A 144,179-nucleotide genomic window follows, 5' to 3' on the forward strand; every position below is an offset into this window, starting at 1 on the left:
TATTGAGTAAAGTAAATCAGAGAAAGACAAATATCATATGGCATCACTTATATGTGGAACCTAAAAAAAGTGTACAAATGAACTTATTTACAAAACAGAAGTAGAGTCACAGATGTAGAAAACAAACTTATGGTTACCAGGGTTAAAACAGAGGAACGTGAAACTGGGAGATTAGGATTGGGATATACACACTACTATATATAAAATAGATAACTAATAAGGAACTACTGTATAGCACAGGGAACTCTGCTCAATACTCTGTAATGGACTATATGGGAAAAGAATATAAAAAAAGAGTGGATATATGTATATGTATAACTGATTCACTTCACTGTACACCTGAAACTAACACAACAGATTGTAAATCAACTATACCTTAATAAAATTTTTAGTAAATAAATAAATAAAATTAAAATATTAAAATAATGCAAAAAGATACATCCTGCAAACAGTAACCAAAAGAGAGTTGCGTGGCTATATTGCCATACAAAATATACTTTAATAAAAATGTGTTACTAGATGCAAAGAAAGATATTTTATAATGATAAAATGAGCAATCCATCAAGAAGATATATCAACTATAAACATACATGCATCTAATAAGGGAAACACAAAATACATGAAGCAAAACATGTCAGAATTAAAAGGAAAAATAGACAATTGAACAATAATAGTTAAAATGTCAATAATTCACATTCAATAATGGATAGAATGAGTATTCCAGAAAATCATCAAGGATATAGAAAACCTGATTAAACACTATTAATCAATTAGACCTAACAGACACCTATGAAATATTCTATCTAACAATGGCAGAATACCTATTCTTCTCAAGTGCACATGGAGCATAATCCAAAGCAGATCATAATTTAGACATAAAGCAATATACTTAAAAGGATTAAAACCACACATAATATATTCTCTGATCACAGTGGAATGAAATTAGATAACAATAATAGAAGGAAATTTGGGAAATTCACAATTATGTGGAAACTAAGCATCACACTCCTAAATAACCAATGGATCAAATAAGAAATCACAAGGGAAATTAGAAAATTATTTGAGATGGATGAAAATGAAAACACAAATACTAAAACAAATGGGACTCAGCTAAAGCAGTGTTATGAAGAAATTTGTAACTATAAACACCTACATCAAAAAAGAAGAAATATGTCTAATCAATAACCTAATCTTCTACCTTAAGAACCTCAGGGGAAAAAAAAAAAGAACAAACTAAACTCAAAGCAAATAGAAAGAGGAAATAATAAACTCTACAGAAGAAATAAATGGAATAGAGAATAGAAAATATCAATGAAACCAAAAGTTAGTTTTTTGGAAAGATCAACAAAACTGACAAACCTTTAGCTAGACTGACCAAGCGAAAAACAAAGAGGACTCGAATTACGAGAACAAAGAATGAATGAGAGAACATTACTGCATCTTTTACAGAAAAAAATATATATTGGGAACACTCTGAACAATTTTATATCAACAAATTAGATAACCTAAATGAAATGGATAAATTCTTAGAAAGACACAAGTTAACAAAACCGGCTCAAGAAGAAATAGTATATCTGAATAGACCTGTAACAAGTAAACTCATTTTAAAACTTCCCACAGAACTTTTAGAACTAATGAATGGGTTCACCAAGTTTGCAGGGTACAAGATCAAGTTTAAATATGTTGAATAAAAAATTTTTAAAAATCAACTGTATTTCTATATACAGTAGCAATGAACAATGTGAACCTGAAATTAAGAAATCAATTTCATTTACAGTAACATTAAAATAATAAAATACTTAGGAATAAATTTAACTGAAGAAGTTCAAAACGTATGTTAAAATGCTACAAAATATTGTTAAACAGATTGAAGAAGATCTAAATAAATAGAAAAACGTCTTGTGAGGACACAATATTAAGATAGCAGTACTCCCCAAACTGATCTACAGATTAAATATAATCCCTAACAAATCTCCAAAATGCCTTTTTTTTTTCCAGAAATGGACAAGCTGATCCTAAAATTCATATGGAAATACAAGGGGCCCAGAATAGCCAAAATAATTTTGAAAAACAACAAAGCTGGAGGACTCACCCTTTCCAATTCTGAAACTTAGTTCAAAGCTACAGTAATCAATACAGTATGGTCCTGGCATAAGGATAGGAATATAGACCAATAGAATAAAGTTGCAAGTTCAGAAATCAACTCTTACATTTAAGGATTTTCAACATGGGAGCCAAGATAATTCAATGAGAGTAAGACTTTCAACAAATAGTCTTGGGACAATTAATATCCACACAGTAAAGAAGTTAGACCCTTTCCTCACAACATACACAAGAATTCATTCAAAATGGACCAGCAAGCTAAATGTAAGAGCTAAACTATAAAACTTTTAGAAGAAAAAATAACATAGGCATAAGTATTTGTGATCTTGGGTTAAGTGATGTTTTCTTGTATATGACACCAAAAGCACAAGCAATAAAATTAAAAACAGATAAACTGGACTTCATCAAAATTAAAAACTTTTTGTGTCAAAGTACACTATCAAGAGAAGTAAAAGATGATCTACAGGATAGGAGAAAATATTTGCAAGTCGTATATCTGATACATGCAGTATCAAGAATATGTAAAGAATGCAAAACAAAAAGATAAATAACCCAAATAAAAAATGGATGAAGCATTTGAATAGACAGTTCTCCATAGGTGATATGCAAATGGAAAGCTAGCACATGAAAAGATGCTCAACATTATTAGTCATTAGAGAAATGCAAATTGAAACCACAATGAGAGCACTTCACACCCATTAGGATTGCTATAATTAAAAAGTAGGGAAAGACTTCCCTGGTGGTGCAGTGACACAGTGGTTAAGAATCTGCCTGACAATACAGGGGACACAGGTTTGAGCCCTGGTCTGGGAAGATCCTACTTGCTGTGGAGCAACTAAGCCCATGCACCACAACTACTGAGCCTGCGCTCTGGATCCTGTGAGCCACAACTACTGAGCCCACGTGCTGCAATTACTGAAGCCCACGCAGCCTAGAGTCCATGCCCTGCAACAAGAGAAGACACCACAATGAGAAGCCCACACACTGCAATGGAGAGTAGCCCCTGCTCGCCGCAACTAGAGAAAGCCCAAGTGCAGCAACGAAGACCCAATGCAGCCAAAAATAAAATAAAAATAAATAAATAAGTTTATAACAAAAAAACTGTACATAAAAAGTAGGGGGAAAAACAAGCATTGGCAAGAATGTGGAAAAATTGGAACCCTCATACATTGCTGATGAGAATGTAAAATGCTGTAGCCATTTTGGAAAAAGTTTGGAAATTTTGTTTTTAGCTTCATTTTTTGTATTTTTTGTATTTTTGAAAATTAAAAAAATTTTTATTGAAGTAACATTGATTTGTAACATTATATGTTTCATGTGTATAACATTATATTTCCACTTCTGTATACCCTATAGAGTGTGCAATACCAAAAATTTAGTTCCATTGATCTATCACCATACAGTTGATCCCCTTTACCCATTTCACCCTCCCCCCCCTTCCCCTCTGATAACCACTACTACGTTCTCTATATGTACATGTTTGTTTTTGTTTGGTTTGGTTTGTTCATCTATTTCAGTTTTTTGGTTTGTTTTTCTGTTCATTTGTTTATCAGTTTTTATATTCCACATGTGAGTGAAATCATACAATATTGGTCTTTCTCCATCTGAATTATTTCACCTAGCCTGATACCCTCAAGGTCCATCCATGTTGTTGCAAATGGCAAGATTTCATCTCTTTCATGGCTAAGTAGTAGACCATTGTGTATATATACCACATCTTGTTAATCCTTTGATGGACACTTAAGTTGTTTCCATATCTTGGTTATTGCAAATAATGCCACGATGAACATAGAAGTGCATAAATCTTTTCAAATTAGTGTTTTCATATTCTTTGGATAAATACCCAGAAGTGGGATAGCTGGATCATATGGTAGTTCTATTCTTAATTTTTTGAGGAATCTCCATACCTCTTCCATAGTGGCTCTACCAATTTACATTCTCACCAGCAGTGTATGAGGGTTCCCTTTCCTCCACATCCTCACCAATACTTATTTCTTGTTTTTTTTGTTTTTTTTAATAATAGCCATCCTGACAGGTGTGAGGTGATATTTCATTTCAGTTTTTATTTGCGTTTCCCTAACAACTAGTGACGTTGAACATCTTTTCATGTGCTTGTTGGCCATCTGTTATGTCTTCTTTGCAAAAATGTCTATTCAGCTCCTCTGCCCATTTTTAATTGGGTTGTTGGGTTTTTTAGTTATTGAGTTGTATGTGTTCTTTATATATTTTGGATATTAACCCCTTATTGAATTATTATTTGCCAATATCTTCTCCCATTTGGTAAGCTGTATTTTTGTTTTATTGATTGTTTCCTTTGCTATGCAGAAGACTTTTAGTTTGATATCATTCCATTTGTCTATTTTTGCTTTTGTTTTTCTTGCCTGGGGAGACATATCTAGAAAGATATCACTAAGACTGATGTCAAAGAGTGCACTGCCTCTTCTCAGAGTTTTATGGTATCTGGTCTTACATTCAAGTCTTTAATCCATTTTGAATTAATTCTTGTGTATGGTGTGAGACAGTGGTGTAGTTTCATTGTTTTGCATGTGGCTGTCCAGTTTTCCCAACACCATTTATTGAAGAGACTATCCTTTGTTTATATTTTAATGTTTAAAAGTTTTTAATTTTAAAAAGTTAAAAATAGAATTACTGTATGACCCAGCAATTCCACTCTGAAGCATATATCTGAGAGAATTGCAAACATATGGTTACATACAAACTTGTACAGAAATGTTCACAGGAACTTTATAATTATTTGTCAAAAGGTGGAAACAACACAAATGTCTGTCAATGATAAATGGATTTTAAAATGTGGTATATCCATACAATGAAATATTATTTGGCAATAAAAAGAAATGAAGTACTGGTACATTCTATGACTTGGTTCAACCTTGAAACATTGTGCTATGTGAAAGAAGCCAGACACAAAATGTCACATATTGCATTATTGCATTTATATGAAATATCCAGAATAGACCAACTCATAGAGAAGGGAAGTTGATTAGTGTTTTCCCAGGGCTGAGATAAAAGGGGTATGGGGAGTTACTATTTATGAGTATGGGGTTTCTTTTTGGGGTGGTGGAAATATTTTGTAAATATACTAATGAGCAGGGAATTTTACCCTTAAAAAGGGTAATTTTGTGGCATAAGCCCTATCTCAATTTAAAATAGCCACTCACAGAGTTTATTACCATTAACCTACATAGGGTTTTGAAATTTTTACGTGTGCTTTGTTCTGTCTGCTCTTAATTTGATCATCAAAATTGTGTGTTGTTACAAACAGAAATGTTCAGAACATTAATCTCATTTGTGTGCTGCAGAGTAGATGTAACACTCATAATTTCTTCATTTATCTTTGCTTCCTTCTGCATTAAAAATTTATCTATGGGGGGCTTCCCTGGTGGTGCAGTGGTTGAGAGTCCGCCTGCCGTTGCAGGGGACACGGGTTCATGTCCCAGTCCAGGAAGATCCCACATGTCGTGGAGCGGCTAGGCCCATGAGCCATGGCCGCTGAGACTGCGCATCCGGAGCCTGTGCTCTGCAATGGGAGAGGCCCCAACAGTGAGAGGCCTGTGTACCACAAAAAAAAAAAAAAAAAAAAAAAAAAAAAAATTTATCCATGGGTAAAATTTAAAAAAAAACTGATTACAGCATCACAACTCATAAGCACTTAATAATTGATAATCCTGCAATAGTAAATGGTTCAGCAGTGAGAGTTATCCATTAATGAGTGTGGCGCAGAAATAGACAGGTTATTTACCATCCTCTTCATGTTGACTGTAATGTCCTCTCCTTTTTTCCTACTCAACCAAACTTTTCTGGAAAGCCAGTGAGTGGAAATGATGTTTACATAGTGATGAACTTTAAACATTGCATTATTGTCAAACTTTGGATCTTTGATACCATAGCAAAATTAGTATTATAAGAGACACTGGAGTTGAGAACTTGAGGACAGGACAAGCCTTGGTTACTGAAATATTTACCTCTTAAAATAACTTCCTAAAAATAGTAACTCTTTATTGTATTGGCATTGGCATTGCTGCTCTCTACCATTATTCAGCTCTTCTTTCAACTTTAATCGATGCTTTCTTAAGGAGGTATACTGTGAACCCTAGAAACTCCTGGTATCAAAGGGTGCGTGGAAACTTTTAGCTCACTGCTTTCATTGAGGGTCAATGTCAAGAAAGTATTTTCTAAACAAAACACCAAAGGGCAGGCAGAGCTACTCAGCCACTCTGCATTCCCTAACTGTCTAGATCATCTCCATTCCTTCACTCTCAGTCAGGAGACTTGCTTGTAACATCACAGAAAACTGAAGACTCAGTAAGACGACCCAGTATTTTCCTTCCCATATTTATTCTAATTTTTTCTGCATGTGTATTTATCTTTATTTCTCTTCCCCCTTGTTTTTTCTTAAAATACTATTCCTATTTGGTTACAAAGTTAATCTCTTATATCAGCGCTCTGGGTCCCATCTTCCTCTCCTACCACTTAGGGGAAATATGCTCCATCAGTCAGCATTTATTGCCCTGTACATTCACATTCCATCTCCATACTAAACATTCTCTCAGCTTGTAAATATGATTGTGTTCTTCATCTTAAAATAAACAGAAACTTCCATATGTGCTTCACTGCCCTCCTTCCTTCTCTCTATCTCATCATATCTCTTCATGGCAAGCCCCTTGAAAGAGTAGTTTACCCTCACTTTGTATTAATTACTTCATGTGTCATTCACTAGCCATCTTGAGCAATTTACTTTTCCTTGCAACAATGGCAAAGAAACCATTCTCAGCAAAGACTTTTTTTAAAATGAATTAATTAATTAAATTTTTTTTGGCTGCGTCGTGTCTTAGTTGCGGCACTCGGGATCTTCACTGGGTCATGCGGGATCTTTCTTTGCTATGCAGGCTCTTTGTTGTGGCACACAGGCTCCAAGGTGCGTGGGCTTTGTAGTTGTGGTTTGTGGGCTCTGTAGTTGCAGTACACGGGCTCTCTCGTTGAGGCGCGCAAGCTCAGTAGTTGTGTCACACACGGGCTTAATTGCCCCGTGGCATGTGGGATCTTAGTTCCTCAACCAGGAATCTAACCCACAGTCCCTGCACTGGAAGGCTGATTCTTTACCACTGGACCACCAGGGACACCTCATCAGCAAAGACTTTTTAATTGCCAATTCCACTAGGGTATTTTTCTGTCCTTATCTTACTTGAACTCTGTGACACTTGAAACTCTTGTTTCCCATATCTTCCTTTAACTACTTCCTCTTACTTTTCCTTTAATTTATTTTGGCTGCTCTTAACTGGACTTCTCAAGGGCATGGACTCTATCTTCTTTGTCTTCCCACTACCAAGCTCCTGCATCACATAGAGCAGACACACAGATATTTGTCAAATGAATGAATAAATGTTTTTTTCTCAGTGTCAGGGCTCTTCTCTAATACCGGGGCACACCAGAGCTTCATCCTTGAAGCTGGCCCTTTCTCCACTCATTCTAACCATTTAACTGGATAATTATATTCAGTTTTCACCTTCAGGCACTCTGGATTTGGTGACTTTCAAATCTAAACCTCCTTTAAACTCTATAGTGATTGACCTAATTGCCTTTCAGTTAACATCTCCTGGATGGCCTGCAAGTACCACAGTTCAACATGGACAAAGCTTTCCTCATCTTTCCTTTCAAAATCACTTCTTTATATCTATATGAATATCAATCAGTTGTTAGCAGCATAGATGCTGTGACCAGATTACCTCTTTTCCCATTTAGTTTCTTCCTGAGGGGAGAGTGCTTTGATTCCTTTAGTTTTCAAAGAGAAACATTCGCGAGACAAATATTTTTCTTACTAATAGACTGCTTTTTATAGCATAACCTATATGGGTCTCTGAATCTTTTCTATGCTCTGTCAAATCCTAAAATTTCGTTTTGGATTATTCTGTTTGGGGATGGACCAGAGCCTGAAGGGATCAGTGGGATAAGAGTGTGTGTGTGTGTGTGTGTGTGTGTGTGTGTATACATCATTAAGTGAAAAAATTTGAGAAGAAAGGAGAGAAAAAATTCCATTTTGCCACATATATAATAAAATGTAAAAGCATCTTTTAAAATATCTTTCTATTTATCTAGAGATACAGATAGCTATTAAGCATCAAAAAGTTTGATCTTATCAAGCACAAATGTAATGTTTAAGTTACAGTCACATTGCTAGCTCCTGACAATTGACATTTACTAAATAATTTCATTTTTTAAAGCATATTCACTTGCATGTCATCAGTCCATCTGATTGTCTACAATTGCCTCAGATATTGACTATAAATAACCACTGGTTTAATACTAATAAACCTAAAGTTTTTCCCACTTATATATTTAAGTAAAAAGTCAGTTTGTTCACAATTTGTAGAGTAAATATCCTCCTGTCATTTTTTTCCCCTGAGGTGATCTCCTAGTAACCACTGTTCTTATCCATGTCCTTGTGATTTGGAGCTGCTCATGTCTGCTCCTTCCCACAATGAGAGTGATCTCTCTTCTCCATTCCTAGGCCTGTTAGTGCTCTTAAATACACGTCCCGCCCCACACACACAGAGCCAAACTACATTGAAAGGTCATTATTTATTTTCTACCTCATTACTCTTCTAATGGCTTACTTTTCTTCTAGTTATTAATCAGCAGACACACATCCTAAGAGATGTGTGTTTTTGCCATCTTATTGAAAAAGACTCACAAATTCTCCTTAGGATTTGCCCATCCCAAACTGTATGATATTATAATTTAACCAAATCTTTAAGGCATTCAAAATCAAATCTTCACTGGTCAGGGATTGAAATGTTATTCCTTTTGCAGAATCAGACAAATTTACTTTATTACTTTATAATTTTCAGAAATCGAGAAAAATGCTACCTAACATTGCTTTTTAAAATCATATGAGTCTCTCAGAAATCTATCATTTTTGATTTTGAGACACTAAGTTCGTAATATTGTCCAGAGTTTCCTTCATGTGTTATCTTTAGCTTAGATAGCAATAAAAGAATCATATCTAGACAGTGAGCAGAAAAGTTATCTTGTCATTTTTAATATTTTTCCACTGAAGATGTGGCATATATTACACTTGGGAACTTATATGTAATTTTACTACTGAAAACTTTTTTCCTTAAACCATAATCATTTATTTTGTATTTATCCTCAGTAAGGCCAAAGTTCAAAATAAATATATTTCTTTAAAGTATGACCTTTTTTTCTAATAATGGATCACTTTACTATGAAGAAAGACAGCTAATGTAGTTCAGGCATTTCAAAAGAATTTTCTAGAAGTTACAAAGTAAGATAAATAAAATAAAAAAAGGTAAGCCAGAGGGTAATAAGATTAGAGAAAAATGGTGATTAATTTATGGAAATTAGGTGGAAATTAGATAGAAGGAATAAAATGGAAGAGAAAAACATTCTTATGCATGATGGGCAATGAGCAGAAGAACAATGAAAAAGAATAGTTTCTACTTCAATTCGTCTTGAAAAAGTTTATACAGGGGCATTATTCCAATGATTTCAAGTTTTCTGCTTCAGAATAATATGAGACTTTGATGTTATTGCCCATCATGCATAATACATTTTTTCTCTTTCATTTTATCCTTTCCATCTAATTTCCATAAATGAATCACCATTTTTCTCTAATCTTCTTACCCTCTGGCCTACCTTCTTTTATTTATCTTAGTTTTAGACTAAATTAAAATACAAAAATACAAGATGAACTAAAAGTTTATCCACCAAAGTGAAATTTTGTCATAACAAAAACTGGATAGACTTGAGAGGCAACCAAAAAACGTGTCTTACCTCTGTAAATTTGGACGTTAAATCCCTCCTACTTGATTATCTACATTATTCTACTAATTAATACATATTTTTTCCTAAATTGACATTGTTTAAATTGACTTACAAAGAATATGAAATTCAATATTTATTTTAAAATAGAATTTTTTCTATTTCCTAGATTACATCAACCTCTTTAATGTATAAGTATTAACAATTGATTTTTTTAAGCTTAGAAATATACGTTCAAGGAAAGTGTAGATTGGTTTTTAAAGTGGGCCCCTAAATCTCTGCCTAAATTATTTTGAATTGTTTTGGTAAAGTAATATCCTCAAGTCTCAGTAATATGTTTTCTGTCTCTATTAACTTAATGTCACCTGAACTGTAGCATCTTTTATGGGGTAGCAAATAAAATCAAAGCCTTGCAAATATCTTACAAAAGACATACGGCCTTTGGAGTCAAAAAGCTTTGGGTTCAAATATGGGCTCAGCCACTTAGAATTTACTTAACCACTTGAGCTTCAGTACCTTAAACAGCAAAATGTGATCATAATTTCTAGTTAAGAAAATTAAGGAGATTTTATTAGGTGATGTAACTGAAGTTTGAAGCTTATTGACCACCACAAGGCAGCTCCTATTAAATGGCCAATTCTATTATTATTACCAAGTATTTCTGAGGCAATTAGACTTTTCCCCAAATATTTTACTTTTTTATTCAGATATTTCACTTATTTAAGCAGTGAGATGCATTGTAGGCTGTTCCATATAAACAAATACTAACACTGTGAAATTTCTTTCTGCCTAAAATAGTTTCGTTTTGCACATTTCTTCTTGCAGAAAAGTGTCACACTTTCAATTTCCCAGGTACAAATTGTCAAACAGGTCCTATCTATAAGAGAACTGTTTTCTGAAGCCAGTGAATACAAGGGAAGTTAGCAAAATTTCCCCCATTTTACCTTCTTTCTTATCGTTACTTAGCAACCAGCTAATACTTTTGAAAAATCTCCTTTGAATACTAAATTACCATGAGATTTGTGTCTATTACTAAATGGAAGATCAAATATGCAGTCACAATTTCCCTAAAGGGCACAGTTGAAACCTAGTTAGTATTTTTTCGTTGCTGCTAAGAGACCAATGTTTTGCCCGCTGTTTAGGAATACCATTATGTGCTGTTACTTAGGCATAATAAATTCACAGTAATGTCTCTGAGACTGGGATTGTAAATGGGAATGTGTCATGTAGCCAACTTTAATACTCTTTAATACTTAATATAAGCCAGTCCTCCAGAAGCATTCCTTATTTGGTTCGAGAACACACAAAGTGTGATATGAATAAAGTACATTCTGGTTTGCCTAAGGCAAATGCCAAAAGGCATTGTCACTTGTACCATATGCTGGAACTGCTGCAGAGACCTTTTTTGTTCTGGCTCAACTGCAACTGGTAATCTTCCAAGTTACCCAGTGAATGGGTTGAGGCAACATTCTCGTGTGGTATGTATTCTCCAAAATCCAAAGAGGCTTACCAAAGTCCGTGCCGCCTCCTTAGTTGTAGGAGTTGCAAGGTGCAATTCTTTACTTCCAAGGGGATATGCTGGCGTATCTCAGACTACTGAATCTCAAAACACTCTTTTGGCATTGCAGACCACTGAATCTTTGAAGGAATTATTTACAACCCTCTGGTGTGCATTTTGCCTCAACCCTCTGGTGTGCATTTTGCCTTACAAAGGCATCCAGAATATTACAGCTTTTTGATCCTCAGTTCCAATTATTTTACTATCAAATATAGTGGAGTTCTGAGAAAAGTCCAGCTGACTGAGGTACCCTTGAACTATGTTGTGCTCGAGATCAGGAGAGTTATCATAGTTCTGGGAAGGCTGTGATGTATTCTGCCATCATCCATCATGATCCATATGATTTTTTCAAAGGCCAGATTAGTGAATTAAATGGAGATATGATGGAGTCATGTCCCTGCATCCTTTACATTTTTGAGGGAGACACTAATCTCTGCCATTCATCCAGGATAAGAGTCTGTCTTGCCTGAAGTGAAGGCATTCAAGGACATACATAATTTTCTACGAACTTTTATACAATTATGATTTTACTCCATTTATTTAAGTTTCTCCAGAGAAACAGAAGCAATAGGAGATATATAGAGAGAGGACGAGATTTATTATAAGGAATTGGCTCACATAATTATGGAGGTTGAGAAGTCCCACAATCTACCATCTGCAAGCTGGAGACCCAGGAATGATACTGGTGCGATTTAGCCTGAGTTTGAAGACCTGAGAACCAGGAGCATGAGGGCAGGAGGTTTATGTCTCAGCTCAAGCATCCAGGCAAGAAGGAGAAGATTCATCCTTCCTCCACTTTTGTTCTATTCAGGCTATCCCTCAGCCGGATGATACCGTGCCTACTGGGGAGGGCAATCTACTTTACTGATTCCACTAATTCAAATGCTAATCTCATCTGGAAATACCATCACAGACACACCCAGAAATAATGTTTAATCTGGACACCCCATGGTTAGTCAAGTTGACACATAAAATTAACTATGGCACTCCACGATTACGGAGCCAATTTAAGTTTCACCAGTTCTACCAGTTACTAAGTACATCCCTTCCGATTATATACTCAAGTACTGGGGAAATGATCATGGATGATTTCATGGACCCATTGGACTCATTGTGAAATGGACATGGACCAGGACTCTAATTGTCAACAGATCTCTGAATGCCCCCTTTCTGACTGGATATCCACGATATTTTGGTTTCCTGACAGTTTCAAGTCAGATCCAATAGCTAAGAGCTCTTAAAAGATATAAGTATTTTCTTTTCTGCAGTGTACTTGTGTATAGCCCTTTGGTGGAACGATTTGGAAATCACTATGTAAGTATTTGCTGAGGCACTGAAAAGTCCTTCCTTGAGGGGACATGTCTCCCCTTCAGTTGATGATATATCCACTTCCCTTCTGATATCAATGGGCTGCCACCTGCCATTTTCTCTTCCAGATTCTTATTTTTCTCATTGACAATGAAGAGCTCAGTTCCAAAGCAGTGTCTTCTACCATTAGCCCTGGCTTCAAAGAAGAGCTGCCACAGAAATTCTCAAATACTGATGCTTCCCTTAGTAGTACATTCCTTATTGCTTTAGTAAAAGGATATCCTCTGGGCACCCCCAAGGAGCATGGTCAGCTGGTGGCTTCTCTTACCCTATGTTCTAAATATTTAGTCTAGCCTGTTCACCCCGTTAAGTTCTCTGATCCCTTCCTCAATACCCTCTCTGCCAAGGCAATTTCAACATTCACATCATTCACTATGTACCATCTTTTCCCCCAGATTTGAAGGAGCCATTCCAACAATGTATTGGGACTGACCTCTTGAGCCCTTGATAAAGATGGTACATCCTGAGTCACAGGAGAGGGCCTTCAAATTAATAAGCCAATACTATATCCAGCTTATATTCCACCCCCTCATTTTCAGGCATATCCTCTCAATTTCTGCCTGTATGTATTAGGCCATGTAGCACATTTGATAAATGGTTTCCTCTCATAGAAGAATAGTTCATTTCCTATCATGAAATGATAGGGCTTGAGACTTAACCCTAGTAATTGCTAGGGGATATGAGTGGGATACTAGTAACCTCTGCCACACTACATTATGGATGTGTATGTAGGAAATAAAACTAAAGAGAAATAAGGAAATGATTATCACAAAATGAGAGTTTTCAATGTTCTTTAATAGATAGGAGTTATTTAACTAGTTCTAAGACTAGTCTGGATTTGCACAGGTAGTTTTCTCCTAGGCATCTCAAACTGCTGAAACATTAATATGTTTTAAAGACTAATGGGAAGAACCTAAGGGCAGGACAGGAATAAAGACACAGATGTAGAGAGTGGACTTGAGGACACGGGGAGGGGAAAGGGAAACTGGGACGAAGTGAGAGAGTGGCATGGACATATATACACTACCAAATGTAAAACAGATAGCTAGTGGGAAGCAGCCACATAGCACAGGGAGATCAGCTTGGTGTTTTGTGACCACCTAGAGGGGTGGGATAGGGAAGGTGGGAGGGAGACACAAGAGGGAGGAGATATGGTGATATATGTATATGTATAACTGATTCACTTTGTTATACAGCAGAAACTAACACACCATTGTAAAGCAATTATACTCCAATAAAGATGTTAAAAATATATATAACATATATAGAAACACACAAAAAAAGAAATATTCTCAGTAATTCCATTTTTAAATAAAATCCAGTCAGGTATTCGCCGAGTCCCCAGTAAGTATTCAACACCATGCTGTATTTGAGGAGAGGATATAAAAGAAGTATAGATCAAACCATAGTCTTTGATTCAATACAGACGATAAGTTTGTAGACTGGATATCAGTGGCTTGTAAAGACATCTCAGAGACAACAGTGGAACCCTTAAGATGATTCCAATTGTATGAAGTTTCCAGAATAGGCAAATCCATAGAGACAGAAGTTGAATAGGAATTGCCAGAAGATGGAGGAAGAGGGAAATTGAGAATGATTATGAATATGTATGGGGTTTCTTTTTGGATTGATGAAAAGTTCTGGAACTAAGATTTTGGTGATGCATGCACAACATAATGAATACATTATTTATTATCAATCATGGATTGGGTATGTTCCGGCGGATGTATCATTGACATGAGGCTACCACATAGTTAGTCCTTCAGGAAAGGGAGTGAGAATGAAGAACATGGAAATAAGAGGAAGTGTGTCTTTCAGATAATCCTTCATGTTTTAGGAATCTAGATCTATAGGTGAAAACAAATGAATGGAAACTTTAAAAATTGGTTTTATAAGAGCTTCAGTTTGCTCATATATGAAACAAAGAGGCTGGAATATGGAGGTCCAGACGGCTCTTAAAAATCTGCAGTTCCAAATATAACAGTTCTTTGAATTTTCTAACTAGGGTCAATGTGGTAAACTAACTATATTAAACTGACTGAATATTAAAGCCATTAATCTAGTGAAACAAATTATGTTTTCATTTATTCTATGGAGGAATTTCTAAATTGAATTATAGAATCAATTGCTACTCCACCTGGGACATACAAACTTAACTAAACCACAGAATTTTTTTTTCTGGTGAATTTAGTGGCAGGACAGTGACTATGTCAGAGCTGGACATTTATTGAAAATTAAAGACTGGAAAATTGATTCTTCCCTCAAAGTGATAATAAATCACACTTTCTAAAAAGAATGTTACTGCATCCCAAAGATATTTACTTAAAAAAGCAATCTCGTGTACCTAACCTAATACTTCAAAAAGTTTGATAACTAAATGAGATTATTAAATGTATATTAGCTTTGCCATGATTAATACTGTTAGTCTGGTAAGCTTGTGGGTGATGCACTCACATACTCACTGAAGGAGGCAATGAGCAAATTATAACAGTTTGCAATTTACTCATTTCTGCTGTTATGAAATAGCATAAATGAACTCGTCTTCATATTGAACTGAGGTACATGAAATGCCTCACCTCTTGATTTTAATAAGTTTGATATTCTCTCTATGGACATGAAACACCCAAAATATTTTTCTCTTTTATTTTCCCTTTCTTCCTTATAGAACTACTATAACATGCTTGTCTCTTTATCCATTATTTTTTATTACAAATTGTGAAATGTGAAACATATGAGTTAAAGTGCATGATTTCTCTAAAATGTAACCAAGGCAAAATACATGTTTGTTATATAATTATCTGAGAAAAATGATTTTGGGAATCCTTATCCTTTGCTCCTCTAAAATGACTTTACCTTAAACATGTCTTGAGGTTTTCTGCCTCTGCTTTTGTGGATGCATTTCTCTGACTTGGGATACCCGTGTCCCCTCACCTTCCTCTCTTGTTTATTGTCTCTCCCATGTTCTGCTTCCAAGTTCCTTTATGACCTTTATGCTTCCAAGGACCAAACCATCCAGGTCCTTGGTGCTTCAATCCTGTTCTGACCTTTATGATTCCTGTTTCTAGTTGTCAGTCATTGCTCTGTGACAAGTAATTTAGTATCTTTATATTGAAAAAAATGAATATCTGTGATGTAATTCAACTTTTCATGTGTATTTATCTCTAACAACTACACCAGAAACTCCTTGAGGGCAAGGATCACGTCTTATATTTGTGAGGTCCAAGTCACCTAATCCAATGCTGTCTACTTCAACATTATTTGTATATTGATTGTCTGATGGGAATTAGTTGCCTCTTTTGGAAGGATTTGAAAAATCTGAAAAGGTCTTTTTTCCTATCCACCACTGCAAAGTGCAAATCAGTACCTTTGTGTATGCTGAAGGGAAAAAATTCTTCTCTTCTAGATTTTTAGGAACCAGGTTTTTGTGTGTTTTCCTTTGAAAAGCAGGGGTTCAAAACTCAAATGACTTAAATGTGCAACATAAGCTGGTATAATAGTTTACTTGCTTTTTTTTGGTACATTCTGCAAGTTCTTTTTTGTGCGGTGGCCTAGAGACTAGCGTCTCCCTCCATCTGGCAATATTTATAAATTGAAGTGAAATGTGCTCAGTCGGGTTCAGTAAACTGTTTCCCTCATCCTAGCCTTCTCTGGCCTCCTTTTAAGGAAGGAAGCAGTAGAATTTTTGTTTCCTGTTTCACTCACCTCTCAGAGTTCCCAGAGCGACAGAACGGCTGTGAAGTTTCCTGTGAAGTTCTTGCAGAACTAGGTCTTAGCAGAGGGAGCGGAAGCCGCCACATGGCAGACCCCTACAGCCAGGCAATCTCATCACAGCGTATGTATATAAAGTCTAGGCTACTGTTCTACATTTAGTTAGATACATCTGTATTTGTCCAGGCTGTTATATATAATCTGCTTATAGCTGTAATTTTGCTAAGGACCTGTGCTAATGAGTAAAAATATTGAGATTTACCAAACTGTGTCTAAACAGTTGACATTAATTTTTTCTAATTAATTCTTATTGGAGTATGGTTGCTTTACAAGGTTGTGTAAGCCTCCACTGCAAAAAAAAAAAAAAAAAAAGAATCCTCCAGGGCTTCCCTGGTGGCGCAGTGGTTGAGAGTCCGCCTGCCGATTCAGGGGACACGGGTTCATGCCCCGGTCTGGGAGGATCCCACATGCCGCGGAGCGGCTGGTCCCGTGAGCAATGGCCACTGAGCCTGAGCATCCGGAGCCTGTGCTTCACAACGGGAGAGGCCACAACAGTGAGAGGCCCACTTACTGCAAAAAAAAAAAAAAAAAAAAAAATCCTCCATACACATACAGATACCCCCTCCCTTTTGGACTTCCCTTCCATTTATGTTACCACAGTGCGTTAGGTGAGTCCCCTGTGCTACACAGCATGTTCCCATCAGTTGTCCATTTTATACATAGTATTAATAATGTATATGTGTCAGTCCCAGTCTCCCAATTCCTCCCACCCCACCCCTTTTCCCCTTGGTATCCATACATTTGTTCTCTGTGTCTGTGTCTCTATTTCTGCTTTGCAACTAAGATCATCTAAACCATTTTTCTAGATTCCACGTATATGTGTTATATTATACGATACTTGCTTTTCTGTTTCTGACTTACATCACTCTGTATGACACTCTCTAGGTCCATCCATGTCTCTACAAATGACACAATTTCATTCCTTTTTATGGCTGAGTAATATTCCATTGTATATATGTACCACATCTTCTTTATCCATTCCACTGTTGATGGATACTTAGGTTGCTTCCATGACCAGGCTATTGTAAATAGTGCTGCTATGAATACTGAGGTGCATGTGCTTTTATGGATTATGGTTTTCTCAGGGTATATGCCCAGTAGCGGGATTGCTGGGTCATATGGTAGTTCTATTTTTAGTTTTTTAAGGAGCTTCCATAGTGGCTGTATCAATTTACATTGCCACCAACATTGTATGAGGGTTCCCTTTTCTTGTCATTAATTTTTTTTTACATTTTTTAAAGAGTTTTTTTTCTTGTCCCCTTCCCCTCCCTCTTTCTTACACAAACTTTGCACTGTGGTACTGTGTCTATGACAATATTATGTGGCAGACTGTCTGGTCTGCCTTTATTTTTGTTCTTATTTTTTTGGCTACTTTTTAAAATTGAAGTAAAGTTATAGTCGATATACATATTATATAAGTCACAGGTGTACAATATAGTGATTCACAATTTTTAAAGGTTATACTACATTTACAGTTATTAGAAAATATGGCTATATTTCCCATGTGTACAATATATCCTTGTAGCTTGCTTTATACCTAATAGTTTGTACCTCTTAAACCCCTACCCCTATTTTGTCCCCCACTTCCCTTTCTCCATTGGTAACAACTAATTTCCTCTCTATATCTGTGAGTCTGCTTCTTTTTTGTTATATTCACTAGTTTGTTGTATTTTTTAGCTTCCACATATAAGTGATATCATATGTTATTTGTATTTCTCTGTCTGACTTGTTTTACTTAGCACAAGGCCCTCTAAGTCCATTCATGTTGCTACAAATGGCAAAAATCTCATTCTTTTTTATGGCTGAATAGTATTCCATTGTGTGTGTGTGTGTGTGTGTGTGTGTGTGTGTGTGTGTGTATAAACATCTTCTTTATCCATTCATCTGTTGATGGACACTTAGGTTGCCTCCATATCTTGGCAATTATAAATAATGCCACTATGAACATTGGAGTGCATGTATCTTTTCGAATTAGTGGATTTTTTTTTGGATATATATTCAGGAGTGGAATTGCTGGATCATATGGTAGCTCTATTTTTAGGTTTTTGAGAAACCACCATAATGTTTTCCAACTTACATTCTCACCAAGAGTGTACGAGAGTTCCCTTTTCTCCATACCCTTGCCAATACAAGATACTTGTGTTCTTTTTGATGATAGCCATTCTGACAGGTGTGGGGTAATATCTCATTGTGGTTTCGATTTGCATTTCCCTGATGATTAGCAATGTTCAGCATCTTTTCACATGCCTGTTGGCCATCTTCATTTCCTCTTTAGAAAAATGACTGTTCAGTTCTTCTGCCCGTTTTTTTGGTTTTGGTTTTGGTTTTTTTTTGCGGTACACGGGCCTCTCACTGCTGTGGCCTCTTCCGTTGCGGAGCACAGGCTCCGGACGTGCAGGCTCAGCGGCCATGGCTCACGGGCCCAGCCGCTCCACGGCATGTGGGATCTTCCTGGACAGGGGCAGGAACCAATGTCCCCTGCATCAGCAGGCGGACTCTCAACCACTGCGCCACCAGGGAAGCCCTGTTTGTTTTTTTATGCTTTTGGCATCAGAGCTTTACCTTGTATATAGCTATGTGGGAACTGGGAGTATTTCCCTCTGGGAGAAGGAAGTAGTGACATATGTCACCCCTGGGCACTCTCAGCCCCCATGGCTTTCTACAGATTTACCCTGTGGCACTAGGCTTACCAAGGAGCAGGTATTTTATGGGAAGAAAGAACCACCCATGGGCTATGTTTCAGCCCCCACTGATCTCTCCAGCCCAGTGCTTCTGTGCAGTATCTGAGCTGCACAACTATATGCTGAGTCCCTGGCTAGGGAGACATTCCTGGGTACAGTTCCTGGCTCTGTCATTTATTAGCTGTATGGCCTGAGGCAAATCAGTTAATGTTTCAGAAACTTTCATCCTTCTTCTTTAAAATGGAGATCATAACTATGTCATGGAAATGTGGAGAGGGTTACATAAGGTATGTTAGACACCCAGCACAGTGCCTACCTCGTGGTAGAGAGGCGCTCAATAAATGAGAAGTTATTATTATTATTATATATTGTTAAGAAAAAGTATTCAAAACTTAGAGGTAAGATGCAAGATTGACTGCATGTCGGGAAGTCTGGAGCAGTGTCCACCAGATGCATTCAGGAATTATTCAGCTTTTTATGAGATCCTTCATGTCTTGATTTATGTTACTGTTTACCATTGATTAGGGCCCTACTCCCAAAGTTATATATTAAATTTTGTAAATGTTTATCTGTTAAAGATGCAAGTGATTTCTGTGTGGTAGAATAGATAAACCCAAAGGTCACATTTTTATTGCCTCATGGGAAATTAATCAATTTTGTGTTTAACCTAGTAAACTTATAGCAGTCTTTCAGTGTCTATATACATTGCATCTTGAATTCTTTTTGAACCATCTTTACCATCCTGCTGGTTCCCTCATTAATTTGCAAGAGATTCATTCTGGAAAATTATACTTGGACAATGTCCATAATGCATGCTTGGACAAGTATATATCTTTTAGAAAGTGGCTCGTTCCATTGATTAAAATACGAGGATACACCCTCCTTCTAATTTATTTCTGCATTTCCAGGGAGCTCCTGAGGTCCTAGTAAGAACTAGAGATTTGGGGAAGGCCCAGAGCATTTACTCAGATCCTGCTTTATCCTTTCTTTCCTATTGAAGGCCAGTGGGGTTTCACCTCAGGCTTCTCCTTTATAGTTCTCACCAATGCTTACTTTCCTCTCTGGGATCCTGGTCTTTGTCCAGCTGATGATGTAGTAAAGGAATGTCTTCTAAACAACTTTCTGCCTTCCTTCCTCTCCCAATCTTAGAAATAGGCACCCTAAATGGTTTCATGGTTAAAGTACTTTTATTCTTAATGCAAACACATACAATGGTGAGGAAAAATAAGCAAAGGGTAAATTACAGTGTGCTCAAATTCTTTTTTTTTACAACTTTATTGGAGTATAATTGCTTCACAATGGTGTATTAGTTTCTGCTTTATAACAAAGTGAATCAGTTATACATATACATCTGTTCCCATATCCCTTCCCTCTTGCATCTCCCTCCCTCCCACCCTCCCTAGCCCACCCCTCCAGGCGGTCACAATGTGCTCAAATTCTTAAAAAGTACTTTCAGGTTTGCCTCCTGGCCTGCCTCCCCACTAACAATTGCCCACCTCCTCCACTTTAGTCTCCATTCTCCATTTAAGGATAAATGAGTCAGCTCTGCTTCCAGCTAACCTCCTTCCTTTTTCTCCAACTCTTTGAAAGTTCCCTTGGGAGTTTCAGATCGTCCCTTCCAGCCATGACTCTTTTATTCCCAAGGGTTGAGTTATCAGGCCCTCTACCCTCCTTGAGAAAGGTGTTAATGAACCTGCCATTCAAGTTGCCCCAGACCTAGGAGGATCTTTTTACCACTGAAGGATGCTCTAAGCTGGTGTCTCTAACCTCAAGGTCTGGGCACCTGGCTTGGCCCGCTACTTTCCCTAGGAAAAGTCAGCTGAGGTCATTGCCTAACAGAACCCAGGCTCAACTGACCTGTTGCATAGAGGTTTCCAACTGAGAAGTGTAGGGAGGTGTGTTTTACAATGCGGATAGTGGGAAGGGATGTGTGAGGGAGGGATGTTTGAGGGGAGGGGCAGAGTCAGTGTCTTTGGAAAAGGCATACATTTCATTGTAATTTTATACTTGGAGCATTTCTAACAATTAACATTTTTGATCGTATAAATTACAGAGAAATATGCATGACAAAACTGGCTGCTGGTGATGCACTGAAAATGCAGTACTTCCTTATGACTGTGTGGGGTGGGAAGTCGAATTACTGGAATCTCCTGGAGATAGAAGATTTTTATATATACCAAAAAGGGACATGGATTTCTTAAATAGTTGAGAAATGTTGTGGTATTTTTGAACAAAGCCTTGGTATAGCTCAAATCCTTCTATTGCTCCAGATCCTCAAAGGGATTTCAAGTAGCCTAACCTACAATTTTCCAAGCCAGAAAAAAGTCATTTGCAATACGCAAATATCTCTAAGCTGTATTCAAATTCTCCCTGGAATGTTTTGTCTGGTTTTGCTTTTATTATTTTTTTTAAGCTACAAAATTGGAAATAGTATATGTGACACATTTAACTCAGTATGTTCTGACAAGTAATACACTAATACTTATAATGGTTCCTAAACTACTTGGTTGGAATATGTTTTACATCAGTGAGTGTGTGAATACATACACAATATTATAAGGAAAGACTTATGGTAACTCACTGACTAGTGAAAGATTGCTTCAGAAAACATAAATGACCGGAGATCCAAGTAAGAGCTGTCCCTGGGGGGGCTTTGAAAGAATTTGCATTTGAATCAGATCCTGAAACACTGAATCTGAACTTATCACCCATTCTTCCAAGATATATTGTAGTTATATATAAGATAGCACTATAGAAATGAAATTCAATGACAACAAATTAGTTTGGTCTTTTAAAAATTATTATCAGAATTATGTTACTCTGTTGGGCTAATTCTTGTTCTAAATTCAGCTTGTCGTTATAGCATCAAAAATCTGACCCCAAATGGATTTCATAACTAATCTCTTTTAATAAATATCCTGAGTCATTGAAATGTAAAAGAAATCTTACATGGAGAACTCAACAAGGAAAACGAGTTGAGAATAACACAGCTTAATAATTGGTACATTTTTTCACTTTGCCTTCTTAAATCTGTGTTACTACTGCCAACAAGATAGGCATATTAAGGCATAAAAATGACCATTTTCTAGAACCTGAGGTCAAATCCACTTTAGATACCAAGATATTTATGTCTTTACAGATCTCATTGATCAGTTTAGACTGCCACTTATGATTCTTCTATTCCATCACTCCTAAGCATGAATTTAGTCACAGGAAATATTTACAGAAAGTTCATTTTTTAATTAAGAACTAATGGAGAATAACTCATTTAAATATGCTGGGATTTAAATGCATTCTGTAAATGATTTACTTATCAGAAATCAAATATTATGTTATATTATATTATGTTATCTTATCCTTAACTCTAAGATGAATGGGTGTCTTTTAGCATCTGGCTCGGCCCCTTCCTTGCTGTGGGCTGTTTACTGGACCGTTCTTGCTTGTTTTCTCGCATATAAAAATAGGGATAACAATTGCAGTTATCTCATAGGATTGGTGAGAGAATTAAATGAGATAATATGAATATGAAAACCGTGTATCTGGCACATAAAAAGGGCTCAATAACTATTATAACTATCATAGTTAATAAGTTAAAATGATTGACAGTCAAAGTATGATTGAGACTTTAAAATATGTATTTTTATATTTTGGTATTTCTCTCTTTCCAATTGCATTTTACTTGGGGTGCAATGTAGCCGTCACATTCGTACTATATTTTTTTTTTTTTTTTTTTTTTTTTTTTTTTTTTTTTTTTGCTGTACGCGGGCCTCTCACTGCTGTGGCCTCTCCCGTTGCGGAGCACAGGCTCCGGACACACAGGCTCCGCGGCCATGGCTCGCGGGCCCAGCCGCTCCGCGGCATGTGGGATCTTCCGGGATCGGGGCACGAACCCGTGTCCCCTGCATCGGCAGGCGGACTCTCAACCACTGCGCCACCAGGGAAGCCCCGTACTATATTTAAATCCATGCATGCCATAAAATAAGCTGCTATAAATTTTATTTACGGGCTTAAAAGGGTGCTTCCAACTGTGAAAATTACTCAACTTCTTTACGAGGAGAGAGGAGAAAAGGAAATAATGTCTATTGAAAAAATACATTGTTTTCTTTTTTGTCATTGTTTCATCTACAGAATGGGCAGTATTCCCTTTGGAAGAGCTGATGGGAATAATGCCATTTGGAAAGTACACAACACAGCAGCACGGCAGAACACAAGAAAGTTCTGAACTGTCAGCTTCCAGGGTCCTTGCATGGCCAAGTGACTCTTATTTTCCTAAAATTACTCTAAGAATATTTTGTAGCAGCAATTTGAATAAACGGACTCACTTGTCACTGTGATTTAATGTCTGCTTTGCTACTGAATCAGCCGTATTTGGCCAGCCCTGCTGTCTTCACATTTTTCTTTGTGTTTATCCTTAAGCTTAGCAACTAACCAAACACTGAGTGGAATATCGATATTTAAAAGTGAAATGTATTAATAGTTTACTAATTGTTCCACAGAGAGACTGAGTTTGTATGGTTTACATTTTTGTACTTCTTTCTGTTCTACTTATGATATTCTGAATGTCTGAAATTTTTTGACTTTCCCCCCACTATTCACAAGCTTTCAAATACTGGTAAAGATGTGTCTTTGTGTGTCTTTAGTTCACATCAGATTGCTATGCTAAGTGCTGATGAATAAGTGCTGATGAATATAGAAATGTTAAGACCACGAGAACAGTTTTAATAAAGAATCAAAAAGTAACAGATTATGTAAACAGGACAGGTAGTTTTCCTAAGGCAGTGACCAAAATTAAAGCTCCCCTCCTCCCCGCCCTACCCCTAACAGTTTTCTTTTGATCAAATAACTATAAGCCTGTGTTTCTGGACACAAAATGATGTTTTAAGTTGAAAAAATATTGCTGACTTTTACTGAGAGCAAATTCAAAGCAAAAAGCTTTATTTTATGCCATTTAAAAATTATCAGTCATATATTTACAGTCATAGAATTACCGTTTTGGGGTTTCGTTTTACCTTGGAAAGGCTTGAAAATATTTACTTTAAACCCATTTTTATACATACTAAAAGTATTATAACACTCCTTCGAAAAAAGAAAGTGATCATGTGTCATTTCAGGCATCAAATTGGTCTAGGCAAGGGAAAAGTATTCAGTGTTTTTGCACGAGCTCTAGGCTCTGAATGGCGCCTCTTCCACTAATCAGAAAAACTTCAGAGCCGGCAGGGTCTTTAAAGATCATTATTGTATACCCTCAGTTTACAGGTAAGAACCTGAGGCCCAAAGAGAGTAAGTGACCTGTTGAAGGTCCGGAGCTCTCTAGACACCGCTGCAGGATCTTTCCCCAACTTCACTATTGTGGAGGTTGCTTCCTATATGCCATTCTCTTCTTCCTACGATCCTCACAAAAATAATTTCGAGGTTTTTGGGAAGATTACTGGAAAATCTCGGAGCTTATGAGATGTTTTATTTCCTTTCCTAGCCCCTTTTCGTTGCTTCCGATGCGTCCCCAGCCGTCCGCGGAGCCGCTGGAAGAGGCAGCGGGCAGGGGCCAGGCTCCTTCTCCGGGAGAGACGGGTGGTGGCCCCAACTGACCACTTCCCACGGCCAAAGGCCCCAGCCTGGATCATCCTCGGGCTCCTGGGCCGCGTGATGCAGCCCCAAAAAGGTACAGCATCGCACGTGTCCCCGCCAGCGTCCGCGCCTCGCGCGTCCAGGCCTCTCGCGCCGCCGCCCAATCGCCGCGGCCGCCTGGCGCTCGGGTCGCGTCTGCCGGTCGCAGGGAGACTGGAGCCCGGGAGCCGCGCCGCCCGCCGCCATGTGGTTCCGCTTCGGAGTGGTGGTGCCGCCCGCGGTGGCCGGGGCCGGGCCGGAGCTGCTGGTCGTGGGGTCTCGGCCTGAGCTGGGGCACTGGGAGCCGCGCGGGGCGGTGCGCCTGAGGCCGGCGGGCACGGCGGCAGGCGCGGGGTCGCTGGCGCTGCAGGAGCCGGGCCTATGGCTCGGGGAGGTGGAGCTGGCGGCCGAGGAGGTGGCGCAGGACGGGGCGGAGCCGGGCCGCGTGGACACGTTCTGGTACAAGTTCCTAAAGCGCGAGCCGGGAGGAGAGCTCTACTGGGAAGGTACTGGGAGCTGCGCCGGCCTGCACCCCGGCCTCGGCCTTGGCCTTGGCCTCGGCCTCGGCCTGGGGCGGGCCCCACAGTCCTCGCTGCGCCTTCCCGGGCGCTTTGCCCGGCTCTCGGGCTTCGCAAGCTGTCTGAACTCCCCGGGCTCCCAGGGCTGACCCTTCTCTGTCCGCCCAGCTGTCGCCCCAGCCGCGCCTGCCGCACCCGACAGGTTCGCTAGATGGAGGCTGGGTTCCCGGCCTCGCGCCCCTTCGGTCTTTGCTCCTCCAACCTCTTTCCCACAAACACGGGACCCGGTTCGGGCCTCGGTCCCCCTCGCCCTCCGCGTCCTCCCTGCGCGGGTCCCCGGGCTGCCAGGTCCCCCGCCGCTCCTGGGTTCGCTCCTTAACTCTGTCTTGACTGTTTTTGTGTTCTCATTTTCTTGCCCTAAAAAATGACCCAACCAGTGAAGCTAGCCTTTTCGCTAATCCTAAACTGCAACGTACTATCTAGTGTATTTTTTTTTCTTCTTTATTCGATTTGAGAGTGAACTAATGGAAAAACGTTGAGCATTTCTCGTTTTGATTTTTTTTAAAGCCCTGAATATATGACAGTTTAGATATGCTCTGATTTCTTAAAATATAAAACCAATACATGCTGGCTGTAAAAAATCAAAAACAAAAGCAAAAAATGTACAAAGTAAAAACTTGTGTCCTCCACACACCCTAGGTCCACTGCACACTGACCAATATATGACATATGTATCTATCTCACACACAAATTGGTTAATATATTATTCTTTATACTGCTTTTTCTTGCTCTGTAAAGGTTGCGGATACCTTTTAGTGCCACTCGTATAAATGTATATTTCATTTTTTAAATGGCAGCGAAATAGTCTGCATCTACCAATGTCATTTAGGTTGTTTTCTGTCTTCCTCTGTTATAAACAGTAATAGCTTAATTGGAAATCCGTGTATAAAGTTATCTTTGAGAATTTGGAAATGTTCCTGTATGGTAGATTCTGAGAAGTGAAACTGTTAGGTCAAAGCGTGGTCATATTTTGCATTTCAGTAAGGACTACCAAATTATTCCCTGAAAACTTTAGGCCAGTGTAGAATCCTGCCCGCGATGTGTGAATTTAGACAGTCCTTTCTTTAAATGAAATGTGCAAAGTTGGGGATTGGAGTATGTGTGGCTCAGTAGTTGTCTAAAGCGGATGAAATGTCTCTGTGGAAGTTTATATGACAAAAATGGGCCACGTAGCCCATAATGACGTGGAATCAAAGAATCTGCAGAGAGCATGAGTGTTCTGTAATATGTTTATATATACATTTTTTTCCTTGTCCCTCTTTTTGTACCCCACTGAGTTTCATGGTCTGGTGACATTTATTGTCCTTTTGTATTACCATGCCAGAACTGAAAGGTACTCTCATCAATTACGCCCTTCTTTACAGGATATTACTATTTTTAATAGTATTATATAATTATTTTTCATAATAAAGTAATATCTGATCATTTTTATAAAAATTAGGATGGTAAAAAAGAAAGATTCTTCCCTTTACCCAGTCTCTCTCCTTTTCTATTTTTAGTTTTTCTGGTATTCCTCCCAAAGTTCTGAATAACTTGCTTATATTGCTATTTCTTAATATATCAACTTGAATTTTTCTGTTTTTAGATTTTCTGAGTTACCATACAAGTTATATATTACATTTAAATTAAAATTAGACAGTATCTATTGACAGCTGTTGTATACCCATTAAATTAACCATCAAACTTGCTGTGAAATATGAAGAATTTAGCTCAAGTTCATTATCTCTCTCCTCCCTGCTGGTTTTTATATTATTATTTTATACTGCATATATGTAGTTTATTGTTGACTTTCTATTATATAGAAATTTCTGTATTATGCTTCTGTTACATAGAAAGTTACTCCTATATAAAAGGATAAGAAAAATAACTCACCTACACATTCCTCCCCTTCTCCTTACTTTGGTTAATCATCATTTCTACATTAAGTTCTATTAATATATAATTTGTACTCTGTTTTATAATTGTTGCTGTGCCTTCTTGTTTTAGGTGGATAGGTTGATTCTAAGAATTGTAAGTTAACAAAGAACATCACGAGGAGCAGCATAGCCTATTTTGTTTGTTTGTTTGTTTGTTTGTTTGTTTTCAGTACACGGGCCTCTCACTGCTGCGGCCTCTCCTGTTGCGGAGCACAGGCTCCAGACGGACGCGCAGGCTCAGCGGCCATGGCTCATGGGCCCAGCCGCTCCGCGGCATGTGGGATCTTCCCGAACGGGGGCACGAACCCGTCCCCTGCATCGGCAGGCGGACTCTCGACCACTGCTCCACCAGGGAAGCCCGCATAGCCCATTTTTAAGAGCAACGATTCTAGAGCCAGAATGGCTTCACCAGCCAGTGTGTGACCTTGGGCAAGTCACTTTACTGTGCTGTTGTTGAAAGGACTAAACTGGCTAATAAATCTAAAGAGCTTAGAATAAGACATATATTAAGTGTTAAATAAGTGTTTGTTATTGTTATTTTTACTATTATGATTAGGAAATAATTAGTGTGGAACTAAGTAGTTCAGTTGCACTCATTAAAAGTTTGGAAATATAATTCTGTGACATGAAACCTGTGTACCAGGAGGAAAAGCTCTCTTCTCTTACACTGTAAATCATGCTCAGATTTTTATTTAAAGTGATACCAGAGTTCATTTTACTTTATATTTGGGTGGCCATGTTCTACACCTTGTTTCAAACTTTCTAGTTACTTTTTAAAAACAGAAACAGCACGTTGATCCTCACAATTTCCTAGCTTAAATGCAGTATTGGATGAATGCAAATTCCTCACTTTTTGAAAACATTCTTTTCCTTGGAGAATTGGGATTTTTGTTCCAATTTTCACTAATATATAGCTTTCTGAGCACAGCTATCTGAGACTTTTATTTTTGTTATTTTTAATTGAACTCCGATGTTTGTTGCATTGTTAAGGATTCCAAATCTTCCACTTTCTTGAATGTCTTAATCATTTCATTGGATTGTATCCTCAAATAAATTTTTTTGGTATTTTTTTTATACTTTTTTTTTCACACACCCACCCTGTATTTTATTTTTACAAGAGATAAATAAACTGACATCAAGCATTGTAAATGGGTGACCACAACAAAAGCAACAATGATTGCAATTACCAAACACGAAACACACTCATACTATGTCATAATATTGACATTCAGTCCAGTAATCCTCCACTGTAACAGCTCCTTTACTTTGCAGTGAAAATTGATTTGTATATCTTTTGCCTCTGAGTCTTTGTGGGATTTTTTTTTTAATTCAAACAGAAAGTCACAAAAACTATAATCATCCTCATCAGTTCACTCAGTCCCATGTAATTAATTTTTTTATCTTGATCTTTTGTTAGCACTTTTATAAATTCATCAGGTTTCCATTAGAGTTCTGAAAATGCTTATTCATTCAGTTCAGCAGTATAGTCAGTTACCAGAAACCTGTACTTGTCAGAGTCTTTCCATGAATTCCTTGAAGATGAAACACTATTATAGGAATATATTTGCAAAAGCATCAGAGTACACCCAGAACTGTCTGCAAATTAAGGAAGACTTAAAAATGACCAAAGTTAAAGATTTGATGAAAGTTCATAATAATGCAATTGACAAGGAAGTTTAGTTATTTCTGAGACATATATTTTAAAGTAATAACTAGAATAATGACATAACATTATACCAGAACATGTAAGATTTTTAGAAATTTCATGTAATGTCTGAAACATTTATATTAACATATTTCCATACAAATAACCCAAAGAAAGTTTAGTATTAGTTGTTCTTTTTTATTGTTTTTTTTATACTGCAGGTTCTTATTAGTCATCAGTTTTATACACATCAGTGTATACATGTCAATCCCAATCGCCCAATTCACACACCACCATCCCCACCCCACCGCGGTTTTCCCCCCTTGGCGTCCATATGTTTGTTCTCTACATCTGTGTCTCAACTTCTGCCCTGCAAACCAGTTCATGTGTACCATTTTTCTAGGTTCCACATACATGCGTTAATATATGATATTTGTTTTTCTCTTTCTAACTTACTTCACTCTGTATGACAGTCTCTAGATCCATCCACGTCTCAACAAATGACTCAATTTCATTCCTTTTTATGGCTGAGTAATATTCTATTGTATATATGTACCACAACTTCTTTATCCATTCCTCTGTCGATGGAAACGTAGGTTGCTTCCTTGTCCTGGATATTGTAAATAGAGCTGCAGTGAACATTGTGGTACATGACTCTTTCTGAAGAGTTTTCTCCGTGTATATGCCCAGTAGTGGGATTGCTGGCTAGCATGGTAATTCTATTCTTAGTTTTTTAAGGAACCTCCATACTGTTCTCCATAGTGGCTGTATCAATTTACCTTGCCACCAGCAGTGCAAGAAGGTTCCCTTTTCTCGACACCCTCTCCAGCATTTATTGTTTGTAGACTTTTTGATGATGGCCATTCTGACTGGTGTAAGGTGATACCTCATTGTAGTTTTGATTTGCATTTCTCTAATGATTAGTGTGTTGAGTATCCTTTCATCTGTTTGTTAGCAATCTGTATATCTTCTTTGGAGAAATGTCTATTTAGGTCTGCCCATTTTTGGATTGGGTTGTTTGTTTTTTTGATATTGAGCTGCATGAGCTGCTTGTAAATTTTGTAAACTTTGTCATTACTTCATTTGCAAATATTTTCTCCCATTCTGAGGGTTGTCTTTTCATCTTGTTTATGTTTTCCTTTGCAAAAGCTTTTAAGTTTCATTAGGTCCCATTTGTTTATTTTTGTTTTTGTTTCCATTTCTCTAGGAGGTGGGTCAAAAAGCATCTTGCTGTGATTTATGTCATAGAGTGTTCTGCCTATGTTTTCCTCTAAGAGTTTTATATAGTGTCTGGCCTTACATTTAGTCTTTAATCCATTTTGAGTTTATTTTTGTGTATGGTATTAGGGAGTGTTCTAATTTCATTCTTTTACATGTAGCTGTCCAGTTTTCCCAGAACCATTTATTGAAGAGGTTGTCTTTTCTGCATTATATATTCTTGCCTCCTTTATCAAAAATAAGGTGACCATATGTGCATGGCTTTATCTCTGGGCTTTCTATTCTGTTCCATTGATCTATTTTTCTGTTTTTGTGCAAGTACCATACTGCCTTGATTACTGTAGCTTTGTAGTATTGTCCGAAGTCCAGGAGCCTGATTCCTCCAGCTCCGTTTTTCTTTCTCAAGATTGCTTTGGTCTTTTGGGGTCTTTTGTGTTTCCATACAAATTGTGAAATTTTTTGTTCTAGTTCTGTGAAAAATGCCATTGGTGGTTTGATAGGGATTGCATTGAATCTATAGATTGCTTTGGGTAGGATAGTCATTTTCACAATGTTGATTCTTCCAATCCAAGAACATGGTATATCTCTCCATCTATTTGTATCATCTTTAATTTCTTTCAGCAGTGTCCTGTAGTTTTCTGCATACAAGTCTTTTGTCTCCTTATGTAGGTTTATTCCTAGGTATTTTATTCTTTTTGTTGCAGTGGTAAATGGGAGTGTTTTCTTAATTTCTCTTTCAGATTTTTCATCATTACTGTATAGTAATGCAAGAGATTTCTGTGCATTAATTTTGTATCCTGCTACTTTACCAGATTCATTGATTAGCTCTAATAGTTTTCTGGTAGAGCCTTTAGGATTCTCTATGTATAGTATCATGTCATCTGCAAACAGTAACAGCTTTAGTTCTTCTTTTCCGATTTGGATTCCTTTTATTTCTTTTTCTTCTCTGACTGCTGTGGCTAAGACTTCCGAAACTATGTTGAATAATAGTAGTATAGTGGAAAACCTTGTCTTGTTCCTAATCTTAGAGGAAATGGTTTCAGTTTTTTACCATTGAGAACAATGTTGACTGTGGGTTTGTCATATGTGGCCTTTATTATGTTGAGGGAAATTCGCTTTATGCCTACTCCCTGGAGGCTTTTTATCATAAATGGGTGTTGAATTTTGTCAAAAGCTTTTTCTGCATCTATTGAGATGATTATATGGTTTTTCTCCTTCGATTTGTTAATATGGTTTATCACATTGATTGATTTGCATATATTGAAGAATCCTTGCATTCCTGGGATAAACACCACTTCATCATGGTGTATGATCCTTTTAATGTGCTGTTGGATTCTGTTAGTTAGTATTTGGTTGAGGATTTTTGCATCTATGCTCATTAGTGATATTGTCCTATAGTTTTCTTTGTTTGTGACATCTTTGTCTGGTTTTGGTATCAGGGTGATGGTGGCCTTGTAGAATGAGTTTGGGAGTGTTCCTCCATCTGCTATATTTTGGAAGAGTTTGAGAAGGATAGGTGTTAGCTCTTCTGTAAATGTTGATAGAATTCGCCTGTGAAGCCATCTGTCCTGGGCTTTTGTTTGTTGGAAGATTTTTAATCACAGTCTCAATTTGAGTACTTGTGATTGGTCTGTTTATATTTTCTGTTTCTTCCTGGTTCAGTCTTGGAAGGTTGTGCTTTTCTAAGAATGTGTCCATTTCTTCCAGGTTGTCCATTTTATTGGCATAGAGTTGCTTGTAGTAATCTCTCATGATCCTTTGTATTTCTGCTATGTCAGTTGTTATTTCTCCTTTTTCATTTCTAATTTTATTGATTTGAGTCTTCTCCCTTTTTTCTTGATGAGTCTGGCTAATGGTTTATCAATTCTGTTTATCTTCTCAAAGAACCAGCTTCTAATTTTATTGATCTTTGCTATTGTTTCCTTCATTTCTTTTTCATTTATTTCTGCTCTGATCTTTATGACTTCTTTCCTTCTGCTAACTTGGGGTTTTATTGTTCTTCTTCCTCTAATTGCTTTAGGTGTAAGTTTAGGTTATTTATTTGAGATATTTCTTGTTTCTTGAGGTAGGATTGTATTGCTATAAACTTCCCTCTTAGAACTGCTTTTGCTGCATCTCATAGGTTTTGGGTCATCGTGTTTTTGTTGTCATTTGTTTCTAGGTATTTTTTGATTTCCTCTTTGATTTCTTAAGTGATCTCTTGGGTATTTAGTAGTGTATTGTTTAGCCTCCATGTGTTTGTATTTTTTACAGATTTTTTCCTGTAATTGATATCTAGTCTCACAGTGTTGTGGTCGGAAAAGATACTTGATGCGATTTCAATTTTCTTAAATTTACCAAGGCTTGATTTGTGACCCAAGATATGATGTATCCTGGGGTGTGTTCCATGAGCACTTAAGAAGAAACTGTATTCTATTGTTGTTGGATGGAATGTCCTCTAAATATCAATTAAGTCCATCTTGTTTAATGTATCATTTAAAGCTTGTGTTTCCTTATTTATTTTCATTTTGGATTATCTGTCCATTGGTGAAAGTGGGGTGTTAAAGTCCCCTACTCTGATTGTGTTACTGTCAATTTCCCCTTTTATGCCTGTTAGCATTTGCCTTATGTATTGAGGTGCTCCTATGTTGGCTGCATAAATATTTACAATTGTTATATCTTCTTTTAGGATTGATCTCTTGATCCTTATGTAGTGTCCTTCTTTCTCTCTTGTAATAGTCTTGATTTCAAAGTCTATTTTATCTGATGTGAGAATTGCTACTCCAGCTTTCTTTTGATTTCCATTTTTGTGGAATATCTTTTTCTATCCCCTCACTTTCAGTCTGTATGTGTCCCTAGGTGTGAAGTGGGTCTCTTGTAGACAGCATATATATGGGTCTTGGTTTTGTATCCATTCAGCCAGTCTATGTCTTTTGGTGGGAGCATTTAATCCATTTACATTTAAGGTAATTATCGATATGTATGTTCCTATTCCCATTTTCTTAATTGTTTTCGGTTTGTTATTGTAGGTCTTTTCCTTCTCTTGTGTTTCCTGCCTAGAGAAGTTCCTTTAGAATTTGTTGTAAAGCTGGTTTGGTGGTGCTGAATTCTCTAAGCTTTTGCTTGTCTGTAAAGATTTTAATTTCTCCATCAAATCTGAATGAGATCCTTGCTGGGTAGAGTAATCTTGGTTGTAGGTCTTTCCCTTTCCTTTCTTTAAATATGTCCTGCCACTCCCTTCTGGCTTGCAGAGTTTCTGCTGAAAGATCAGCTGTTAATTTCATGGGGATTACCTTGTATGTTCTTTGTCGTTTTTCTCTTGCTGCTTTTAATATTTTTTCTTTGTATTTAATTTTTCATAGGTTGATTAATATGTGTCTCGGCATGTTTCTCCTTGGATTTATCCTGTATGGAACTCTCTGTGCTTCCTGGACTTGATCAACTATTTCCTTTCCTATATTAGGGAAATTTTCTGCTATAATCTCTTCAAATATTTTCTCAGTCCCTTTCTTTTTCTGTTCTTATTCTGGGACCCCTATAATTCGAATGTTGGTGCATTTAATGTTGTCCCAGAGGTCTGTGAGGCTGTCCTCAATTCTTTTCATTCCTTTTTCTTTATTCTGTTCTGCAGTAGTTATTTCCACTATTTTATGTTCCAGGTCACTTATCTATTCTTCTGCCTCCATTATTCTGCTATTGACTCCTTCTGGAGAACTTTAAATTTCATTTATTGTGTTGTTCATCATTGCTTGCTCTTTAGTTCTTTTAGGTCGTTGTTAAACGTTTCTTGTATTTTCTACATTCTATTTCCAAGATTTTGGATATTTTTATTATCATTACTCTGAATTCTTTTTCAGGTATACTGCCTATTTCCTCTTCATTTGTTTGGTCTGGTGCGTTTTTACCTTGCTCCTTCATCTGCTGTGTGTTTCTCTGTCTTCTCATTTTGCTTCACTTACTGCATTTGGGGTCTCCTCTTTGAAGGCTGCAGGGTCTCAGTTCCCGTTGTTTTTGGTGTCTGCCGCCGGTGGCTAAGGTTGGTTCAGTAGTTTGTGTAGGCTTCCTGGTGGAGGCGACTGGTGCCTGTGTTCTGGTGGATGAGGCTGGATCTTGTCTTTCTGGTGGGCAGGACCATGTCCAGTTGTATTTTGGGGTGCTTGTGACCTTAATATGATTTTAGGCAGCCTCTCTGCTAATGAGTGGGGTTGTGTTCCTGTCTTGCTAGTTGTTTGGCCTAGGGTGTCCAGCACTCTAGCTTGCTGGTTGTTGAGTGGAGCTGGGTCTTAGTGTTGAGATGGAGATGTCTGGGAGATCTTTTGCCATTTGATATTACGTGGAGCCTGGAGGTCTCTGGTGGACCAGTGTCCTGTACTCAGCTTTCCCACCTCATAGACACAGGCCTGACACCCAGCCAGAACACCAAGACCCTGTCAGCCACATGGCTCTAAAGAAAAGGGAGAAAAAAAGAAAGAAAGGAAGAAAAAAATAAAATAATATAAAATAAGGTTATTAAAATAAATACTAAAAATTTAAAAATTAAAAAGTAATATAAGTGAAAAAAAGGAAGAAGAGAGCAACCAAACTAAAAAACAAATCCACCAATTATAACAAGTGCTAAAAACTGTACTAAAAGAAGAAGAAGAAGAAAAAAAAAAAAAACGGACAGACAGTACCCTAGGACAAATGAAATGGTAAAAGCAAAGTTATACAGACAAAATCACACAAAGAAGCGTACACATACACACTCTCAAAAAGGGAAAATGGTAAAATATATATATATATATATCGTTGCTCCCAAAGTCCACCTCCTCAATTTGGGATGATTTGTTTTCTATTCAGGTATTCCACAGATGCAGGGTACATCAAGTTGATTGGGGAGATTTAATCCGCTGCTCCCGAGGCTGCTGGGAGAGATTTCCCTTTCTCTTTTTTATTCTCACAGCTCCTGGGTCTCAGCTTTGGATTTGGCCCCGCCTCTGCGTGTAGGTCGCCTGAGGGCGTCTGTTCTTCGCTCAGACAGGACGGGGTTAAAGGAGCAGCTGCTTCGGGGGCTCTGGCTCACTCAGGCCGGGGGGAGGGAGGGGTATGGATGCAGGGCGAGCCTGAGGCGGCAGAGGCTGACGTGACGTTGCACCAGCCTGAGGTGCCGTGTGTTCTCCCGTGGAAGTTGTCCCTGGATCACGGGACCCTGGCAGTGGCGTGCTGCACAGGCTCCCGGGAGGGGAGGTGTGGAGAGTGACCTGTGCTTGCACACAGGCTTCTTGGTGGCGGCAGCAGCAGCCTTAGTGTCTCATGCCCGTCTCTGGGGTCCGCGCTGTTAGCCGCGGCTCGCGCCCGTCTCTGGAGCTCCTTTAAGCAGTGCTCTTTTTTTTTTTTTCTTTTTTTTAGTTTCTGCTTTATAATAAAGTGAATCAGTTATATATATACATCTGTTCCCATATCCCTTCCCTCTTGCGTCTCCCTCCCTCCCACCCTCCCTAGCCCACCCCTCCAGGCGGTCCCAAAGCACCGAGCTGATCTCCCTGTGCTATGCGGCTGCTTCCCACTAGCTATCTACCTTACGTTTGGTACTGTATATATGTCCATGCCTCTCTCTCTAAGCAGCGCTCTTAATCCCCTCTCCTCGCGCACCTGGAAACAAAGAGGTTGGAAAAAGTCTCTTGCCTCTTCTGCAGCTCCAGACTTTTCCCGGACTCCCTCCCGGCTAGCCATGGTGCACTAACCCCTTCAGGCTGTGTTCACGCCGCCAACCCCAGTCCTCTCCCTGCGCTCCAGATGAAACCAGATACCCGAGCCTCAGCTCCCAGCCCCGCCCGCCCCGGCGGCTGAGCAGACAAGCCTCTCGGGCTGGTGAGTGCCGGTCGGCACCGATCCTCTGTGCAGGAATCTCTCCGCTTTGCCGTCCGTTCCCCTGTTGCTGCGCTCTCCTCCGCGGCTCCGAAGCTTCCCCCCTCCGCCACCCACAGTCTCCGCCCGCGAAGGGGCTTCCTAGTGTGTGGACACCTTTCCTCCTTCACGGCTCCCTCCCACTGGTGAAGGTCCCGTCCCTATTCTTTTGTCTCTGTTTATTCTTTTTTCTTTTGCTCTACCCAGGTACGTGGGGAGTTTCTTGCCTTTTGGGAAGACTGAGGTCTTCTGCCAGCGTTCAGTAGGTGTTCTGTAGGAGTTGTTCCACGTGTAGATGTATTTCTGATGTATCTGTGGGGAGGAAGGTGATCTCCACGTCTTACTCTTCCGCCATCTTGAAGGTGTCCTCTCTAATCCCTTTTCTACCTTCCAAGCTTATATAGTCTATTGTCTACAAGACTGTTTCACCTGGATGTAGCACGTGTATACAGTGGAATATTACTCAGACGTAAAAGGAAACGAAGTTGTGCTGTTTGTGATGAGGTGGATGGACCTGGAGTCTGTCGTGCAGAGTGAAGTAAGTCAGAAGGAGAAAGACAAGTGCTGTGTGCTGACACATATCTATGGAATTTAAGAAAAAAAAATGTCATGAAGAACCTGGGGGTAGGACAGGAATAAAGACACAGACCTACTAGAGAATGGACTTGGGGATATGGGGAGGGGGAAGGGTAAGCTGTGACAAAGTGAGAGAGTGTCATGGACATATATACACTACCAAACGTAAGGTGGATGGCTGGTGGGAAGCAGCCGCATAGCACAGGGAGATCAGCTTGGTGCTTTGTGACCACCTGGAGGGGTGGGATAGGGAGGGTGGGAGGGAGGGAGATGCAAGAGGGAGGAGATATGGGAACATATGTATAGGTATAGCTGATTCACTTGTGAAGCAGAGACTAACACACTGTTGTGAAGCAATTATACTCCAATAAAGATGTACAAAAAAAAAAGTACTTTAAACTGAAGATATTCAAACCTCAGCTTATAATCAACCTTTGCAAAGCTTGCTTTTCTTTGTTCCCAATTTAAAGACAATATAGCTTAGTCACTCAAGTATATGGAAACACATGTACTTCTTAGCCTGGGCTGCCTGCATCATGAGCCCCTGGGGCATTTTCTAGGCCACATCCTTAAAGATCCTGATTTAATAATTCTGTAATTGTCTAGGGAATAAGAATTTGACAATTACCCCAGGTGCTTTTGATAAGCAAGTGGCTTGGGAAATTACTGAAAGTGCTTCTGCAGTTGAAATATTTCAATCTGCACTCCACCCCTTTTTATGTTCATCTTCCTGCCTCTTGCCAAAGTTTGGTTCCTTTGCATTTCAGTGGCCTTCTACAGATCTAATTCCTTTGCATCCCTTCTCTATTCATTCCTTCCTCCATGCTGCTATTTTCCTAAAGCACAGATTGGATAATATCCCATGTGTGATTAAAAATTCTTTGATGATTTCTTATTACCTATAAAATAAGTCTGAACTTCTTAGTATGACCTTTCAGGCTCCTTATAATCTGGCAATTATTTTAAAAAATTACTTTTGCCTGTAGTTTTCCTGCCACTTCCTAAGGAAGTCTAAGTTTCAGCCACCTAGACTCTTATTTTTCCCCAATATTTTATGCAATTCTTTATTAGTGCTGTACCCTTTTCTTGGATTTCTATCAAAACCATGGCAGTCTTAGATCTGCAACAAACCATGACACATTATTCCATTGGCTTTGGTGGAATAATATGAAAACCAGTTAGAGGTAACCTCTTGAAATAATTTATTATATAATTCTTAAGTACAACAAATGATTGTATAATGTAAAATTATTGAATCTATCTAAAAAAATCTTATGACTAATGCACAACACTCACACATGCATATATATACTTCTTGGGATTAGGGATATAGGGGTGAGTTTCTTACTCTCTAAGGGGTGTCTGTCACAGTCCATTGGTGGCATTTGTAGGTAAAGTTGCTTTCTTTTTCTCTGGCAGCTGTCTAGGTTATCAGTGTTGGTTAGATTCAGTATGAAGGTTTTCATTTTAGAGCTTCTGGTCAGAGACTTAACCTTCCAGCATTGGCAGAGGGAAGGAACAATATGCATCTCTCCTGCTAGAGCAAGTGTTTTTGAGCTACGCAAATAACATGCAGTTTAGTGAACTCATATATTTTGGTCATATATGTGAATAGGGCACCTGCTGTCTCTGTTGCCCCCACTTAACAGGTTGTGGGTTTTACATACATGTAAGTTAAGCATCCATTTGAGTTGACACTGGATATAATTTGCATACATCTGGCTCTGATACTCCACCTACTTGGCTATAGTTTTGTGTTTATGTAAATTAAGTAACCCTGCCGTGTTGCTTTTGATGAGATATGGTATCCTTCACTGAACACAGGCAGCTTCTGTGAGTTTGTACTGATAAAGTGCTATGTCCAGAACTAAGACTAAGAGTTGTAATTCATACTTACAAATATTCTAAATCCCTTTTCTCTGTCTACTTGTTTAATACATACTCATTTATATCTCACATATCTGAAGCATCAATATTCCAAGTCCTCTAGGCTTCTGTGATAACCCTTTCTTTTGATATTTAAGTAAAATTGCTTGAATTCCCATCCCATATATTGAGGGATCTGACCTCTTTCCTCTGTGTTACCCAGCACCACCTTTTCTCAGCATATTTGGAAAAGTTGGGGTGTGTAGATGATTATCGTTTACCAATATCCACAGCATCTCCCTGTGGGAGGATTATTCTTCTTTGCCCTGTTAAAGAAATATACCTTTGTCAAGTGGCTTGCTTTGGTCAATAAAGTGTAAGAGGAAATGATGTGTGTCATTTCCTGTTGTTTTGCCTCACTTTTTTCTCTCTGACAAGAGATTACTATTGATGTTCTAAAAATGATTGCTCTGTCTGATGGTCCCAATATGAAGATATTGGCAATGTGAAGAAGAGCCCTTACTTAGTCAATCTACAATGAGCTCTAGCATGGGAGAGAAGTGCTTTTCTATGCCACTGATAACTTAGAGTTGTTTGTTATCACAGTATGTCCTAGGATCTAAAACAATGCCGGGCATTTGGCAGGTGTTCATTAAGTACTTGATGAATGAATGAACTTGAACAAGGCAGTTTCCCGGTGTCTCGAACTAGTACACTCATACTCTCTGTCTTCCCACCTTTGATGTGGTCCTGGACTAGTGAGTCTGTAGCTCAGGATAGAAATGCAACATTGTCTTAAAGCAACACTTTTTGTAAAAGGTCTTTGAGGGAAAAACCCTCATGATTTTCAAATTAAAACAGACATGCATATGATATGGAAGAGAACACAGATTCCACAGGAATTTTAAAAGGAAAAAATACAAGAATTTTTATGACAGTAGGGTTCTGCTTTAATCTATATTCCTATAGATTATATATGCCAGTCTATATATTAGAAATGTTTGAGAAACCCTGATAATTTCTGAGTCTCACTTTCCTCCTCTATGAAATACAGGGTTTGGACAAAGGTAGAGATGTCAGAGTCTCTTTAGGAGGAGCTGTGTGGTGTAAGCAGCAGTGGACTGAGAGCCAGCAGCTTTGGGCTCCAGTGCTTGCTTTGCTGCTGGTTAAGCATAGGACTCAGTCGTCATGGAATCTGCTAGAATCTCAGACTCAGGAAAAAATGTACTCACATGTCTGCTATCTGTCCCACTGGATTTTTTTGAGGAATAATATATTTGAAAGTACTTTGAAAATTATTAAACTTTATTATGCCAGTTGAAAAGTGATATGAAATTCTTGGCAATCTTTTCAAATTTGAAGATTTTATTTATATTTTAAGTCCACTGGGTGGCAGTATTTCACTTGTACCCTACTATAATTTTATAGTTTGTATTAATCTCGAAGAAAATAATTTAATCACCATCTCATTTTCTCCCAACCTTATCTTTCCCCTTTCCCATCCTGTGCACTCCCTATCTCCCAAAACAATTCTGAGAAACTGTTACCATTTGTTTAAAAGTGATTTAATGATATATATGTGAGGACAATCACTAAGACTTAGCAATTTACCCAGAACTTTTGCGTCTTTTGGGAAGAAGTGTTAGATAGCCTAATTTTGCTCAGATGTAGGTAAATTAGTTTGATGTAGGTAATTAAAATCAGTAAAATCACCTATAAATATCTTGCCATTGGCTTTTTTTGTGAATGCTTTAACAGTTTTTTTCAATAAACTCATGTAGACGTTTTTGACTGATAATACCACCGATGCTTATTTTATCCTGTGTATCCTACATGATAAAGTTGTTATGCTGAATCTTTTGATGTCTATGACATGTTTGTGAAACATGTTGTCATGGTTCCATATCAGTTTGCTTTGCATCAGAATTTCTTAGAAAATTAATTCTACAAGATGAGTTAAATAGGAAAAGTATACTTGTAAAGTTTGATAAGTTATTCCTTGCTGACTTCTGTTGATATTAAGGCTTCCATATAAGTGATGGTCTAGGTCTACTAGAGCAGTCTTTCCCTGTAGCATGAAAAAAATATAAAGATTCTTTAGCAGTATAATGGATTGCTAGTTTTTAGTTGTAAGGAGACCATCGGTGCAGTTTTAAACTGCCATAATCACTGCATTCTGTACAAGAGAAAGTAGCTTCTTTGAAAATTAGGCTGTAGAAGAGTTGCTTATAAAATGGTGTGGATAGAGAAATCTTATTTTTAAATGGCTGACATTTGATAGAAAATTTTAATAGTTTTGTGCCAAATAAATTGTTGCTGTTTTCATGGAGGAAAAAAATGTTAAAAAGATAGATGTCTAAACATGAATTGATATGTTAATGAAAATTTCATTTCTTTCTCTTATGGTCATAGTTACGAGTCACATTTCCTCTCTTCTAATATACAGGATAGTGTTAAGCTGTTTGCACTGTGTGCATGAATATTTAAAAAATTGTTTTTGTGGAAGATGATCCATAGCTTTTTACTGCTTATCAAAAGAATTTACGACCCACAGTAGTTAAAAAAAAAAACCTCTCGTATTTCATCATTACATATTTTAAAGTAGGTTTAAAATTTGTTTTAGAAGTTTTACCTCATCAAATATCAGTCCTCATTTGTACAAAGGGAAAAAATAGAGGAGCAGTGTATCTTAGTTAAGGATTTTAGAAAAACCTATCAATTTCTTTGTCTACAAATTAGGAAGCGACTGGCTGGCTAATAGATTAGTTAGGTGGATTGATTGCAAGTTGAACAACTGAACCTAAAGTGCTCTGATTAATAAACCAGTAGGAACATGAGGGTGAATGCAACTGGCATTTCACAAGTCACTTTATTCTAGGTCCTTTCCTGCTAAATCTTTTTATTAGTAATTTAGGAAGCATGCTTATCAATCTTGCTGATGAGAGAAAACTGGGAGAGAGAGTTGCTATTTCATTTGAGAGCAGCAGTCTTGAAAAATATTAAGTCCCAAAGTAGGAATAAACCAGTGAGAAGAAATGAATAAAAGTCAAGTCTTGTATTTGCATTAGTAAGTTATTTTATAAAAATAGAGAACTAGAGAATTTGCTTTGAGAACAATTCAAAGTGAAAAGATTTGGGAGTTTCAATTAGTTTTGATTTTAGGGAGAAGTTAGCATGGTTTGGAAAGAGATTGATCAGAATTTGTAAACTAGGTGAGTTGCTGGAAAAAAATGGGTGATCTTATCTTTGGAACATGTAGGTCTGGACAGAGCTGTTAAAACAATTTGAACTTATTTTAGAGGTATACCTGTTTTGCAAATCAGTAAACAGTTTTGCAAACAGACTAGGAGTGGAAGAGTTGTAAGAAAAGACTAGTCAAGAGTTCTTATTGAGGGCTTCCCTGGTGGCGCAGTGGTTGAGAGTCCGCCTGCCAATGCAGGGGACACGGGTTCGTGTCCCGGTCCGGGAAGATCCCACATTCCGTGCAGCGGCTGGGCCCGTGAGCCATGGCCGCCGAGCCTGCGCGTCCAGAGCCTGTGCTCCGCAACGAGAGAGGCCACAACAGTGAGAGGCCCGCGTACCGTAAAAAAAAAAAAAAAAGTTCTTATTGAACACCAACTGTGGTAGGTCCTGTGTTAAATCCTTAAAAAGATCATCTGATTGACTTTCCTCACAACCACCCTATGAGATAGATAGTGCTACAATCCCTTTTTCACAAACAGGAAAACAGAGGCACAGATTGCTTAAATGACTTTCTTAATACTACTTACAAACAGTAAATGGTATAACATGGGATGGAGTCTGAGTCTGGACCTTGAATCCATGCACTTAACTGCTATAATATACTGCCGTCCAGGAAAAGAGTATTATGCAGCCAACAGAGGAGACTTTCAACAGAGTGGCCACTATCATTACATGCTGCAGGCAGGTAAAGAAAGGTGAAAAATGAATCTGACATGAGATGACTTCATTTAAAGTTTTTTTTCCAGTGGGGTGATGAGGGCAGATGCCAAATTGTAGGCCCCTGAAGACTGAATAGGGAAATGAGGGTATTTGTTGGGGACCAGCCTAGTTAGAAGAAAAATCAGGTTATCAGAGATGGCGGTGGGGCAGAGACTAAAGGAAAACTTGAAGAGGAGGGATGTGGAGAGAATTAAGGCGAGGAGTAGAAGGGAGGAGAGTCTGTGTGATAGCAAAGAGGTTATACAGGACAGACACAGTCAAGAAGTAGAGAGCCTGTAGTCTCTCTCTCTCTCTCTCTTTTTTTTGGGGGGTGGTGAGGGGAGCCTGTGTGGGCAATTCTTAAGGTTTTAAAACCTTTAAATGCTTTTAGATGATTTATTTTCCTGTTGATTTATTTAAAAATAGTTTATAATTAAAAATTTAATGCACTGGGTACTATTGAATTAAATCAGGTAGAGACAAGTGCTACCTAAAGAAATGTGGTTTATCTTCCAAAATGATTTGCTGGAGAAAGATGATGTGTTCCAAACTACTACCATCACCATCAGTGGCCTAATTAGCATTTGTTTTCCCTAACTTTCCCAGGATAGCAGAAATCCTGATTTGTTTTGGTAGCAGTGGGATGAAACGTTATTACTTTAATCAGTTATGGTACTCTTATTCATCTTGACTAACAATTGGTCTAAGGATGACCGTGTTGCCTAGTTCTAGCTAATGAGATGTGAGAAGTCTTTTGGGTGAGGCTCCCAGGAAAGCTTTCAATTTCTCATGAAAAGGAACAAGGGCGCTTCACTCTTCTTCATGGCTAGTGGAGTGTCAGACATTATGTCTAGAGGTCACCCTTTGAACATGGGTTGACAAGCATGACAACAAAGTCAATGTGTGAAGGATGGCAAAGCAGACATTTAGAAGGCACTTGGTATTTCACCAGTTCTGGACTGCCTGGCTTTGTACCTCTTGTTACATGAGAGATATATGTGTATTTGTTGAAGTCACTGTTAGTCAGTTTTTCTGTTGCTTGTCGTCAGATGTAGGACTCAGAGAAGCAAAATTCTTTATCAACTCTTTCTTATACATGCATAGTTTATGGCTTTGGTAAATTTTAAGATAATCTACCTAATTGACACTCTTATTTTTACAGCCTATATGTCTCATTAAAAAGGTTTTAGGGCTTCCTTGGTGGCGCAGTGGTTGAGAGTCCGCCTGCAGATGCAGGGGACACGGGTTCGTGCCCCGGTCCAGGAAGATCCCACGTGCCGCAGAGCGGCTGGGCCCGTGAGCCATGGCCACTGAGCCTGCGCGTCCGGAGCCTGTGCTCCGCAACGAGAGAGGCCACAACAGTGAGAGGCCCGTGTACCGCAAAAAAAAAAAAAAAAAAAAAAAAAAAAAAGGTTTTAATCTGGCTTATCAATTTCAGAAACAATTTAGTCTTTAAAACTGTTTGACCACTTTGTTCAATTAGCTGTCATTTCTAGTTTCTTTTCAGTAACTAGAGCAGTGCCTCTATGATGTTTACATCAGCTGTATCTCTATACTATCAAAAAAATATTTTTGCCATGGAAGAAACCAAAGCATGAAGCAGAGATGGTTTTCATATCAGATCTAGATCAGCTCAAGGGAATGTCTCATTAAACCATTTAGTCCACATTCTAGAAAATCATAATTGAAGAGAGATTTCATGCCAAAGCATTTACTTACTATGAAATTACTAAAATGCCTGTCCGCTGGGTGAGCTGGGTTAGGATGGGGTTAAATGTAAAATAATCCTCAATGTTCTTCAGAGTTCCTGGGATGAATATGATTATTTTATGTTCTTTGCATCCAAATGTTGGACACTTGAGATATGGCTACTAGGGAAGGTATTGCCTTCTGCCTCAGCATTATTTGACTTAAAGTACACAAAGATAGGTGACATGAGAGCTTTTGTCGTGGGCTTCACAGTATGTCAAATGAAGTAGTGAAATTTGGTTAGAGGAATTTACTTCATATAGTGAGTCTAATATTAATATAGATGCTTTATTTTTATAGTGTGACTTGGATTTGTGTTCAGACAATGAAACACAATGAAATTTCTAGTCAATTCTGAGAGTGCTATGGAGAGAAAAATTGACCTGACAATTTAACAGCAGAAGTCTAGACACTATTATAAAAATTGTTTAAATGACAGTAGGAAAATCAACATTAAAAACTATTAGAGAAATCAAATAAAAATGCATTAAACACATGAATAAACATCTCTGCACGTGACTATAGAAAGTAAATGCAGTATGTAGAAATATATCCAATTATGCAGAGATGGAGCATTTTAATATTCCAATCTTGTTTAATCCCTTGAGTCATGGCATTATTAGCTACCAGAAGATTTGATCACTTCAAATCAGATGGTCAAATCTTTTGGCTTCTCTCTAGATTATCATCACATTGCATGAATTATTAATAATTCAGTCCTGGTGCTTTGAGTAAGCCTATTAAGAACAATCTAAGTTTCAGATTTTCTCTAAAAATTATATAAAAAGGAGAGCTCTGTTATTGTATTTAATTTTAAATGGAAGCATAATTGCCTGGTAATGACATTTTGGGGATGTCTTTAAAGAGAATCTTCAATCTCTGAGATGCTTCCCATTTTAAGATGTGTGTATCCTCATGAATCACTAATGAATGCAAATCGTCTGCAATAAAAAAAAGTCTGACTTGCTAAATAATGGTTAGAAAAGTGGTAATTCTCTTTTTCGCTTTTCCAAGTCATGAAATCCAGTTGTTTTACAGTGCTTGCTTTAGAATTTGCTAAGTAATATGAACCCCCTATGAGACCATATTATGTTGTCACTTTACCCACTGAAGGAAACATTTGTTCTTGTTATCTATTTTCTTCTTCGAATCATACTCATTCATACATTGTTGTGCTCTTTGTTATGTGTCTAAAGCATACTCTGCTGTCATCACAGTTTGAGACCCATACCCTTTATCACAAAACTTTTCTCAGTAGATGTAGCTCATACTGATACTCTATTTTTAGTCTTCTATATCCATGTACACACTGCAAATCTATCATGGTTTCCTTTCCTAGTGAGCCAATTACTCCTTAAAATAAATCTCAACATAGCATTCCAGTCATCATACATTGAAAAATGTCATTGGAGATGCAGCTTATTTGCAGTCCTTGAACATTCTGCTCATGTATCAGTGTCTTGAGTAGTTTTAAAATTATTTTCACCATTTAGTTTAGTTTTGTTTCATTCACTAATTGCTTTGTGTAACCTTTGTCTAATCAACAATAGTCAATTCATTGTGACAATCATGTTTTAAATTTCATTTGTCTACCTCAGTTACCACAGGACTGGATATACAACAAGCTCTCAATAATACTTGGATATTAACTGGATTAAATTCTAGAATATTTCACATATATGAGTGCATTAGTCTGTTCAGACTGCTATAACAAAATACCATAGACTGGGTGCCTTAAATGACAGAAATTAATTTTCTCACAGTTCTGAAAGTTAGAAGTTCCAGGTCAGGGGGCCAGCAGATTTGGTTTCCAGTGAGGACTCTTTTCCTGGCTTGCAGATGGCTGCCTTCTCACTGTGTCCTTTCCTCTTTGCCTGCATGGAGAGAAAGATCTCTGGTTTCTCTTCCCCTTCTTATAAGGACACCAGTCCTATTGGTTTAGGGCCCCACCCTTATGATCTCATTTAACTTGAATTCCCTCCCTAACAGCCCTATATCCAGCTACAGGCACACTGGGGATTAGAGCTTCAACACATAAATTTTGGGGGTACATAATTTAGTTCATAACAATGAGATATTAAATTATTAGTAAATCTTTAAGAAAAGAACTATTGAATTTTGCTTTTCCCATAACCATTTTAAAATTATATTTCTTCAATCTAGCTTGATCTAAGCCTCCACTTCACCTATATCTTCTTATAATCATGGAAATTTTCCCTTCTAATGTTTTCTGCTCTGTATGGTTTGGCAGGTGTTAAGTTTTTCTTTAAAATTCATAGCTGGAACTGATCAAGCCTCTTTGGGGAGTTTTACCTAAAAAATCCCCTCTGGAGACTTGGTAGAGAGTGAACCCAAGGCTAAGCTTTATTAATCACTCCTGCTGTTCCTGTTTTCTGCACACCTCAAGCTCACCTTTGAGAGAACCAACACATCACACCTGCCTACTAAACAACTGTCTCAAGGACTTTGAGAATTTGAAGAATATGTGAATCGTTTTAATGAGAGCAAGTGAGGCCAGACCTATTATGTACAAAGGTTGGAGACCCCTGACTTGTGGTTCTATCAAGTAATTGTCTAAATTTTGACTGAAAGGGTTAGACAGTGTATAGATTTACAGAAAGGATGATGCTTATGTATCACATTTCAACTTACTATTCGCCATAAAAATAACAATCACCAATAATAATCAGTTTTTTACCTTGAAAGACAGTCACACCCACATATACATATTTGCATGCATGCACGCATGCACACACACACACACACCCCTGAGTCAGATGTTTGAATCATTACTGTAATCATCCTGTCACATTTGATGTTTTCCTTTCTGGTCCTCCAAATTCTAGCCTCCTTAACAATATTTTCTTATCTATTGTAGAAAAACCTTATTATCTCTAAATCTAGTTCCTATTTTCATCATTGCTAGGTGTCTATGTAGTCATTATAATTATTTTAAACCAAAACTCTTGGAGTTCTTTCCTGAATTTGTTGGATTGTTTTGTATTGGATTTTTCCTAGGAGTTATTTTAGCTTTAACTCTTGGCATGGCACTCGACTATATACACCTCCTATTATTTTAATGCAATATTATTATACAGAAACTGGGTTTTTGTCTACATACCTACCTGAGTTAGTACAGAACTTTTTTCATGCCCACAGGTAGTCATTGATTTCCTAATTTTCATTAGTCAAATTTCATTTTTTTACCATTAGCATGAAGTGTTGTCTACTTAACTCTTTGCATTTAAGGTTTTTGCATTCCTATAATCAAATGAGATAAAAATCTTGTAAATCAAAATATTCTTCCTAAATCTTGTATTATTTATTATTTTCTTATTAGCTTTCCTTGTTTTCTTTCTTAAAATTTTATTTTGTTGTGTGTGTACAGATTCTGAAAGCTTGTAAAGACTATAATTACATAAGTTAGATTTTAACTGTGGTCTTCCTCCTTATGATATTATATATCTAAATATCTGTACATCTATATATCTATGTATATCTATCTAAGTCCCTGTTCCTATAGATTGGGGAGGATGGAACCCTCTCTAAGATGCCTGTGTAGGAGGGAAGGTTTAAATCCTCCTGTAAGGATTTACATTTGCTTTCCTGCTTCTGCTCTGCTTAGCAGATAAAGCTTCTTGTTGCCCTGTTGTACATCATCAACACAGGCAAGAAATTGAGTTTTTAAATAAATTTTCATTAATGGACTCTCCTCTCTGTCTCTCCATGCAAGAAATTTGTGTGTGAATGCAGTAGGTTGTATTGAAGGTTGGGTGGGAGGAGTAGAGAGGAATATTATAGAAAGACAAACAACTTCAAATTAAGAATTAATATGTTTGCCTTTACCTGCTCTCTGGTGGTCTCATGACCAATGTGTTTATTACTTCACTTTATGTAGTTTGCCAGCTGCATCTTGCCTTCTCTATTCTCTTTCTCCATTTCACCTTTCCTTCTCCTTCTCAATCTTCACACCCTTTTTCCCCATCTTCTCCTTTGTTGATTGCACCTGTGTCCTCTATTCTGTCATGCAGTTTACCTGTCTCCCATTGCTACTCCCAAACTCAGCTATTTTCTACCGTTGCATACTGCAATTTACCAAAGTGCTCAAGCGGAACAGGATCCACTCTCTCAAAGGGGCAGTTGGTTGAACAAAAAGATTTTTTGCATTTTAGTTTGTTTTACTTTTGCCATTGGAACAGAAAATCAAAATACCAGAGTTGGTAATGATTATACCATATTTGTACAACTTTATGCACCAATAGTTTCTGAAGTAGTAAGTAACAGATGGGGCATGAGAGAGATCTGATTTGGGTGAATTACTAGCTAAAATTAGAGATTAATGTGTTAGGTTCAAAATTGATGTTCGTGTGCTGGAAATAAAAACTGCAAGGTAATTAAACTCTAAAGAGGATAGATTCAAATAAAATAACATATGCAAAATAATTTTAATTTTTTTTTTTTTTTTTTTTTTTTGCGGTACGTGGGCCTCTCACTGTTGTGGTCTCTCCCATTGTGGAGCACAGGCTCCGGACGCGCAGGCTCAGCGGCCATGGCTCACGGGCCCAGCCGCTCCGCGGCATGTGGGATCTTCCCTGACCAGGGCATGAACCCATGTCCCCTGCATCGGCAGGCGGACTCTCAACCACTGCACCACCAGGGAAGCCCCAATAATTTTAATTTTAAGTAGACTACACTATCCAGTAGATTTTGCTTGTCCAATATAATTTCAAGCCTTCTGAGTTTATAAAAAATAAAGTCACTTTCACTTGAACTTTCAAACTTATAGAACTATTTAAAATAAGGTGTTAGTCCAGATTTTTAAATTTTTGAGGTTTCTTATTTCTCTGGCTTTAATTGGAGTGTCAGAAAGCAGGCCTCTTACTCCTTCACATTTATTTGCTTTATTTTAACTTACCTAACTTGCTTCAGTGAACAAATAATATTATGGCCAAATCTGCTCTAAGGAAATAGGTGTTTATTGTTAATTAAACTAACCCTTTTCTACTTTTCTGCCAATAACACGTTAGTTTATCCTGCCTTAGTGAGTTGTTTGTATGTTTATTTATTTTAAATTAATGCTAATGAATGACTGGCAGTGGGCGGCTCCAATGGAACAGATAATTCACCTCCTACAGGCTCCCTCCCCACCCCCATCCCCCCTCCAAAGAAGCCACAAAGTTACCCCTTTAACCTTGTTACAACACAGCCAACTGACTCCTTTATGAGGTAGAAGAGACCTGGAAAAGTCAACTGAACTTCTAGGCGTAAATGATCACTGTGGTAGTAAACAATGTGTTATACATTGTACTCTTAGGCCAGTCCTATGGAAAAGGAAGTGAGTTGGAAACTTAAAATTTCTCCAGTCTATTTGGAAAAAACAGACAAACCAAGATTTATTTATTTTTTAATTAAACTTTTTATTTTGAAGTAATTGTATAGTCACATGCAATTGTAAGAAATAATACAGAAAGATCCTGTGTATCTTTTACCAGTTCCCTCAGTGGTAACATTTTCATCACTACAGGGATCTCCCATGTTCCTGTTTTCTAGCCTCACCTGCTTTCTTCCTTCCCCAACCTCTAACCCCGGGCAACCACTAAACTGTTCTCCATCTCTATAATTTTTATTTTTGATTTCAAGAATGTTATATAAATGGCATTATACAGTATGTGGAATTGGCATTTTTTTCACTCAGCATAAGTTTTTGGAGATTCACCTAGGTTATTGCATTATCAATAGGCCATTCCTTTTTTTGGCTAAATTATGGTATCCGATGTACCACAGTTTGTTAAATCATTCAATCACTGAAAGACATCTTAACACTTTTTCTGTGTTTTGTTTTTTGTTTTGTAGATTCCACATTTAAGTGAGATCATATAGTACTTGTCTTTCTCTGTCTTATTTATTTCATTTAGCATAATGCCTTCAAGATCCATCCATGTTGGACTGATACTTTTGCCACCATATAGTTTCCCTCCCTATCTCTGATTTTCTTTGCTCTGGGGTTCTACTTTACATGATAATAATATAACCATTTCTGCTTTCTTTTAATTAATGTTAGCATGGTGCATTTTTTCCTATACTTTTACTTTCCACTTACCTGTATAATTTGAAGTGAGTTTCTTCTGGGCAGCAAATAGCTGGTTCACTAAAAAAAAAAAAATCTATTCTGACAATCTCTGTATTTTAATGTGCATTTAGACAGTTTACATTTAACGACATTATTGGTATGTTAGGACTTAAGTTCGCGATATTATTTTTTGTTTCTGAGGGTTTTTTTTTCTCTCTCTGTTTCCTTTCTCTGCCTTCTTATGGCAATATGGTTCATACTTAAACATTTTTTAGAATTCCATTTTGATTTACCTACATAATACACACATAACTTGTCACAGTTAACTGGTTTCATCATTTTGACAGTTTAAATGAATTGGAGGAATCTTATTTCCCTCTTTATTTCTTTGTCCTTCTCCATATAACTGCCTTAAATATTTCCACTACATCCATGTAGGGCCACATCAGAGAGCATTGTAATTTTTATTAGAAACTCAAGAGGAGAAAGAAAGTCTATTGTATTTACCCATATTTTCTTACCATGTTCTTCTTTCCTGATGGTCAACAATTTCCTTTCTGTTTATAGAGATCTTATGTTTAGCCTTTTTTTTTTTTTTTGAGAAGCCTACTGACGTTAGAATGGTTGTTTTCCTAAATTGTTATTTTTCTCTGGCTATTTTCAAGATTTTTCTTTGCGTTTAGTTTTCAGAAATTTAATTATGATGTGTTGTGGCATGGATTTCTTTTTGTTTACCCTGTTTGGAGTTTGTGCAACTTCTTGAACCTGTAGATTTATGCTTATTGGCAAATTTGGAAAGTTTTGAGACATTATTTTTCTCAAATATTTTTCCACCATACCCTCTTTCTCATCTCTTTTTAGGACTCCAGTTACTGGAATGTTACATCTTTTGTTATAGTCTCACAGGTCCCTAAGTCTCTGTTCTTTTTTTTTTTTTAATCTGTTTTCTCTCTGTTGCTTAGATTGGGTAATTTCTGTTGTTCTATCTTGCAGCTTGCTAATTCTTTCCTTTGTCCCCTCCATTCTGCTCTTGAGCCTATCCCCTGAAGTTATTATTTCAATGGTTAATACTGATATTTTTCAGTTCTAAAATTCCATTTAGTTCTTACTTTCATCTTCTATTTCTTTGCTGAGACTTTGTGGTTTTTCATTTGTTTCAAATGTGTTCAATGGATTGTTGAAGCTTAAAATCTTTGTCAGATAGTTCTAACATCTCTGTCATCTTGATGTTAGCATCTTTTGAGCTTTTCTCTTTTCATTCAGTTTGAGATCATTGTGATTCTTGATATAATGAGTGACTTTGTACTGAAACCTCGACATTCTGAGTATTATATAATAATACTGTTCATGTTATCAAACCCCTTTTGGTTTAACTGGATTCCTCTGATGCTGCTCCAGCAGGAGAGTGGAGGTACCACCTCATTACCCAGGTTCCTCGCCCAATCTGCATTGACAGCTGAAGGGATTGGACTCCTTATTACTACTGAATGGGGTGGGAGTTCCTGCTCTCCCCTACACCTGCACTGATACCTCCCTGGCTGAGAGAGATAGATGTGTCATGTTACTTCTCCTAAAACATGTATGTGTAAAAATGAATAATTCAGAAAACTAAATCTAGGAATGACGAATTCTTAGGAAGTCAATGTTACATACATAATTTTGCTTGAACAGTGTAATTTATGTATATTTGAGGTCCTCAATAATTAAATTTGTTTAAGTTACAACATTTAAATTGTTGTCTCTTATACTGAACAGTAGGAGCCATAGATATTATTCTTTTATTACTAAAAAGTAATACCTTCCCTTGTAGCAAATCCAATGGATTCAAAATAGTTTAAAGTAGTCCTTCCATCCCAATTACATTCTTCAGATGTAACTACTGTTAACAGTCAGACATGCGTCCATCAAGTTTTTAGTCTATGTTTACAGTTTCAATCATGCTCCCCCACCTCATTTACTCACTTCTAGTTTTCTTCTCCAGCTTCTCTTTCTGTGCCTCCTTTGTAAGCTCATCCCTCTGTCCAGCTTTTAAATGTTGAGGTGCTTTTAAACTTGGTTCTAGAAACCTTTTCTTCTCAATCAGTATTGTTTTTCGGGGCTTCCCTGTGGCGGAGAGGTTAAGAATCCACCTGCCAATGCAGGGGACATGGGTTTGAGCCCTGGTCCGGGAAGATCCCACATGCCACAGAGCAACTAAGCCCGTGCACCACAACTACTGAGCCTGCGCTGTAGAGCCCGCAAGCCAAAACTACTGAAGCCCGTGCTCCGCAACAAGAGAAGCCACATGCACAGCAGCAAAGGGTAGCCCCCCCTTGCTGCAACTAGAGAAAAGCCATTGCGCAGCAATGAAGACCCAACACAGCCAAAAATAAATAAATATTTTTTAAAAAGAATGTATAAAGTATTGTTTTTCTTTGTGACTCACCTATATCCTTGTCTCAATTACCATCTATACTTACATGACTCATAAACTTATTTTTCTAGTTTAGATCTCTGGTCTGAGTGTCGAATCAATAACTCTAACTCTCTACTTGACATCTCCTTTTGTATCTAAGTAGCACTTCAAGCCCCAAATGCCAAAACCAAACTGATGATCTTTCCTTCCAACTCTTCCAGATTTCACATCTCAGTGACTGGTACCACTATATATTGAGTTGTATTTGCCAGAAGCCTAGGAGTCATTGTTGGTTTCCTTTTTTCTTCACCTCCCATATCAAATTAATCACCAAGTCCTGTGGCTTTTCCCTGCTGAACCTTCCCACTCCTTTCCAGTTTTACATCCAAGCTTTTACCATCTCTTTCCTGGGTTAATGCAGTATCTTCCTAAATGGACTTTCTGTTTCTAATCTCATTGTGCTTGAATTAATATTTTACTCTATAACCAGAGAGATATTTTCAAAATAAAAATGTGGTCATGTCACCTGTCTGCTTAAAATATTTTAATGTTTCATTGCTTTTATGGGAAATACCTAAATCTTTAACATGACTTAGTATAATGCCTGTCATATAGTCAACATTCAATAAATATTTGTGGAAAAATGTATAGATGAACTTATGTAGTTTACAGTATTGCTATTAAGATAGTATTGCCACACACATGTATGCATCTATGTATCTTTCTTTAATCTTATATTTCTGTTGGATATACTTCTAGAAGTGAAATTGCTAGTATAGTTTGATTTTCATCTATTAAATATCAAGGTTAATAGGGCAGTTACAAGGTGTAGTGCCTTGTAGCCATCAAGAGGAAAAGAGGAGTCTGAGCTAGGAAGATCAATGATGATTTATTAAAGAAGCCATCCTGTACCTTCTATCTGATGGAAGGGAGTTACATTCTAAAGAAATGCCCAATGACTTAAGGATTTTTTTAAATAGATTTTATGCCAAATAACCTTAGGTAAAATGTCTTGTAAGATAGAGCAAGGAACAAATGAGTCAAATTTTCATATTCATGATAAATGTGACTTTTCCTGTTTTATTTTGCTTACATGTTTTTCTTATAAATGACAATATATGGAAATTAGGTAATTTAAAGAAAATAATTATTTGAAATGGGGTGGTCACATAAGAAGGGCTAATAAAAATAGTGTACGAATTACAATTTTCATAGAAATAAAAGGTCTGTTTACTAGTGTAGTTGATACTGGGCAGAATTGTGATGTAGGCAAGTAGTGTGTTCAGAGACATGTTCTTCTGTCTCTGCCTCTTTTGCTCCACTCACTGGAAAGAGGATGCGTGTCTTGGTGCTTGTGAAGTAGGTGGAAAACAGCATGAAGGTGTCAGGTGCCTGAAAGTTGGGGTCTAGGGGTATCAGTTTACTGATAGCTCTGCACTTATTAGTTCTGTGACCTTGGACAAGCTAGTTAATCTCTGTGATACTTAATTTTCCCATTTGAAGATAATACTAACCACTGATTTACATGCAAACTGGATTGGATGTGATATTTGTTTTATTATTTATTAATGTATTTGTTTTTAAAAATTTATTGCTTGAGCTGATACTGAAACACTTAATACTGATTTTAGTTATAAATTTGCATACCAGGAAGATAAAAGTATGAGGCGCAGGGACATTAATGGCTTTAAAAACCCTTTTCAGCAGCTTATCAGGCTACAAAATGACTCACAACAGGCTTTTAGGCACTGAAAGGTCGCAAGAAATTCTGAGTTAATATGCTTTTGGATATATCCATGTATTCAAAGGGAGCATAGGACTCTATGAAATTCATAAGTAACTACAAAGTTTTACTGTGTTCCCTATTACTCTAGTCTATTTTTGTTTATACTGAAATGTGTAGATTATGCAGCTTCGTATTTATTTTCATCTTACTATTAATTTTACATCAGCAACTCTGTGGCTGTTTAAGCAAAACATTGATGTAATTGCTTTGTTTGTCATTTCTTCTTGTTCTAGGCAATGGGCCTCACCATGACCGTTGCTGTATTTATAATGAAAACAACTTGGTGGATGGTGTTTATTGTCTCCCAATAGGACACTGGATCGAGGCCACTGGGCACACCAACGAGATGAAGCACACAACAGACTTCTATTTTAATATTGCAGGCCACCAAGCCATGCATTATTCAAGGTAAAAATAGTGCCATGTTTATAAACATAGAAGTAGGACAAGGGTAGCATTAGGACAATGGAAGTATTCACTGTGTGTAAAACTGCAGTATCTCCCTTTGGAGGGTTATATAGGCCTGAAGTGCTTTGAGGAGGTAAATTACAGTGAATTACTGTGTGAGATTTTCTGGTTCTAGATGTGAAGGATCCTTTTTATAGAATTCTTTTATTAAGTATACACCCTGGCATCAACATACTTTGACCAGACAGTGGTTTACCAATCTTTGTACTTACAGAGTGGATTAAAAATAAAAACCAGACTAAAATATCATAAATCAGCATTTGTATCTTTTATGCTACAGACCAGCTGTAAAACAAAAATGCTGTCTCTTTATAAAATATTATTCAAATAAACATATGTGAAAATCTAGACATAAAACTAGATAGAATGTGATCATCTGCTCTATTATTGGGAGGGCCAAAAAATGCCTTCGGTTTTTTAAGTAAAAATAAAGGAAACATTTTTCATTTTCACCAAGAACTTTATTGAACAACGTATTCACCCTTTTGTTCCACTACCTTCTGCCATTTTTCAGGCAACTTCATAATTCCATCTTCCTAAAACTTTTTATCTTTTTGAGCAAAGAACAGTTCCAGGTGCCTTTTACAGTCTTCCAGGGAATTGAAATTTTTTCCATTAAGAGAATTTTGTAAAGACCAAACTAAATGGAAATCCGAAGGTGCAATGTCTGGTGAATACGCGGATGAATCAGAACTTCTCAGCCAAGCTGTAACAGTTTTTGCCTGGTCATCAAAGAAACACACGGTCTTGCATTATCCTGATGGAAGATTACGCATTTTCTGTTGACTAATTCTGGACACTTTTCGTCAAGTGCCGCTTTCAGTTGGTCTAATTGGGAGCAGTACTTGTTGGAATTAATTGTTTGGTTTTCTGGAAGGAGCTCATAATAGAGGACTCCCTTCCAATCCCACCATATATACAACATCACCTACTTTGGATGAAGACCGGCCTTTGGTGTGGTTGGTGGTGGTTCATTTCGCTTGCCCCACGACCTCTTCCGTTCCACATTCTTATACAGTATTCACTTTTCATCGCCCGTCACAATTTGTTTTAAAAACGGAACGTTTTCATTATGTTTCAGTAGAGAATTGCATGAGGAAATATGGTCAAGAAGGTTTTTTTCGCTTAACTTTAATATGTGGAACCCAAACATCAAAGCGATTCACATAACCAAGCTGGTGCAAATGATTTTCAACACTTGATTAGGATATTTTGAGTATGTTGGCTATCTGCCATGTGGTATAGCGTTGATTGTTCTCAATTATTGTTTCAATTTGATCACTATCAACTTCAGCTGGTCTACCCGACTGTGGAACATTGTCCAGTGAGAAATCTCCAGCACGAAACTTCACAAACCACTTTTGACACATTCAGTCACAGCACTTTCTCCATACACTGCACAAATCGTTTTGTGCATTTCAGTTGCGTTTTCCCCTTTCTTGAAATAATAAAGCATAATATGCCAAAAATACTCCTTTTTTCTTCCATCTTCAGTATTAAAATGGCTACACAAAAATTCACCAATTTTAATGTCTTTTTTTAAAAATTCATGCTGATATGACAGCTGTTACATACAATCTAACAAAATTGTTTCGAATGAAGTTAAAGACAACTAAGCACTACTAGGGCCATCTTACGGAAAAAAACGAAGGAACCTTTTGACCCACCCAGTATTTATTAATAGATTTATTTTTATTTGTCTATTTAATTATTATACCAACAATATGTGCCCTAATACAAATTCAAACACCAAAGAGGATGCTAAATGAAAAGTAAGGTTCAATATACTTTCCTTCATTCCCACTCACCAGAAGTGATTATTTTTAACCATTTTATGGTTATTTTTTCTAGAGCTTAAATCCAAGTCTTAAATAATATGCATATACTTTGTTTGTTAATATGTCAATTTAAAAATAGCTTTTGATTCCCCTCTATGACATGAGAGAAATTTAGCTCACTTATCTTCTCTCCCCACTTCCAATCCCTACCAAGCTCATGAAAAAAATTATTTTGTTATTTAGCTTCATAAAAATTCTATTTCTTGACTCGTACATTTTTGACAGTGCCCCTTGATTTCCTACTGTGTAAGGTAAGAGATTTACTGCCCCTATATTTTCCTCCACATCTACTTCCACCCATTAACTCCTGTTTTTCATTACTTTTACATTTCCAAGGGTTATATAACTTAGATTTAATTTAGCAAATATAAATGAGTCTTTCATACTCAAAGTGTACGTGTGCATGTTTGATGGATCTAGTAGATCTACAAGCTTTACTAGGAAGAGAAGTCTGCCACTCCCCCTGCCTCCACACCTCCTCTCATTTGGTCTGTCCACAGGCAACTGCTTTCACATCTTTAAGCTGATTATTTGCTAATTACTTTCAGGTAAATGATAAATAAGATGATTATATTACTGCTTCTTGATTTTAGTTTTTGGTATTATTTATTGATTTCACACCTGAAAAATGAAAATGTAGCTCTTTTTTCATCCCCTTCCCCCACAGACCTCAGTGACATCCTTCTATTGTTCAATCCTCCCAACATAGTTATGCCACAAATTAATAAAAGTATTATTTACCTCACATTCTTATTTTCTCACCCTAATAAAATCTTTTAAATAATTATTCTGTTGAAGTACAGAAAAAGCCTTCCGGGTAAAGTACAGCACTGTCTTCTTTTTTTTTTTTTTTTGCGGTACACGGGCCACTCACTGTCGTGGCCTCTCCCGTTGCGGAGCACAGGCTCCAGACGCGCAGGCTCAGTGGCCATGGCTCATGGGCCCAGCCGCTGTGCGGCATGTGGGATCTTCCCAGACCGGGGCACGAACCTGTGTCCCCTGCATTGGCAGGTGGACTCTCAACCACTGCGCCACCAGGGAAGACCACAGCACTGTCTTAAAATTGGGCTTTAGATTTTTATCACTATTTAAAATATATTTTCATAGAGGCTTGCGTCCAGGACCTTTTCTGTGCACAACTCCAGAATATATGATTCATATAGTAGTTTACGTGAATCCCCTCTCCACCCACCCTGCTACCACTCACTCTGTGCAGTGCAAAGCCTGCCTTGCTACATGTGGTGGTCCTGGTTGGGTAATAATTTTAGACAGTACACAAATCTATGTGGTGGGCATTATAATTTTTTTGATTGACACACACTTAAAAACTTCATAGTATGTTTTGGACCCAGATGTAATAACTTCTAAGTTACCTGTGTTAAACTATTTAGTTTGCAAGTCAATTGACTGATATTCCATCACATTTCTTAAGGGACTCTGAGTGAGTTAAGGCCTATTGTTGCCAAAGTAAACTTGGGTCCCCTTGCCCACACCCAGTAAAGCCAATCTACTGATAGCGGATTGTGGTGAAAGAAAGTGCAGCATTTACTGCAGGGTGTCCTATAAGGAGTCTGGGATAGCTAGTACTCAAAAAGCCCGAACTACCAGATGGGTTTTAGCAAAGCATTTTTTTTTTTTTACATCTTTATTGGAGTATGATTGCTTTACAATGGTGTGTTAGTTTCTGCTTTATAACCAAGTGAATCAGTTATACATATGTTCCCATATCTCTTCCCTCTTGCGTCTCCCTCCCTCCCACCCTCCCTATCCCACCCCTGCAGGCGGTCACAAAGCACCGAGCTGATCCCCCTGTGCATTTTTAAAGGCCAGGCAAGGGAAGGAAGTCCCAGGGTATGATCAGCTCCCGCACAATCCTCTGATTGGTTGATGGTGAGGTAAAGTTAAAAAGCCAGATAAGTCGTTGCAAATATTTCCTGGTTCCCGCCATACTGCAGAGGAGATGTGTTAATTTCTTCCACTTGGTGGGGCTTTAGCATCTGTAAAACTACCCGGGAAATGTGCATCTGATACTGTTATCTACATACTTCAGAGAGGAGCTAAAGTAGAGGGTGGGAGTGTGGGTGGCCTGTCCCAGGAAGGCTCATAATGTCCTGGTTGGTTACACTTCATGTTATTTAATCTTCATGTATGTCCAGTTTCACAGTGATGGGGTTTAGTATACGCTACTCCAAATATGGCACCTTAGGATATCAAATATTTTAAGCTGAAGGAATTTGAGAAACAGCATGTATCTGACCTTCTCCTAAAGCAGGTATCAAGACCTTTGTGTGAATAGTGCCCTCCCGATACCCCTATACCTGGAGGAAAGGAGCATCCTTATCTCTGAAGACTGAGAGGAATCCAAATGCACATACCTTGCTAGTTTCCCCCAGTTCACCACCCTTAGTTCACATCCTTTTGTTCTATTACATTTTCCCACTACTCTCCACTCTTCATCAAACCTAGCATAAAAATGCTCAGGTTTAACCACTTCTTCAGGTCTTCGTGTCCCTGTGAAGGCTCCTGTGTCTTGTAAATTTTATATTAAATAAGTATATATTAATATAAATAAATTTGTATGCTTTTCTCATGTTAATCTGTCTTTTGTGAGTCTGATTTATAGAGCTCCAGTCAGAGAACCTAGAAGGGTATTAGAAAAAGAATTTATTCCTCCCCTGCAACAGTTTGAAAAATCTTCCTAGAATTTGCGTAAGGAAAAGTATCTAAGCCTAGAAACAAATATTTCTAAACACTATTTGAAAATGGAGATTAAAAAATTATATGAAGGCCCCTAATGCACTGGGAAGATTAAGAGTTGACATTAATTTAATTAAAAATCAAAGCCACTTTTAGATTTTGAATTTAGAAAGCCTTTATGGCTTTTCACTACATTAACTTATAAAAGGCAAAGTAGATTTTTCTACATATATGGGTTTTTGAAATAGCCTTATAAGGCATGTGTCATCCCAGAGTAGATTTTTTATTGCTTAATTATGAAATGAATTTTAGTGAAAACAACATAACTTTCATCTGGAATTCAGTGAACTATGCCATTACAGAATAGGTTGTATTTTAAATGAAAAAGAATAGGAAAGTCCTCTTCTAGGCTTAGAAGTAAAAGTAAGGAACAACTAACTCTCTGACTGAAACTATTTCAGATTTCTAGTAATTGTAATGAGAAGGAGAAATAATGAGTTTAGGAGCAAAATCCATCTATTGTATTGTACATGGTGAATCCAAACTAACAGATCTTCAGTAAAAATAAGAAGCCCATAAATTTAAAAAATGCTGTGGGGTAGTACAGAACAGGTCAGTCATTTAATGGAGCATATCTGTAAATAAAATGCAAAATAAAGAGACAGTAGAGTATGACTGCATGCTTGGACAGATGCTGACAGTATTTACTATGCAATTTTGGCTTAACATAGTGGCTAATTTCTTCAGCTTATTTAAAGGTGTTTGTCTTAGGCTGCTCTTTTGCTAATGCAAATAGCTTTTTTGGGAAAATCAAAATAGCAAATACAGAGTGCACATAAGGGTAGCTAGTGTACTAAGAAAAATTAAGAAAATGAAGTTTTATTCCAGACAGTCGAAGGAACAAACATAGTCTTATGATATACTAAGCTGATGGGAATTTGGTATTATCAGTTTAGGACAAAGTTGAAGGGCAGTCCCATGAGATACATCACCTGAGTGACCGTATTTCTGAGTTCAGCAGACTCTGGGGACAGGGATTATAAATCTTCTGCTATTTTAAGAGTGAAATGATAGTCTTTTGATTAGAGCATGAAATTGGCCCTTAAAGTGAACTTGAAAATCTTAGCAAAAGGCTGCTTCGTGTTTCTAAAATTCTAATTAAAACCTGCCCTGTAGTAGCTTGAGGCCCCAACTGACCAAACAGATTATTACAAAAATGCCACTTAAATTGAAAGTCAGATCTCTGATTATGGATCAAGTGGTTAAGAGAAGCCAGCACAGAAGGAGCATGAGCAAATGGAAGAAAAGGAATAAAGAATGTAAATGAAAAAAAGCAAAGGCCAGAAAGAAAAACCTAAATACAACTTAATGATGAGAATAAATCCCGTCCGTTAGATAGGAAGCATAGCTTCCATTAAAAAAAATTACAATACATGTCTGGAAAAAAAAATTAGAAAGATGAAATTTCTCAAATAAGAAATAATGATGGAGCATATTCTTTTGTCTATTGTAATTTATCATTCTTCAAATTTTATTGTTGATTCTAAACCTATTACAAACATTCTCTAAAGTGAATCCTGCCTTGTTTTATGAGAGGACACTGAAAAAATTTCTAACATTTCCTAAAAATAAACTAATAAACATAAGATTCAGGAGATTATTTTACCTGTAGAAGTACAATATTGAATTGCACCCATTTTTATCTACAAGATTGGGCAAATTTCATGCTGCCACACTGTCAAAGGAGTGTTAAAGAGCCTTGAAGAGCAGGGATGTTTTTGAGACTTCGAATACTATGCATGGCATTCTGCAGATAGCACATAGTCAGTCACACTGGATCAGGAAATTATCCCATCCAGCTTCATATGGCTCTTTTGGCAACAGCACTGTACCTGTGTCAACTGTTTTCCATGATGATGACATTGTATCATCATGTTGACATATCCAGATATTGATCAGGCCCATTCTCTGATGCCACCTGCTCTGTCTCTGGTAATAAGAGTAAAGACTTTGTCTATTTCAGTCACTGTTGTATTCCCAGTTACGGTGCCTACACTTTGTAATCCATCACTTCTTATTTCATATAAAAGTTATTTAATGATGCATCCTATAAGACTATATACTCCTTCGATGTAGGATATATGTCTGAATTCATTGTCACATCTATTCACTGCTTTTAACACAATGCCTTGCACATAACTGATGGTTATATGTCTAGATTGAATGATGAACTTCATTCAGTGGCTCACTATTACTTGCCATCTAGGAACTTATCCAAAAGTTTTGCAATTCATAGGTAGGTCGTGTGCAGTGCTGGGGTGGAGGGGGTGAGGGGTGGAGGAAATGACAACTGAACTGCTACAGAGTCATAGCTTGGCCACCAGCAGGCACAATGCCTTCTCCCCTCTTTGAATCTCTAGAGTGCCAGAGAGTCTGACTGTGTAATGTCAGCAATTCAGAGGGGGTGTTTTTCAAAAGTAACTAATGATGATGAGTACACATTTCAGTGGATAGAGTGAGTACGCAGGTGGGAGTAGAGAAAGGTGAAGAAATCTAAATTATAAGAAAATTAAAAATATAGAACTGTAGAATATTATAGCATCAATTCACAAATCATAGAGGGAGACTCAGAACGAGGTAGTTGAATGCTTCATGTTCACTGTGCAGAAAAAGAATAGTGCAGGTCTGAAATTGCCTATTCTTAGAAAAGCCTGCTTGCAAGGTTGGCCCTCTTGCTGGTCTCTGGGAGTTTGGCTAGTAAACAGTCCCACACACTGATATAAAACTCTCCCTAAATACTAATTGTGGCTCACTGTGCCTAAACTGTGCAAAGAATATGTTTGTGCTTAACACCTGCCTTCCTTTTGGGAATCTAGAATTTTGGTATATACTGGGCAGAGGATACCTACATACCAGCCTCCACAAAAAACCATTGGTGGTGTCTCTAATGAGCTTCCCTGGTAGACAATACTTCCCATTTATTTTAACAACTTGATGCTGGAGGAATTAAGCGTGTCCTATGCAATTACACTGTGTGTTTGGGGGACTCTTGGAAGCGTGCACCTAGTTTCCTCTAGACTTCTCCCATGCACCTTTTCCTTTTGCTGATTTTCCTTTGTATCCTTTTACTGTCATAAATCTCAGTATGAGTATGACTATATGCTGAGTCCTGTGAGATCACCTAGCAAATCACCAAACCTGGAGTGATCTTGAGGAGCCCTGACATATTCACTTTATGGGATTCATCCTAGCTAATGTGTTGAGCCAGTCCTGGCTAGGACAGCAGGCTCTCAGAAGGCCCTTCACCACCAATTGGTAGAGGTGCAGGTAGACTTTTAGCCTTAGACTGGTATCTGGTCATCTTGGTGCGAATCCCAGGTACATGCATCCCATTCTGTGTGAATGGGTTTTTTTGTTTTCTTTTTTCCCACCATATTTTAATGTAGTCATTAAAAGCATGTGCTTTGAGTTGGGCTGCCAGGGATTGAATTCCAGCTTTACTACTCCCTAAGCAGTAGGACTTTGGGTATGTTACTTAAGTGCTGTGCATCATCTGTAAGAGAATGTTAATAGTAAATTTAAACCTTAGTAGGCTGTTGCTAGGATTAAATGAGATAAGACATTAACACAGTAAGTGCCAAACGTGTTTAATTATTCTCATAACTGGCATTATAAACAAGCAACAAGTTTATTTTTTCTTCCAGAATTCAGTAGAGAAATTCTCCCTGGATAAAAATATGGGGAGGTCAATAATTTTTTTGGTCACTTATAGATAATAAAAGCTCTATATTCATTTAAGTCATAAAATACAATCTTAATTTTCTACTCAGAAGGTTGGCTCCTTTGAAATAATCAAATCTTTCAGTTTAATATAAAATGAAATCCTTTAATATTCTTGCCTTGAATTCAATCTTGCCTTCTATTAAAATCTTGTTCCTTGATTTATTTTTGCAAATAATAATTTAATGATAAATTAATAGTAAAAAGATAAACTTTTGTCTATCTATTTACTTTACCCATTTCCAAATTACATTGTTTTTACTTTGCCTTTTATATTTAATATGTAGTTACATGTGTTTTTTGAATCAGTGGGAGAGTAGTTTTTCTTTAATAGGTAAATATAGTCCATTAATATTTAGTGTTATAAAATGCTCAGTCTTAATTATACCATCTTATCTTAAGTCTCCTGTTTTTTGTTTTTTTTTTGTTTTGTTTTGTTTTTTGCGGTACGTGGGCCTCTCACTGTTGTGGCCTCTCCCATTGTGGAGCACAGGCTCTGGAAGCGCAGGCTCAGTGGCCATGGCTCATGGGCCCAGCCACTCCATGGCATGTGGGATTTTCCCAGACTGGGGCATGAACCCATGTCCCCTGCATTGGCAGGCGGACTCTCAACCACTGCGCCACCAGGGAAGCCCAAGTTTCCTGTTTTTAATGCTTTTTAAACATTTCCTGTCATTCTGTCTTTTATATATGATCATCTTTCTGATAATTAGAAGATATATAGAATGTTTCTTGTTCTACTATAGGTTATCTTTTGAATGTGAACATACTGTTACTTCAAATTCAATTTAATCGATTGAAAGCACTCAGAGAAGCCTCCTTTTGAAAGACCATAGATATTATTACATAGATAGATAAAGAACCCACTATCCCTTGGCTACAACCTCAGTTTTTAGTATTAGTGGGATTTTTCCTTATAATTATTTATTTTTATTTTTAATATTGTATAGCTTTACTTTTATAAGTGACAACACATTGTTTTGTCACTATAATCAATTCTTTAGATTTAATTACATATTTAAATAAATTTCTTGACCATCATATCTTTCATATAAGGGCATTATCTTTTCTGAGTCTTTTTAAAGTCATCACTGGGTTGGTTAGATTAAGTCACAAGGTAGTTTTTCAAGAAGGATTCATGAGAGTTTATTTCTTAAATCTTTTACATATTTAATATGTCTTCATATTGTCTTTATACATAGATGGCAACTTGATTAGATATAGAATTTTGCATTACTTTCAAATGTATTTAGATGTTGTTTTTAATCTCCTAACTTGATTATTGCTATGGAGAATTTTGAGGCCAGGCTTATGTTTGGGGCGTCAATGAGGATTTGTAAGATTTATTTTATTTTATTTCATTTATTTATTTGTTTATTTTTGGCTGTGCCGTGCAGCTTGTGGGATCTTAGTTCCCTGACCAGGGGTTGAACCTGGGTCCTTGGCAGTGAGAGTATGGAGTCCTAACCACTGGACCACTGGGGAATTCCTGATTTGTAAGATTTAATGTGCCCACCCTTGACCCTATGGAACTGACATCTTTAGGGTTAGGAGAAGTTCAGATGGTAGTTATCTTTATGATGAGTAGAAAGGAGTGTGAAGAGAGTCTTCTAGGGCCTGGTAGAAGTTCTGTTTCTGAATTTGGGTGCTGGCTATATGAATATTATTTGTAAAAAAAAAATATTGAGTAGTACACTTATGTGTATTTTTAATGTATATTACATTTCAATAAAATGTTTTTAAAAGTTCATGTACCCAGTCTTGCAGATACTTAGAAAAATTGATAGGGTGCAAGCTCTTAATGTGTTACAAATATAAATAACCAAAATAACTTGTTTCAGAATTTCCCTTCAATAGTTTCCATAAACTATTCCATAAGAAAATTAGATTCCCATTAGAGGCAAACAAAAAGGGATGGTAATGTATAGGCAAAGAAAAACAAATTTCCTTGAAGTCCATTAACTGATTCTCAGTAGATCCACATAAATTGTGTCTTAGATCTTTGGTACTGTACTTATTTTACTTGTTGATGTTCATCTCAAGAATGCAGTGAGACCAAAAGATTGTATTTGTAAAAGTGCTTTTTGATGTTCATTAAAACAGGATGCAAAAGCCAAAGTAATAGCCATGTAGCCTTTTTATAGATCATAAAAGGAATAAATAAAGCCTCTTAAAAGTATATTTGAAGCTTCACTGGTCCTAGTCAGAAAATGGAATTATTTAGTATTTCAATAAAACAGTGGGACCATCCTCTTTTTATGAACCGTTAGTATTGTGCCAGCTGCCTGCTTTTAACATCAGTGAAAAGAGGATGGATGGAATTTTCACATGCACAATGTGTATTGGAAACAATAAAACATACACGAACCTTTTCTGCAGATCCCCTTTGACCTATTTAATAAAATAACAGAATCCCAAATTGTGAATTTTTTTTAAAGCACCTGAGTAGCTGAGAGATCTCATTGCAGATGGGCAGGTCACTAGGGCAGACATCAGTGTAGCTCAGTCCTCTCAATCACTGCCACACTCCCTTTTCTCTTTTTGTTATTTTATATTCATGACCATTCTTTCTTTCCTTATGTAAATATAAAGATATACCATTTAATTCCTGACTCTGTTTGCTAAATAGAGAAGGCAATTCATTAATGCATCACTCAGTATTTCTGGTTGTAGAAATGTTGTGCCTTGCTAAGCAGAGGAAAAGGCTCTCAGGAAGGCTTCCTTTACATTGATAGGAACAGGTGTTCTCTTTTAGTTGTCAAGTCAGCTCCCTTCTGAGAATCTCAGATAAGTGGTCCAAATTACATCTAAGAGGAAAATTTGCCAAAGCATAATTACTTTTCATCAGGGTGCCACAAATAATGAAAAGAACAGAACACTGGAAGTATATTGTAGTCTACTTAATCACCATCATTTTAAAAAGCTGATGTAGAATTCCTTACTTCAAGACAAAACTATATAGCTTTGGTGGTAAATTAAGCATATTTTCTAAACACTAAATTATATTTCTTCTAATTCACATTTGGCTAAGAAAAGCTGACTAGTCTTTGTAGCAGTGGAATATAAGTGATAAGATTTGCAGCTGCCATTTCAAACAGTGCATTTTTGTCTATTCTTCAGTAGCTTCCTGTGTTTCTATTCATCCTGAATGAATTCCTTTCTTTATCTTTCTTGATAAGATAAATTTCAACACGGTTGCCTATCTATGCAGAATGCAGACTCCTTATATCACCTTGCCTATCCATTCCCCTCCTCCCTCACCCCCGCCCAAGAGCTAAACTTGTGGAGAGTGATAGATTGTTTGTATGGGTAGAAATAGTAAAGCTTTGCCCAGTGATAAACAATTATTTAGAATAGTGCATAAAAAATTCTGGTCATCAGAATTATATCTAGCATTTATCTGCATTTAAGAGAATGTCTAAAACCAAATAACTTCAGCTGAGGCATAATGGAAAATCTGAGATCAGTAAAACTAGTTTTGACTAAAAGATCTCAACCATTGATCAGCTATGGGAAAGTTACTTGAACTTTGCTGTTTATTCCTCTATAAATTAGGATAATAATTATATAATGAAACAAATAGCATAACATTTGACATATATACACTACTATGTATAAAATAGATAACTAATGAGAACCTAGTGTATAGCACAGGGAACTCTATACTCAGGGCTCTGTGGTGATCTAAATGGGAAGGAAATCCAAAAAAAGTGGGGATATATGTATATGCATAGCTGATTCACATTGCTGTACAGCAGAAACTAACACAGCATTGTAAAGCAACTATACTCCAATAAAAATTAATAAAAAAAGAAACAAATAACATAACAAAAGCATTTTCTAGGATTGTACTTGATTAATAATAGTAATTATAAAAGAAATCTAATATTTTGGGGAGGATGAGTAGACTTTTGGAAGGTTATGGGAGAAGATGCCCATCCTATGTCAGCACCTTTAACTAGTGTCAAGGTCTTTGGGTCACCTTCTGTTTTTCCAATTGCTTTCTGTTTTTTCGCCATCAGCAGTTCTACTCTATGATCCTTGCTCTTTATCCTTTCCAGACCATATAATCGAGAACCTCCCACCCCCCATACCCAGTCTCTTTTTACATCCCACATTGATGACTGTTTCCTCTCTTTCTCCAGCCAACTGGGTCGATGGAATAGAAATGGCTATTCATAAAATAAAATTTGTCTCGATTAAGTTACCATGGAGAAGAGCTGTAGGCTTTTCAGTACATTACACATCTAAGGCAGGGATTGGCAAAGGGTCGGACAGTGTATATTTTAGGCTGTGTGGGCCATATGGTTTCTGTTGCAGCTATTCAACTCTTTTGTTGTAGTGTGAAAGTAGATATAGAAATATGTAAACAAATGAGAATGGCAGTGTTCCCTGAAAACTTTGTTTACAAAAACAGATGGTCGTCTGGATTTAGCCCATGGGCCATAGTTTTCTGGGTCTCTAAGACATGGGGATGAGTCATACAATACTAGTGTTTAAAGGGATATGGCAGTCATGTAGTCCAGCTTTCCCCAATGTGTGATCCATAGACAGCTGTCCCCCTGCAATCAAAGGTTAACTGGTCAAATATATCTTTGAAGTGCTACATGATGTTCCCCCTTCTTAGAGGCTCACCAATACATTAGCAATACTCAAGGCCCTGACTTTCTTCAGGGGTGGAATATAAGTAATAAGAATGATAACTTATGTTTTAAATAGTGCTTACTGTGTGCCCAGATCTATTCTAAATGCTTTTACATATATTAGTTCATTTAATCTCAAAACCCTATGAAGTATGTAGTATTGTTAATACCATTTTATAGTTGATGAAAGTGAGGCACTGAAAGGTTAATTAATCTGCCCAAGGTAGCATAATTAGTGGTGCCTGGATACAAATTTATGCAGTCTGGCTCCAGGGTCTGTGCCCTCAGCTACCCTTCCACCTCTGTGTAATATCTAGACACCTCTGGGAAACAGTGTGAGCTAAGAAAGTGCTTCTTTCATCCAGTTCTCTCAGTTAACACATTGGAAAAGCAAGGTCTAGAGAGATTCAGGTGACTTTGCAAAGGTCACAAGTATAATTAGTAACTGAGACCAGTCTAAAAATCAGTTAAATCACCACCTGGTACTTGAAGAAATGCTCGAATTGATCCTTTATAAAGACAGAAATCCTTTTAAAAATGAGTAATCATCTCTAATTTTCCCTTTTTAATTCAGGCTTTTATAACCAGCTTCATTTCAATGGGGTAAATATAGTTTGATTTTTTAAAAGTAGAATTATTTTCACTTTAAAAAATCGGATAGGCAGTCTTCTGTTAAGAGAAATATGACAAATATTTATCTCTAACTTGGACCTCTTTCCCAGGCGCTGAACCATTGATTCTCAAGTCTCAATGTACAATAGAATCACTTGGGGTACTTGGAAAAAATGATGGTAGGCCCCACCCTACTGCTTCAGAAATTACATTTTAATTGAGGATCTGGTGTAAGTGTTTCAAAAGCTACCCCCAGCAGGTTCTTGTATGGAGCTGGATTGTGAATCACGTTTGTTACCGTCTGCTAAATTTGTCCACCTGCATTAACAGCTAACATTTAAAATGCTACATGGCACGAAATGAAACTTACGGCTATGGTCCATGGGTTATAATTAATAAAAATGTGACCACATTTCAAGCATGAGTGGAACTTTAGTATTGCAGATAAATTGTACTGGTGGCTATAATATGCAGTCAGTTTTATGTGAGTGGGACGTTTGGATCGACGTGCATAGCAGCAGAACCAGACTAACCAGAAAACTCAGATTCTGATAGGTTGCCAGAAGTCTGTATGGCTCAGATAGAGGCTGGTCTTGACTTTTTAAAAAACTGAAGTATAGTTGATTTACAATACTGTATTAGTTTCAGGTGTACAGCAAAGTGATTCAGTTATTTTTTTCTGATTATCTTCCATTATAGGTTATTACAAGATATTGAATATAATGCCCTGTGATATACAGTAAATTCTTGTTGCCTATCTCCTTTATGTATAGTAGTTTGTTAACCCCATACTCCTAATTCGTCCCCCTCCCACCCTCATTCTTCACTTTGATGTGGCTCTTTAATGCCTGGGACTTAAGGTGGAAGAAACACATATTTTGAAGGATTAGGTTTTTTTGGTTTTTTTTTTTTTGTTTTTTTTTGCGGTACGCGGGCCTCTCACTGTTGTGGCCTCTCCCATTGCGGAGCACAGGCTCCGGACGCGCAGTCTCAGTGGCCACGGCTCACGGGCCCAGCCGCTCCGTGGCATGTGGGATCCTCCCAGACCGGGGCACGAACCCGTGTCCCCTGCATCGGCAGGCGGACTCTCAACCACTGCACCACCAGGGAAGCCCGAAGGGTTAGGTTTTGCCACCATTCTCTACCTACTTACAAATATTAAAATCATTTATAATAGAAGAATTTTGAGAATAAATCATGTGTAGTAAAGTAATTTAGGATAGAAAGAGAACATTTATGAGAGGAAATGGGATAGAAATTATCAGGGACTTGAGATGGTCTAATTACTACTAGTGAACACTAAATTTGTCTTTAACTTTTTTGGTAGTTAAGGCAAAAAAAGAATATAAATATAGTTTTATATTTTGGCTAAAAACAGCTTTCACTTTGCAGAGAAAATTGTTATTTTTAAACTAATTTCAACCAGCAATTTAACATATATCCTTGGGATAACACAATTAAAAATATCTTCACCACAGTTTTGCAAAAGTTATAGAAATGCTGTTCAATTGGTGATAGTTGTAAGAACCATCATGTAGTTGAATGAACCAAATCTTTTGAGTAAGTAAAGACATTTCCACAGTTGTTCATTCACTCATTCATTTATTCAATCACCTGTTTGCTTTTTTTGTTTGTTTGTTTGTTTTTGCAGTATGTGGGCCTCTCACTGTTGTGGCCTCTCCCGCTGCTGAGCACAGGCTCCAGATGCGCAGGCTCAGTGGCCATGGCTTACGGGCCCAGCCTCTCCGTGGCATGTGGGATCTTCCTGGACCGGGGCACGAACCCGTGTCCCCTGCATCGGCAGGTGGACTCCCAACCACTGTGCCACCAGGGAAGCCCACCTGTTTGCTTTTAATTGCTACCATTATGCTGGATACAATGTTAAGTTCTGGAAGTAAGGTGATCAATAAGATATCATGCTTGTTCTCAAGGGGTACAGAGTACAGTGGGAGAAATGCTCAGAAAACCCAAAATTTCTAGTGAGAGAGGTCAGAGACTGAAATAAAGGTGCATATATGTTATGGGAACACAAAGAAGGAGGACCTAAGTGGAGGACCAAGGAAGATTGAATAGGTTTAATCAGATAGATATGCAGTGAAAATGCATTCCAAGAGGAAGAACAGCAGGATAAATGTCAGGGAAGGGAGAGTGCATGGTGCTTCAGAAGAATTACAAGTATCTCCCCTAAATTGGGTGGTGGGATTCATATGGGGCTTCAGAATGAGACCTACATCGGGGTCAGATTCCAAAGGGTCAGGCCAAAGACTTGAGACTTCATACGAAAGTGATGGGTAGTCACCTTAGTATTTTCGGCAGTAGGGTCATGTGATCAGATTTGTGTTTTAGAAAGATCACTTTAGCTACACTGTAGAAGGGAGACCGACTGGGAGATCACTTAGGAGGCTGTTAGTGTAATTCACTTCTTGAGTGTTGAGCCTCTGAAGGAAAGCAATGGGAATGGAGAACAGGTGACCGATTCTGCAGCTTTTCAGGAGTTTGACTTGTATGACTGGGTTAATGACTGTAGAGAGGGGAAGCAGAAAGAAGGAAGAAAGGTTTCCTGGCTTAGGTGACTGGGCAGCTTGTGGCACAATACATGGAAATCTAGAGCCACTGGGGAGAATCAGGTTCGTGGGTCGGGAGCAAAGAGTGGAAGATGGTGAAAATGTGTTCAGGTGATACTTATGGGACTATTAGTGGAGAATTCCAATAGAGCGTTGAGGTCTGAGCTGGAGGCAGTAGATTTGGAATTTACCAGCATGTAGATGGCAGTTATAGATGGCAACGTATATTAGTGAGATAACTTAAGAATATATAAATCGAAGAGAGACCAGAGTTTGGAACCCTGAGAAACACTCACACTTAAGGCTTGTAGAGGACACAGAGTTCATGAGGGAAACAGAGCATAAGTATGAATAAACTAGGAGTATGTGAGATAATGGAAGTGATCAATAGGATACATGTAATTTGGGACAGAGATGTAATTTGGGATAATATAACAGGAATGTAATTTGGTAATTTGATAGATGTAATAGGGAGGTAATTTTTTTTTTTTTTTTTTTTTTTTTTTTTTTTTTTTTTGCGGTCCGCGGGCCTCTCACTGTTGTGGCCTCTCCCGTTGCGGAGCACGGGCTCTGGATGCACAGGCTCAGCGGCCATGGCTCACGGGCCCAGCCGCTCCGCGGCATGTGGGATCTGCATCGGCAGGCGGACTCTCAACCACTGCGCCACCAGGGAAGCCCATAGGGAGGTAATTTGAGACAGAGATAGAAAGTGTACATTAAACTGTGAACTATCAACTGTGTCAGATGGGACTTGATAGGTGTTGGGTCTCTGGCTGCTGGACTGAATTCTCTTAGTAGAAGCCTATGGATGATTTTTATTATTTAAGGGACAGATGTTTTAGATATCAGATATGTTTCAAAAGTTTGAAATCCAAACATTTCTCCACACACTTAAGCCCAGTTGTGAATGCAGAATAACGTTCCTGAAAAATCTTGAAAACATCTAAGCACAGCAGTTGGAGGCGATGATGTCCTTGACCATGAAACATGGAAGAGGCAATTTTAGCTTAAAAAATGTAAGACCAGTTTTTCCCAATTAAGCACTTCAATGAATGTAAGCTAATATATGCTCAGTGGAATGGATGATCTGAAATAAATCTGTATTTTGAAGGTATTGCCAGAATCAATTAACTGCATATAAGGGCGCCACATAACTGAATGCACTCTCGTGATGATTAGGGTTATTTGAAATTCACCAATTTAAATATGAAAATTTTAGTTTGGGTATTATTGGTGTTTAATTCTCTTTGTGAATTGTATTAGACTACATGCCTGACTGTTTATTTAAGACCTTTCCTAGTTCAAAATAATGTAAGTAGACCAAGTATCACTGATATCTGGCATATCTGTGGATTTTTTTCCCTATCTATGGATTCTCAGAATCTGGGTAACATAAAGTAAACAGAGGCCTTTTTGATTTGGACCCCCTTAAGTGGGTTTATTGACTGTCATGACTTTGTTTTGGTCCTCATGAAATATATGTGCCCTGATTCCAGGCTGAATGAAAGAAGCAAAACTTCCCAGGGATTTTCTCAGTCCCAATATTACAGTATTTGTAGCTATGAATCTCTCTTCTGTACCTGTCATCCAAACTACTTACATCTCATAGGGGAGAGGAGGTGTTTCTGTTTGTCTTTCTGGAAGCTTACCTAATTTCTGACACCCCTGACTGCAACACTGCTAATTGCATCAGAGTTCTCAACCATTTAAATTCCTTGGTGTTCCCTAAATTTCAAGTCTTGTGTGTATCATCCCCAGTTTTCAGCATCCACATATAAAAAATCTCAAGCTTCACTTTAAAAAGATAACACAAAAGGGAATTTTTCCCCCTATCAAGAGGCCAGTGAGCACTGTAAATAAGGAGAAAAGAGGAATGTTTTAGAACCAAGGAAGGTCATTATGTAAATACAACCATTTGGCTTCCTACAGATTCTTCACTGAGAAATCAAGAAAGAGGGCTAAAGAGATTTAAAATTTTTTCTGTAATTAGTAGAATTTTTAAAAATAGCAAGCCTCTCTGCACAGTTATTCGGCCTCTAGTATTAGTATCAACAATAGAGATAAAATGCTTCTCTTTTTGTTTCTACTTGCAAGAGGGACCTTATTTTGTTTACTTCTCAGTGCACCTGAGCATTATGAATTGCATTGATCTATTGTATAATGATATCATAATAGCATATAGATTAAATATCACTATTAGAGTACTCCTTGCTACTCAAAGTGTGTTCCAAGGGCCAGCAGCATTGATATTACAGGGGAGCTTGTGAAAATGCAGAATCTCAGGCTCTAACCTAGATTTACTGAATCACTATCTGCATCTTATCATAATCCCCAGATGATTCCTCTATACATTAATATACTTTTTTTCATTTATAAATTTATTTATTTATTTATTTATTTATTGGCTGACTTGGGTCTTTGTTGCTGTGCGCGGGCTTTCTCTAGTTGCGGCAAGCGGAGGCTACTCTTCGTTGCAGTGCACGGGCTTCTCATTGCAGTGGCTTCTCTTGTTGTGGAGCACGGGCTCTAGCCGCGCAGGCTTCAGTAATTTCGGCATGCGGGCTCAGTAGTTGTGGTGCACGGGCTTAGTTGCTCCACAGCATGTGGGATCTTCCCCGACCACGGCTCAAACCTGTGTCCCCTGCTTTGTCAAGTGGATTCTTAACCTCTGTGCCACCAGGGAAGCCCTGTACATTAATATTTAAGAAACACTGGTTTAGATGAATAATAACCATACAAATACCCCAGATGATTTTTTTTGGTCAAGAAAATTATAAGGAAAACGCCTACTGTGGCTCAAAGTACATAATAGAATTCCTTTCATGATAGAACTTCCTTGTATTTCAGTAAATCAAATGATTAGTTGGCAATGATGAAGAATTAACATAAAAAAGAAAAAAATCATTTTTTTCATTTTCCAACTGTCTTGTTTTCTAAATTCATTTTTGTTCCAGAGCTGAAATAAGGACCCACAGGTGCAAAGAATAAATTTTAAAAGATAACTCTTTAGAAAACTGATTAAATCAATCAATCAGTTTCATTGTGTATCACTTTACCTACAATGGATATTTCCTTGATGTGAGTTAAATCTAATTGATGGGCAACATATCCTCTGTACAAAGTTCTTAACGTCAAAAAAACAAAACAAAACCCTACCTTATTAACATTTCCATAATAGAAATGAAAGAGTTGAGTGGAAAACTGAAAGGAAGTTTGAATAGTTTGATATTCTCAAGACTTTGGGCATATGGATGCCATTAGCATGATGTCTAGTCAATGAAATGTTGGTTAATCTGAAACTTGTAAAAATATGTAGTAAGGAAACAGAGAGATAGGCTTCATTGAGGGCAGACCTGGTTAAGCAATTGTAAATTATAATATTACATTAGTAAACTTAGAGTCATTTTATAATCTTCCCTTTTCTCAATACTTTCATCCAATTAATATGCAAGTTCTGCTGGTTCCACTGCTAATGTACATCTTGAATTAATCCACTTCTCTATCTGCACCACTAACTATATTCCAAGCTGTCACTATCCGAAAGGTCTTCCCTCTTCCTCATAGCAGCCAGAGTCACCTTATAAAAATTATGAAATAAGTCCATGTGACTCCTATACTTAAATATCCTTCATTGACATTTCATTGCTTTTATATTCTTATACAAATTCCTTAGTACATCAATGAGGCCTGGCATGGTGTTTTCAGTCTGTCTCATGCCACACTTCTTCCTTATTCCCCTCACTCCTGTCTCTACGTTTCTCTTGGTTCCTAAAGTATATACCTCTCTTTCTCACCATAAAACATTGTATGTCTTGCTCCTTTTTCTACATCATGTCTCAGGGTTTTTTCTGTTTGTTTGTTTGGGGTTTTTTTGGCCATGTCAAGCAGCATGTGGGATCTTAGTTCCCTGACCAGGGATAGAACCTGTGCCCCCTGCAGTGGAAGCTCAGAGTCCTAACCACTGGACCACCAGGGAAGTCCCTCTATATCATGTCTCAGTTTTAATGTCACCTTTTCAAGGGACATTAAACTGTCTGTAGGAATGTAAGTTGGTGCAGCCACTATGGAAAACAGTATGGAGATTCCTCAAAAAACTAAAAATAGAATTACCATATGATCCAGCAATCCCACTTCTTAAGTCAAAAAGATACATGCATACCTATGTTCACAGCAGCACTATTCACAATAGCCTAGACATGGAAACAACCTAAATGTCCATTGACGAATGAATGAATAAAGAAGATGTGGTACATATATTCAATGGAATACTACTCAATCATAGAAAGGAATGAAATAATGACATTTGCAGCAATACAGATGGACCTAGAATTATCATGTTAAGTGAAGTTAGTCAGAAACAGAAAGACAAATACCATATTATATCACTTATATTTGGAATCTAAAATATGAGACAAATGAACTTATCTACAAAACAGAAATGACACAGATATAGAGAACAGACTTATGGTTGCCAAGGGGGAGGGGGAGTGGATGAGGGATGAGGGGGAGTTTGGGGTTAGCAGATGCAAACTAGTATATATAGAATGGATAAATAATAAGGTCCTGCTACTGTACAGCACAGGGAACTATATTCAATATTCAATGATAAACCATAATGGAAAAGAATATAAAAAAGAATGTATGATATGCATAACTGAATCACTTTGCTGTACGGCATAAATTAACACAACATTGTAAATCAACTATACTTCAATTAAAAAAGAAAATAATGTCACCTTTTCAGGAAGGACCTGCCTGATTGTCTTACTTGAATTCTGATTCCTCTGTGGTTCTCTATTTTAACTCCCTGTTTAAGTCCTCAATAGCACATTACAAATTAATTTATAAATTTTAAACATTTTGGATATTTATTCGCTTATTGCCTGTTTTCCTCAAAGAAAGTAGGCTACAATAAGGGCATACCTTTACTGTCTTGCTCACCACCGATTGTTGAGTACCTGGTAAAAAGCAGGCATCATTACATTTTTCTTGAATAGAAAGGATGACTGTAAAACAAATATAAAAATTTTCACATGCTTAATTTTTTATTACTTCCTTGATCTTCTGTGGTTCCTAATTCATTATGCAAGTAATTAATTTTGAAGAAATCCTTTCAAGTTCATTATGTGAAGAAATATTAAACATGACATTTTACTGTTTCAAGGAATGCAAGGCATTGGAAACAAAATTAACATGCCAAGAGGATATTTTAATGGAACATTTTGTTGAAATTTGTATCAAGGGAACCAATTGAGGCTGCTAGCCTAGTTATTTGTCTTAGTCTGTGGTACCTTGTGATTGACTTTAAGAAAGTGAAGTGTGCTAGTTGCCGTATTTACCAGTACAATCTGTCAATATGGCATATAAACCAAATTTCAGGCCAACATATATGCAAAAATAAGAAGAACAGGGCTTCCCTGGTGGCGCAGTGGTTGAGAGTCCACCTGCCAATGCAGGGGACACGGGTTCGTGTCCCAGTCTGGGAAGATCCCACATACCGTGGAGCAGCTGGGCCCGTGAGCCATGGCTGCTGAGCCTGCGCGTCCGGAGCCTGTGCTCCGCGACGGGAGAGGCCACAACAGTGAGAGGCCCGTGTACCGCCAAAAAAAATAAATAAGAAGAACAAACTCTATGGGACTAAGAGTCTGAAGAAATCATGAGTCTGAGAGACTGTGCTCTTATACATTTCAGGTAATTCTCCAATGAGGCGCATTCCCTGAAAGCCAAGCAAAGGGACCCAAGACTCTACTGTATTTATCAAAACTATTGATAGATACCTCAGGACTTTAGAACTGAGTTATTAGATCAAGAAAAAAGACAAATAGCCCACCCAGGGGCCTGATGGTCTCTTCCCCTACATTGGAGGTACTCAGGTGATGGATTGAAGGACCTGAGTAAAGGAAGGAGTGTGGGTAGTATTGTGTATAAAGAACAATTTGGCACCACAATCAAATGTTAGTTGCATTTTTAGAATTCCAAACATCAGGATGAAAGGTGAAAAATATCTATTCAAATGCTTAACTTTAAGTGCACCTGATGTATGGATATTTGAAGAGTCTGGATAATTGTATATATTTTAAGTCTGAATTTTAGACCTTATATTCATTTCCTGGGGCTGCCGTAAAAAAGTGCCACCAACCAGATGGCTTAAATAGCAGAAATTCATTGTCTCACAGTTCTGGAGACTAGAGGTATGGGATCAATGTGTCTGTAGGATTGATTTGTTCTGAGGGCTGTGAGGAAAGGATCTGTCCTAGGCCTCTTCCCTTGCACTGGAGATTGACTCTTATTCCTTTTATCTTCACATCATCTTCTCTCCATATGTGTCTGTGTCCATATTTTCCCTTCTTATAAGGACACAATTCCTATTGAATTAGCCTACACTAGTGGCTTCATTTTAACTTGATTATCTCTGTAGAGAACCTTCTCTGAATAAAATTACATTTTAAGGGATTAGGACTTCAACACAGGAATTTTTGGGAAATGCAATTCAACCCATAACAGACCTTCATAATTAATTTACTTAAATCGCATTTTATAATATAGAAAATAAAAGAACATGTCAAAAATATTTGCTTTATGTGGCCAAAAACTACACAGCACATCCAAAAAAATCTAAGAAACTAACTGCGCTTATAAAAATTCACATATGCTCTATATAGACTATAGTCTATGACCCATAAACAAACTATAATAAAACTTTTTTATTGGAATTTCCCTGGTGGTCCAGTGGTAAAGAATCCACCTTACAATGCAGGGGACGCAGGTTTGATCCCTGGTCTGGGGACTAATATCCTACATGCCGCGGGGCAACTAAGCCCGCATGCCACAACTACTGAGCTCGCACACCTCGACTAGAGAGCCCGCGTGCTGCAAACTACAGAGCCCACGTGCTCTGGAACCCGTGCATCACAATTAGAGAAAACCCTCATGCCACAGCTAGAGAGAAGCCCACGCGCCACAATGAAGAACCTGCATGCCACAATGAAAGATCCCATATGCCGCAACTAAGACCTGATGCAGCCAAAAAGATAAAAATAAAAAAATCTTTAAAAAAAAACCCAAAACTTTTTTATTGAGGAAGTTAATTAGCATCATTTTTTAAAATTGGAATTTGTCTTTGAGCAGTTATTCAGCCTTAACTGGAGTCTGTTATAAGCACCCTTTTGGGGTAGAAATTTGGCATTAATAACTTAACACCTGACACCAGAGAACAAATTTTCAGCGGAAGGACCTATATGTGCTAATGAAGCTTGGAGCTTACTAGAGGTTGATTTTAATGTTTCTCTTGCTTTCTCCCTAATGAGATCTAAATTACAGTCCTAATAGACTTATTTTCTTCACCTATTATTTAAAAGCCAGATCACATTTTAATTTCACATCGAATTGTCCATAAAATAATAAATAAGGTAAATGCAGCACAATTATACACCTTAAGAAATGTGCTAATCTCTTTTTGCTCCTGAATTCTTAGCTGGATTTTGTGAAGAACCTCAGCAAAATCCATTTTCTCTGTCTTTGAAACAGTGCTGTGTTTGTATGGATAAGAAAAGGGTGCTGCAATTCACGAATTGTGGTCTCTTGGTGTGATAAGAAATAAACAAAAGCCTATGTTCATACATTGATCCCACCATTCCTGTGGTTTTCCTAATTTTTTTTCCTGTGGACAAAACATAATGCTAATTTTCACCTTCAGGAAAAGGTTATTCTGCCATTTCTTGTGGCCATTAAGGATGGAACCTGCGATGTGGAGTCTATACAGCTGTCTCCTTTGCAGATATCTCTTGTCTTTTCCACGCTCCCTCCTCCTGTCAGTACCCTGTGATTTTTTTTTTTTTTTTTTTTTCAGTACGTGGGCCTCTCACTGTTGTGGCCTCTCCCGTTGCGGAGCACAGGCTCTGGGCGCACAGGCTCAGTGGCCATGGCTCACGGGCCCAGCCGTCCCGCGGCATGCGGGATCCTCCCAGACCGGGGCACGAACCCGTGTCCCCTGCATCGGCAGGCGGACTCCCAACCACTGCACCACCAGGGAAGCCCCCCTGTGATGTTTTTGAAAAGTGCTTGGGTGCTCATTCTACTTGATGTACTCATTACTGCCAGTGAGGCCTCCTTTGACTGACAGCTGAGATGGAGCAAGTGAGTTCTGATTCGTATGCTTCAGTAGCTGTTGTACCGTAGGTCCTAGCCTGACAAATGAAGTAATCAGTGTAGTTTTGCAATGTGATGACCTGGAACCACAAATCCAGATTCACTCAAATGAATGAAACTGATTTTGATTTGCAATCCAAGAAAGTAAGGTTCCAGAATGTCAGCCATCTATTTCTTTCCCCTGGTCTTTAGCCAAGTTGTGATATGACTAGGATGGATTTTATTTAAATTCAATCTTGTTGAATCATAGTGGCAATAGTCAGAACCCAAGTGAATAATTTTTCTCTACAATAGTACATTCTTAGTGGATATAACTGTGTTAAGTATTTGGCATGACTCAGAAAGAGATTTAGTTTTGATGTTTTGGAAGATAATATGCATTAAACATAAGGACACGTGTTCTCACAACTACTCTCTTATAACAGAGTTTCCCATTCCTCAGTCTCTGTCTAGGAATCATATGCAGTCTTGAAACTATTTTTGGAGAAAGTAAGGGCTTCACTTTATATGTCCATGTGTAGTGCTGAGCAAGTCCACATCCTCTCATCTCCATATTTTTCACCGCTACTAAAAGGTATTGAGATCTATATACTCAGCTCCTCCTGAACGTTTATTGGGATCTGCTAGGCTAGTGGTTCTGGAATCTAGCTACATATGTAATATGGTTAATTTCTAAAAAAATAAAGTAAAAATCAATTCACAGAATCTGAGGCCTCCCTTTAGAGCCACTTTATGAGTATCTCTGGCGTAGATCCTGGTAATAGAAGTTTTTATAAAATCACTGCATGTGACTTGAATGCAAAGCCAGATCTGGGAACTTCTGTTCTGGGTTGACTGAGTGTCAATGCCCATTTGGTACAGTGGTTTCTCTTTGACCTTTCCAAATAATCTATAGTGGAGATGCCAGAAATCTCTGTTGTAATTCATGATTGATAGTGAGTTATTCATAAAATAGTTCTCTGGAAGTTTTATGATGTGGTTTACAATATAATTATAAGCTCTGCTTTTTATTCTGTTATTGTATCTTTGAAGTTTGGTATGTCTTGCATTAAAGCTACCTTTACAGAAGATTTTTTATTCCCTAAATCTTATATTTCAACAAATTTCTTCTCACCTTTACAAAAAAATCCTGATTTAAAAAATCATTTAAAGTATCATTGACACCAAAAGAAGATTAAAACTAAGATGAGATGAGTAAAAATTGATTTTTAATGGTGTCAAATCATTCTCTTTTGAATGAAGTAAAAGTTTAATTACTGTTTAGAAAGGACATGATGCATCTTATTACCATAGTGTATCGTGTAACTAGAAATGTATCACCTACTATTAGAGACAACAAACTGAAACAGAATGCATATAAAGGGCACTTTAGCTGTCTGATTAAGTAGAATCTATTGATCTGTGTGTTTCCAACAAGCCCAGTATTTTGTCTCTATATCTCATGTAATGGTTCAGTATAATTTACTTTACAACTTCAATTCTCTATCCTTCACTACACTACTTGTTTTCAGAATTTATCTTTAGTTATCCGCCTCCTAGGTTCAGAACATCTTACTCTAAAAAAATCAGGAATTATTTTATATTAATTTATTGAATATGTACTCTGACTTCTAGCATTGTTAGAGGAAGAATTAATTATGTTAAGTAAAAGTTGGAAGTATCTCGTATAGAAACTGGTGTTATTTGTGTGTGAGTATGTGTGGGTGTGTATTTCAAGGGCTTATTTCCATTAGAAACTTGATGTGGGAAATATATATGTTAGGGTACCAACTTTGGGCCTATTTATCTTTGATTTGTTCTGAGTTTCTTAAGGTTACTGGCTAGTTTAAATACATTTGAAGACCGGGGCTGAATGAGATGATAAAATAACACCTTTTTATTTAGCAACACAATGTGATCTATATATTGAGTCTGGTTTTGGATTCTGATTTCTTATTTTATAGGGTCAAATGTCCTGATTTACCCTTTATATATCTCTTTGAACTACTCTTTGGTATATATGCAAATCTTGCATGCCAGCCACTTTGTTTTGGCATTTATCTACTAGTTGAATACTAAATGCTCCCACTCAAAGAGTACAGTACTCAAGAGAACTCTGGATAACATTTGGAATTTAGCTTACCTGTCATGAATATTCATTTTAATATGTAACCAGTCCACTTCAGGATTTGGACAGTAAAAGTACACTATTGTTCAGAAGGTTGTATAACTGAGGTGTCCACTTCCTTCTTTTTCCAGCTGAGTGTTCTTAAGTATGCTCAGTTAAACCCCAAAGTATAGGTAAAGCAGCCCAACACTATGACCTACTAGGCATCCAGCAGGTTGCTGCAGGAGAAATCTTTATGGAATAATGGAAGGAAGGATGGAACATCTACATAGGGGAAGGTTCCTACTCTCACTGAACAGCCGGAGTGTAGGGGCAACGACCCAGGGGATGTGAAGTTTCCATTCCTGCAAAGACCAATACTCAGCTAACAGTGTCCTGGCCAAGCATAGCTCTGGGCTACTCTAAATGTGTCCCTGCTGGTGGTCTTTCTCTCAGTTCACTGGACCCAATGGGGTGTCTGAGAATTCTCTGGAGTCAGAAATAAAGTTTAAAAAAAACCTTTGGATCCTGTGCCCTTCTTCACAGCACCTGGGTTTCTCTTTGTTTTAAATTTTATCCTTTTATTGCTTCCATAATAATCCTCAATATCCACAAGGAAATTCCTAATAACCCATTATACTTAGAACCCAAGTGACAATAAAAAAATGGTTTATCCTCTCCTGGAGAGTAAGTAGGGTTCAAGCTTTAGAAAGATGATGCTTGATCTTGTAAGATATTTTCATTGAGGATGGATAATACCCACATTTGAGGATTAGTCAATTGGCTTCTTAATGTTAACATCCACAATGACAACAACAACAACCAAAGGAGAATAACTAGCTGGATTTCATATTATAAAATAGGGTGAATAGTCTACACTCTGCAGCATTCAAACGAAGGATACATAGGACAATGAAAAATTATATAAATAGTCATTTCAATATCAAATAAATTACTAAAATAGGTACATTATAATAACTAGACATAAACTCCACTGGTACTTATTGTGTATCCACTAGTGTCAGACTTACTCAAATACATTACCTAATGGTATTTACTCCTTACAAAATTCCTGTGAATTAGTTATATAGAGACCCATTTTAAAGATGAGCACACCAAAGGCTAAGAGATGATAAATAGGTTGGCCTAAGGTCAGACAGTTATTACCAAGTGCTTTTAAAAATACTGTTCTAAAATTGGTATTTGAACCCAGTTTTTCTAGCTTGTGTTTAGTGCCCTTTCCATTATGCCACACTTAACATGTTATCCTGCTGTTCAGCTATCTAATATTAGGCGTTTGCTTCATTCTCTATATCTCTCTTCATATACACATGTACCTACATACTTACATATTTCCAAATATGCCATGGAATCATATTATCATCAGAATATTGTAGCTGATGAGCCACAAACTCTGTGTCAGGTATGTTGGTCTTACTCCAGCTCCACATTCCTTTTCTTCCTACAAAAAGTAAAGAGTTCTATTCCACTTTTATTCCCCTAAATGAAGGTTTCCTAACCTCCACTTTATTGACATTTTGGAGAAGATAATTCTCTGTTGTGGGGAGCTGTCCAGTGCATTGCAGGATGCTTAGCAACATCTCTGGTCTCAGTCTACTAGATGTCAGTAGCACCAACCAGTGTGACAATCAAAAATGTCTCCATAATCACTGTCAAATGTCCTTCGGGAAGCAAAGCTGTTCCCAATTGAGAATGACTGCTCTAAACTTAAAATGAAAGTAGCTAAATAAAAGTGTAGTCCCTCTGCTCTGTTTCTTCCCTGCATATTAGAGACTTTAAGCAATTAGTTTATTTAGGCTTTGTACTAGAACAAGTCAAGTTAGGCTGTGGTAACAAATGATGCCAAAATTGGCTTAACACAATGAACTGTTAGCTCTCTGGGCTGCTGTCCTCCCTGAGTTAGGTTACCATCCAGGTGACTTCAGCTCCTAGAAGCTCAGCATCCACATGTGCCTTCATACTCATTGCAGCAGGGAAAGAGAGAGTGGAAGATCATGCATAAGGTCTTAAGTATGTCCCTCTGAAGTCACACTGGTCACTTCAGCTTACGTTTTAGCGACAAAAGCAAGTCATGTGGCCATATCTAACTTTGAGGCGGAGAGGAAGTTTAGTCCTCCATACTTGAAAGAGGATACGTGGGAACACTGGTGAGCATCCGTGATGCCTGCCATCATCATCTAAGGACTATTGTCTGAATGCCCTGTAATGAACCTAGTAAGGTTCTAGGTTACATGAATCAAGTCAAGTTTGAAATAGATTATTCATCTATTCTGGAGAGAATGTATGCATGTGAAATAATCAGTGAACAAGACAACATATACCATATGCAACAGATTATAATAACGTGTTCAATTTATATATTAATTTGGGAAATATTTACATTTTTAAGATACTTATATTTTATGATTTTAAGTCTTGCAACTAAAGAGCATGGTATATCTTTTGGGTTCTGGGACCTAATTCCAATGTACGGGGTAGGGAGTGTTCTCACATATCCAAGCAATTCTCCAGAGACCAGCTTGGTGTCCTGCAGTTCAATTCAATTCTGACACTACCTACCTACAGACAGCATCAGATTCCACAGGTTAAGTGTTCAGTCACACAAGACCCAGCCCCCAACCTGCCTTCAGAAGCCAGTCACAAACCCAGGTTGTTACCCGTGTTTCTGATTGACTGGCTACGGATTGGAGATTCCCCATACCTCTCCTTAAACTTGAGTTTGATTAATTTTCTAGAACAGCTCACAGAACTCAGATAAACATTTTACTTCCTAGATCACCAGTTTATTATAAAAGGATGTAACTCAGGGACAGTCAGGTATAAGAGACACCTAGGGGAAGCATGGGGAAAAGGGCAGGGCCTTCTCAGTTCCACGTGTTCACCAACCTGGAGGCTCTACAAACCCTGTTCTTTGGGGTTTTTATGGAGACTTCATTTCATAGGCATGGTTAATAAAATCATTGGCCAAAGGTGACTGATTCAACCTCCAGCCCCTCTCCCCTCCCAGGAGGTCAGGGGGTGGGATGAAAATTCCAACTCTCTAATCACAAGGTTGGTATCCCCTGGCAACCAGCCTCCATGCTTAGGTGTATTCCAAAAGTTACCTCATTAACAAAAGACACCATTACAGCTCTCATCACTTAGGAAATTTCAATGGTTTTAGGAGCTCTGTGCCAGAAATGGTTATGAAGAGCAAATATATATTTCTTATTATAAATCACAATGTCACAGTATGTCTCTCTATTTGTTCGTTGTTGTTTTCATAATGTCCTCTAATAAAATTTTATAGTGCTTTCTGGTTAAAGGTATTCCTAGATGTTTTATAATTTTGTTTTCTTTGTTTGTTTGGGGTTTTTGTTTTTTGTTTTGTTTTGTTTTGTTTTGCGGTACACAGGCCTCTCACTGTTGTGACCTCTCCCGTTGCGGAGCACAGGCTCCGGACGCGCAGGCTCAGCGGCCATGGATCATGGGCCCAGCCGCTCCGCGGCATGTGAGATCTTCCTGTACCGGGGCATGAACCCGCGTCCCCTGCCTCGGCAGGCAGACTCTTAACCACTGCACCACCAGGGAAGCCCTTGTTGTTATTTTTGAATGAAATTTTCCCTGCTCCTCCCATTCTATTTCTACCTGGCTATTGGTAGTACAGAGAATGGTTGCTTGATTTTTTTATACTTTCCTTCATCCAGATATCTTAATCTTAATACTTTTAATATTTTTCATAGCTTTTGTAGTTTAATCTCTTTTTCAGAGTTACATTTCCTCTTCTTACATTGTAGCATTAGGTGACTCGTACAATGTTGTTACTAATGGAAATAAACTTTACTTTGTTTTTATTTAAAAGAATATTATTGATTATTAGTTTCTGTTAATCTCATACTATTCGAAATTTTTGTATAGAGTTTTAAACAGGAGTGAATGCTGAATTTTGACACATATTTTCCAGAATTAATCATAGGAGTTTTACACTTAATTTGTTAGTATTTGAAATATGTTGATGAGTTTCCTAATATTGAACCACATATACATTCCTGGAATAGGTATAACTTGGTGGACTTACTTTAATATATTGATAGATTTGGTTTGCTAATGCTTATTTTCTGGCATTCTAGTTAATTGAATTATTTGTTTCCCCCAAAACACCACCACCAGTATTTCAGTCTTTTGATAATAATATGGGTTCTCATATTCTTTTTTTTTTTTTTTTTTTTTTTGCTGTACGCGGGCCTCTCACTGTTGTGGCCTCTCCCGTTGCGGAGCACAGGCTCCGGACGCACAGGCTCAGCGGCCGTAGCTCATGGGCCCAGCCGTTCCGCGGCATATGGGATCCTCCCAGACCGGGGCACGAACCCGTATCCCCTGCATCGGCAGGCGGACTCTCAACCACTGCGCCACCAGGGAGGCCCCGGTTCTCATATTCTTAATACAGCTTCTCCCGTTCCAGCTTTAAAGGTTAATTGCGTTTTACTACTACATGTTTTATGCAGCTCCTATAACGCCAACAATAGTAATAGTTGGCTCCATGCGTTCTTATTAGAATTCTACCAAACATCTGGCTGGGTAGTTGCCCTCGCCAAGTGGAACATGTAACCATCAAACTGAAGCACGAACTGGGGATTACGGCTGTAATGAATTTCCAGACGGAATGGGATATTGTACAGAATTCCTCAGGCTGTAACCGCTACCCAGAACCCATGACTCCTGATACTATGATTAAGCTGTATAAGGAAGAAGGCTTGGCCTATATCTGGATGCCGACACCGGATATGAGCACTGAAGGTAAGCATGAGAAGGAGCTTTCTGGCTCCTCGTTGAATGTTTCAAAGAAGCGCTTGCTGGTTTTTCGCCTGTCTGTCTGTCTATCTGTCTGCCTATCTACCTACCCACCTTGCTGTCTATAATTGAATGACCTAAACGTAAATGACAGATATGGAATAAATATAAGGTTTTTGGTTTAATATATTTAATATATATATCTTTTGACACCTTGGCTAAGATTCTGTTTAACATGGGTCCTTCGATTTATTTATCCATTAAACATGTATTTACTGTGTATCAACTATGTGTGGGACCCTAGGCTGGTGGTTGGGAATACAACGGTGAGGAAAAGCAGGCACAACTCCTGTCCTCATGGAGCTTCTAGTTCTATAGGGCAGACAAGCGTTAATCGAATGACTACAAATAGAGTTGTGAAGCTATGATGAGTTTTTGGTTAGAAAGATACATCGATGTTGCTATGAGAGCCTAGGCCTGCGAATCAGACCTAGGGAGAAGGGCCAGAGAAGGTTTTCTCGGGTGTGTTTGAGCTGAGATCTGAAGCGGGGGTTGGCACGGGTGAGGTGGGAAAGAGGCTTCCAGGCAGAGGGAGCGGCTTGGGAAGAATCCCCTTTGCAGGAGAGCACAGAGTGTTGGAGGAGCTGAAAGAAGGCCAGTGTGGCTGCAGGGCTGGGAAGGAGGGAACAGAGTCTTGCAGGATTTGGGGCACAATAAGAACTTTAGATGGTATCCTAAAGCAGTGAGAAGCAGTTGAAAGGGTGGGAGGCTGAGAGATGTCAAGTTAACTTTTTTTTTCCCTCTAAAAGTGCCCTTCGTTTGCAGTGTAGAGAATGTCGGAGTGGGCCCCAGCCGATCTGGGGACGCCGGTTAGGAGGCGACTGCAGTAGGTAAGGTGAGAGAGAACGCAGCTCAGGGCAGGGTGGCAATAGTGATGCTTCATTTACTGCACAAACACTGGCTGAGCGTGTCTTTGTGAAGAGGGAAGTAGGGTGTGACATGGATGCTGCCAGGGAAACAGAGATAAATAAGGCACACTTTTTTTAAAAAAATTATTTATTTAATTAATTTATTTTTGGCTGTGTTGGGTCTTCGTTGCTGCACGCAGGCTTTCTCTAGTTGCGGCGAGCGGGGGCTACTCTTCGTTGCGGTGCATGGGCTTCTCATTGCGGTGGCTTCTCTTGTTGTGGAGCACGGGCTCTAGGTGCCCGGGCTTCAGTAGTTGTGGCACGTGGGCTCAGTAGTTGTGGCTCGTGGGCTCTAGAGAGCAGGCTCAGTAGTTGTGGCGCACGGGCTTAGTTGCTCCGCGGCATGTGGGATCTTCCCGGACCAGGACTCGAACCCTTGTTCCCTGCAATGGCAGGCGTATTCTTAACCACGGCGCCACCAAGGAAGCCCAAGGCACACTTTTGTTCTCATGGTAAGAGGCAGTAAGGCAAGTTCAAAACTAATTATAGTAGAAAGAAGAATGTGATGAGAGGGATGAGCCCTGCGCACTAAGAGGGTTATAGCGTGGGAGGTGCTCTTTTACGGAGGAGCGCAGGGAGGCTACATGAGTATCCTGGGATTTGAGGTGGGCGTGGAAGGTCCAGGTAGAGGGAGAAAGAGCATGCCAGGTGGAAGAAACAACCAAGGCCCAGAGGCATGGTATTTTAGAGGAACGATCTGTATTTCAGCCTGGCTGTGGAGGAGTGTTCTTGTTTGTAGAAAGGAGTGGAGCCAAGAGAACAAGTTACACGAATAATATCAACCAGATGTCAGCAGGGGGCAGCAGAGAGCTATGGACTGGTGCAGGCTGAGGGAGTTTGGTGAACTGCTATTCTGGGGGAAAGAAGGAAGACAGTGATGGCCAGGGAGGAAGCGTCTCTATCATTAGCCCTCTTCCCCGCAAAGTACATTATGTATCAAACACTCTTCTCAGCAATTTCATACATTAACTCATTTAATTCTCAAGACAAGAGTCCAGGCAGATGTTGTAGTTATCTGCATTTTGCAGAGGAAGGGAATGAGGTACAAAAAAGTTAAGTAACCTGGCCTATGTCATAGAGCAGAGACACAGCCTGGATTTCAACCCAGGCAGTCAGGCTCAGAACACTGCTCCTGACACCATATGATGAAGCTTCTCTACATGCTCACGTGGACTCTTCATGCACTTTCTGCAGACCACCACCTGCACTTTCAGTCTGTCATGTACATCGTCAGCTGGAGTTAGACAAAGTCATGAGTTTCCAGGGGAGTAGCTTGTCACCCCAGAGTGTCCCAGGACCTTGGCCATCTTGGCTCTTAATGAATCTTTATGGTCCTCCTGGCCAGGTTAGACCCCTTCGTGGGTCAGTCTGAACTGAACTGTCACTGGGGATGTATAATTTTTCTTCCTGAAGAAGGAGATAGTTTGGTTACTCTTCTTGGTAATTAATGCTGATCCAGAGGAGCTTGATTCAACTACAAGAGCTCTGTCTTTTTTCAAGGAATTAAAAAAAAAAAACCCACCAAATAAGCACAGAAGAGCACTGGTCGAATCTAGGTCATATTTGCCCTGTCCAGTTTGTTTCTCTGGTTTCAAAATGGAGAAGGTCGTTAGGACAGTGTGCCTGTAGCTTCTTGGGAGTGTTTTGATTTTCGCTTCTTTGGTTGTCATCTTAGAGCATTGTTATCCTGTTGGAGTAGGATGTGAGACGAAGCTCAGAGAAGTTGAGATAAATATGGCCTGCTCCACCCCATGCACTGATTCTCCAAAACCCTGCTGACTGATAGGCAATTTGCTTGATAGTTTGGGAATATACAGAAGCCTGGTGGAAAATTCTACCTCCAAAGACCCGCTGTAATGGTATTAAAACCTTTGTCAGTGGGGGAGGAGGGTTACAGAGTCACCAGTCATACAACAGAGCGTCTTCCACCCTGCGGCACTTTGGAAACATGAAATGGCAGCAAAATGAAAGCTCCCACTTGAAAAAGGCCAAACCCCAAGACTAAATAAAGGGTTTCTTTGGTTCAGCAGAACCTCGGGGAGTAATCAAAGAGTTGACAGCACTCCTGCGTCGCCAAGGAATTTCTGACCAACAGATCAATCTCTGTGGTCACAACATTAGCACAATGAACACACAGATTAATTCAGCTGAATATTTTTAGAACTCTAGAGAAAAATCCATCTGGAAGTGTTTTGAGCCGCAGCATAATGCTGTCAGATAAAGTCTGAGAAAGAAGACAGTCTGTTAGGCCTGACTGTCACCACGGGTTGTCACAGACCTGGTACAGTCAATTGTGCCATCGATTCTTTCTCTTGTACTTTTTGTCATATGCAGTGGGACTGGGGTTGTTTAGGTTTTTCCTTTCCTTTTTTTTTTTTAATTTTGATTTGTGTCTTTCACCTGAGGAACAAAAAGCTCCCAAATCTAGCACTCACCTGAAAACATAAAATCTGTTCATTAAAAGTCAGTTTTCCTTCACACGGGAAGTACTCAGATTGGGTTTTGACCTCTGTAAGCGCAGTGCTGTTTATAACAAATGGTTTACCCTTGTCTCCCAAATGGGTTAACATGCTCCCCAGAGCCACCCACTTGTGGTCACAGTCTTAGTGCTTTCTCTGACTCAGCACGCTAAATTCAGTGCTGCCGTGAGGCGAAGACACTGGCCTTGGAGCCTCACCGCCGGGGCTTGAGCCTTATCACCATCATGTGATACGGGCAGGCTTGTTCCTGCACTTGGAAAATGGGGAATAATAATTGCAGACTTACACGATTATAACAATAGAATAAAATAACTGATATGAAAGTGCTTTCAAAATTCCAAAGTTGGGACTATAATATTAGTGCCAAGTTCTTCAGTTTCTACCAAAGGGCGTTGCAGTTAACATAGACCTTATCAATATTAAGGAAAAGAAAATATGCTCAAATAAAATAGTAATATATTCAGCCATAAATCTGCCTCTGGATTAAGAAAGGAAAGACGTGTGTGTGTGTGTGTGTGTGTGTGTGTGCGTTGGAAGGCTGGAAGTTGTGCCAGGAATGATTTCTTTCAGGGTCAGACTTAGGTCAACCTCAGCTATCTTTAAGGACTCCCCACTCCCACTTATTTCAGGCCCCCTCATGCCTCAGGCTGCCCCACCACGCCCTTGTCCCCTTTCTCACCTGTGCTTGCTTGCTCATTGCATGTTTTCAGGTAGCTTTTAATCATTCCAGAGTTGGATTAGCCTGGAGGAGATGTGGACCAGAAATTTAGATAAGAGGGGTCTCGGACTGTCTCAGATCAAATCGGTATTAATGGGTTTTTTTACATTGTTTTAATTCATGTATTTAATGAGTGTTTATTGAGCATCTGTGGAGAGTCAAGGCCTGTTTTAAATTCCAAAGTAAGAATCACAGATGGTAGAGTGTTTTGTTGGACCTGCACAGGCTTTAAAAATTTCAACTTAGTTGCCAACACTTAAAATTTGGAATATTTTACATTAAAAAATCAGTGGTTCTCTTTTGCCTTGGGGTGTTATTGTTTATAAAAATGGAAACATTTTATCAAATTAAATTCTATATGGAGCCTAAATATATGAACCATAAAAATTAGGGGATCTGGTTGACGCTGGCTTTACTGTGTGAGCCCTGACCCTGGGGACCGTCTTGTGATTCCTTGGTGGGTTACGTATTAGCTCAAGCTCCCTAGAATGGGTTTTCAAGCAGAAGGACATGCGCCTGTAGGGCACAGATGGCCCCTCTAGGGTAGGAGCAGAAGTGCTGAATCCCACGGAGGGTGTTACTGTCCCACAGGAGTGAGAGCCGCAGCATGACCAGGTAAGTGGGTGGGCAGGGACTGACTGAAAATTCAGATTGACAGCATAGTGGCCAGCAAGTGCCATTGACCAGGTAGGTTAGAGAAGGACAGTAGTACAGAGGTTAAAACCAGAGGCTTTAGAATCTGGATGGCTGGGTTGGAGGTGGCCATTAGGGAGTAACCTTGGGCAAATCTCAGATATAACTGAGGATAATAATAGTACCAACCTCATAGCTCTCGAGAGGTAGCTATAAAGGAGCTATTGCACACAGAATGCTTAGATCAGTGCTTGGCAGGTAGAAAAGGCTCAGTACGTGTTAGCTGTCATCAATCAAAACAGGGTCAAAGTAAAGGAGGGCTCCAGCTGAAGCCAGGCCGAGAGGGGTGGGCCCCCTAGACTGACTGCTTCTCTGGTGCTCCTTTTTATTCTTTATTCATTCTTTATGCTATTTAAATAATTGTTTGACAGTTCTTAAGTGGGACGGCTGCGTGATTCTAGGAGAAGACCACTGGTGGGTGAGACCTGTGTTTAAACTGGGAGCCTTTTGGAGTTTCCACGTGGCAGCTGACATTTACATTCCAGGATTATGCATCTGAGCTCACTGAACCTTAAACTAACACAAATCCCTTTTCAACTTCTAAACTGTGTACATCCCTGTTGAAGAATCTTTTACAGATAAAAAGGAGAGGGGGAGATACTAGGTCATTTCGGCCATTTGGTGTGGACCCTTCCTTGGGGAACCTCTGGCCATAATGAAGGTCAGCGGAAGGGATCCTGATGGGTCCATATAGACGTGGCCGGGGCAGGCTGGCTCCACTGATGCTGCAAAAGCTGAGCATTGACTCTGGGACTCTGCAGCAGCTCCTCCTGCAAATGTCCACTGTGGTTTACTTGTGTATTTGGCATTTGATGAAAACCCATATTAAAAATATTTATGTTTATTTCCTGGCAATGAACATGGTAACTGGAGAGGCAGCCCTAACAGGGAACTTGAAAAGTGATGCCAGCTGTGGCAGAAGCAGGAGTGACCCAAGCTTCCCAGATCTGTCACTGGTAGTTCCCTTCCTGGACAACATCACTTAAAGTAAACCTCTAACATGCCCTCAGTGGAACAAAAGCTGTGCCCTTGAACAGGCCTCACCCTTATCAGCAGGGCCACTCAAACAGACCTTGGAGGTTTTGCCCCCTCTGATCCCTCAACTCCAATGGTGGACCAAATAAACAGTCCTTTCCCTGAGACATACAGCGAGACACCTCTCTGGTACATATGGTGTCTTCTGCCTTGTTACATCTCCGGAGATACTTACTGCCTCTAGGAGAGGGCCATGAGTAACTGACCGAATGGCAGGCCCACCTAGCTGTAACCTCAGAGCACCCTGCAACCAAGCACAGAAGCATAGATCAATTAAAGTCTATGGCTCAGTTTGGACTCTGAGAAATCAATCAAGGCTTGGAGCTGGTGTGTCTCCAATTCAGATGCCTTCAGGGACAAGGCAGGGAACATGAAAGTGTGACAACAGGTACTGGCAAGAGATGGAGCTTCAGGCACTTCAAAGTGTGCTTTGCCTCAAGCATTCCTGTTAAAAGCATCTCTAAACTGCCGCCTGGGGCCTTTAGATCCCTTAGTCAGAGGCAGTAACAGAGCACCAGGAGCAACTAGAATATTATCTGGCTTCCATATAGATCTCCTGCTCTGATCCCAGAGCAGGCTGAGCCTGAAGCTAAGTGCCAGCCCCCTCCCACCCCCTGCCCCAGCAGGGAGGTGACTTCAGGCCACAGCGGGATTTTGGTAACTCTCTCCTTCTAAGGTGGTGGTGCCTGATTGCAATGTGTTGTGTTGGTCCCTACAAGGCATTTAAAAAAAGGACATCTAAGGAAAGTCTAAACTTACTTGAGCAGCTCTCATGGGAGAATTCCAGGCCTCATGAAATCATTTGAGGGAGGGGTTTCTCCCACCTCTGCCACCAACACGATGGCAATGTGAGGGCTGGACAGGGCATTCTCTGTGGCCCTCGGAAGATCGCCCCAGGACTGTGGTGTCTCCATGTGGTTGAGGACAGAGAGCAGCTGGAGTATGTGAGGTCGTAGCACAGAGTTTTCATCCAGGACTCTGTATAGTTTCCGGCTTTAATCGCTTCTTGAAGTAATTTATAATGACCATCCTCCACTCTCCAAAAAACTCCACTAAATTCATTTTGCTCTGAGAATCTGTGAGCAGGAGAAGCTCCAGGCATCCAGGAGTTTGCTGGTTTTAGGGGGCTGTCTGTCCCTAGGATGATGAAAAGGGCCTGAGTCCAACGAGCCTCAGCAGAGCATTGTATATCCTGTCTCAGTGTGATGAGGGGAAGACATTGGACCCTCTAATCATCAAGATAGTAGCCACAGAGCAGCAACACCTATAATCATAATTGCACAGTAAAGGAGAAATTGAATCAGTTTTAATACACACTACGTCGTGAGGGGATACATGAATGACTGGCTGTCCCACATGTATCAGTTAATAAGTTAGCCATTTCACTGGACAAATTAAAGTTAGCCTACGTTGAAAGAGTCAGATTGACTCCTTTAACCAATATGGACTAACTGTTTTGGATTTACCTGGAAGATCCTTTTGGATTAAAGGAAATTCAGGTGACAGGACCTGTGAGCTTCTCTTTGAAATCCTTTAAACCTCTGCCCAATCTGTACAGACCATTCTGATGGATGTAAAAATCCATTCTTCTGAGGATAGGCGGTAGTGAAAAAATTATCTTTGAAGGGAGATTTGCACGGATGCAGACGTCATTCAAAGGAAAATCAAGTGAAGATTCAGAGCTGAACTATTGCCTCTGGCTGCTCTTTCCACTTTCTAATCAGCAGGTTTTGATATTGTCTCACCTCTCCTTTCAAAACAAAGGAGTGAAGCAAGCTCCGACATCCCTGCCCCTTCCGCCAAAACACTGTGATTCCTCGGTGCGCTGGAGGAGTGACTGTGAGCGGCAACACGGGCTTCACTTCTCACTGGTCTGTGCTGTGCTCTCTCAATCCCAGGCCGCGTCCAGATGCTGCCACAGGCGGTGTGTCTCCTCCACGCGCTGCTCGAGAACGGACACACCGTGTACGTGCACTGCAACGCCGGGGTGGGCCGCTCCACCGCCGCCATCTGCGGCTGGCTCCAGTACGTGCTGGGCTGGAATCGCAGGAAGGTGCAGTACTTCCTCGTGGCCAAAAGGCCGGCTGTGTACATTGATGAAGACGCCTTGGCCCGGGCAGAGGAAGACTTTTATCAGAAATTTGGGAAGGTTCGGTCTTCCATATGCAGTGTATAGGTGATGGATCTGCGTCAACTACCTCCCGGTTCCCTTATGAAGCCTGGAGTGATGCTTGTAAATGACCTAGAAACCAAGAGTCTTCCTCAACTGGAAAGACGGGTCTTGGCTTCTCCGCTGACCTGTCTTCTTTAGTCTGGCACTGACTTCTGGTTACGCTTTGGTTGAGCTGTATCTTCTTTGGAATATTTTACAAAGGAAGCTGTAATTGGCACGCAAGAAAAGTCCACAAGCAGCTGGACTGTGCAGTGTGATTCTGGCATCAGACAGAAAGTGAATGGGTGCAGTTCTGTGCCTGCAGGCGGCTTGGCCCCTGCAGCATGGGGGCTGCTTTGCGGTACTGTGAATGCACGACTGCCCTTGCTTGTTGTGTTGTGACTTGGCTTGCGGAAGAAAAGGTTGGGAGTTATGTAGATGGCATCACTGCGTGTGTCCATGCACACACACACACACACACACACGTACATACATGCACAGCTTTTCTGCTGAACTGAGATGGAATTATAAAGTAAGAGAGTTGGTCATTTGACCAAAGAAGGGAATAAGGGTGGGTGGGAGCCTAGGCTATGATAAAGTAAGAGCCTCATATGACCCAAAGCGATGACTTTCTAGATTTTTTTTTTTTTTTTTTTGCATTCTGCTTCATGGTTGTTAAAATGTGTTCCAAGGCCTGACCTTCCATCTCTACCCACAACCCTGTGTGACAGCCTCAGAAACATTATTATCTCTATTTGTTTTAGCTGAGGCTCTGGAAGCAGAGGGAGCATGCCCAAGGTCTCATGGCTGGTGAGGGACAAGCTGGAGTTTATCACCCGGGTTTATTTGGCTCAGTGCTTTTTCAACACAACCTGTGGTTTTGCCAGCACAAAGTTCAGTCTCTGTCAGAGGAAGGTCGATTTTTTTGCAGCAGTTTTACAGTAAGAAATGGAACAGCATTCTGATCAGTTGCCATAGAATTCAGGAAAGTAGTTTTCCTAATTTAAACCATGGGGGCTGCCTCAAGGCCAGAGTGGCCTGAGCCATACATAGCTCACAAGAGGAGCTGTATTCCCAAAAGAGCCCCAAGTGCCAAAGTCCACAGACAATTGTTCCACAGTTTAGGAGTGATCCTGCGTTATTCCTCAGTTTAATACAAGACACAGTTACTGTGCCTCCAGACTATGCAGCTCACTATCCTGGGTTCTATAGGAAATATAAAGATTAGTAAGATGTTGTCTTCAAAAAGCTCATAGCCTAGAAAAAGCCCTATGTTCAATCAGGTGCACTGCAGGATTGAACTAGTAATGATTTGCTGGAATACGGAAGGGGAAGTAACTTTTATTGAGTACTTCTTATGTGCTAGATGCTTTAAATCTTATTTAACGTAATCTTCATGGTACCTTATGAGGGAGATTTTATTATCTCCATTATATAGATGAGGAAACTAAGACTCAGAGAGATTAAATCAACTGTCCTCTATCACATGGTGAATAAATAGATGAAATAAGATACAAAACTAGGTTTGTCTGACTCAAAGCCCATACTTTTTCTGTTAAACTAAAATGTTTATTTATTTTTCTCCTCCTCCTTTTCTTCCATCAACATTTATTGATAGATATGAGAGACTCTGATTTAGGAAGCATGGGTATAAGAAGGACGAAAGGTAAGTCCCAGTGGAGTTCAGAGAAGGGAGAGACATCTTATAACTGGGACTCAAAGGCAATGGCATTTAATTTGGGCAGAGAAGGCTAGACAGGACACATGTATCCTACAATTTTACAAAGTTAAATTTATAAGCCAGGATTAGGTAATGTGAAGTCTAGTTCTCTTGCTAAAAATATGTAGAAATAACTATGGTATTCGAGTAACCCATAGTCATAATGTGTTATGTAAAATTTAATCTTAAAAATGGAATATTTCTAACTAATTATATAAATGTGTGTGTGAGAATTTCTTTAATGTCTACAAAGTCCAGCTACGTAACCTCCACCATAGAAAGACTTTTTTGGGGTGGATTTTCCCCTTTTTTGCTTTGATAGACAAAATCAGTTTAGGCTATTGAAAATGTTTTGGAAAAACTTCTCATCCTCAGTGAATGGAATGTCCAATGTATTTCAAAATCACCTGCAACTTTTGCTAAATAAAAGCATTAAAAATGACCTCTGTGTACAGGATTTTTTTTAATGTTGTTAATTTAGTCTGAAATCCAGAAGAATAAACTGTGTTTCCTTATTTATTAAAAGAGGCATTCGGATAGGCTAGATTGTTTTTTTCCTTATCACTCTCATTAGCTGATCAAAATTGGCAGTTACAGGACAAAAGAAAGTCAAAGGTGAGGGCACCACAAAGAAGTGAGGATGGAAAGCTCAGGGGTGTGTCAGAGAAAATCAAAGCAGATATTGTGCCGTTAGCTGCTCGTCACTGGCGTTAACAAAACTTTTCAGTCACAGATTTTTCAAAGAACAACATAAGATCTCACTCAGGGTAAAGAGATGTCCCAATAAGTTTACTTTCTTTTAGACTTGAAACATTATCCGTCAATTATTTTGTGTGCTAATGTTAGGAAAAATTTAAGAAAAGAAACACTCTTTTGACCAACATTAAGGTGTGGGTGAAAACCACTTGGCTTGGCCTAAGAAATAATGATGAAAGAATGTGGTTAGGACTTTGGAACCTATAAAGAAGTAATGAAAGGAAACATTGAGGACGAGCTAGCTAGGAAATGAGAACTTCCACACATGAAAGAATACTGAATAGCTAAACGTAGAGTTAGTTTGATCAAAAGTTAAAACTGAAAGTATCATTGGAGATAATCTGTTTAATTTCTTTATTTTACAGAGGAGCAAACTGAGTCTCAGAGACCTCAAATGACTCTTCCTGCCACAGAAAGCTTTAGTTGAGGGCGGTGGAAAGGGATGAGCTAGGGAGATAGGTCAGGAGATTTACTGCGGTATTGAGGGGTCCTAGGAAAGTTCATGGGAGTGAGAGCAGACAGTATTAGTTAGTGGGGAAGCGTTGGTGGGAAGATTAATGGAAACTAGAGTAAGTGGAAGAAAAGTGGCTAAAATGAGAAAAAGCAAAGGACAGCGAAATTTCCAAAAGAAGAAAAAGCAGGTGGTTCCCTTCATAGCGATACTATTGGGGGAATTGAGAAGGAAGATGTGTGTGTAGGAACAAGCAATTAGGGTCAGTTTTATGTTCCCAGGATAGAGGGTCATGCTCAGTATACATCTATAATACTTCTCTTTGGGATTAGATCACAGTAGGAAAAGGGACCAGTTTGATGTAATGTGCTGACCAAATAGAGGGGAGGGATGCACAGAGGTTTATTACCTGCTGGGAAAAAGAGAAAATCTGATAGGAGATGGGACCAAGAATAAAATGGGAAGGACTGATGAAGCTACCTCTCATTACAACAACAATAATAATGGCAATAATAATAAAGGGAAGAAGAAGAACAACAATAACAAGTTTGTTCTTTCCTTCCCCAATTACTCCAGCACTCTTTCCCAACTCGGTTAATGGAAACATGCTTCCAGAGTCTCAGGTTCGAACCTCAGAGATATTCTAAACTCCATTCTTTCTTTCAAACATCACATTTAATCCATCAGGAAAACCTGTCACCTCTCCTGTTAAAATATCTATAGCCTGACTATGTTTTACCTCTTCCCCCAAACCACCCTAGGTAGAGCCACCGTGATCTCTAGACTGGACTTCAGAAACAGCCTCCTACCTGGTCTGCCTGTGTCTTGCCTTCCCTCTCCCTCTGCCTCTACTATTCTCATATAGTGGCCAGGGTGATCCTCTAAAAATGTATGTCAGATCATATCATTCCCATGTTCAAAACCTCCAAAGTCTTACCATGTCACTCAAAATAAAAGCCAAAGACCTTTAGGGACTTACACAACCTGGTCCCCTGTTATGTCTCTGACCTTACCTCCTACTGCTTTCCACCTCACTCTGCTCTCCCCACACTGGCCTTCTTGCTCTTTGCTTATTCCATGAAGGCTCCTATTTCAGGGCACTCGCACTTGCTCTTCTCTCTGCCTGGAGTGGTCTTTCTCCAGGTGAGCACATGCCTCAATCCCATCGCTCCTCCAGCGATGCCTCTCTGGACCACCCTACTGAAAACTGCCACACCCAATCCCAGCCCTCCCTCTCCTCATTCTCTGCTTCATTTCTCTTCATGGAACTTACTACTGGCCAGTATATCACATAATCTGCTTATTTGTTTTACTCTCTGCATCCTCTCACTACAAATGTAAAAATCATAAAGGCCAAATTTTGTGTTTGTTTTGTTTGGTGATGTACTTACAGTGCCTGTAATAGAGCTTGGCATGTAGCTCAATGAGTCAAGGCCAAGAATAGCTAGTAGCTATTGAGAGCATATATGGTCCATGTACTTTTCTCCAAGTGCTTTACCTATACTTGGGAGCTTATTTAATCTTCCCAGCAAATCGTACGAGGTAAATATTATTATTATCCCTATTTGACAGATAAGAAAACACAAAGAAAATGTGACTTTATTCTAAGGCAAATAGGACAGTTTCACTCCTGGTTTGGTGGAGAAGCGCCTATATGAATTCTGGGTACACCTCATGTATTAGTTTGTTAGAGCCTTCATAAAAATGTACTACAAACTGAGTAGCTTAAACAACAGAAATGTACTGTTTTACAGTTCTGGAGGCTAAAAGTCCAAGATAATGTATCAGCAGGGTTGGTTCCTTCTGAGGGAGAATCTGCTCCAGGCCTCTCACCTGGTTTCTGTGATTTGCTAAGCAATCTTTGGCAGTCCTTGGTTTGTGGAAGCATCACCCCAACCTCTGCCTTCATCTCCCCATGGTATTCTCCCTATGTGTGTGTCTGTGTCCAAATTTCCCCTTCTTATGAGGACTGGTATAGTCACATTGGACTAGGGGCCCACCCTACTCCAGTATGACCTTGTCTTAACTAGTTACACTGCAGAGACCTTCTTTCTGAATAAGAAATACGACCTTCTTCCGTATTCTGATGTGCTGGAGGTTAGGTCTTCAAGATATGAATTTTGGTGAGGATGCAATTCAAACCATAACACTACAGAAAACAACTTCCAGTAGACTATGGTGAGTGAAAAACCAGGCAGGTTGGAGAATAGTGGAAATGTGGAAGAAGGGATCAGAATGGACTGAGTTTCCTGTTTTTACCGGTTTAGCCTGATGTCAGGCCACAGTCACAGTAAAACACTTGACAGGAAATACTCTCCTCCTTGGTTCAGGAACCCAGAGTTGAGTAAAATTAAGTATTTCCCTGGTAATAGAGATGAGTTCAGGAAAAATATATGACTTAACATGGGCCCCTGACATACGTAAAGCATTTCTGGGGGCTTCTGGGTAAAGTTTTCTCCCTCTTGAGAAAGAACTACAGGAAGAGCTGCTTTTTCTATCTTTGGCAGTTGTTTTGTATAGATATGTGATCCAGACTAGTGGAACCATCTTCCTACCAGCCTGAGAATAACACAAAAGGAGAGAAAAGAGAAGTGGTGAAGCTGGAGCTACTAGATAAGTTAACCTGAAGTCTTCCCAACTTCTTGACTTCAGTTGTGTGTGACTACTTATTTGTGTATAAACCAGAGAGTTGGGTTTTCTATTGCTTACAGCTGAAGGCATTGTATTTGGTTCATTACCGATATATAAGTTCTAGTTTTATGAAAAAAAAATTTTTGTCCTAACTTGTGGCATTAAAATGTATTCGGATTTCTGATGTCATTTAAACAGCTTATGTTTTATATTTGCTGCTACTGGGATATTGCCCAATAGCAGTGTTTTCACTACTGGATTTCAGAGGATAGTTCTTAAAAGGAAGATGGAAGCTCTTAAATGATGATCTGCAAATGAAAATGTTACAGAGAAAAGTAGTTTGTGATGAATTTCTTAGACTTAGAACATTTTTATATTTGTGATTTCCAGTTATTGTCCTTTGAGTAGTGGTTCTTACCTAGCTAACTGAAAGCCAACCCAAAATGAAAGATATTGGAAACTCACCATTTTTCTTGGCAATAAATAAATATACTCCGCAGGATTACACCTTCAGATAGTCTCCACACCTTATGTGAGCGAGGTAATCTTAATATCTAGCCAAGTAGATGGTGAAAACTTAAACGGACTCGACTGATTTGAAGTTTATGACTTCTTTTCCCTACCTTTAGACATAAATTATACTGAGTATAAGGTTATTTTTTTAAAGAAGAAAAGAAACAAAAGAAAAAAGTAGCATGTAAAGGAAGAAGCAGTAAAAATAATGGACTTTCACAAATGGAATCATTAGCCCCTTAATATATGAATTGGGTTTTCACATTTTAAAAGTAGAATTTTCAAGTAGGTAATTTAGATGAGGGAATCTTTAAAATATGATTCATATGACAACGTTCAGTGTTTCTAGTTGTATACTTACACGGTAAACTTGGACCAAGTTTTTAATCTAATAAAACTTATATTCAAAACCCTAACACAAAACACATTCAAAACTTTCTTTGGTTGAATTATTAGCTTTTTTTTTTTTTTTTTTTTTTTTTGCTGTACACGGGTCTCTTACTGTTGTGGCCTCTCCCGTTGTGGAGCACAGGCTCTGGATGTACAGGCTCAGCGGCCATGGCTCACGGGCCCAGCCGCTCCACGGCATGTGGGATCTTCCCGGACCGGGGCACGAACCCATATCCCCTGCATCAGCAGGCGGACTCTCAACCACTGCGCCACCAGGGAAGCCCAAATTATTAGCTATTATTATTATGTGAGATCACTTAGAGTTTGGTAAAAATGTATTTGTGTGTTTCATATTATTAGTCTTCTACTGAGGAGCTCTTTTATTACCTTCTAAAGATGTCCCATTAGTCTTGTTTGTTTTTCTTTGATTCCTTAACAGTAATTTAATGTCAACATAAAATATGTGGTTAGTTTACATTATAGTAGGCATGGACTAGCTCTGGGCTCCTGTAGCTAGAGGATATAGAATATCTAAGGATATGTCCAATGGGGGCAAAGCTTTAAGCTCAAATAGATCTGGAAGTTATCATTTGGCCCAAAGGACAGAAAACCAAGAAGAAAATCCAGAGACAGCTGAAAGAATAGCTGGAGGCAGACAGAAAATGTTGGGCCATTCAAATAACAGGCAGGATGAATTCCTGTACTATAGTTGTATCAGACATTATACCAATATTACTAAAAGAAATACTACTTAGCATTCAGTGGATAAGATTGTTGTCATTTAAAACCTGATCTATAAATAATTAGTATTAAATGGTCTGGTCCAGCATCAAAGTGGTTTGGATTACAAAAAAGAAATTCAGAAGAAATAGGATGGTGAAAGAGTAAAGAGCTGGACCTAGCACAGAACAGAACAGATAATTGTCATTGTCACACCTATCAAGGCTTTCATCAATTTCTAGTGAGAGAAAACTCAGAACTCACTGAATAAAATTTAGTTTGCTATATATAATTATTTAAGAAAATGGAATATATTTTTCATTTAATAGAGATCCTTATTGTTGCTTTCTTAAAGTTAAACGACAAATCCAAAGATGGATTCATGGTCCAGATAAGTGCAGTGAAGATTTTGTACCAACTGTGGACAAACAAGATAAGTATCCTCCATTTCTTATAGAATGGTATTCAAACAAAGCTTATGTCTGCCCAGCACTTCACATGCTTCGGGGGCTTAAGCCATTTCTGTTTATTATGATTACTGATATATTTGAACTGTTTCTATTGTTTAGTTTTTATTTCAAAATCTTTCTGCTTTTTCTATGCCTTATTTTCTCCTTTCTTGCTTTTAGTTTTGACTTTAATTATTTCCTCTTCCTTAAAGGAAAGAACATTAATGTTGACCTACAGCCACTTGTGTTTATCCCTCCTTCCTGTTGACATTATTACAATTATAATTATGAATTGTTTTAGATATACTTTCTTTTTTCCTTTTTATATTCCTAACTCTTTTTTGATTGTTAGGGAGGGCAAAGCAAATGTTGGTGAGGACGTACTCTTTATCGCCAGACTTATAATTACCACTCCATCTCATTTTTGCCTTTCTATATCTCCCAACTTCCATTATATTTGAGAACTTTAAGCTCAGTGAGTCTCAAGGTTCCAATGAGCACATTATTGCCCATCTTCCTGCAGTACAGCATCTCCTCATTCGGTGATGAAATGTCTTATCTGCTGGTCATCCTTCTTAACTTTTCTATTCATTGTTGCAGGTGGATTTCTATCCTCAAATTTTATGTTGTAATTTCCATTCAGATGTCTGGAGGGATAGCATGTTTGCAATTTTAAATCAGAATTTTCTCAATCAATCATCATCTATACCAGTGACACCCAAATTTCAATTCTAAAGCTCTTTCTTGAGTGCCAGGCCCATATATCAATTTTTTTTCTGAACGTTTTTATTTGGACATCTCCCAGGATAGCTTTCAAATTCAACGTGCCACAAAATGAAGTTTTCTTTCTTTTGCTGAACTTCCCACATTTTCTCCTTTGGGCAAACAGTGACAACATATTTCCCCCAGTTGCTCAAGTCAGAAGATTGAATGTCATTTTTGCCGTTTTCCTCCCATTCACCATCCCTCTAATCACTCAGCAAGTTCTTTTACTTATACCTCCTAAATATCTCTTAAGTATGTCCACTCCCAATTATCAGCTCTGCTATAGATTATTAAAACATTCTGAGTTATCTTCCTACTGTTATTCTTACCCCTTTCCAGACCATTCTTTATGTGGCTACCAGAGAAACCCTTCTAAAATTCAGATATGATACTGTCTCTTCCTTGCTCAGCATTTCTCAATGTCTCCTCATCGTTCTAGGGAAAAAGTTAAAAAGTTCTTATTGGGACATATAGGGCCTCTTATGATCCAGACCGTGTCTTTCTCTCCAGTCTCTCTTGTCACTCATGTAACTATCCTCCAAGAGTACACTCCAGTCACAGTGAATTACTTCAATGTTCTATGAACTTTTTTACCCTCTGGTTTTTGCACATACTCTTTCCTCTGCCTGGAACCCTCTTCCCTCCCATGTATGTCTGGCCTGTCCTTTATTCTCCAAGGTCACCCTCTCTGAGATGTCTTCGTGGGTCCCCAAGGTTGCTCCTCCCCGGCATTTTCATAGGACCCACGTTGGCTGCTCTTCTAGCACTTAACACACTGCACTATAACATCTTTAGGTAGGAATTGTAAATAGTGTTTAGCAACACAGGCTTTTGCACATTCTCAGATATCATTTAAGCCAAACACTTCTTCAGCTCCTGTGCTCAGATCTGATGTATATTTTAACCTAAGAGAAATATGAAGAAAACATTTCAGAATAACTTTTTTTCATGTAAGTTAATGATTGAGTAATTTATTGAAAAGTACTATCAGAGGCTTCCTTTTGTTGTTTTTTGCTTAATATCCATTTCTATATATACCACTAGTATTTAATGGTATTAAATCATAACAAATATATATCAACAGCAGAAAGCCATGATTCTATAAAATTTTATATTGCATTTTTAACCTAGTCTCTTGCTGAAAATTGCATTTATTCATTCCCCTTTTGGTTTGCCATCATAGGCTAATACTGATGGCATCAAAAAAGAACAGCCTGATGAAATACATTGCTAAGTGTACTAAGCATATTATTGATTGTATTGCACTGCACAGTATTCTCACAGTGAGTGATCTCATGGAAGAAATTTCCTTCTGATCAAGGAATTAGGCACAGTTCTTGTTTTCCTGAGCAATAAAAAATACTTAATGCAAGTGTGAAGCTTACAAATAACTGTTTTCCTCTTCTCAGTAACAATTAGGATTATGTAGCACAAATTTCTTGAACTAAATTTACTCTATGGTCTGCCTTGTTTTTCTACCCATTTTTACTCCATTGCCTCATCTTTCTTACTTAAAATTTTATTTTCATTTTGTTATATTGTTTGATTCATTATCAAACAATAATGAATGTGTCATATTTAATTCCTTTTGGAGAAAGAGGTATAAATAAATACACAAATAAAATAGTTGCCATGTTAAAACACTTTCTCAATAAAGAATGAATATGAATACTATTTGTGTAAATGTCAAAAAGTGAAATGTCATGAAATGTCATATATGTCTCAGGATAAATTTCCATATTTTGGAAATGAAGATACTCTAAAAATAGCATCATCCTTTATACTTTGCCTCATGGACACAAATATCAGACGATTGTCTCAAACCCACAGATTGTCTTCCTGCCTATGTGTTGATTTGATTGATAGATGCATTCTTATGATTAAGCAAGGATGAGCTAGAATTCAGGTCATCATCATAAGTTGCCTGTATGTCTAAAACTTTACAGAGGGAGGGATGTGTTTTTGTGTTTTTCTTTTCTTTTTCTGATTAATCCAACAAATTGCCTCATCTCCATAATTTCATTTATAATCAATGGAGTAAATAATCAGATGTGAACACCTGTTCTTCCTCTATACAGTCTGTTGAGCATAAAAACAGCTGCAGCAACTTGCCTTATCAGGACCGGATGGGGTAACGCCAGGCTTTCCAGGCAGGGTAGGCTGGGAACTACTCTCAGCCTCGGCTCTGAATTAATTCCCCTACCTGGGCGGTAGCACCAGAACCCTCCATGTGGTTCGGGCTTTTCTCAGGAGGCTGTCAGCCCCGCCTACCCACCTCTCAGCTCCAGCGCTGTTGGCTGCACAGCTTCCAGGTGTCCGCTCCTCTGGTGAGACAGAGCCGGGAGACGCCCTCCTCAGCTCTTTGCCTGGGTGGGCAAGTCAGGCTCTAGGGCCAGCAGAAATCCTCGTTTGAGGGTCTCACCGAGTTCCCTGGTCAGAGTGCTGCAGCTGAGCAGAGTGGCTGCTTGGGACTACTGCTCGGGTGCTGCGGAAAGCCTTCTTGGAATCTAACATATTATCATTTTGGGACCGTTGGCCAGCTGCTCCTGACTTGGCTACATGAAGGCTCAGACTGTCCCAGTCTCTGAACTGAAGAGAACCAACACTGTTAGCATATCTCTCACCAACATAAATGCAGGCTTTGTCCTGTGACACATGTACCTTCAGCTGACTTTCAAAAGCCTGCTATTTTGGAGGTCATAATTTTGACTGATGGGCCTATAATTAGTATCTCAGGGAAGAGTATCAGGAGGACATCTACAAATCCCAGACTGGCATGTGCAAGTTCTGAGGAATGGTGGAATAATCCAATGTATCTGGGTGACCTTTGGAGATAGTTGAGACAGAGCTACAACAGGGCAGTGGCTAACACACAACTCAGAGCCCAGCTACTCCAGCCATGTAGCTGACAGGGTCATGTTATTCTGCCAGCTGTCAGGCCTGAGCCTCTGAGGTGGGAGAGCTGAATTCAGGACATTGGACCACCAGAGACCTCCTGGCCCCATGTTATATCAATCGGCAAGAGCTCTCCCAGAGATCTCCGTCTCACTAAGACCCAGCTCCACTCAACGACCAACAAGCTATAGTGCTGGACACCCTATGCCAAACAACTAGCGAGACGGGAACACAACCCCACCCCTTAGAGAGGCTGCATAAAATCATACTAAGTTTCCAGACACCCCGAAACACACCACCAGACACGGTCCTTCCCACCAGAAAGAAAATATCCAGCCTCATCCACCAGAACACAGGCACCAGTCCCCTCCACCAGGAAGCCTACACAAACCACTGAACCAAACTTAGCCACTGGGGGCACACACCAAAAACAACAGGAACTACAAAACTGCAGCCTGCAAAAACGAAACCCCAAACACATTAAGTTAAGCAAAATGAGAAGTCAGAAAAATACACAGTAGATGAAGGAGCAAGGTAAAAACCCCCAGACCAAAACAAATGAAGAGGAAGTAGGTAGTCTCCCTGAAAAAGAATTCAGAGTAATGATAGTAAAGATGATCCAAAATCTTGGAAATAGGATGGAGAAAATACAAGAAATGTTTAACAAGGATATAGAGGAAATAAAGAGCAAACAAACAGTGATGAACAACACAATAAATGAAATTAAAACTTCTCTGGAAGGAATCAATAGGAGAATAACTGAGGCAGAAGAGGAATAAGTGACCTGGAAGATAAAATAGTGGAAATAACTACTGCAGAGCAGAATAAAGAAAAAAGAATGAAAAGAATTGAGGACAGTCTCAGAGACCTCTGGGACAACATTAAATGCACCAACATTCGAATTATAGGGGGTCCCAGAATAAGAACAGAAAAAGAAAGGGACTGAGAAAATATTTGAAGAGATTATATTAGAAAACTTCCCTAATATAGGAAAGGACATAGTTGATCAAGTCCAGGAAGCACAGAGAGTCCCATACAGGATAAATCCAAGGAGAAACATGCCAAGACACATATTAATCAAACTATCAAAAATTAAATACAAAGAAAAAATATTAAAAGCAGCAAGAGAAAAATAACATACAAGGTAGTCCCCATGAAATTAACAGCTGATCTTTCAGCAGAAACTCTGCAAGCCAGAAGGGAGTGGCAGGACATATTTAAAGTGAGGAAAGGGAAAAACCTACAACCACGATTACTCTACCCAGCAAGGATCTCACTCAGATTTGGTGGAGAAATTAAAACCTTTACAGACAAGCAAAAGCTTAGAGAATTCAGCACCACCAAACCAGCTTTACAACAAATGCCAAAGGAACTTCTCTAGGCAGAAAACACAAGAGAAGGCAAAGACCTACAATAACAATTAAGGCCTACAACTAAGAAAATGGTAATAGGAACATACATGTCAATAATTACCTTAAATGTAAATGGATTAAATTCTCCAACCAAAAGACATAGACTTGCTGAATGGATACAAAAACAAGACCCGTATATATGCAGTATACAAGAGACCCACTTCAGACCAAGGGACACATACAGACGGAAAGTGAGGGGCTGGAAAAAGATATTCCATGCAAATTGAAATCAAAAGAAAGCTAGAGTAGCAATTCTCATATCAGACAAAACAGACTTTAAAATAAACACTATTACAAGAGACAAAGAAGGGCACTACGTAAAGATCAAGGGATCAATCCAAGAAGAAGACCTAACAATTGTAAATATTTATGCACCCAACATAGGAGCATCTCAATGCTAAAAGCCATAAAAGGGGAAATTGACAGTAACACAATCATTGTAGGGGACTTTAACACCCCACTTTCACCAATGGACAGATCATCTAAAATGAAAATAAATAAGGAAACACAAGCTTTAAACAAGATGGACTTAATTGATATTTATAGGACATTCCATACAAAAACAGAATTCACTTTCTTTTCAAGTGCTCATGGAACATTCTCCAGGATAGATCATATCTTGGGTCACAAATCAAGCCTTGGTAAATTTAATAAAATTGAAATTGTATCAGGTATCTTTTCCAACCACAACACTATAAGTCTAGATGTCAATTACAGGAAAAAAACTGTAAAAAATACAAACACAATACACTACTAAATAACCAAGAGATCACTAAGGAAATCAGGAGGAAATCAAAAAATACCTAGAAACATATGACAATGAAAACACGATGACCCAAAACCTATGGGATTCAGCAAAAGCAGTTCTAAGACAGACGGTTATAGCAATACAGTCCTACCTCAAGAAACAAGAGAAATCTCAAATAAACAACCTAACCTTATACCTAAAGCAGTTACAGAAAGAAGAACAGAAAAACCCCAAAGTTAGCAGAAGGAAAGAAATCATAAAGATCAGATCAGAAATAAATGAAAAAGAAATGAAGGAAACAATAGCAAATATCAGTAAAACTAAAAGCTGGTTCTTCGAGAAGATAACTAAAAATGATAAACCATTAGCCAGACTCATCAAGAAAAAAAGGGAGAAGACTCAAATCAATAGATTTAGAAATGAAAAAGGAGAAGTAACAACTGACACTGAAGAAATACAAAGGATCATGAGAGATTATTACAAGCAACTCTATGCCAGTAAAATGGACAACCTTGAAGAAATGGATGAATTCTTAGAAAAGCACAACCTTCTGAGGCTGAACCAGGAGAAATAGAAAATATAAACAGACCAGTCACAAGCACTGAAATTGAAACTGTGATTAAAAATTTTCCAACTAACAGAAGCCCAGGACCAGATGGCTTCACAGGCGAATTCTATCAAACATTTAGAGAAGAGCTAACACCTATCCTTCTCAAACTCTTCCAAAATAAAGTAGAGGGAGGAACACTCCCAAACTCATTCTACGAGGCCACCATCACCCTGATACCAAAACCAGACAAAGATGTCACACACAAAAAGAAAACTATAGGCCAATATCACTGATGAACATAGATGCAAAAATCCTCAACAAAATACTAGCAAACAGAATCCAACAGCACATTAAAAGGATCATACTCCCTGATAAAGTGGGGTTTATCGCAGGAATGCAAGGATTCTTCAGTACATGCAAATCAATCAATGAAATAAACCATATTAACAAATTGAAGGAGAAAAACCATATGGTCATCTTAATAGATGCAGAAAAAGCTTTCAACAGAATTCAACACCGATTTATGATAAAAACCCTCCAGAAAGTAGGCATACAGGGAACTTACCACAACATAATAAAGGCCGTATATGACAAACCCACAGCCAACATCGTTCTCAGTGGTGAAAAACTGAAACCTTTTCCACTAAGATCAGGAACAAGACAAGATTGCCCACTCTCACCACTATTATTCAACATAGTTTTGGAAGTTTTAGCCACAGCAATCAGAGAAGAAAAGGAAATAAAAGGAATCAAAGTCGGAAAAGGAGAAGTAAAACTGTCACTGTTTGCAGATGACATGATACTATAATTAGAGAATCCTAAATATGCTACCAGAAAACTACTAGAGCTAATCAATGAATTTGGTAATCCAGGCACCATTTTGGACTTTCACTTAATACTCACAATGGCTTTGTTAAACGGATGTAATTATCAAAATATATAGAAAAGAGCTTAGGACAATTCACTTGGAGAAAAGAAGACTGTAGAAAGAAGTAACACTCGAAATATTTGAAGAATTGACATATAAATAAGGCAAGTACCTTGTACTTGCTGCTCCAGAGGGCAGAAGAAAGATTCATGACTGGGAGTTATAGGGTAGTAGGTTTTGGCTTCCTTTAAGGAAGAACTTTCTAAACAGAATTGGAAAATGGTAAAACGGATTGCTTTGTGAGATAATGAGCTTCCTGCCACTAAATGATTTTAAACCAGAAGTTGAAAAAAACCCTCTACAAATATTTTAAAGAGGGTCCGTTCCTGGATGGAAGACTTGATCCTATGACTACTGAGGTCCTTTCCAAAGTTAACAATCTATGCTTCTAATTAGTGATTTATGTCAACTTTCAATTTCCTCTTTTCCCTTGAACATTAAACAGCTACAAATTGTCACTTACCAAGGCAACCAAAGGACCTGAGAGGACAGTAAAAATGTTCTACAGTGTTCAGAGAGAAAACTGAACACTCAACTGGCTCGTGCCCCTTCCTAGTGATGTTGTAGAAGATAGGGTAAAGGAATGAATGAAGAATGAATGAATGTACAGATAAAAAATAAGTGTAAACCTTCTGAAGCTATGCAGGGGTCCACATTATGTGTGTAGGGAACACTAGAATAACATATCTGGGGCCAAATGGAATGAGCTGTGGATTCTCCAATGAGAAGACTTTAAAGGAAAAAGAGGGTCATAGCCTGCAAGAGAGAAGAGGCCATCTTTGCCACAAGAATAAACCCCTGAAATCATTTAGAGTTCATGTAATTGTCTTGATTGAATATACATCATTATCTTCTCCACGCATTTTCCACGTAAAATTTTTATTCGGAATTCATGAAAATTTCACTTTAAAACATCTCTGACAAAAATCCAGTCTGGTGTCAGTAAAGCAAATTTAAATTTGATCATTCCTGGACACAGTTCTGGTTTATTGGCCGACAGTTCTATGGGCTATGTTATATTAGGTATATTGACTGGTCAAGTCCTGCTCACCTATTCATTTGGTATTTTAACTTTGAGCTAAACAATATATCAGATCAATTAATTGACTCAGAACACTACTCAAGGCAATTGTATTAGACATGCCAGGATTTTACTAATTACCTAGTCTTGTGGCTAACCACCATCCCCTCCCTCTCTCTGGGAGAACTTGCTTCCTTTTACTGTTTCATAGGATGAGAGCTGTTTGCTGAGACGGTGTCTTAGCCAAGTAAAGTAAAGAGAATACTTGTGAGTATAATCACATTTCTCAAATAAATAATCTCCTGAGTAGTTTTCTCCCTATTTTCCCTGCTGTTTATTTTTTCCCTTTAATATAATTTACTGCCTATTCTGTTAAAGCAATTAGATATTTATGTTAATTAGCTATTTGCTGTCTATGCTGAAGTGGAGGTACTTAGCTCAGGATGGGAGCTGGCTCTCAGATGCTCATTCTGAGAGTAACTTTTTGTTTTGCTATTTTCTTCGTGGCCCACTTGCATCTATTTCTTCAGCACTGTGTTATGGCTCTCTGAAAATACATCAAACTTAAATGGGCCCTCAGAGCAGCACTTCTTCTGTACTGTCTGTTTAAAAATGTGTTGCTTATACTACTTTCTTTAGTACCACGGGAGAAGAGAGATAACCAACTAAGGAGGTATTGTGAACACTTCCTCTTATTTTCCATAATTCAACTGTTTATGAAGTGATACATGTGAAACAAATGTAAGGAATAACAAAGATATTTTATATGAGTAAGTGCAGAAAGCAAAAGTCACTTTACCAAAGAAAACAATGTGGAAAGGGCATTAATGAAATAGCTTCTTAAGTTTAATTCTGATACTGTTTTCTAGCTTTGGAAGGTGTATGTATATGCATGCGTGCTTCAGTCTGTGTGTACATAAAACTACCTTTGAATCCTAGGTTCTATCTTCCCCCTGTACAGGCCAGATGCCGCTACTGGGTAACTGATAGAGACAAAGGGTTAAGAAAAGGGGAGAAGCAGCAGCGAGTTTAGATAGTAAGTGCTGACCTCACATGGTATCAAGAACTTTGAAATACAAATGTAATTTTCCTTTTGCCTGCTCACACTCTTGATTTATATTTCCCTGAACATAGGATGAGTTGTGATGGAGATCCCATGTCAGCTAAGATTCAAGAACAATGTTATGTTTTCCTTCAAGTCCTCTGTTCCACCCTGCTGTCAATCAAATCAGCTGTGTCATCATCATCTCTTTCCCATTTCAAGCCACAAACTAGTGTCATTTCACCTCCTCTGCATTCTGTTCATGCATTTTATTGCTAAACTAAACTTTATTCTGCTTCATGCTTTTCCCTTGTATCTGTCCCACATTTTTACCACCTGTCCCGAGTACTTTTAATTTTGTGTCTTGATCAATTTTAGTCTCCTTCCGGACTCTCTGCCTACATCTGCCCTGCACTTCTCACTGTCATCCTGTGGTCAGCATTGTTTTCTTCATCCATCTCTTAGCCCCTTGAAGTTCTTCCTAAAATGCTCTTGCTTATCTCCCCACAAAGCCTGATAGTGTCTTGCCGCTGATTATGTTCTTCAGAACTCTAAGATCCACATACCGTGTTTCACAGCCTGTCAGGGACAAGCCTTGAACTTCATTTCCTTAGTTTCTATTCTTTGGTTCATGAGTCTTTAATCATGTTAGACAAAATTGTCTCAAACTCCCATGATACAGTCATTCCAGTCCAAATGCCAAGTCTTTAAGATAACAGCCTTGCAAGCCTAGATAAGGTTCTTTTCTTTCAAATCCACCCAGTTGTGTCTCTCCTCTCTTAAACTGTCACTGTCACTGCTCTTCCATGAAGCCATTAACCAGAGGGGATCTGTACTTTTCTTTGTGAAATGCAGAATTCCCAGGGACTTCCACGGGCATCTCCACATCCCTTCCCATTTACCTTTGACCTGTTTCTAATGTCAGCAGAGCACATCTGTAGATGATGTTCTTAATTGGTTATTTCAGAGTTTGGTACAGGCCGTTCTATTGCAGGATGTGTGTACGTGTGCACATGTGTGGGTCTGCAGGTTTTGAGAGGACTCAATTGATGAACTCATGTACCTAGTGTCTAGCAAAGCATCATGTGTCTATAAGTGCAGAATTGATTCTTGGGGATGATAGTGAAAACAATACCAAGATATCTCCTTGGCTGACACTAGACACAATAGTAACAGTAATGGCTTTAAATGAACAGGGCTCATAACAATTCTTTGAGGTGGTTGCTACAATTGTTCTCATTTGCTGATGAGGAAGCTGAGGTACAGAGAGGTTAATACCTTCTGTAAGGTAAAACACTTTCAAAGTGTTAGAGGCAGAATTAAAATCAGGCTTTGTGATACCACAAACCCCACTCTTAATCACTATGCCACATTGCCATTATAGCTGATTAATTTTTAAATTTGTATTGAAGACAACTCAAACTGTACACATGGTTTTTTTAATAGAAAAATAGCATTTAAAATCGTTAATAAAAAACTATGAAGCAAATATTTATGTCTTGGCATAGCTCAAATGGATTCTGGTTCATAATTTAGAAATGCTTTCTGCATAAAAGTTTAATATAATATAAAAATAGTTAAACATGAGAAATTAACATCAAATGTAAACACATGCTTTAAAAAGCATATATATTTTTTATTTATACCAGGGTATTGAGTATGATTTTTTCTACATATAAGAAGTGCACCAGTGAGGAAAAAGAATGACGATGTCTAAAAAATAAAATAAATTACACAGTTAAGAAATGAAAAATTAAAGCACACATGTGTGCTGCCTCCAGAAGTTCATGCAGGGCACAGAAATAGCTGAGAAGGGGACACAAGAACCATAAACAATTGGGTTTCTATTCATGTAGAGTCAAACTTTTCTACTTTTGTTCCTGGATTTGATTTTAATTTTCTTCTTTTTCTCTTTGGTGATTATGAAATTGAATAAGAATATAGATGATTGCTAAAGGAATAATCAATTGGCAGAAGTAAATTTCCATAGTTAGTCACCTGGTTTGAGAAGTATCCCATGGGATAAAAAGCTGTATGATGAATAGTTAGGGTTATCAATGAATCTAAGGTGTGATGAAAGTTTCCTGTAGTTTATTTTTTTCACAATTTCTTCTTAACCATATTAAATATGCTGTCGTTTGATGTATCACTTTTTGAGTTATTTCTTCTGAATCTGAAAGCATATTTTTTGTTTCTTTTTGACCATGGAGTTTTTAATTTTAAATCTTTTTAATTTTAATGTACATAAATGGTAAATTACAATACAAAAATTTGATGCCAAGGTTACCACTCCCTTTTTGTATCTGGAAAGCCAGCATTATTAGTAAGCAATGTGTCTTTCTCTGCCTGAGAACACTCTCTTTTGAGTGTCAGTTTTCCTGAATTACAGTGATGGTTTACCTCTGAGCCATATATAGGAGCCATATATATTCCTTTTTGACACTTGCAGTCTGCATAATCGTACTCTTAACTTTCACTGTGGCTGAACTTCAGAATGAAGCATTCCTATTTAGCATCCCAGCTTCAGAGAAGAGGCTAATGGAAGAGCCTGAGCTTATGAAGCACACATGTCCTAGTACAGGGCCAGTTACTGGGGGTTGGTGATATCAAAAAGTTAGAGTAGTGCCCAAACTGTTTAGAGTATGTTTTTCTATGTTTCTATAAAAGATTAAAAAAAAATACTTTTAAATACTCAAGTGAGAACATGCTAAACGAAAGAGTATTTTACTTACCATGTATGGCATTTTGGTATAATTGTTATAACTTGTGAATAACTGCTGCTTTTGTTGTTTTTGCTAGAAATACTGAACGGTCTCTCAAAGGAAGGTGAACTCCAGGTTGGCAGTCAAAGCCACTTTCTGATAAGTAGACCACAAAACATAAAATCTGTCCCTGGCAAAGTTGTAAATTTAACTTTTGCCATAATCTTGCTATTCCTTTAAGCATCCATTACTGTTCTCTGTTCTTTCCTTCCCTCTCCCCAACCCTAGTGATACCAATAAGACACAATATGAATGCAGAGATGCCTCATTCTGGTCCCCTAGGCCTGCCCTACTTGGTTATAGGTCCTCTCTCCTCATCTCTCCAATCTAACTGATCTTCCTTCTGGCTTGTGACTTACTTTCATGGTTGGGCTGACAGTATTCTAAGTTATAGGTGCAATATGATTGAATAGTAAAAGTTTGATATATTTAGTGATCCCCCCCCCCAAATTAGACACCAAAAAAGGACCTGCTTCCACATGGCAAAAATCCCCAAGGAATGAATCCCTAGCAGTGAAATGTATGATACTCTGACAGTCTAGCTGAGTTCATCTTTAGAGACCAGTGGTCCTCATTACTGTTTCTCAGACTTAGATCTTTTTCTACATACTTATATTTTAGATCCACACAGTCATTTGAAAGTAGAAGTTGGAAGGTGTTGGAGGTAATATACTTTATTCTATTCTTACAAAAGGAAGTAATCTTGTTGATTAAGGGATGTATTTTTTATGAGGATATGAGAAAGCAGCTACTTTCATTTACCCAGTGTTCTCAAATTGCCTTTCTTTTCTGTTTCTTTGAAACATCTTGATGAACTATTTGATTTATGAAAATTATTCTCAGGCTCTGGAGCAAATGCCACTAAATAAATTATTTATTTTGAAGATAAACAGATTTTCCAGTAGTTGCACTGTGTCGATTCAATATAGAATTTACATTTGTAAGAGCAGGGTAAAAGCTAAAACAGAATCATTCAAATATACATGTTTTAGTCTTTACCAGAAATCACATTTGTTAAAAGAGAGTTATGTTAAATGGTCCAATGTGCCCAAATATCTACTGTATTTTCCTTGAGTATAATAGTAAATTCCTAAAGGAAACTTTTAAATCTTTGTGTACAGTAATACTACCCAGCAGGCATAATCACATTTCTCAAATTCCCAAGAAGTACAAACTACTTTATTTCCTAAAATGATAAGCTTTAAAAAACGCACACACATTTTAGGGATTTTTCTGCATGGCCCCAGAAGAGCATAAACTCTTTATGGTTATCCAATTTGGCTTCTGTGAATAAACATTTTATTGTTTATAATTCTGTTGAGTAAAAATCAAATAATTGACAAAATTCTATTCTCTATATTTTTATGGAATTTCTCCCCACATCTTCAAATTTACCCTGAAGGCCTTTTTTTTCTCATTTAAATTGCTTAAGATATTGCTAGTGATTTGAGATATGAGAATGTATTTTATATTTAGAGTCATATAACTTTAAGCTTTTTTAATTGGAAGGGATCCTAAGAGATTATTTCTATTCTAACTTCTTCACTCTACAGATAAAAAAAAAAATTGAATCTCAAAGAGGCTATGTAAGCCATCTGATATACATGGCAGAAATACTAATTCCCAATTCAGGGCACAGATCAGTTCAACAAACATTTATTGAGTAATTATTGGGGATTTTAAAATAATTGAGAAATAATGTTGAACTTCTAGGGGTTTATACTCTAATAGGGTGTGCAGACCAGTAAATAGATAATATCAACAGAATGTGTTAAATATGGTAAAAAAAAAAAAAGGCAAGTGCAGGATGAAAGCATAAAAGCAGAAGAATGAATTCATTTGATAAGTGATTTTATTTCTCTTCAATGAACATTTATTGGGCACCTACAGGTGATAAGTACTGGTGAAGTAAAATAGACATAGTCTCTGATCTCAGGATTCTTAGTCTTTTGGGGGACAGATGTCAATAAACTAATTGCATAAAATGTATAATGAAAACTAAAATTAGTGCCTTGAATGCATCTCTAGAAGGACACATAACAAAAGAATCTGACTAGCTTGGGGGTTCAGGAAAGGCTTCCCTCTCATCTAGTCTCTGGGATAACCCACAAATTGAAGGGGTCAGGCTCACTGACTTTTAACAGTTAAGTTAAAATTTTTCTTTTATTTAGAAATAAAGGATTCTCTTCTAGATAGTTTCATTGTGCATTAAAGGTGTTCACTAAGGCGTATTGGGCAGCTTCACAGGCTTGGGGGAGTCACAGCCAGAAATGATGTCCCAGTTGCACCACTGGGCAGCTTTGTCAGAGATGCTGTTGTTTTCATGGCCAAGTATGGACACCGCACAGTGGACTACCAACATGGCACATGTATGCCACCAGGAAGACTTCTGTTGGTCTGTCCCTGGACCAGAACGTCTCTGGCCACTCTACTGAACAGAAATCCAGGAGGAGCTTACGTCTTTATGTTGCAACCTTCCAAAATTGAAGTCTTAAGAGTAGAGGCAGAATTACCATGAAGCTACTGAAGCTTAAGCTCAAGGCCACTCACTTGCCACGCACTGGGTATGACAATGTATTCATTTGGGTCACATATTTTTGTAAAATTTGGAAAAGTAAACTACTTCAATTTCAACAAATTAAGACTATTATTTTCTTTTACTCCAGCTTCCCCTCCATCATGCTTCCTGTGTCAGATGGTTTTGAAATGGCCCCAGAGATTCAGTGGAGTTGGGGTATTTAACTTACATTTAATGGGGTGTGTTTATATAGTTTTCAGGCACTTCTAGGCAAAGTTAAACTATTAATAACCATCCTGGTATAGGAATGGCTTCCTGAAAGAAAAGTCTAGGGAATATAAGAGTAATGGACATGGGAGAAATACCTACCTTTAGGGCTGAGATAGAGCACACAAGGAAGAAACAAATATGGAAGATTCCACCTTCCTCTCCTCTTCCCTACTATGAGATTCAGACCTCATTGGAGAGGGTACAGCCATGCCCCACTGCATGGTGGGGACCTTCCTGAAATCAATGTAAAACGTTCAGAGAATTTATTACATGATTTTACACTCAATCTGAAAGAATAAAGTAATCTGAGTAGCTATAAAAATTAAAGAAATTTAAAGGTAATATATCACTTCCATAACTAAAGCAAGATGGTTCTCATGTCAGAGAAGAAAGGTATATCAAAAGAATGTAATAAAAAATAGAGCTGAAAGGCAAATGACAAAGCAGGAAAAATCAGGTACAAAATATGAAAAATTCTTATAAATCCTTACTGTATAAAAATTATTATTTTAAAACTTGGGAGAAAACCTAACAGAAATAAAACGAAATCACCAGAGAGGATACATACAAGCTCAAATAGCTGTCTTAGATTATTGTGGTGGAAATAAATATTAGGTCAGCTCTCTTGAAGGTAATTTTAATAATAATCATTAAAATTCTTCAGGATATGCACACCCTGTAATCTAGCAATTCTATTTCTAGGAATTTATCCTAAGGAAATAATTGAATAAGTACACAAAAATAAACATACAAAGATGTTTATCCAACTTGGTCATGGTGTATAATCTTTTTTATGTATTTATGGATTCAATTTGCTAATATCTTGTTAAAGATTCTTCATGTATGTTCATGAGCAATGTTGGCCTGTAGTTTTCCTTTCTTATGATGTTTGTCTGATTGTAGTATTAAGGTAATGCTGCCATCATAGATCGAGTTAGCAAGTGTTTCCTCTGCTTCTATTTTCTGGAAGAAATTATGGAAAACTTGTGGTTTTCTGTATTCTCTTGTGTCTCCAGTCTTCAGTGCGGCAGTTTGCCATATGACCTCAAGTTTCTGATGGAGGTCATTGGTTTTGAGTTTTGTTTTTTGGTTTTTGTTTTTTTTTAATATTAAGGATGGGAGTGACAATTTCTAAGCTCTTTACATGTCAGAATGGAAACTGGAAGTTGGGATTGCTTTTTGAAAGTTTTGTTTTCCTTTTGTCATGCTTCTTTCTTTTAAAAATTTGAATTGTACAGTGACCACGCATTGCTTGAGTAGCCCAGATATTAGCGGTCTTCTCACCCATTCAAGTTGATGCTCTTTGGGCCTAACATCAATCAGTACATGAAATTCGACCCTTCACTTAGTTTCAGATGAAATCCAATTGCACTTATCATTCATCATCATTCTTTATTTTTTCTTCTTATTTTTGTAAGCTCTACTTAAGAGTTATAGAGGCTCTGAAAAGGATGACAGTCACAACACTACACATCCTGCTCCTAGACAAATCTCCATTGAATACATCTCTTATAAAATCTGTTTTGTTGCTATGTCAGGTAGCCTATTTCCAGGTCCCCTGGATACCCTTCATACCCTCCATACCCTCCCCAGCAATGAGACTCAGCTTCCATTTCTCTAGTAAAATTTGGATTTTACACATAAAATATATTATTTTGTGGAACTAGGCACATTTGTAAATGAGAAGTGAAATAATGAAATACTCTGTGCAGTTCCATTTCTGACCATCCTTACCTCACCAGTAGCCACTTCCAAGTAGGTCTAATCCATCCGCACTTTCTCACAGTGATGGGCTGCTTCTGTAAACCAACTTCAGGCTGCCCTCATACTCCAAAACATGGGCTGTTTCTACGGAACGGCACTGTCCCTTTCCTTCTGGCAAGTTTCTTTGTCAGCAGCAGATTTTGTGTTCCTGTCATAGACATACCCTTTTCGAAGAGGGCTAGATCTCGGCTTTGGTTGGGGGCAAGGTCCTCTCCTAGTCATTAGTTTCCATATTTTCTACTCTTTCTTAGCCTGGGGGTGGTAGCTTTTGCATCTGCTACCTGTGGACCCCTCAGAGTTCTCTTTAATCTCCTAATTAATAATTCCTTGTAGTACAATTTCCTTGTTCAAATAACAGTGTGGTTTCTGTATCCTGATGGACCCAATCCATTTGTCACAATGCATTGTTTCTGAGTCTTTTACCTGTTTCTTTATGATACTAAAAGTTTAAGTTTAAAGACTATAAAACATAAGTCACAGACTGTATTTTGGTCATCTTTTAATGTTTAACATCTTGCACTATTTCTGGCATGCAGTAAGTGTTCAAAAATCTTTTGGTGAATAAATAAATGAATAATGCTGATGATTATTTTTTAGCAATAACCTGGGGATGTATATATACATTTATGATACAAAAGGAAAACCAACTTAGAGCAATAAGTGATAGTTAACATGATTATTTTAAAACTTTCATACTTCAAACTTTTCCCAAATTTGAATTACTTTCAAATTGAATAAAGATTCCTGAAGGCACTTTCTCAGAAATAACTCAATTCTCCAAGTTAAGCATGTCCTACATGAGGAATTTAGCTTCTGTTCTCTAGGAATAAGTTCATGAATTGCATGATTTGTCCATTCTTGTTAAATGAAGAATATATAGGCCTCTAAAGTAAAACTAATTTATTTCACTACAGCACTTATGCTTTTTATTAGGTTCTTTCCAATATTAAAGAATGTTAAACTGTGAGATTATATTTTTTTCACAGAAGATAAACATGTCAATACTATACTCAATGAAGTCTAAAAAATCCTGTATTTGGCAATGAAGACACATTATTAAGGCATTCCAGTCATCTGTGTAATTCATTATGGTTCATCAGAGAAACTTACCCTGAGGTTTTTGGTGTTCATTGTTAGCAGTTGATAAGCATGCCCTCAATACATTTTGCAACAGAGTGAATGACAGCTAAATCTGTAAGCAGTTTTCCAAACAGGCTACTATCTGATCTGTGCATATATAATTTATATTTAATTCAGAAGCTTTATTTATGAGATTTCACTAACATTTTCAAATCTCTTGATAAATTGAATTATAGAGAGTAAAATGGATTTGTTTAAGAGAAATGGCACACCCCTCAAGGTTTTAGATATCTTGTTATGTTTTATACCTCATCAAAAGTTCTTTTACTCAAATTCTTGTTTTTTTCTCCTCTTGGGAATGGTATGAGTTGGGCAAATTGAGAATTATGCTCAGTAATGACAATTAGAATATATTAATTGGGTACTCATTTTGTGTGATACATTGCAAGGAGTTACAAATATGTTTTTGGCATAGCTTCACCAGTTTGAAAAAAAAAAAATAACTCCCTTCTCTCCCCAACTTGCTGTACTGAGAGAATTCTTATCTACAGAAGTCAAGGAACAGCTCTTTGCTAATGGATCACAGCAGGCGAGTAAACACAGCAGCCTGTGCAGAGGATATTTTTCACTTGCACAACTTGTTTCTCAATATTTTGTCCTCTGTTGTGGATTATAAAGTGTGTATGTGAGAGTAAACATCAGGCAATCACTCTTCCTCTCCCTGCATGAGGAATAACACTTTGAGGCATATTAGTAATTCATATATTCTGAGCCATGTGCAATACAGTTCTTTATTAAATAAAATGGGGACAAAATAGAAATATGGATTGAGTTTACTTTTCTCATTAATCATAAGAACATCATGTTAAGGTGGGAATATTTCTTTCAAAATGGGACATCCCTGATTTGGCTGTTTCTATATTCTACTATATTATGTTGTTACCAATTACTTCATGCCTTTCATAATTACATGGCTGTTGTAATAGTCTAGGTGAGATATTATGAGAGTGAACCAGAAGAAAAGTGATTGGAATAAGAAAATTTCAAGAAGATAAAATTTTCAAGGGTTTCAAATACTTCAAAGAAGTCATATATAAAAGGAAAAAAAAACCCTAACCTAAGAACTCTAATTAAATTTGGCAATTAGGAAGGTTTTGGTGATGTTTCAGTACACTTGGGAGCCATACTACAAAGGATAGAGATTTATTACTGATTAGTCTTTCAAAGAGATTGGCCTTAAAGACCATCAGAGTTCATTTGGAGTTTTGTTTCAGATAGAGTAGGCAGTATGCATTTCTTTGGATTGGGAATAATCTGGAAATATTCCTATCATATTAATTTCTAAACTTTTCTGTTTGGAAGTTGGGTTAGGGCTGTGGAGGATGCTTAGAAATTACTACTAAATAAATAAGAAAGATCATTTTGGGGGGCAAGGGATTGTCTCCACATCATACAAAAATCTAAATAAAGGGATAGATCTGTGAGTGTGTATCTTGTACATAATTTACCATATCACTTTATCTTCAAATATAGTGGCATTCACCGCTGTTCAAAAAATAGATGCCTGGGCTATAGCCTAATGACACAGAGAGTTAATATATTTTCAAAGCATAAATAGTTCTGAAGGGATATTATGGTATTTGATAACCCCTTGCTATTACACCTAAATTCTGTTGCTCCTTCCCTGAGGGCAAGCCCCCATTCTGAGTGCCAAAAATATATATATATAAATATAGAAAGAATAAGCTCTCTCTAAAAAAAAAACTAAAGATTTTTTTTTAAAAAAGGACTGTGAATATGGTATAACAGAAAAAGATTTATCATCCCACATTAAAGAAGCAAAACACTAGATAAAATACATGAAAAAATAGTCAAGACGCTATACATCAGGTAATGAAGGTAAATGACCCTGAGTGATGAGAAATAAGTGGCTTGAGCCCAGTGACTGCCCCAGAATACTGCCTTAAAAGAGTTTCCAGGCTGCAGCCCAGGGAGGGGGAACCTAGGAAGCCAAGCAGATGCCCTGAGTTCAGGAGATGGACTGAGGATTTAGGCTGATTAAAGAAGCTAGAGTTTGCAGGACAGAGTACTGAAGAGGTAAGAACCAGATCAAGAGAAAAAGAAGAGATGTGAAAGTTTCAAGCATTCATGCAAAATTGGGAATTGTGCCTGTTCCTACTAACCAGAATGGAAAACCTAATAATTCGTGGGAAATTGGGTAAGTACATAGAAGAGATTTGCAATCAGTAATGAGGCAAAATTAGCCTTAGACTAAAGGTTGTTCTTATCCTGCTTGAAATATTTTAAACACAAGACCCCAAAAGATCAAACTGTTTCCAAGTAACTTAATTTTATACCAAAAAAATCCTTGAAAATATTTACAGATACCTATATTATAGTCATGTAGCAGACTTACACTATGTGAAGTAATGAATAAAGTTCATTAGATGGACAACGATACCAGATGGAAATATGCTTCTAACTGGAGAAATAAAGAACACTGAAAATAGTAAATACACGGGGTAAATTTATAAGAACTTTTTTTTTTTTTTTTTTTTTTGCGGTACGCGGGCCTCTCACTGCTGTGGCCCCTCCCGCTGCAGAGCACAGGCTCTGGATGCGCAGGCTCAGCGGCCATGGCTCACAGGCCCAGCCGCTCCGCAGCATGTGGGATCCTCCCAGACCGGGGCACGAACCCGCGTCCCCTGCATTGGCAGGCGGACTCCCAACCACTGCGCCACCAGGGAAGCCCCTATAAGAACTTTTTATTATTATTTAAATATTTTTGAAAAAAATTGACTCTAAAAAATTAATAAAAATGTGGTCTAGGGTTTATAACCTATGTAAAAGTCTTAAAGACCAAGGTAAGAGATAAGTGGAAATATTCTGTAAGGTTATTATATTTTACGTGAAGTAGTATACTATCACTAAAATATAGACTATTATATGTTAGAGATGTCTACTGTAAACCTAAAGCAACCACAGAAATAAATATACAGAGAATAATAGCTAATAAGCCAACAAAAAAGATAAAACAAATTGAAAATTCATTTAATCCAAAAGACAGAAGAAAAAGAGAGACAAGGGAAACAAATGTGGCAATTAAAAAACAAACAGCAAGATGCTTGGTTTAAACTTAAGCATATCAGTAAGCACAATAAATGTAAATGACCTAAATATCCCATTAAAAGGCAAAATTGTCAGACCCAATTATATGCTGCATACAAGAAAGGCTTTTAAATAGAAAGACACTACTAGGTAAAAAGTTAAAATACAGATAAATACACACTGTGCTAACACTATCAAAAGAAAGCTGTAGTAGCTGTATTTCTGTCAGGCAAAGTATATTTCAGAGCCAGGAATATTACAAGGGGTAAACAAGATCATTTCATAGTAATAATGGGGTAAATTGGTCAAGAAGACATTACTGAAGAAGACAATACAATCCTAAGTGTTTATGGATCTAGAAATAAAGGTTCAAATACATTAGGAGAAGGCTGATAGAACTGCAAGGAGAAACAAACAATGATAGCTGGTGATTTCAATCTCTCAATAGTTGATAGAATAAGTAGTCAGAAAATCAGCAAGGATGTAGAAAACACAAACAGCACTACCAACTTGAGCTAACATTTATAGATCACGTCATCCAACAATAGCAGAACATTCATTTTCAAGTGCACATGAATCATTTATCAAGGTAGACTGTGTTCTGGGCCATAAAACAAATCTCAATAAGTTAAAAAAGATTCGGGTCATGCAAAATTTTGATATATTCTCTGATCACAATGGAATTAAATTAGAACTCAATAAGAAATCCTTGAGAAATTACCAGATATTTGGAAACTAAACACCACACTTCTAAATAACCTATTGGTCAAAGAAGAAATCAAAAGAGAGATGTGAAGCATTTTGAACTCAATACCAGTACACCAGAATTTGTGGAATGACTCTAAAATCATACTTAGGGGAAAATGAATAGCACCAAATGCCAATATTAGAAAAGCAGATCTTAAATCAATGACCTCAGTTTCCACTATAGGAAACTAAAAACATAAGTGAAAATTAAACCTAAAGTAAACAGAAAAAAAGAAGTAACAGAATTAGATTGGAAATCAATGAAATAGAAAGCAGAGATACCACAGACAAAAATCAATTAAACCAAAATTGTTTCTTTGAGAAGATCAGTGAAACTGATAAACTTCTAGCCTGAATGATCAGAAAAATCAAAGAAACAAATGAATCAGATCAGGAATGAAAGTGGTAACATCACTATAAATTCTTACAGATATTAAAAGCATTAAAGGAAATGTATGAACAACTCTATCCCATAAATTTGACAATTTAAATAAAATGGACAATTTACTTAAAAGACACAAACTACCAAAGTTCATGCAAGAAGAAATAGATTAGCTGAATAATCTATTATTATATTTAATAATAATATAGAATATATTATAATTAATTAAATAGAATAATTTAATTTATTAATTTACAACCAATAATCTTAATTAATTAAGAATTAATTAATTAAATTATTGATTTTTGTAAGTAAAATTTTTTCCACAAAGAAATTCCAGGGCCAGATGTCTTCATAGTTATTTTCTACAAAAAATTTTAAGGACATATTCTTAATTTTACAGGGACACTTTGAGAAAATTGGAAAGGAGGGAATAACTTCCTAACTCATTCTATGAAGCCAGCATTACTCCAATAAGAAAACAAAGATCTAACAGGAAAAATTAGACTATAAACCAATATCCCCCATGAACATAGATGCAAAATTTCTAACCAAAATTTTAGCAAATTGAGTTAATCATATATAAAAGGAGTATAACATCATGACTAAGGTTTATTCCAGGAATTTCAAGTTGGTTCAACATTCAAAAATCAATTAAGGTAATTCACGTACTACAAAGCAAAAAGTAAATCTATATGATTATCTCAATAGATGCAAAAAATATATCTAACAAAATCCAAAATCGATTTCTGATAAAAACTGTCAGAAAAATAGGAATAAAAGCTTTAATATAAAAAAAGGGCATTTACCAAAACTTGGGCTACCATCATAACTTAATGATGAAAGACTGAATGCATTCCCCTCAGGGTCAGGGACAAGACAAGTATATTCACTTTCATTATTTTTATTTAACATTGTACTGCAGGATTTAGCCAGTGCAATAAGGATAGTATTTAAAAAAAATACTTGATAAAAATACTGCAGATTGGAAAGGGAAAAGTAAAATTGTTGCTATCTGTAGACAACGTGGTCATCTATGTTGAATATCTGATGATATCTACAAAAAAGCTTCAAGAACTAATTAATAATTTAGTAATATTGTAGAAAACAAAATCAAAATACAAAAATCAATTGTTTCTTTGTACAAGCAATGAACAATCGAAAACTAAAATTTAAAAAGTGTTTCATTTACAATAGCACTAAAAATGAAGTACTTATGGATAAATCTGACAAAATACATATAAAACTAGTATTCTAAAAACTACAAAATTATGGAGAAAAATTAAAACAGACCTTAACAAATGGAGTGATATACAGGGTTTGTGGCCTTGAAAAATCAATATTATTAAAATGTTGATTCTCCATGTAAGAGCTCTATAGATTCAAGGAATTCTATTCAAAAGCCAACATGCATTTTTTTTGGTAGAAATAGATAAGTTGATTCTAAAATTCATAAGGAAATGCAAAATAATTTTGGAAAATAAGAACAAATTTTGAAGACTAAGACTACTTGACATGAATGCTTACTATAAAGCTTCAGTTATCAAGACAGTGTAGTACTGGCATAGAAAAGGACAATCAAATCAGTGAACCAGAATAGTGAGTCCAGAAATAGACTCACATATATATATGACAACTGATTTTTAACAAGGTACAAAGGGGATTCAGGGGAGAAAGTACGGTCTTTGCAACAAATGGTGCTAGAACAATTGGGTGTATATAGGCAAAAAAAAAAAAAAACAAAAAAAACAGTCCCGGAATAACAACAAAAACATTGATCTATACCTCACACCATATAAGAAATTAACTCAAAATGGACAATAGACCAAAGAAATACTAAATATATAAAACTCCTGGGAGAAAATATTAGGGAAAATATTTGTGACATTGGGCTAGACAAAAATCCCTTAGATAGGAAGCAAATTCACTATGCATAAAAAAGAGAAAAGGGAAATTGGACTTCATGAAATTTAAAACTTCTGCTCTTTGAAAGACACTATTAAGAGCATGAAAAGAAAAGTCACAAAACTGGAGGAAATATTTTTAAATGATATATGTGATAAAGAACTTCTACTTAGACTATACAAAGAATCCAACATTTATCAATAAGAAAACAAATAACTAAAAAATGGGCAAATTTGGGGTCAGACATTTCACCAAAGAAGATCATCCAAAGATAGTGGCAAATTAGCACTAAAGATGCTAAATACAATTTGCCATTAAGGAAATGCAAATCAAAACTATGATAAAGTACTGCTACACACATATTAGAATGCCTAAAATGAAAAAGATTTAACCATACCAACGTTGGAGAGGATGTGAAAGATCTGGAACTTTATATAAGGCTGCTGGGAATATAAATGGTGCAAACACTTTTGAAAACAAATTGAAAACAATTTGGCACTTCCTTAAAATTTTAAACATACGCCCACCATATGATCCTGTCATTCCACTCCCAATTATTTATCCAAGCGAAATGAAAGCCATACAAAGACTTTTACAGGAACATTGCCAGCAGCTTTGTTTGTAATAGCCCCCAATCAAAAATAACCCAAATATCCATCAATAGGTAAATGGATAAACAAACTGTGGCATATCCATACAGTGGAATACTACTCAACACTAGAAAGAATAAACTGTTGATATATCCAACAACTCAAAATAAATCATGCTCAGCAAATGAGGCCAGACCAAAAAAAGAGCACATAGTGTATGACTGATTCCACTTATACAAAACTCTAGAAAATCTAAATAAAAAACAGATGAGTGATTGCCTGAGGCTGCGAAGGAACAGGAGGGAGAGATTACAAAGGGGGATGAAGAAACTTTGGGGGATAAAGGATATGTTCACTATCTTGATTGTGGTGATGGTTTCATGGAGTTTACATGTATCAAAACTTATCAAATTGTACACTTTAAATATGTACAGTTCATTACATGTCAGTACCTCAATAAAGTTGTTTTTTAAAAAAGAACTGCTATTTATTCCTGTGCATTAGCTTTTAAACTGCTACATTTTTGCTTTGGCTATTTCATAAATTAGGGTAAACTGTTGCTATGTTGTCTTGATGAGGATATTTCTTGCTGCCTAAATCTGGCCCCTAGTCTCTCCCCAGCTAATCTTTCCTTAATCGGACAACAAAAGACAAGAAAGTGCAGCCAGAAGAGGGCAGCATTGCCCAGAAATCCATAATTACTAATTCTTTCCATTCCCCATCTAGTGTTGCTTCTAAATTTGAGGACAGTAGTTTTAATCCATCTGAGGAGACCTTGTTCCAGGGCAGGAATTGTGGGGTGGGAGAGATGGGGAGGGGATGGAGAGCAAGAAAATATTAACATCTTTGGAGGGTAGGATGATGCATGTAGTTTAAAAACAAAGCAGATCTATGTCCTATTTATGGTTTTTCTTTATTATGCTTCTTAATTTATTTTGATTCATGAAAGAGAGGAAGGTTTATAAAGATTGGGAAATACTGTTTTAGGATATTCCTATTACTTTTGAAGTATTGGCTCTTAAGTTTTTGAAGAGTTTGGAAAGTCAGAGGCTCTTTGCTCAGGAAAATGAACAAGACTTAATGTTTTGTAAACGTGTAAGGGTTCTTCAGAAGCAGCCCCCAGTGCTCATGGATTCCAGGCTCAGATCCTGTATCTTCAATCACCTTGTTTTCAGATGCCCTCAGGGCTGCTTCAGGGTATTGGGAGCACTGGACACAATCTATGCTCCCAGGAGAATTTTTTAAAATGAGTCTGACTGGTAAACATTGTAACAATGAGGCTACATAGTCTTGTATCCTTTTGAAAGGAAGCAGGAAGTGAGTCTTGGCTAGGAATATTGGTTTTATTTCCTGCTACCTGTGTAATCATGGGCAAAGTACCTAAATTCTCTGAGTCTCACATTTCCTCATATTTAAATATGGGGATAATAATATCTGTCCAATCTACTTTAAAAGCACCGTATGAGGCTCAAAAATTTTTTAAATCTGGCTGTGTACGTGCAAAAACTATCAAATGTAAATAATTATTACTCTGCATAGAAGGATAGGGACTACAAAAGTCAAAGGGGTATTTTAAATAATGCATTTGAATATATGCTTTTGAACTGGGACAAATGAAACTACTTTGCCTTCCAGAATGATCAAGAGCTATTTGAGATTGCAAGGATACTATGAAAATGCCAGAGATGAAAATCAATCCATTTGTTTTCTGTCATGCATTTGCCATTGCCACTAAGGTTGTGCGAATTTTCATCAAAAGCTTCTGTAATCTGCTGCTGCAGGATGACCTGCTGGAGGTTTACAAGGTCCCGTGTTGTCATGAATGTTCTGTCTCTTCAGTAGTCGTGCGCCACAGCATCATACACTTCCCAGGTGCTATCATGGAATAATTCTAGTACCAGTGAAGAATAAAACATGTTTGCAAAATTTACGGCTGCTTAACAACAGCTTTTTCAAACTACCTGTCTAGGCTATTATTACAAAAGTGAATGTTGACTACACCATCCTTGCAGGAGTCAGGGCAGAGTCAGTGCTGAAGTGTCATTTTGCCTTTTCTTCCTCCAAGTGTAAAGCTTTTAAAGAGGTGTAAATTTTCCTGAACAGCATTTCAGCAATTCATATATCATTTGGTTTCGAAAACACCATGCCTGTGGCTGCCCCCTCCCGCTTCATATTCCATTGTATTGGCTGCGGTGACACCTCCAGGTCAAACTCATTTATAGTCTGGGCACTGGCAAACTCGAGCTGCTTGAATACCCCATGGGGAAGCAATTATTCCATCAGAGGCCTCTTGTCCTCATCATGCCACTAATTTCTGCATGACTTAAATGGGCATTTGCCACTGCCTATTCTTTCCCTGATGCTGACACCACGGGTGCCATTATCAGAGAGGGCCTGGCTATCTATCTTTTTCTTCCCTGCAGTGTCAGCTTGGTATTCTGACACTTGAAAAGAGAAAGCTTGGAGGTGATTGTAATCTAGTTCTTGGCATGCCCTTAACATAGCACTTGGCGCTGGATTAGAAGCCACAGATCCCGGGCTCCTATTCTGGCTTTGCCATTTATAGGTCATGTAAACACAGATCATTTACTCAATCTTTCTGAGTGTCAGTTTCCCGTTTCAGAGTGGGATGACACAATAAGAGTTTCAGCCTGCTGGAGAAATCTTATGTGTATTTCCTAGATATCTTCTCACTTTCAGCTCCTTGGAAGTATCTGAAATGCAGAATGGATAACATAATTTTAATTAACATAAAATGACGCAGTTACATGACATTCTTGCTTCATGCTGTCAAATTCTTAATCTCTGAGTCTGGAGATACAGGTTCAAGTGTTTCAGTCAACAACAAATGTGAACGGCTGGGATCCACACTGCTATAGGCCCTCTAAACGCCCAGCCTATTCTGGGAGAAAGTCACATATTGTGGACATGGCACAGAGACAAAGGCCAGATGTTAGACTCTGAAGGAATGACCGCTGGGCCATCGCTGCCTGATCAAAGAAGCACGAGCTATGCCTTGCACAATCTGGTTTCAGGATTCAATATCACCGTGATGGATCAGATCGAGGTACATGCCTCATCCTTCCCATCAGCGTGCTTGGTTGGGGATACAGGATGTGGCAGACACAGTTGGCACCCACTGACTTCCTACATTTAGTGCTTTTCTTCTTTTCTCAGTTTTTAAGGCATCCAGATTTGGGGGCTGTCAGTTGCAGTTCTGAGGAATGAATTTGGAGCAGATGTGTTGGCACTGACAGGCTGAAGTGCTAACAGCTAGTCTGCTGCCACCAAAGTTCTGTTATCCGGCCTTGGCAACACGCTCCAGATGGTAGAGCTCTAAGATGGAGCTGGCTTTCCAACCTGAACTGGACTTGAGCAAGAAATAAACTTTGTTGTTTTAAGTCACCCAAATTTGGGGGCTTGTCTGTTGCAGTAGCTAGTGTTAACTGTCCCATTTAAAACAGAGTAAAATATACGGGAGAGTGAGAACCAGTATTTGAAAGTTACCTAGAAACAATTTCAGTTCTTAAGGAAGAGTGGTCTAAGAGAACTTTTCAAAAATAGGTTGGTCAAGAAAAAAAATATCGACCCATGCAATGAGACAGTAAGCTCTGGGTCAGGACCGCGTTTAAGAAGAGCTTGCATGCAAGGATGCTGCTAAGTAGCTGCCGAGATCTTCCAGCTGCCCCAGTCCCCTGACCATCAGGACACTGGATAAGATGATGCCTGTGAAAGGCTACGTGAGTCTAGGACAGCATTAACTCATTAATGAGGGTTTATGGAAAGTGTACCCAGCATGTCTCCCTTCACCAAAGTCAACTCACTCTTCTGTGATTTCTAGGGAAGAAAAGACTCCAGACTCGGCTTATTGGATTTTCACTGGCCTTTTAGGACTACTAAAACAGAATGACTTTGACATGGCAGCAGGCACTTTTCTTTCTTAATTTACCAGATCTCTTCAGGCCTTAGGCTACTCTTGCCTTTAGGATTGTTTCCAGGCAACAGCCTAAAGCCCATGTTCTAAAACACCTCAGAGAAGCTCATCTTTTAAAAGAGTCAAAGTTTAGTAGTTACTTTTGACCCCAGTGAAAAGCAAAAGATTGACTAGCATTTTGAAAGGTGGCCTGAGGTACCTTCAGAATGTTCTTTGCTGTTTAGGGTGTTGGTAATGGCTCTTTGCTTTCTTACTCTCAGGCCATATAAAGGCAACTCACCTTCAATAACCTTCACTGGCTTATGCTTAGGAAAGGAGATAACATGGCAGCCAAGGTGAGATCACCGCTCAGCAGACAACTGAGACTCTGGTTCTCACCTTGAAAGAGGTGTTAGGGGCAGTAGGAGAGTGAGAGATTGGACTGGGACCTGTACAGTGAGGTAGAGAAAATTCAAGATAACAAGTCAGTCAGGTGCAAACATAACATACCTAAATAAGAGAATTGGCCACCAACAATCCAGGAACTGTCCAATGTGTTGTTTAGCATTTCTATTTTAAACCAAAACAATTTTTCAGAAAGGAATAAAATGTAATGAGCTTCGAGCTCTTCTAGTTCAAATTCCCCAATTTTCAGGAGCTTGAATATCAGCAGACAAAGATAAGAAGTTGTTCACGGTGATCCAGGACTAACACTCAAGCCCCCCAATTTCCAGTCGTTGCCTTTTGTATTATACCACTGATACATTCCTTGGAGATGTACTATGCAGATAACTTTTGGTAAAACTCACCCACCTAAGAAAAGATGGCCTCAGATTGTGGAGTTTCTATGGCATTCATTCATTCATTCATTGTTTCTGATTTCAAGGAGCTTTCATGCTTACATGGAAATGGAATTCACTGACACTGACTTAAAGGACAGATGTGCATATTCCTCTCCTTATTAAGCACGTCAGTGTTTTCCAGGGTTCAAATCTTAAGCAGCAGTGATCCACAGTGTGCCCCCCATTCCTGATTTCTGTTTCCTACAGTGTTATGGTTAATGCCTGTCTCTCTGCCTCGTGAGCAGAGAGGATTCAGCTCACCTATTCTGCTTTTCCAGAGCTTGTCAGGGACAAGAAGGATGGAAAGTCCTTCCAGGACCATTCAGACAGGTTGACACCCATCCTTCTTTCAGGGCTATGTGGATTCCATGGGGCCAACCTCTTTCCAGGAAAAGCAGTGCTCTCCTGGTCACCCTTGGACTTTCTTTCCTGGGTCCCTGGGCTTTGGTCAGACTCAGAGAGCAAATATGCAGCCTCTCTTGATCTGGGCTCTGACAGCCGCCCTGCTTGGGAAGGGGGTTGGAACTGTGAGGGCAGGGGGGCAGGTACATGTTTTAGGATCATATTTTTCCAGGAGTCCCAATTTGAATCTATAGTTTAGTTCATGTTGTTTTTTTTTCCTTACCTAGGCATCTCCTCCCCACTGCTTCATAAATAGCCACCTCCTCTGAGCTCACAAAGAGGTTACAGCTGTTTGGGGGCTCTGCTGTGACCTCTCGTTTGCATCTAGTCACCACATAAAGCCATGTAGCCATGAGCATCACATGTTAGTGCCATGTGCTGGGAATAAGACACTTTGGGAGCAGAATCGAGCAGCAGGTGAGTCAAAAAACCATGAGCTTTGGGCTTCCCTGGTGGCGCAGTGGTTGAGAGTCCGCCTGCCAATGCAGGGGACATGGGTTCGTGCCCCAGTCTAGGAGGATCCCACATACCGCAGAGCGGCTGGGCCCGTGAGCCATGGCCTCTGAGCCTGCGCATCCGGAGCCTGTGCTCTGCAACGGGAGAGGCCACAACAGTGAGAGGCCCGTGTACCACAAAAAAAAAACCATGGGCTTTACCTTTTGGGATCATAAAATAGGCATTCCACTACAAAGGGTGGCCAGTCTGAGGATGCCAAGCTGAGAGAGGGGACACAATCCATGAATGCTGTGAGCTGGAGGCCAAGGCTGAAGATGAGACCCAGGCAGAGAGGAGGCTTAGAATAAACAGAAAAATCAAAGTTCAGACAAGTCAGAGAAGGAAGAAAAGCACAAGTCTCCCGTGAACTGCAAAGTGTGGCATCCAAATGCCGTCTTCATCAGGGAGCCCTCTCTTAAGACAGAGGTGCCCACTGACAGAGGAAGAGGCTGAAAGCTGCTCAGCGCCTATATTACGGTAGCAGTGATGATATAAGCCCTTCCTTTGGCACAAACCCAGAAATGAGCTTCAGGCAAATTTAAAGGGCTACAGGTTATCTGGGTCACCTTCCTTGTGCATGTAAGTCCTGGCTTTGGTGGGAATTTGTCACCCTTGTGTCCACTACAAGACTTCCCACCCTGACCCCTAAATGCACAAACACACACATATGCACACGTGTACACATACCCTATGTGTGTGCATATATACATGTGTGTATATGCACGTTTGTATATGTATGTGTATGTACAGTATAGTTTATATATTACACATGGGTAATATACATAAAATACTATATATATATATATATATATATATATATATACATACTTACACACACACAAAACTGAGTTTTGCAGGACTCTCATGTCCTTTTCAGAGATCGACTGACTTCCTCTTTCTCAGGCTGCCTCCTTAGCCCCACCCCATCCATCGTGATTTCTCAGTCACGGTCACTTCCTGTGCCTTGGGCAGTGCCATAGGCTTCAAACCTTTTCAAATTCTTTCTGTTCCTCAAAACTGACCTGTTCAGTGCCCCATTTCCTAAGAACACTTTTGGTGGTGTTGGTTCTAATCTAATAAGCCAGTTCCATCAGGTGGTTGTTAATGACTTACCGCATTATACTCTTTGCATGTTAACTGGATTCTTCTGGGCTTTATCCCAAATGACTGCTGCCAGGGCCTGGATGAGGGCGAGGTAAGTGGGTGCCTTGGATGCAAAATTCAAGGAGATGCTCGCACAACACTGAGAGTGACTGTCTCTTAGATTTAGTGCCTTAGGAGCTTCTCTTACCACCCCTGAATTCAGGCCCTGACTGCCAGATCATGGAAATGTAAAGCTTTGTGATCAGCAAGAAGAGAGAAACTTCTTGTCTCCAGAATCACATTCTATAAGTATCTGTTCACTCTAAGTCTTAACCTGGGGACACCCTAGGTCTTAAATTCATTTGCTAAGTCAAAATGTAAAATGTCACATAAGACATGTTTATTTGTCAAGATATTTCTTAATGCATGACAGTTTTGAAACAGCAAAAGAAAAAGAAAAAAAAAGATTCTGGGTAATAGCGACAGAAGAGAGTTGGGCATACAATAATACTGATTTGGCCTGACTTCATCTTATTTTTGTAGAATAGAAATTCTGAAATAGTATGGTATTAAGGATAAATTTAAGATATAAAATTAGATAATCAAGAACATAAAGCTTGTGAGGTCAAAGACACAAGTATATTTCTCAAATAGACTAATTGCTTTAAAGGCAAAATTTACAAGATTTACATCTCTTTATTCATCCAACGAGTAGTTATTGATCATCTATGACGAGTGCCTACTACAGTTTTAGCTCTAAATCACTGAAGTTACTTGAAGCTTGTAAAAAAATCACATGGTTCTTTGATAAAATTTCCAACCAGAAAGACTGATAAATTGGTATGTAATTTTATGGCATGATTTAGATGTTGACATGGATTTTGTAGAGGTTGATAAGCTATGGCCTGTGGCCCAAATCCTGTCCTCCACCTGTCTTTGTAAACACACAGCCATGTCCTTTTACCCACGTACTGTCCATGGCTGCTTTTGTGCTACAGAGGCAGAGAGGTGAGTCTGTATGGCTTGCAAAGCCTAAAATATTTGCTATCTGGCCCTTTACAGAAAAACTTTGCCCAACCCTGTTTTAGAACATTGATCTGAATGTCCCTTGAACAACTGGAAAAATACGATCCAGTTTATTATACGACTGCTCTATGACTCATAAGTTTGGGGATATCTCTGATGATTTCAGTTCCTAGAAAAGTGTGAATTGCATCAGATGCTTCTAAGTTGGTAGAATACACCCTGAACAGAAATGATTTACTGAGAGGAGAGCTACAATTGAAGCAAACTGTCCTTTCCAGATGAATTTCACTGCTGAATTTCTCTGTTGTCTTCTGGGATGATTTCCAAGGCTAAGGTCTATCTGTAGCACCGTGTACCTGTTGTACAAGTACTCAGTGTGCACAAGAGCCTACCAAATGGATTTTTTTTTTTTTTTCTGTACGCGGGCCTCTCACTGTTGTGGCCTCTCCCGTCGTGGAGCACAGGCTCCGGATGCGCAGGCTCAGCGGCCATAGGTCACGGGCCCAGCCGCTCCGCGGCATGTGGGACCTTCCCGGACTGGGGCACGAACCCGTGTCCGCTGCTTCGGCAGGCGGACTCTCAACCACTGTGCCACCAGGGAAGCCCCCTACAAAATGGATTTTAATGCTCCAGGAGTGGTCTTCAATTGCCTTTCAAACTTCAGGGGCTTGTGTTGCTCAGGGCTGTCTCCTTGAGACAATTGAATCAAGCCTCTTCCTCCTACTCGTCCTCTGCTTCCTTCTTTCAGCACAAGGTGGATTGCAAAGCTTTATGAATTACACATCTTAGGAGTCTGGGTTATGACCACAGAGAGTAGAGTAGATAATGTCTTCTTAAAGTAATGATTATGTAAATCAGTCTCAGATTAATTGTGGCAAAAGGATTTGCTTCTTATGAAATTGGCATCAACTAATTTACCTTATTGATTTGGTGTTTACTTGTTAAAAGACCGTCTTTTTTGGGGATAAAGTATCATTGGAAAGAGGGGCTGCCCCCAGACAAAATTATGAGAGTAAATTTCCTTGTCTTCCTTCTACCATCATTTTAAAAAAAACTTTCTCTTTCCTGGATGTGATTATTTTCTTTATTGACACTAATGATGTTGAAGATAACTGTAATAATTATTATAAATCATTTAACATTCTTACAATTTAATCTCCATCCATTATTTATTAGCTGTATATAGGCTTATGCTACCTTTAATTTTCACAATTCTAATATTTTTATAATAGAAACTGAGACTAAGAAAGCTAAGAGACTTTGTCTAGATCATAGTCAAGAAATAGAAACTGGGATGAATCCTGGATTTATTTTTTTTCCAAATCCTCTGCCTCTGATGTCTATTGGCTTTCCAGGGCCATCCGCTCAATCTTGGTCTTTTTTGATATTTCCCTAGGCTCTAGTCATTTCCTGTTTACCCTTCCACTCTGTTTCTCACCAAACCAACCCCCAGATAGGTTGTTGATTGTCAGAAATAAGATAAATTAATTCACACTGGGACTGATTGGGACTAATTCATTTCTATATTCTACAAAGATTTAAGGATGACCTCCTTTTACCACACATTCTGCCTGCCTCTGGATTCTAAAAATGACAGCATCCCTGTCCTCAGGGAGCTTTTTGCTCACAGACATGTCTACTGGACAAATCATGACCATATATTATCTCTCCTGTGTGGTTTATCTATTTTAAGAGGGATAGAGTTGTAACGATGAAACTTTAGGCACCAGCCTGCCGGCCTCATAAAACCATAATAGAGGGGTGGGGTGAGGGGTCTAAGGTGCCACAGGACCTGTAGGAGCAGGACTTTTCTTCTGCCTAAGGCTGATCCTGTTAGAAAACTGTCCATTTTAGACTGTTACCATGCCTACAATATTAGTAATTTGGAACTTTCTCAAGTTTTATCTCTTAAATCTAAATTCTGAAAGGTAGCCTAATAAGTTATTTTTCTCCAACAATATTTAGCATCACAATTTTGGCAAAGCAGGAGGTCAGGTGCCCCTTCAATCGTGAGATTTAAATATGTTTCCTGTTATCTTCTTTCTACTTCTTTCTGCAGCCCTATCATTGTGCTTGTAGTTCAGCCAGTGGCTCTGATGGGGTTCAGGACATGCTATCCCAAATATGATACCTTGGTATATGGACTGTCTTAAGCTGAAGAAGTTTGAGAAAATGGTAGAAGCAGGAAAGTTACTCTGACTTCCCCACCCCTCCTCCTTCTTCCATGAAAGCAGTGGTAAATTTCCCATGTAAAAGGTACCCTCCCTCTGTATCCAGAGGAGGGAAGACACGGTTTTCACCAGCAATGGGGAAGCCATTCAAACAAACTTCATTAAACTAACCCTTAGTATCTTCCTCACCACTCACTATCCCCAGCCCAAACCCCTTTGCCTTGTCAATTCATCACAAATGTATTGTTTTGGTGTCTAAAAGGTATAAAAGCTTCCTGCTCTGGTCACTTCTTAGGTCTTTATTCTCTTGTGAAGACTCCCACATATATGTAAAAATGCAATATATCTTGTATACTTTTCTTCTGTTAACCTATCTTTGTCCGCTTAATTTTCAGACCCAGCCAGGACCCCTAAGAGGGTTGAGGAAAATGTTGTTTTCCTTCCCTACAGCTCTATGGAACTCCTGCCAGAAAATCAATGGAAAATTACCTTCAAAATATATCATTTCTGAATTTAAAGATTCAGTGAGACACTGTTGTAATGATACGATGCTTGCATATTTAGAAACATCTTTTTTTATACGTAGAGACATGTGCACAGATAATCTATTAAGCTTGCTAAACTTTTATTTTCTGTTTTCATACGAATGTATCATATCACTGGAGATAGACTAGAACCAAGATATAACATGATTTTCTATGAGCGAAAGGCCATCTGTCTTCCTTTTTTACAGGACTATGTACAATATTTGCTAATATGTACCACCAGGCTTTCTTAAATGATTGCTATGAACAAATTTAAATACAAACACTAAAAGTCTCAACAAAAGTCACTGTAAATATTTCAAACATATTCAACTAGGGAATGGAAATCGGAGACATAAGTAGTTCTTTGATATGGTTGCATATACTTTTAAGGAGGGCAAAGTCAGATTTCTTCAGCAAACAGGTGACCATCATTCCAGGGAGATGATGATACTACCTGAGAAGGTGAACTGAGAACTTCAAGTTCTCAAGAGTTTTCCAGGAAGCCTTCACATAGCCTGATGCCAAAACCTGCTCTCCGGTAATGAAATGGGCTGACTCTCCTTTCCTGTACAGCAGGGGTCCCCAAACCCCAGGAACCGGGCGGCCCAGCAGGAGGTGAGCGGCAGTGGGCTGGGGAGTGAGTGAAGCTTTATGTGCGCTCCCTGTCTCTCCCCATCGCTCCCCGTCGCTCTCATCACTACCTGAGCCATCCCCCCTTGCCCCTCCCTGCTCCGTGGAAAAATTGTCTTCCACGAAACCAGTCCCTGGTGCCAAAAATTTGGGGGGACCACGGCTACCTTACATTTTTAACTGCTTCTCCTCCGCCTCTTGCCGCCTCACTTCCCAGAGCTATAAATACTTTCTGCCTCCTAAATACTCCCTTATTAACCCTAAAGCCACGGGGAGGCCAGTAGGGGAATTTGGAAGGGCTACTCATTTTCTGAGCTCAGCAAATTCTATCACATCAGGGTCAAGCTGCAAGACCTCTGCTCATCAGAAACGAGTTTGAACCTTCTGGCTTTGCACAAGGAAGTACGAAAATAGTTGGTGGTCCCCCCTCCCCACCCGCCAGAAGAATTGAAGAGAATATTCTCCAATTTGTCCGGTTGAAGATATTTCTGCAAGCGTACAGTTTGAGGCCTGGGGAATCCTGGCATGCTTTTGTATGTTTTATTTACAAGCATTATTTGTTAAAAATATAGTGCTGGGACAAAAAAACTAATTTGTAAAAATTTAAGTTTAAAAAAATTTGTATTTGATAGAGTGGCTTTAGTTGTGGAACCCAAAGCGTAAGCAGATAAAAAAGTAATGGAATCCAAAAATAGATTATGTATGCATAGCATGTTGTGACTGCAAAAAAAAGGTTAATGTGTAACTTAATTAATTTCCTCCTTTACAGAAACTTTGTCTTTGCGAGCCAGCACCTTTATTAGGTAAGCACAACAAATTTGAGTTGTTTACATAAGAAAGGTCAGGGAACTACTTATGGGAAAGCAAAAGAATAAATCCAGAAGGTGAGAGGGGAGAAAAAAAGAAAGATGAGATTGCCAAACCAAGGTCAGGCCAGAGGAACAGATTGAGCTACTGGCCAAGGGGCCCATGTGATACAGAAATACATAACATGTATGTAGGCATTCCCTATATAGAAATACACACACACACAACTTTCTATCTGTGTGTGTGTGTGTGTGTGTGTGTGTGTGTGTGTTTTGAGACACAAAGAAGAAGAAAAGGAATTTTAGAGATTTCATTTTTGGATTAAAAATTTAATGCCTTCATTTACTTTGAATTATTTTTTAATATTGGCCTGGGGTTTCTTTTTAAACTGCATTGATAATGCTACAAAGTAGCTTAGTTTTATTAAGCTAAGCCGTATGAAATTGCTGATTTTTGTATGTCAAAAATGGTCAAATACGGTTGTTTTTCCTGGTTCATCCTATTTTATGGTCCACCTCACATATAGAGTTAGCTAGTTTGCGCACAAAGACTGAGATTTAAATGCCCCAGGCAGAGGAAGCCTCATGCACGTAGGCTGCGAGGAGAGGAAAACGGGGCACCACCAGGGCCTCTGTCCTGTGGCTGGTAAGAGGTTACCCAGAAGGGCGAGCGGCAGATGAACAAATGCCAATGATGCCAACATGGTGGCACCTAGCATGAGCTTTCTTCCAGACACTGTGCCAAGCCCAGACAGAACAGATCTCAGTACAGTCTCACAAGGATCCTGTGAAGCAGGTATTATTAGTTTTCAGTATTCTCATTATTATTATTTTACCGGTGAAGAACTGAGCCTGTGATGGTTAATTTTACATGTCAACTGACTAGGCTATAGTGCTAAGTTGCTGGGATTACCATATAAACTATTAGACTTTGAGTGAAGCATATTGCCCTCCATCAGGTGGGTGGGCCTCATCAAATCAGTTGTAGGCCTTAAGAGAAAAGACTGAAATCTCCTGATGAGGAAGGAATTCTGCCTCCAGACTGCCTTTAGACTTAAGGCTGCCACATTAACGCCTGCCAGAATTTCAATTTCAGACTTGCCAACCCTCACCATCACACGAGACATTTCCTTAAAATATCTCGTTCTCTCTGTCTTTCTATATATGATGTATATGTACACATCCTATTGTTTCTTTTTCTCTGGAGAACCCTAACTAGTATAGAGCTGCTAAATTATAGAGCAGAGACAAGAACGCAGGATTTCCTGGTTCCAAAGTCCATATTTTTAATCACTACTTCATGCTGTCCCCTTCTGTTTCATTATAGAAGGTGTCATCCTGTGTTCGCATCATTTGTTAATGTGTCTGCATCATTTGTTAATGTGTTTGCATCCCCATCTAAGCTATAAGTTCAAGAGGGCAAGAACTTCTTTATTCCCAGCATTCAGCACAATGCCTGTCACATGGCATTGCTCAATACATATTTGTTTTAGATTGGGGACAAAATATTTATGGTTATGTGCTACAATAACTGTAAAGCACAATAAAAATATGAGATGTTTCTGTTATGAGGCAAACACATAATTCTTGTACAGTTATTTATAAGCAAATATAGAATGTATGTATCTAAAAGTCTGACTATGTGCTTAAGCCAGTGTGAACATATAAGATGGTATTATTACTTGATAAGCTTTTTTCAGCCTTTGCCAGCAGCCAGGGGTGAAGGAATATTTCCAGGATAAAAAAAAAATATTGTATTTCTCTCCCTAACAGCTGAAGGAAGAAGTAGGAATCACAGACCCTTTTCCATACAGGGTAAAGTCAGCAGCCTTAAGCTCAGAAAGGCAACTAGTTTTGATGTCAAATGTTAGTTCTGATTGATTGGTGGTGGCTGCCTGCTGCACTTAAGAAGATTGTGAGACCACAGTCAGGTCCTCAGCAAAGAGTGTCTTGATTAACAAGCAAGCTCCCACCTGGCCAAAGGATTGGGTGTGTGCAGCACAAGTGCCATTTTGTTTCCTGCCCTGATTTAAGCAATACAAGGCTAGCCCTCTTGGTGCTTTTGTGAATTAGCAAGGCTTGCTGTTGAGGAGGAGAAGAGGAATAAAGGTTCAGTTTAAAAGGGAACCAAAATAAATTTCTTGAATCACAGGTAAAACATTCTCAGCGTCTAGGTGAAGATTAATCTCTTTAGCGCTATCTTTAACTTATAGCATATTCCATAATTTTTTTCCCTTTAATTACCAAAATCAGATAAAATCAAACTCACCAACACTGTTAGGAACATGTTTGCTGGACCAGAAGAACTAGTCATCAGGGCCCATGCCCAAAGCCTATACCAGGATAGAAATATATACTATTGTTAGGGAGTATTTCAGTTTTCTCCTGTATTTCACCTTAAACTGGACATTAATTGCATAGTGTTAAGCAGTTAATGGTTGCTTACTTTTACTCACATATTTATTAATGTCTTTGCACATTGTTCTTTTTTGCACATCAAACCTTCCATCTGGAATGGCTTTTCTTCTGTTTGAAATACATAGATTCTTTAGAATTCACTTTAGTTGGGATATTTTGGTGGTAAACTCACTTAACTTTTTCTTTTGTCTGAAAATGGCTTTGTTTCCTGTTTGTTCTTTTTTATAAATTTACTTATTTATTTGTTCTTATTTTTGGCTGTGTTGGGTCTTCTTTGCTGTGCGCAGGCTTTCTCTAGTTGCGGTGAACAGGGGCTACTCTTCGTTGCGGTGCCCAGGCTTCTCATTGCGGTGGCTTCTCTTGTTGCAGAGCACAGGTTCTAGGCGTGTGGGCTTCAGTAGTTGTGGCACGCGAGCTCAGTAGTTGTGGCTCGCGGGCTCTAGAGCACAGGCTCAGTAGTTGTGGCTCACGGGCTTAGTTGCTCTGCAGCATGTGGGATCTTCCCGGGCCAGGGATTGAACCCGTGTCCCCTGCATTGGCAGGCGGATTCTTAACCACTGCACCACCAGGGAAGCCCTCTATTTATTCTTGGAAGACAGTTTCTCATGGTTTTGAAATCCAGGTTGACAGTGATTTTCTGCTGTCTATTTTCTGCAGTCTGCTGGCTTCTGCTCTTTAAGATGTGAGGTCAGCAATCCATCCAATCGTCATTCCTTTGCAGGTAATCTGCTCTTTCTTCTTGGAATCTTTTAAATATATTTTGCTTTTCTTTGTCATTCTTCAGTCTCGTGTCTAAAATTGAATTTTAGCCTCTTGGATCTGAAGATCTTTTAATACTTCTTGAAAATTCTCAGCCTTTTTACCTTCAAATATTGTCTATTCTCAATTCTTTACCTTTTTCTGAATTTTTTTTTTTTTTTTTTTTACGCGGGCCTCTCACTGTTGTGGCCTCTCCCATTGCAGAGCATAGGCTCCGGACACGCAGGCTCAGCGGCCATGACTCACGGGTCCAGCCACTCCACGGCATGTGGGATCCTCCCAGACTGGGGCATGAACCTGCGTCCCCTGCATCGGCAGGCGGACCCTCAACCACTGTGCCACCAGGGAAGCCAACCCCTGAATCTTTGAATAGGCATTATTAAAACCCTTGTCACTCTTTTCTCTCGATTTTTCATATTCTACACCTAATTTCTTCATAGTTACGTTCCAGTCCTCTGATTCTCTATGAAAGCTACAAATGCACATACCACTTCATGAGCTTTCTGTTGTACTGGACTTCGCAATGAATGAAAATAGGAGAATTCACATTAATTCTAGTTACCAGGGTCCTGGAGTCGGATTGGCTACCATTAGCTCTTACCTGTATATGACAGATCATGTCAGGGCAGGTGATGGAGAATATTGAAGTGGATGGTAAATGAGGTAACAGCAGAGAAACAGGGCCATATGGCTTTGCAAAGCTTCCTAACACTATTATGCCACACATACACTCTCCCTCTGGGATGGAGGACCTGTGACCATAATTCTGTACTAGGAAGGGGAGGCTGCTCATCATAAGACACCATCTGGGACAACTTATCCAGATGTAATTTTCCTTAGCAATTTTCCTATGCTTGGCTCTATTACCATAATGGATAGGTTTCTGTCATCTGTTCCTTGGGAATATTTTGTAATATCAGTGTGAATAGTGTTAAGATTTATTTATTTGGCAACGAATTAAGAAGTGTGACAAGTTATTGTCAGTGAATTTGAAGAAGAAGATATTCCCTTGCTCTAAGCTCTTAGCTCACTTCTGCGTATGAATACCCTGTTCCAGTTACTTGAGTCTGGAGCCAACATACGTAAGTAAAATTCTGACATGGAATTATATCACTGCAGATAAAATACCTTTTTTAAACCATAAAATCAATTTTAGGATTCTAATTCTTCAAAACAGTGTCATATTGCTTTATACTATTTTGCAATGACAAGCAGGATTGTACATTTTAAAGTGAAAATAAGGATGGCATTTGAAATAAAATTGCCTTTTGTCTTCTTTAAATCTAACAGATAATAACATCTAAAGAATTGAGCAGGGTAGGAAGAATCTTAGTGTCTATGTCTCATACACATGCACTTTCATCATTTCTTAGGGCCGTGACCTCTTGCTGTGTAATTTTGCCCAGAAGTTTTAAATGTTATCTTTGGAGCATTTTTGTGTACAATGGCAAGAGAGAATTAAAAGCAATATTTAGGGAGGTGCCAAATCAGGTACAGGTGTCTCCAGTCCTCAGTGTAGTTTATACAGTAAAAATTCTTAATATAATCTTACAGGGTATATTATTCAACCCACCATACAGGGGTTTGGATGAAAGATATTCTATCTGTTTAGATGAATCAGGGAAGGCTTCCCGAAGGGCACGCCATTGAATCAATCTTTGAAGGATGAACACTAATGTGGATAAAACATATTTTCTTAGCCAATAGAATTTTCCTCTAGGAAGAGCCTTGTTTTGTCTGATGGATACTCTGATAATTCTTTTTGGAGTGGGGACCAGAGACCACCAAGGTGCAGGCATAAATTATGTATCATGCTTTTGATTTACTGAGCACAGCAAGCAAAGTGAGTGTGAGCTGAATTTAGCTCTTAGGAAAATAAGGAGGATTTTTAAAGGTAGTAGAGGGCAAGAAGTGGAAGACTTCTTGATGAGGTGTCTCAGGGGAGAGGATTTTAGGGGAGGAAGAAGAAAGTCAATGGGCAATCACATTGGGTTTTGTGTAGGTGTTGCTACTATGTGAATCTTTCTCCTCTTTCCACAATATATTTGGTTAGATACCTACTTATTATTAACATATTTTAGAATTAGACCTATCAATGCCCTGCTTCAAGGCTGTTATGAATTAAGTAGAAAGGCTGTTGTTCGCAGGTTCCTAATGGATAGGACTGTGAAGACAGTGAAGGGTAATACTTTTCTTATTTGGGCTCTTAATAGAAGTTAGAGAGCAGATGCATGAGGCTGTATTTCCTCCTGAGTGCTTAAAGTACAATTAAACTGGTTTCTTGATTGAGAGTTCATTAAAATGTTATAGAGGGCACATAACAGAGTAAAGCTGGTGTGCCTTTGTGGAAATTGAGGAGTCTTGTGAAAGAGTTACAGGAATGGAGGACCATTTCAGCTCCATGTGGAGAGAGAAATAGAGTATGGTTTAATTGTAATATGGCGGAGTATAAGGAAAGTGGTAAGAGACAAGGCTGGAAAAATAAACTGGAGCCAAAGCATGAATGACCTTTCATGCATGAAAGACCTCAATGCCAGGATTAAGTAATTGGGTCTCATTTGTTAGGAAAACAAAAAAAAGAGAGTCATAGAATATTTCTTTTGGGGTGGTAATTTAGATTTATAAAGTAAGTTTTTTTTTATTCTGAAAATAATGCATTTTTGTCACATAAAGCCAAGAAATATAGAAAAAGCATAAAAAGGAAAATAGATGCTTTGGTAATCCAATCACCTATATTTTGTTGTATTTTTTCTGGAATTTTTTTGTGTGCATAGACACAGGTTTTAAAAGGTAAAAATGTCATTATGATGCACATACTGCTTTGTCAGC

General features: G+C 38.3%; 1 protein-coding gene across 2 annotated transcripts; it reads left to right on the forward strand.

Moving 5' to 3' along the window:
- The first annotated feature begins 24,243 nt into the window (after positions 1-24,243).
- On the forward strand, positions 24,244-96,245 carry EPM2A (EPM2A glucan phosphatase, laforin). 2 transcript variants are annotated; one of them, XM_082634334.1, is made up of 4 exons: positions 24,244-25,388; positions 54,722-54,896; positions 85,880-86,121; positions 93,908-96,245. In XM_082634334.1, exons 1-4 carry the CDS (start codon positions 25,088-25,090, stop codon positions 94,183-94,185), a joined length of 996 nt encoding a protein of 331 aa, XP_082490460.1. In that variant the 5' UTR covers positions 24,244-25,087; the 3' UTR covers positions 94,186-96,245. The 2 variants fall into 2 exon arrangements, with proteins under 2 accessions (XP_082490460.1, XP_082490461.1); XM_082634335.1 differs by lacking the exon at positions 85,880-86,121.
- The last annotated feature ends 47,934 nt before the right edge of the window (positions 96,246-144,179 follow it).

Source organism: Mesoplodon mirus (genome assembly GCF_964341445.2).
Source record: "Mesoplodon mirus genome assembly, chromosome: 10".
NCBI lineage: Eukaryota > Metazoa > Chordata > Mammalia > Artiodactyla > Ziphiidae > Mesoplodon > Mesoplodon mirus.

What these genes read in the sequence shown, in the direction of transcription:
- EPM2A (XM_082634334.1), top strand. Translation starts at nt 25,088, where the DNA reads ATGTGGTTCCGCTTCGGAGTGGTGGTGCCGCCCGCGGTGGCCGGGGCC. An exon ending in AGGAGAGCTCTACTGGGAAG is followed by an intron (nt 25,389 to 54,721) that starts GTACTGGGAGCT and finishes TTCTTGTTCTAG; the next exon opens with GCAATGGGCCTCACCATGAC. An exon ending in CAAGCCATGCATTATTCAAG is followed by an intron (nt 54,897 to 85,879) that starts GTAAAAATAGTG and finishes CGTTCTTATTAG; the next exon opens with AATTCTACCAAACATCTGGC.